The following is a 124919-nucleotide window of genomic DNA, read 5'->3' as shown; positions in this document are numbered from 1 at the left end:
GTATGTTGTCGTTAAAAAAAAATAAAAAAATACTGTGCATAAAAATTAGTTGGTAAAAAATATAGTTTATTTTGGATCATTTTTTTTTTTTTAATTAAAATATTTTCAAAAAAGTTTGTAGATTTTGTGATGATGAGAGTTATATGCTAAATCGATCATCCGGTATAAATATAAATGTATGACGTATGTGTATGTATGTGATAGTCGTAATTGGAGGAAAACGAGCTTGTACCACAGCAATCTGCAAGCTGCAAGCTGCAAGCTCGTGGTTTGACTGTCGGCTGGCAGCCCGCGCAGGTTCTCCAAGACCAATCGATACATTATATATATATATATATATATATTATGCGTACGTGCGTATGGTTATAGTTTAAGTGAATAAAAGTGTGCATATTATATTTATTAGTACCTATTCACTATACACAAAAACCGTTATAATAAATACTCCTGGCCGTATGGGGAGTCGCAATTAACTGTTTTCTTTAAACTGTCATCGTCATGTTTTTTTAATACTTAATAGTAATAGTATATTATCACATTTTTTTTTACATTATTTAATTATATGACACGTACCTTTATCGCTATATTACTGCATTATTACAAATTAAAAACTTATTTTATCCGAACCGTGTGTGTTTGTGATTCGATATTATCACTTAACCCAAATTCATACTCTTGCGTCCGCGTATCGTACGATTAAGTACTTACACTGGTTGGTATATTGTCGGGCGTCTTTTGAAAACCAATATTTGTTTTGTGCGAAACGTGAGAAAACGTAATCAGAGCACTAACCACGCGTGTCGAACGTGTATATATGTATATATATTATAATATATCTCAGGTACATGTGCGAGAGCTCAACCACTCTAACACACTACACCAGACTACCTATATTTAATATAGTGACGTGGCGAATTTCGTTTTCAGACACGTGCTTCAACCAAAATAGGTGGGTGAAACCGGGGTGGCCGAATGAGTAAGATCAGCGACTAGCGAGTTTGAGATAATAAACTAATAATTAATAAAAACTTATCACATTTTATTTAGGTACCGTGCAGTTCTTATATGATATTCTATGAAATTTTAGGTTTAGTGTGAGTACTCAGTGCCACTTTAGAGGCAGCCAAGATAATACTTTTGTAAAATTGGCCACTTGGCATTAGTGGTCCCCTCCTTCACGTAGATAATAATATTATGTTCTCATGTACAAATAAGATTATGTTATTATATTATTATTATTTTATTTTTAAACGTCAATAGGTAACTTTATATTTACATCTTAAGTTTAAGATTACAAGCAAGTTGCAATAGACACATATACTGCATAGTGACACTGAATAAAAGACAGGCGACGGTTCGGTTTAAATTAAATAGTATAGTATACTAGCATTGTTCAGCAAATTTATAACCAACATATTAATTACATACTAAAATCAAAATTAAAAACAATTAAATGACAAAGCATTCTATGTAAGTGGTGGTTATGTCCTTATGATGTATTGAGGGTTGGTACTTGGAAAAAGCTATGTTGTTGTATGTGCTCTACCGCAGATTGTGGTCTATCATTTGATGTATTTCTAAGGGACACCACACAAGTATGTTAATATTTATTTATTTTATTTTTATTTTGTATAATATTTTATATAGTTAAGTCTTAAGTACAATATTTTTTTTTTCAAATAATTTTTATATTTATAATTTTATTATTAATGATAAATGAAACAAAAATAATGAATAATGAAAAACGAGACGACGACGGATGACGTTAATAATATAATTTTTGTTGGGCATCAAAAGCATTTTTACATCATTCACTTATTACGAGTATACCTATTATATTATCTTTAAAATCTCAATACAGTTGTAAAGTGGTAAAACATGATATAGCGCAATCAAACGGTAGAGCGTATTCTATAGTTCAAATGTTGCCGATAGAGCGCATATGACAAGATAGCCTTTAGAAGAGGGATTTATTTCAGGAGAAGAAGAAAGGAATCACTAAAAAGTGGATTATATATAAATAAAAAAAAGAATACTAGTATAGAGAGGTTTTATATTATAGTCTCAATATATAGTGTATTTATATAAATATAATATTTATTATAAGAATTAGGTATATTTTGGAAAAAATGAATAATATTTATTCAAATCTATAAATTATGTATATTATAAAAAAATTTTGAAATTTTAATTTGTTAAAAATATGGTTTTAATTTTATAAATTAAAAATATTTTAAAAATAATAGCATAATATACACATTAATTAAAATTGTCAAAATTAATATTGTTTTTAATAAAATCATAAAGAATATTTTATTATTAATTGGATTTTAATGTTTTATAAAGGCTATTTAATACATTTATTTTCATAGTTATACTAAAATAAAGCTATATCATTATAATTTATAGATAACGTTTTTATAGTATTAGATTCGATGAACTATTTTTTATGTATAAACACGAAACTGCAGATCATCAAAATTGAATTTATAACATTCTACAATCCCTTGATCTTGATATTCAAAACTACCGTAGTCAAGAGTGTAGTGGCGTATCTCTCATAGCGGTAATATATGGTGTATAAAAAATAATTTCACCAACAGAATATCTAATGTACCATATACAGATATTTGTGTGCATAATTTAAATTTAGTGTTGTGTGACGCTGTAAAGAGTACCAACAAAGCTGCCATTTTTTTTTTTTTTGAAAATGTCAAAGCAATTTATAACTTTTAAATCCAATGCAATTATATAACCTAGATGGCCACTTAAGCTCTTTAAAAACACGTATTCTATGCACAGTACTATACTACTATGCAGACAAAATTCATACAAAATTTTTAAAAAATATTTTGTCTAACTCATTGGAAAGCACAGCTTGAATCAAAACAACGGTGAAAAAATATTACGTATATAAACCGTAACATTATTTTAGAAAAATAAAATTATACTTCTACGTATATTTGTTTTTAAATGACTTTATTGTTTATATAGATTACATGCAGGAGCTAAAAAGTGGATACTGCATACATAATATGTTACATACAAAGCCACAGTGGTTTTTCTCTACCCCACGCCACCCAAATCGTATACCTGAAAATAAATTAACCTGACTATTTTAGTTATTTTGATGTAATTGAAACTTTTCACTATTATACGTGTATTATTATAAACCTCTAAATACGTTTCGATCACTAAAGTTCTGTCCATTATTTAGAAGTGTATTAGCAATGAAAGGTTTTAATGTATGATATAGTATAACCACACAATACGCAATGAAATGTTCTAAATATGTTAACTAGTATTAAGCCATTAAACCACGAAATAAATGCTAGCACACATATTTCGTTGCAATGATTTACAATGAATTCAAATTTAATTTAACAACTACTGTCTCCAATAGTATATTTAATGGTCTTAATGTCGAAGTACACTCGAAATCCACATACACCAAAGACGCATATAATGATTTTCCTTTTTTTTTTCCATTAATATTATTATTTATTGATGTATATGCCATATTTATTTTTAATAACCGTTGTTGGGTTAATTTTATTGTACACACTGCAATGTGATAATAATATGTCATTATTTTCTGTATCTCTCTCGATATATTGAGATACGGATTTGTGATCCATAATAATCAGTTTATAATGATAATCAAATTACTTATAGTGTTATTCAACAGAAAATGTGATTTTAGCATTATTGTTTTTATTATTATTATTCCCATCGTTTGGTGGCTGTTGAGAATGAGTGTTTACGCAAGTTTCTTTGGGGAAAGTACACGTGAACGTCATAAAACTTCATGTTATCATCATTTTAAGAATAACAATATGAAAACTCTCGTTTCGGTGGCCCCCGCATTTTTATTGGCGAGACATATAATATCCTTATAAGATCTTTTAACGAAAATGTTGTTTTTATTCAAGAAACTTAAAACATTCCACCATTACTTATATAACATAATTTAATATATTATACATTGGAATATAAAAAATATTTAGATTCATTTTTGGCTATTAAGGTACTTTAAATTTTTGAATATTTTTTGTGCTGATAGAACATATTTATGCTAAGTAGAAAAACTTGAAAATGTATAACAAGATTCTTAATTGTATGTTGTACTTGTACTTATACTTGTTTAAATCTATTAAAAATTATAAGTAATTTAAGTTCTTGTATTGATAAAATTCGTAAAAATGTTGAAAATTTGTGAGGCTCAGAAATTATGCACAAAAAGTTATAAGCGCGATGGTCTGTCAGTCCATATTACTATTAAATATTAGTACATTTTCATTATTATATGTTTTTGATGTTTATATTAAAGTAAATTATTTAAGATTCAATTTTATGATAAATAATATTAAGTTAATTAAATTTTTACAGAAAACATTTATCAAATTATTAATATTATTATTATTATTTTTTTTTTATTAAATAAACTATCTCTGATATCTACGATCATTGGACGTGGCATTACATTTTGCTACACGCACATATATATATGATTTAATTATTTTAATAATATATATGCTAGGGGTGGCCAAACGGTCAATCGCGGACAATTTCAAAGTCGATCATGCAATGTGATACTTCAATAAAATAATATGTTAATTAGACTTAAGTAATTAGATTTTTGAAATTATTATTTGTTATTATATTATTTTTAATAACTATTAATTAGTTTATAATACTTGTTGTATGTTTCTTAATAATTATAGTTATACAATAATAAAAACATTTTCTATGGAAGTCGATCCTTGAAGGTGGAGTATATTTTTAGTAGATCGAGACCAAAAATATTGGCTACCCCTGCATTATACCATTAACTAATAAGTCAAAACCATCTTACTATGAAATAATGTGAATACTGAATAGTATCATGGTATAATAACGTCATTATTCATTGTTTAAACTTAAGATATGTAATTATTTTTAAATTTTGATTCTAAATATCTATAAAAAATAATTGCATTTATATATTTTTAAGTTTTTTGGTTCCAGTATAAGCTATTTAGATATAAAGAACCTTGTTTTTCATATTTTAGATAAAAAAATTAGACTTTTTATGGATTTCTCATTAAAAAATAGTTTAAAGATTTCGTCAAAAATCTAACTTTACATGCAAATAAAAATAATCTTGCCGTGATTTTAAAATTTTTTCATCGATATAATATCATTTTATGTGGGATCTTAAAGTTTTTTACCAATTTTAATTTGTGTTAGGTGTATAAAATGTTCTTTGTTGTTCGAGTCCGTTGACTTTTATTTACTGTATTATGCTTATTAAACACACATATCGTTATCATACGGCATACACGTATATAGTACATGTTATAAATCAATCTTTTTTTTATTGTCCCTTGCGTGTTATATGTTCCTTATTCTATGTTTACTCGTCTGCAGTTGGCCACGTGTTCGGTCACACGAGTGTCGATTCAACATAGTACCAAAGGCGATCTCTATCTCCAACTTCTATTATCACCTTATCCATCACCGGCAGCGGTAAGCGCGGTAATTACGGCCCTCTCAAACGGTGTACATATTTAATTAACTAAAGAAAAAGAAGAACATCTGTTTCTCATTCGTATTCACCTCGATCTTTCACCACTTTTTCGTGTACACTACCAGCAGCCACGCCAAATGCTCGTCTCTCCTTGCATATAGGTACATAACGTAGTTATAATAACGATAAACCGTGTGAATTTTTCAGATAACGATTACGACTTGTAATCCATCGCAGTGCCAGGTCGACGACATATGGTCGTTAATAATTGACGGCCTCTGTCGTAGATATGAAACGAAACCTATCTATGTTATTCGTTTGCGAATGGGTAAACACCGTGGTTTGTGCAAACAATTCTAATGCCGTTGTAACTGTAAACTGACGTAGGTAATTCGAGTGTAAGCGACACAATCGAATAATATACCTAATATTATTTTAATTTTAAACAAGTTTAAACATTCTATTTAATGCTATACGATAACTATATAACATTACCCCCTCACTTATACGCCACTGACCGACGTAGGTATTATATAGTAAGTAGTTGTACCTATGATATAAGTAGGCATATAATAATGACATAATAAAATGTACTGTTTCAATCATATAGGTAGAAAAATTAAAACGGCAGTGGTAATTTACTAATATCGTTCATTATACGTGCGCCTGATAAATTTAATATAGGTACGATCCACGAGAATAATATAAATTACAATATTTTACACCGATATTGCTGTTTGAAATCATTTGTATGATAATTATTAGGAACATCTGCATATAGATATTGCGGACGATATTTAATAGTGTAACAGTTTATAGTATTATCTGATTGTATTGTATTATAATATGCTGTACGTATATTGTAGTACATAATATATTATTGTAAATTTACTCGGATACAGGCCACAAGTATTTAGACTAAATGGTATAAATCGTTTCATTCAATGATTGTATTTCATTATACATTACAGTAGGATTGTTTTTGCCTCAGTTTCACTCCAATAATAATAATAATATATTCGTGTAGAAATATATTAGTAAAACTTTTAGTAGGAGCTGGTTTGACGCTTTACCGCATACAGTGTATATTATAATATTAGGAATTTACCACAGTTAAAATGTATATTATGTACAGTAATATACCCACAATATACATGCGACACGTAGAAACGTGTTGATATTATAATCAAAATATGTTCTGCCACACGTATACTAATATACGGATAATAATAATATATACTTTATTATAGTAATTAGTTAGTCAAGAGTCTCGTAACGTACGTAGTCCCGTATCAACCAAGAAATTTCGGGGGGGAGGGGACATACTCAAATGGATTGTGTAACCATGAACTCTTATTAGACCAACTGTATAATAGATATTTACATACAAGCACTATAAATGCTGCAGAAACGGTATACGAGTACCTAACTATTGTATTCTGCATTAACGCACTTAATATAAGCCAAAACACAAGTACACGACACGTGTAATGCTAGTGAAAAACGTTCTAGGAATACGGAAAGCTGTTATAGAAGTCAGGAATTCTGCTCATCTTGATTAATATAATAACGATATTAATTAAAGAAAAGTTTTTACTGCCTAGTATATTATTGTTTGATAAGCTACAGTGATATTATTTATTGGCACGATTTTTACCGAAAATAACCAATATTTGACTCATTTACATGTTTAAGTATAATATAATGTATTTGATATGAGGTTCAACCTTCTCTCACTCAAAATACACGTACACACCTACACAGTAATCTGTCCAGAAACGATGCTGTAGTAAACGATAATAACGGTAATTAAGCCGATGGCGTTTACTTGGGGTTATCCGGGGCATAGGGTATAAACGATATAATAATTGTAGTGTGCACCACCCCTCGGTCGTTTTTGCAGAATCCAGACGTTTCGTTTCGAAATCACGTATTTCTAAATTATAATTGGTATCGAAACACAACTCAACGATACTTGATTGAATGTATATATGAATTTCGAGTGAAAAAATCATCGATGCGTTTTATCGTCATCCCTGTAAAGGCTTCGTCTCTCGGTGCTTTAAACGAATTTATTATATATTTATAACAACAATAAAAATATACCTGGAAATATAAAATATGAAATAATATTTGAAATTTTGATTTGAAGACTACAGACTAATGAAAAATGATTGTAAAAGTATAATAAAATATTTAAATTGAGTTAAAATTTTCAAAAAAGATAATTTTATATTTTATCATTTGTTAATGTTGTACAGTTTAAATCTCACAATATTGACGCCATTGTTGCAAACACAATTAATAATAATAGCGTTTATAATATAGACGACAGCTAACTTATATAGTTTTCAAAGTTTGATAATATATAAGTATATAATATTGAATATTATTATATAATTGTCATTTATCATTATAGATTTTAAACTTGCCACTCGGCACCTGAATGATCGATGCAGTAAATGAGAAGTGTCAAAAACATATACTGGGTGATTTTTTTTTACCAAACAAAACTCATTATTTCAAAATCTATTAATGTTTTTGAAAAGCTTTTTAATTTCCAATCTAAATAAAGCATTCAAAAAAATAATATATTTTTTAAATCTTTATAATTTTGTATTTTTTAAAGTTTTTAATTTTTTAGTGATAATAATTTCATTGATAACATATTTTTTTCATATTCCAAAGTAGAATGTTTTTTTTTTTATATATAATAATTAAAATTCCAACGAGTAGTTTATAGTTTAATTCGACTGAAAATTTAACAAAACACTCAATATGTTTAAAAAAAAACACTTACGGTTATAATAATATTTATTTTGCACAACTTTAAGTCATGACAAAATAAAAATATTTAATAAAATAATGTGTTTTGTTTTTATTTTTCATCATCATAATTTCTAAAAGTTTTAGTCCTTTAAATGATATTAAATATAATTTTTAATTTCATATCCAACAGCAAAACGTTTAGAATATTTCGATCTTTAAAAAATCAAATTTTGGACAAGTTGTTTATTAGTTATAACTAGGGCTTGGTACTTAAAGCATTTGCTTATTTTTATGGATTGACTTAAATACACATTTTAGGTGCTACATATGGGGTGCTATGAAAGTATATGTCATGTTACAACAGGTTCAATATTCTGAAATTTTAAAGTGCTTTTTTTTTGTTTGTTTTTTTCAAGGATTTTTTAAAAACTTGCTTATTTTTCAGTTTTTCTGATTATTTTTACCTTTTTGACCAGTTTTTCTACTTTTTATAGTTTATTTCAGAAAAACCTTCGGAAAATCTATGAACAATAAGGCAAAACTTCTCGAAAGTGAATTTTGATTTTTTTATAATATAAAGATTTATTGTTTTTTTCTGGTTTTTTAGTCTTTTATTAAGTTCTATATTTACTTTTCCTAATCATTTTGTTTCAAAATTGTTTGTAATATTTAATATTTTAACTATATTATTTTCAGCACAGTTAAAAACTATGTCTAATACCTACTTTATCATACTTTATTTAACAATTTTCGCTCAAATTTAAGTTTTTTAAATGCTTATTTGAGTGTTTATAATGATGTTTTTAAGTGTTTTTTCTAAGCGCTTATTTTAATGATTTTAAGTCCCGAGCCATGGTTATAACTTATAACTTATAAGTATTTAATGTTTAATTGATAGGAGAAGTGGACCAATACATTTCGGAGTCCTCTTTACTATACACAACTCAATTTATCTAAAGTTTAATTAATTATGGTTTATAAGTTATTTGTCCGACATTTTTTAATTTTTATAAATTTAAGTTCTTTTAAAAATAATATATAAGTTAAAAACGATATGTTGTTCTTTAACGACTTACAATATTATGAAGAAATAAGATTTAAAAAATGTTCATAGCTTTTAAAATACTTAGAGCACTATGTACGAGCCATCAACATCTATATAATTCGAGATCAAATAAACCGCATAATTGACACATCCCATGTTGTTTCCGTTCGGGCCTCGCAATATTACGTATACATGATTCATATATAGTAAATTTAACTATAACAATAATATATTTTATTATAGGTACTAATAATAATAGTGTCTCTTCGATGTTGGTCCGTGTCAAAACGGAAAACAATAAATTCTATATAAAATATTAAAATAGACATAGGTATTATATATTTATTAATCCAAAACTATATCGATAATACAGGTGATTGAGAAAAAAAACGGTAGTTTATCATTTTAAACTAAATTTATTTTGCATTACTGTTAATTAAAAATAATTAAATAATATATTTAAAAAAAACATCAAAAGACTAAAAATAAAAGAAATATCTAAATATCTTAATTATTTATAAATTATTAAATATTATTTAGTTTTTATACTTGTATACTTATTTACTATTAACATGTATTTTGTGTTCAACAACTACACAATACTACGAATAGTTGAAATTTTAAATATTATATTATACTGTTAGGTATTTGCTATTTAGGTATATTCTTTTTCAAACATATTGAGAAATATGCATATAAGTTCCTATGAAAAGATCTTATGAAGTATGGTTGATTTTAAATATCTACTTCCTTTACCATCGATTGTCGTAGGTCTTTTCAATTTACATAAGCATTCGCCGAGTTTGATTAAATTTAAAAAACAACATCATCTCGTTATAAAACCCACGCAGCTATACACTCTCTTATAATACTTTATAATTCGATTTTTATCAAACAAGTTTTAACTAAAATTTAAAATATGATAAATTCATTTTTTTATGGATAAACTAATTTTATTAAAGAGTAAAGACCTTTTTTAAAATGTAAATAAATATCGTATTTTTCTAATTAGTTTAAAATTGGAAGAATAATAAACAAAATTAGTATTAAATTTTTTTTTATTTTATGGTGTAGGTAGTCGCATATTTCATAATTTAAAATTGTCGTAAACATTTTAAAACAAGAGTTACAATAATATTTATGAATTAATTTATTTTTAAACTACAATGCTATGTTAAAATCAACGTATTATTTAAATAAAATACTAAACAAAGGTTAAATACAGTTTGAAGAGAAATAAAAACATTCCTAAAACTTGTTTTATTGAATTTAGGCCTTTTTTATCCTAAATCACGTATGCCAAATTTAGAATTAAATAATATAATATTATGTAAAGAAATATGACTTAAAATGTATTGTGACATTAATATCACAACTCACAAGTATTTAACATAGAATATATTTATAAAATATCAACAATTAGTTATTTTGTATATTTTGTAACATTATCATATTCAAACAAAAGCTCTGCACATGTTGTAAGTACGTTACGCTTGTTGAATTTTCGTTTGAAAGTTTTAATGAAATATAAACCGTGCTCTGAATTTTTAGCAACTTAATACCAGACGTCATATTTTGTATTAATTTCTCAGTCCAAAATAAAATAAGCCTAATACCATCTACCTATATAAATTTATTATAATTTTAAAAATGTATTAAATAATCGCTTGGCTTTGATACTAACGCTAAAATTCCTGGATTTAAGAATTATAAGTAAATTAAAAGTACATTATAAGTACATTTTAAATATGTGAGCAGTCTTAATATATTAATGCAAAAATAATTGAATAAAATTAATTCCTCTTAAATTCTAGTTTACGATAAACTTTTAAAAATAAAAATAACTTTAGGTAAGACAAATCGTAATAAATCACAGTCAACTTTAAATAAAAATTATAAAATAAATTGTAATTAAAGCATTAAATTTCTAATCGTACGGCCTTACCTATTATATTATAGCTTATAAAAAAAAAAACAGATCTAAATACCGTTAAAAAAAAGGAAATAAATACAAGAGAGATTATTTTTCATTTTATATAATATTACTATTATAATCTTATTTTAATATGATTGAAGCCTCAACATTTTTTGAGATAATCGCTTTTATAACGGCTTTAAAAGGATGAGCGACGTTGAGTTTAACGTTCTATGTTATTTGTAACTGTCTCGCAAATACATTTCACACATAAAAACACATAAAATTAGTTTTTTTTTTGAAAAAACCGTCTACAGGTTGCTATGCCCCATATGAGAAATATAAATTTGGCTTTTTCAACATTTGTATGCGCGTATGTTGTTATAGCAACACACCAAATTGTGCGTGTGAAGTTTCGACTCTGAAAAGCTACTGCTTCACCTAGATTCCTTCGGTTCAGACAATACATTTTTTTTTCAAAATTTCATCACGAATTTCATAACAATTGTTAATGTTGATACTGTTTATGTTTATTGTGGCTATTTTGTATTTTTTTAGTTAGTAATTAAACATTGAAATTAACCTTTTATTTAATTTTCAAATATTTTTGTTCAGCAATATTAAAAAATATTTAATTATCTATCGTTATTTATTTTAAAGTTCACTGTAAAATCTAAATTGATTTTGTTAAGAATTGGATTTGTTCGAAAATTTGCGTTTTTTTAAATTTTATATTTATTTTATTGAAAAATATTGGGAAGTTTTAATATTTTTAATAAACAAACTTGGTTCAATTTTCTTTTACTAATCATTATCAAAATCGAAATCAATGTCATTTTCAACTATTTATAGACCTGAAAAAAATCATGCATTGCAAAATGATTAGACGCTTATTACTTCGTTTAGAATCCAGAATTATACCAGGGAATTAAAAACGAGTAAATTGTATGACGTTGAAATCTATAAGGTTAGGTTACAGCCTATGAAAATTATTTATATATTTATAAAATGCAATAATTTTACTTAAATATGCAATATAAAGTTTCCAATAATATATTTTTTTATTTTAAATTAATACATAACAATAATATACGTTAGTACCGAGATTATAGTAAGTATTATGTACTGTCTTGTATATTATTCTAATCTGTTTAAAGTCGAAAAACCCATTTTCTGTTGATCGTTTGCTCAAGAATTGTAATGTTGTACTATAACAATTGAGCAAACGTAAGTAAATGTTAGCTATTGTATAACCCGTGAATTACACAACATACGTTTATAATATTATTATTATTATTATAGTCGCTTGGGAATTTTACGTCCGGAATCTCCGGATGTTTAATATCAAGTATTATAACATAAAGTAAACATTTCGAATATGGAGTTGTATATATACTAAGCTGTAGGTATACTTATGTTTAAAAATCGAAATATTAATCCGACCATTGAATAGTGATCCATAAAAGGAATTAAACATAGATGCGATTTATGGTGTGACAACGTGATAACTTCTAGTGATAATTATCTAGTTTCTAGGTTGCCCCAACCCCAAGAGATCTGCGCACATTATAATAATTATGTTACCCGTCCGATTTCGCGTTAAAATATCTACTTGTGTTGTCTCAACGAATAATAATATAATACCTATTTACCAACGCAAACTCGTTAGTGATTTTCCTTAATCATGATTTTAAAAACATATATTTTATAATTAATTGTTTTTCCGTGCAGCGAAAAAATATCAAATATCACTATAGGGCTTAGGTCTTTCAATTATACATAGCATTCTGCAAATGTTTAACAAACACTCCTCCCCTAATACATTTCTTATGGTGCAACACAAATTTATCTAGAATCAGTATAATCAAAACCTCCACCGATCCTCGTTGTGGTACAAATCGTATGATATAGTTATTCACATACAGTTAAACGTTATTTTTTTGGCATTTATATTTTGTCACAAGGCTATAAATTAGGTCAGGACTTTAGGAATAACAAGACGATGGAACTGTGGAACAAAAAAGTTTGAATTGCTCTGCCTTAGAACGTCCCCTATTCGAGAGCTGAACTAAAGCAAGAATAAAATAAACAATACAGTTGTTTGAATCGCAGGTATAAAACAGACGTTATTACCGTGTGCTGATAAAAACGCGATATTTATTCAACTTAACATATTATTTTGTAACGGATATCGGTATATTATATTAAATAAGCATTCTAGTATACATTATTATTTTTTATTCGAGTAAATAGGTAGATGTGCAAAAACATCATAATATTTGGATAGTTGGTTTCAGCCCAGCGAGAATAACGCTGAACGAACGCGCAAACTACCGAAATGTCTAATAGGATAATTAGCTGCGTATACCACGAAAAGTCACGTTACGACTACTGCAGGTCAGACAGCCGTACGAAAAAACAAAGCGGAAAACGCGTCTCTAATCGCATGTAACGCGAACGCGTAACAAGCCTTTGAACAGCTTTTGGCACGATTGCCGCCGACTGCAGCGGGCCGAGTCAATACTCCTCCGTCGTCGCCACCGTGTCCACTGGCACCACATCCACCACCGCCTCCACCGATTTCCACCGTCGACGCAAATACGTAACACGACGGTGTCGCACTCACGGTGGTCACGACGTGTCTGCCCGTCACGTCCATCGCTTCGCCGGACACCAGCCGCACGGTCCCGTTATCGTCTCCGCCACCGATCTGCGATTCTCGCACGGCCACGGCACCTTCGAGCACTGCCAATGTGGTGGTCGTCTGTTCCCGGTCGTCCGCGTCGTTCGTCACGGTCATACCTGTACAAACGGCTGATATAAGGACATCGGCCAAAAAAATTCACCAACCATTCCTCCTTCCTTCGCCACACAAATAAATCCAAAATCACCAAATGGCGAATAGCCCTTTAATCAGAATTTTTTCCCCTCGCACCGTCGTCGACAACTCCCAAAAAACAGGCATTTCAAATGAAACCGTCCTGGGGACCTACTTTAGTCTTTTCATCTGACCGACCCCGCGTGACACTGCATATTTTTGTATAGTTTCCATCACAATTAATCATAATGTACAAACTTGCGTATATATTAATTATATTTTTAATTAAAATGAAAAAAAACTTTCATCCCGATAAAATCAGTGCGATACTCTACAAACACGATCGACATTATTTCGGTGAGAGATTATGGTGGGAAAGGAGGCTTTAACGTAATACATCGGCAAATCAGTGTTCTACTCCCCGATTACGTTTTTAGAATAATAAAATGTGTAATAGTTTATGCACGTGACCATGAAAGTAACGGTTCTAATTAAAATCGCAAAAAAATAACACTGAAAGTCAAAACTTCGAAAATAAAAATGGTGAAATATTTAACAACGATTTAGTGAATATGATAATATTTAAAAATAGATTAGGTTCGCAGAGCTACGTATAAACAGTAAAAGAGTGAGTGTGGAGTAAGAGCCATTGTAAAGTTAACTACGTTAGTTAACCTGTTTTTTATCATGATTGATTAAGCCTATTAAAAAATTAACGGTTTTGAAAAATTGTCAATAAATCATAGCTTTTGTGACATTGGTTAAAATCAATAAATATGTTTGAATTTTTTTTTGTGATACAATTTTTTTAGGAAGAAGTTTTTGAAAAAAAAAATCAAAAACACGAATAATAAATAAGGACCAATTGCAGGTTCAATATGTACCAGGAAAATCGGCGAAAAATAGTAGGTCATCATCCGTGTTGCGTTTTGCGTCTATCATCAAAGGCCGCCATCGGTCTAAGTGTCGGATCAAAGGCATTAGCCAGGGTACAGGTGACCAGGGCGACCAAGGGGCGTGCAATAGGTCCACCTTTGGGTCGACCAAGCGCTGGTGGAATCGACCGTTGAGTGACCCCCAGATGTCCATTTGGATGGACATGTTGTCACGTCTATCGGGCATGTTGGCAGCCACGCACCCTGCGAACTGCTTCAACATATCACCGTGCAACATCCACTTGTTGTTGTTCGTCCAGCTCTGTCGTGATATAAGTGTAAATGAAATGAATACATAATATTATTTATTGTACAGACATTTTTTTTTCGTTTCTCAATTACAAATATTATTATAGATAAAATATAAAAATGGTTTTGAAACTTTGAAAGTATATATTTCCGCTGTCAACTAGTGATTTGTAAGGTACTATACTAAAGTTTTTGATCAACATATTTATGGTAAGACATTTTAAGATGTACACATATAAATGTTACATTTGTCAATTTTAATCCGATGCAGGAAAATGCATTATCTTAAGCATGTTCAACATTCTACTTAGTTAGAGATGAAATTATATAATACGTATGATCCGTAAATTGGTGTTTAGTGAAATTGTTTTGTTAAGATCCTTATGTCAATAAATTAAACTATTTGCGTATTATTTAATAATGTGAGCAGTCATTTTAGTAATTTATTATATGCCTGCTGTGATATTATATATTTATATAATATCACTTATATGCCGTAACTTATACGGTTTTAGATAAAACTTAAATCATTGTGTTTACAATAAAAACCTACAAAATATTTTATTCATACCATCGGCTATTGCGTTTGATTTAAGGAAAGGGTCATACCTCATACGGGTTACGGGTATTCACAGCTATAAATAAAATCGAACGGAATAAAAACAATGACTGATAAACACAACGAAAATAAATTTATATTTATATGGTGCAGATCGTTATCAATTTACTGATCTATACCAATATAGTGTAACATAATAATATTAATTTTCAAGTAACTAGCTCATAATAATAATATTCAACACGCGAAATATGTCTCCGTGTTGATCCATTTTGTGTGAATATTTTTTTTTTTTTTTTTGCTGTCGGTTGGGGGCCCCAAATATTTAACGATTATATGTCATGGAATATGACAAATGCTCAGTTGGACAAGCTATAGCTTGTGTAGCTTACACGTAAATCCGGCACTGCATCTATATGCAGCTCAAAAGAGTCAAAATATCGATGTTATTGAGTACTTAATGTTATACGGTATGGAAAATTGTATTGTATATCTATATTTAGTGACAATTTCAAGCATCTATGCTTATGTGTTTTTTGAATTACAACAAAAAACAAAATAGATTTTGTCACATACTGGTTTTCACATAAATATCCCTGTTTTTCCTGATTATTTTTAAAAAAACCGGGAGTTTTTTTTTTACTTTTAATCACCTAAAGTACAATAGTACAAACTAGATCCAATGTTTTACCAGAAACCATCCTTAACGTTAAAAATTGAAGCATTTGCATTGCCCGAAAAGGCGACGACAGACAGAATGTATATAAATATATCATGGGTATATTATTACTTGTGGATCCAAGAAGAATTGTTCACGACGTACGTGGTCCAATACCTTTATTTCTACCTTTGCCACTTCGACATTGTATACCATCATGTCCCAAGAATATCCATATAATCCATTTCGCCATCCGTTGTAACCCTGTAGTAAAATATGTAATGTTATAATTTTGGTATAATAAACTTAGGAAACGCTGGAAAAATGTTAACGAAACGTAAAAATGTTTTTATTACCTATGTACCATTTAATGAAAATAATCTGTATAATTTTTTTTTTATAATAAAATCACTAATTATAAAAATTTGAAACGCATTGTCTGAAGACATAATAGTTTGCACTTTAAAAAATAATTTAATATTTACGTCAACATGCATGATACATATAGGTATGTGGAAGTTTGTTTTTCACAGAAAATTGTTTCAAACCAAAAACAAAGGAATAATATGTAAAATATGTTGTTGAATAAAACTAACGTTTTTGGTGTTTCGTTTATGTTTGGTATGTCATATGGAAAATATTAACATACCTTCATATTATAAGATTTCGTTCTACGATTGCTTTTATTTTAAAATTATTACAATTACCAGCGTTATTCAAGTTAATGCACAAAATAAATTTCACATTCTCACATGGGTCACATTACTATTATCAAAATAAACAAAATAAAATAAACAAATTTTTGTAGTTTGAAAAATACATTTACTTGATTGATGCAATTAATTTAAATCTTAATCGTTTTTTTTTTGTTTCCGAGATGACTTATTTTTTTAAAGTTAATTTTTGTATTAATAAAAATACAATTTTCGATCAAATTTTAAAGGCTCACAATTCATGATAAAAGTCAAGAGTAAGATTTAAAGTAAAAATGATAGTGAGGGGATCTTAGTCAAAGCAAAGAAGAACCATAATCTAAAGGGTGGGATGATGCGGTAAATCCGTTGGTCACACAGTGCGTACAATATACCTGTGTTAATATATGTGAGTACGGCAAAAATAACTGTAGAGCTGTGTACACACACACTCCTGCGACAATGACATTTTGTTTAGTCGTCGTCGGTGGTTTGTAGTCGACTGATTTTGGTCCAGACTTGTCGTTCCAAACAGATTCCACAGCGGTTCGCAACATCTTAGACATTGTTTTCGGTTCACAAAATACTGGTATCATTGCGGCGCAAACGTATGGAAACATACCTGTATAAGTATAGATGAACATTATTTTATTTTTTTGTTATACAAATAAATGAACTAACCATACAATAAACCATTTTTATTTATTTTAAATTATAATAAAAAGTTTATAAAGTTAAGTAAAATTTATATAGTATTATTATTTTTGTAATAATAACAAAAAGAGCACTTTTTAAAATATCGGGTTAAAACGTGGAAAGATGGAGATGTTTAAGAATGTAAAATGGAACAACAAATGGTGGGTGAAATACGAGGAACACATTGATAAAAATTTAGTTAACTGTATATACGATTAGCTAAAAAATATAAATGTATAAGTGACTCAAAATAGAAAAATGTAATCATAAGGATATTTATTAAATTTAAGTACGTAACTTGAAGTCTTTCAAGTCGAAAAGAAATTGTCGCTACAATATAGAGTTCTATAGACTGGAATCTACAATATCTACTCCAATATTTTCCAGACAAACGCGGCGTGCCAAAACTCTCAAAAGGTGTCGACAACTCATAAATTACTAATTTATACACGTATAAGTAGGTACTAAAACGTATATACGTATTGGTGTGTAATGAATGTGTGTTGTGTAAATGTAAATGTAAACACGGATAGAGCTTACGTTTACAGAGTATAATATATTCTACGATATAGTTATATGCGCGTAACTAAGAAATTACACACATTGTAATAATAATATTTATATCACGGAGTGACTTGTTATCATCTACACGTTCAGATACATAATATATATATATATATAAGAAATACATTTTATATGTCGTCCGCTTATTTAATACTCACCTATGGTAAACATGGTTGCGTTCATGCTATGAAAAGCGAGCAGCACTATAATAGTGAACGGTCGAGTGGACCGGAAACACAGTCCGAATCCCGATAATAAGTCGATGAGAAATCCTCCGACGTGCACTATCCAATGATCTACGAATTCGGCTGAGAAAAAGTACCTGTATTATTGGTGAAATCAAAATCAATTAAATACACCATCATAATTTTACCACGTACTCCACTTATCGAGTCGACCGATATAGTTGAATAATATTATTACTATGTATTAGTTTGTCATTGCATGAATTATGCAAATATAGCTATGCACCTGAATGGAGTGAATGCGTAATGGTGTCCCAACGACATCATCGAGTAGCCCCACAGCCAATCGGGTTCGAATTTCTTTAAGCCAGCCACGAAGTACATGATGAAAAACTGTATTCTAAGCAGCAGATAGTTCCAACGGGGAACAGAAGACGGGGTGTCCGACGGAATTTTTTGCAGCAACCGGTCTATGGACCTTTAGGATAATACGACACGCGTAATTAAATACAATAACATTGATTTAATAATATTATAGTGTACGAGACAAAATATAATACTATTCTGCTTACCAGTTGTGGTGAGCGTCTATCACGGAGAAAATCGCGATCAGCAGACCGAACAGATATGAATGGTTGTTCCACACGCTTTTGTCGGCCAAAAATATGTACCAGTAAGGAATAGCGTACATGGCACAGCTGATGCGATAGTGGAAACCCATTAACATGCCGAGAACGCCTATGAAGTACGAGTAACAGAATTAAGTTTTTAAGACAAGTATTTTATAATATGGAAAAGTGTTTAGGGCCAACATACAGGGCCCACGGCCAGATTTAAAGTCTAAAAAGCCCCCCCAAAAAAAATCTAGTGACTTAAAATTGCAAACTCATCCTATTGACTAATTACAACGAAATATAGAATGGTCAACTATTATGACGAATATAGATGCACAAAATTAGATTCTACAATTAATATAGACAAAAACCGATTAGACGTGTAACAACATAATGGTAACTTAACGTCACCACGAAAATTGATTATGCAGTCGACACCATCATACAATTAAAATTTTTTTTTTTTTTAAATCAACATTTTTATTTTATTACACTAATTTTTTTTCTTTAAATAAATATCTAGAATCTATAAATTACAATTTATCATGTTTTAGAATCAGGGTATACCTTGGAACCATGCCCGGAGTAGGTGCCGTAATTGCTTTCTGTCAAATCTGTTCCTATCATTATTAAATCCATACGCACACACGTCGATGTATACGTACATTTATTATATTATATTATTATGTATTTAGTAAAAACGTTTCTGTTTGTGACTTACCGGAAAACATTGCCGCGTACGCCAGACACATCCATCGGCCGGGCAGTGGTTTGACAAAATCAAACAGTGGAAAATAGCACTTCACGGGTTCCATCCATCGTTTATCGGCCTCGCAAAAACCCCTTTCATCCATCGTGTCGATCATCATCAGTAGACCTACCATTACAGTGTTATAGAACTCCGTGACTATAGGTACACGCTATTCACGGTGAAGTTGCCTTAGATGTCTACAGCTATTAAATCTCAACGATCGTTAATCGTATACCGCAGTGTAGTGTCTCAATAGAAAACCTCGTCGACTCAAAATTATGTTTTTGTGTAGGGCATATACCTCGGGCTTAAATACGTGTTAGATATTGTTTTATATTTATCTACAATTTTGCGTATTTATACATGACAATTAACTAAGCATCATATTCGCCTCCATTTATCGTTTAACAACTCGTTTATTTAAATTCTGAGTTTTGGTATATTTAAATCATGGTTTTCTACTAAGGTTTCCGTCGAAGTGGCGTAACTAGTGAACTAAAGCGCTAGTTGTAGTCGACACGGATTTATCATGTAAAATATCAATGTGTACAATATTGTATTATGTGTTTAATCGACTTAAAAATAAACAAATATTAATACAACTCAAAGACCTTGGAATATGGAGAATTGTGTTTTCTATCGAACTGAACTATTATACATTTCTTTAATTCGATATGTTCTAATAAAGATCATGGTTCGATATTAATATAATATTATTACTTAAATAGATTATTTATTATTATTAAAGTTAATGATTATGATTGGGAATGACTGGAATGTATAGTTTAATGCTGGAAAATCACAAATATATACATATATAATATGTATAACGATATGTGAAGATATTATCTACATAATAATATATACCAGTAAGAAAAATTGTATTAATAGCATTATGTCAACTAATAATATAATACATTAGTTAAATATTTGAGAATAAAATAATTTATGTTTGTACTTAGGTAATAGATTTAATTTTGTTATGAGTCATAATATTATTTAAATAATTGTTATTCAATAAAATTAAAAGTAAAAATTTAATTTGAATAATTGTTGATGATTTTTTTTTTTAAACAGACAATAATTTTTATAGTATAGGCTAAAAAACTAAAATCGGGTATGATATTGTATACCCAAATAGGACCAATTACTACTAAGTAGCGACTGTAATTACACCCCTTTAACGTATAATAACAGGTCAAGTTTCAACCTTTGTGAATAACCGCGATTTAAATATACTAAAAGACTATATTTTAAAATCGTCTGATTTTTTTACTACGTGTTCAGTAGGCCTTCTGTGGGTGATACGATCTGATTATAAAACGAGAACCCCATTTTTACTATAAATGATTTAGTAGATAATTTATTAATTATTTAGTAGGCGCTTAATTCGATATATGAATATATAGTTTTTCATAATATTCAATGTTGCATATATTTATAAAATATAAAATAATATTGATAGAATAAAATTAATTAATTACATTTTCACAGTTCCAAAGCTTATATAATATCTTTCAGATTTCTTATCGTGAACTTATTATCCTTAGTAAACAAAGATAAATTACTGAAAAAATAAACGTTTGAATTTTGATTTGGATATGATGAAATTTTCAACAACATAAAAACGCCCGCTAAGTAATTTCAGTAGAAAAGGAAGATTGTCATTTGAACAACAAAGAATTATATCTTCACAAGAAATTCCTTAGGTAGTATAAAAAATCACAAGAATTTAAAAGAATGGTATTTAAGTATATTTAGTAATTCCACGAATAATATTTTAATAAATGCAATATTGAAGAAAACAGGGGTGAGTATATTTTATGAGTCATCCTATTCAACATTTAAAAAAAATACAGTCTTTCTATTTTTATCCTCCTTTAGAGCATAGGTTGTCTAAAAATGAAGGATTTAAATTTGGCCATACACTACTATTGATCAAACTCAAAGTAAGTTGTGGGTTTTCGAAAAGTGTGAATCCACCAAGAATAATTAATAAACAAAATATTAATACACACGTATGCGTTATAATATAATATTATTTTACATCATATCATTACAATATATAATTATAATTATCGTTGTGTTGAACTCACCGAAAGCTATGCGCAACGCTGCCAGACACTCTCCGTCTTCGGGCTCAAACATATAAGACACAAGCCGTCGCCAGGCGGTCGCGGCCCTTCGAGGAACATCTTTCCGTAACGATTTCTCGGCGACCGTTTCCGTGTCCGTGTCCATCGCTCAGAAGTGCGCGAATGGACCGGCCGGTCACAATACACCGATCGATCGAAATAATAATTATAAATACGTGTTTCGTCTCGGCGAATTGACGTGCCAACAGGACGTTTGACGTTTATGTGGGGCGACGTCATGACACGTCTGTATCTAACATAATAATTATAATAGTTTATAATATATATTGTGTGTTTTAATTGAAGACCATCTCCGAGCGCGCGTCAATTTACGAACCGATACGATATCGTATTAATCGTATTTATGTATACAATAATAATAATAATAATAACAATAATGCAGTTATGATGATGATGTCGATGATAACATATGATGTGTGTGGTATGTTGTTTTCGGTTTAATCCGCCGTGAAACGGAATATTTGTCTTTTAATAAAAAATATAATACGAATAAAAACTATTATAAAAACTATTAATACGTAATTATAGTGTATATTGAATTTTTTATCTAATGAAATATATTATATGTGACTCCTGTGTATTGACTTACAATCTAGTTCAACAGTCTCCAATCTAGAGCTATGACTGTATTATCAAATATAACATTTTAAGATACAGTGAATTTAAACTTTAAAAATATTGAATTGTATATCTATTAAGGATTTAGCTATTTTTCATTAGTAAGTTTACTGGGTGTTAGGATAGGTACCTTAATTATTCTCAGTCATCGTGAGCATTTATAATATTTTATGATTTTTATACTTAATGGAATTCTATAATAGTAATTATTATGGTGTGGCAAATTAGGAGAGATGGAAATTGCGACGGAGATGTTTTAAACGCCACAGCGTTTGTGGTATGAGCCAGCTGAAATTGTCTTGCTACACGAGTCATTATTATACTTACTGTGTTTTTATGTCACACGATCATACCTCGAATATTCTCTTCGGATACTACCACAGAAATCGCATTGTTTACAATTAAAAGTCATTGAATGACGCAGATAATCGTGTTTGACGTTTTAGAAATAATTTTACTTCTAACATGACAAACATGAATCTAGTTTGACAGTAACTATTCATGGTGCTGTTGTAGGAAAGGTCATTTTCCGTCAACTCTCCTAGAATTGAAAATAATTTGACTTTCAGTGTGGGTGTAATCAGGGGTGGATTTAATTACACTTACTTAAAATTAAGGGAGAAATTTAAATTAAAAATCTTGGTGAGTAATATTTTATATTCAAAGTCTACAATGTTCGTTCATAGAATATAATTTTAAAATTATAAATGTTTAAAAATATTTAATAAAAATAAATGTATTTCTTAGTATTTCGTTAGTAATTTTTTTTTTTTATAGGTATCCCTTTTTGTTTTTAAAAATGTTTATAATTATTATAGATAATTATGACTTATGTACTTATTTATATATTCACATGGTAGAATTAAATTATCTTTTTGATAGTAGGTATAATATTTTAATACATCCTTATTATATGTGTATATTACTTTAATAAAACATATAAATATATTAAAGTATATAACGAAAAACAATTCAAAAATAATTCTATATAAGTACTCGTATTCAATTTAATTTGAATTTTTAGGGACAATTTGACACCGGAATTAATTTCACGTGTACTTAAAAGAATTATAAATAAACCATAATATTTTTACTATGTAAAAATAAAACTAATCACCCTCTTTGAACCTTTTTTTTTGAGCGAGAGAGAGAAAATAAAGGTTTTAACAATTATGCCATTAGCCAGCATATTTACATTTATATTTAAATTAATTCTTTTTTTTATTTAAAAAATGTTAATTATTTGCTGAACTATATAAAGTGGTATTACAATATAGGCTATAGGTACATACTGTACATAGGCATATTTTTTTTTAAGACATTCATATGAAGATTCGTCTTATTTTTATATTTGCTTATTAATTATTCATTATAATATTTAAATCTATTATACTACCAAAAAATTAAATATTTATTTATAAATTAATTTTTTATTAGAATTATATAATTCTGATGTGATGTTGTTTAAGTATAATGCAAAATAAAAACAATTACATTATATAGTTTAATTTATTGGCTATCACGAAAGTTAACAGACTCTTTAATCGAGATTCTACTGTATTAGAATTAAAATTTATTTCGAATACAAAAACTATAAATATCTATTGCTGGCTGCTGCTATTGACAACTATATGTATATTGTTAAAATACATAATATTCGTTTCTGTCGCACAGTTTATTATTACTACAGTGTTATTATTAAAAAAAAATACGTCCAAAAACATATTCTATTATAAGAGTATTAAATATACCATATACATTTATAGTTAAGCTATATTAACGTATATTATAGTACATTATAATGGAAAATAATATTACATTCGACGTCGATATCCAATTGCCGCCTGCTGCGGTCGACCAGGCGATGTTGTCGGTTTCGCCGGTTTCGGTCAAATCACCCGCAAGTGATCAGACCGAAAGAGTAAACAAAGATTTTTCTGGTTTCGCAACGAAAAAATATGCATCAATGCCAAATATTGCATTGTCATCTTTGGCATCGATGCAGTCAACGTCGGTGGGTCCGACCGAACCGGACGTGGCAAATGGTGAATTCGTCGGTCCGCCGATGAAACTATACAGTTCTATGCCGAACATATACATTAAATTTGATGAACCTCAAGAACTCGTATGCAGTTGTTGCAGCTATGTCAAATACATTCCTGTACAAGTTTCGACCGAGGTTGACAACGGACCAACGGAACCGGTCTATGCGTACGTTAAGTTAGATCCAGAAATAGCCAGCCGCAGAGCTGTAACAGGGATCAAAAAAACCACAATTCAACGTGGACGCCGTTCGTGGTGGAAACGCACAAAAAAATTCGTTCGTCAATTGTTTTGTTGTGTGTAATATAGCCATAAATCACATGGCTTAAAATAAGTATATGATACGGGGTGAATTTTTATTGACATCAAATCATGTTAATTATAATAAGTATTGTTTGAAGTGCACTGTATATATTATTCTTATAGCTATGAAAATAGTATTGTTTTTCACAAATAAATGTTTTCGTTATATTATTCAATTGGTTTTTGTATGTTTTGGGTGGGTTAATAGTAAATAAGGCGAACAAGCATTTATAAAAATATATGCTTTATATATTATTAAACAGATAATTCTGTTTTTTTTTTTTTTTGTAAGTGCTGTAAAACAATCACGCGATGTTAATTTTGGTGTTGGATATTTTCAAGCTTTTTGAAAAGATACTTCTATTCTAGTATGCCTTTACACACAATCTGACCGCTCACACGGGGGAGTGAGTCACATAATTACTTTTAAATTATATACATATTTTATATCACATGGCTACTTATGATATAGCTATTGATATTTGGTGCAAAACATAGTATTGGAATAAGATGGTAAATGCAATGTGTAGCATAGGTATTTTTCAAAATAATGCAAAAACCGTAGAACTATTAAATATATATATGTGGGTACAGATATAGCAGTTTTAGTATAAAATAATTATTTATATATTTATGTAATAATTACCTACCAGAAAATAATTTTTTTCATTTATTTTATGATTGCACTACATTTGCCTATTTTATATAGATAAAATATTTTTATTTTGTGTAGGTACTCCGCAAATGCTTACAAAATACTTCATAGTATATTTTTAAACTTGCAGGAAATCATGTTTCTTATATATAATACTATTTGAGTGCCTAATATAATATAATAAAAATAATACAATGTATTAGGTACAATCGAATATACAAATACACATAATGTGTAATCTACTTCAGTCGTTCGCAGTTTTTAAGAATGATCAAAAAACACTTTTTCACTTTTTTAAATACAAAATATCTTACATTTACTGAATTATTGAATGCACATAATATATACATAATACTTATGTTTACTTATTATTTTGGCCGTTGTACCGAATTGCAATGATTTTTTTTTACTTTATTTTATCCCGTGGAAAAAACCTTTATCTGCGTTTTGTAAAACCATGTAGCATTATATGTCTGTAATTTATTATTGTATTAGTCCCACGGGTCTGTTCAAAAATCCTATGTGTAATCACATGCTTGCTAATTTTATAAATTATTCAATTTTTTAAAAATTTTAGCAGATAGGTATGATATTATTTGGTAATATATAATAAGTTAATTATTTATTTAGTATTATTAAAATAATATTCATTTTTTTTCGAGTTACTCAAAATGAACTTACTTCGACAAGTACTTTAAATTTATATTTAATATTTATACTTCCGTTATATATATATGATAATAATTTTGTTCTTTTGATGTCCTTTAATTTAAAGCCATGAGCAATGTTGTATTTTTTTTTAAAATTATTGTCAATAAAAATTTGTTTTCTCAGTCAAAAATCTTTATTTAATTCAGTGTCTTTTATAAGCTGTTATTTTTACTACTTATTTTAAAATATTAAAAATGCATATAAGGTAAATTAATTTTTTTATTAGAATTTTAAATTTAAATCTGGACAAAATTATCTTTACATTTAAATAAGGAATGGCTATTTAATTATTTTGTTAAATAAAAAAACATTTTTAAACGATAAAGTAGATAAAAGACATAATTTGTAACTGTGCTTAAAATCATATAATTAATGATTACAAAAAATATTTAAACAAAATGATTAGGTAGGAAAAGTTTCTACTAAAAATTCAAAAAATAAAAAATAAATCTTTATATTATAAAAAAATCAAACTTCAATTTCAAGAAATTTTGCCTTATTATAGATTTTCCAAGGCATTTTCTGAAAAAATTATAACAAGTAGAAAAACTGGTCAAAAAAGAAAAAAATTATAAAAAAAAAAACTAGAAATAAGCATCGTTTTAAAAAATCGTTGAAAAAAGCAAAAAAAAAAACTTTCAAATCTCATAATTGAACGTGTTGTAACATAACCTACACTTCCATAGCACTATGATACATTTTAAGTCAATCTATAAAAATAAGCAAATGCTTTAAGGCCCGAATCCTGATAATGATATTCAAATTTGACACATACAATACAGTAAACCATTCAATACCTATTAAACAGTAGTTCAGTACCTACCTACCCGCTTTTTATTTAATGTTCATTTGAATTATAATTTTTATTTTTCATTAATTTGTTTGTAAGTCATAAAAAAATAGTGAGTTAGTTTTATAATCAATGAGAAGTTTTATAATTTTTTAAATTTCTTTTTTACTGTTTGTCTTAATAAATTTAATTTTAAGACCACTATAATTTATTTATTTAGCATAAATGAAACATTCCTATGTTTATATACAAGTAAAACCTTAAGTAAATGCAGTGAAGATGCTATACTCATAATTGGAGAGAATCTTATTGACACTAAAGGGAGCGGAGGAATAGATTATTTGTATTTTATATAATATTGATTTTGTTAATATTTCAATATTTGTTTTATATTGCGTTTGTACTAAGCAACTAAGCTTTTGAATAATTTTCGATATAATTTTAATTTTCCTCAATTTACAAAGATGTCAAATTTAAACTTGCTAATTAATTTACTTATGATTAACTTGATTAACTTTATGATTAATGACGTGAATAATTTATAATTTGTTTTTAATAGATTTTGCACTGTCAAATTATAAAAATTAAACTATTTCATAAAAATAATATATTATTGATAGAATTCTCAATATCATTGTATTAACGTCTACAATTATTTGAGTTAAAGTTACAGTACCTAATAATGAATGAATTTTTATTATGTATTATTTAATTAAAATCTTAAATATATATAAGTATAAAATATGTATATTACAGGAGTGTTGCTAATGGATGCAGACCCGAATTAAGGCGTAAACGATGTAGGCTGCAGCTAACATAATAGCCACGGATTTAAGGGCATCACATACTGTCTGAATATTATTTTTACCAAAATATCTGTAATATGAAATAGTGAATTAAAGCCGGTATCGGGAGGTATTGTACATACTTTTAGTTAAAATTCTTTTTTATAATTTGGAATCATATTTTTAACTTTAACATAATATGTATCTTATATTTAATAATAACTATGGAAATTAATTTTAAAAATTATTTTTATCACTTAGCGTAATTTTATAACGTTGTATATTTTATGTACTTTGTAAGCATTTTACAATATTTGTATACCTACTTAAATTATTTTTTTATTGTGCATTATTGAATAGGTAATACCTAATCTATCGTGAAAAGCCTACAATTGTCCTATATTGCCCTTATATAAACGTAATAATATATTATATTATATTACAGTAAAAATACTCTGGTTATCATCATCCATACTAGCCATACCATAGTTAAAATTATAAACAACGAACGCGTTGCTTATCAATAATAAGATAAACAGTTGACAAAAGTATATTGCATAATTACTTTACAATATTAAATATTATATTGATATTTTCGTCGTGTACAAATCTTCTTACAACAATGCTGGCATTATTAGGTTTTGACTTTCATACATAATCGCTGCGAAAAAAACATTTGTTTTCAACAGTTGATTCTTCCAGCGAGATGACCGATGCAAACTTAGTGGAATATGAAAAAATATCATGCTACGAGTACTGCGAAAATGATAATGATTATTTTTGACACTAGTTATGTAATTATTATAATAACATTTTTTTCTAGAAATAAAAATTACATAAAGGAAGTTAGGAGTATCTTACAAAATATTTAAGATGTTTATAAATGGATATAAGAATATCAACAAGTAAATAACGCAGTAAAACTAAATAAAATGTTCGGAAATGATTACTAAATCATGAGGGGAGTGTAAAACCGTAGGTGTTATTTATTTAGTATGTATTAATTGTATACATTCTAGTTCTAATATCAGTAATAATTTATAATAAGAATAACATAGTTGTTAAAAAAATGAATTTATTTGAGTAATTATCAGACGTAGTATAACAAGTACATTTGATTAAAAACAAGCCGTGACCACATAATATATTATTAACGTTGTTACTATATCAGACCCGGATTAAGGCATAAGCGGTGTAAGCTGCAACCAACACAACCACGGATTAAAGTGCACCGCATACTGTCCTGATATTCTTTATTAAAATATCCGTAATAGTAAATTAAAGCCGGTATCAAGTGGTATTGCACATACTCGTAGATGAGTGTATTTTTTTTTTAAATTTATTTGCATTATATATATGGATAAAAATGTAAAGTCTGTTCTCTCTATGTACAAGTATATCAAAACCAAATATTAAGTCTGTTTGTTTACAAATTTAAAAATAGTCATGAGTCTGTATCTCAGTACAACAGTTTCAAACTGCTCAGATGAGAGGATTTGAGATGATTTCAGCCACCTATAGGTACAAAAAAAAAAAAATTAAACATAATTTAAGCTTTAAAAAGGAATTTATATTGCTACAGATATATACAAATTCAGATAAATGTAATTATTATGTAAAATACAGATATTTTTGAGTAGTTAAAATGTATTGATATTTTTTATAACCATGAATCTATGAACAAATATTAATATAATAATAATAACATGACCATAGGTGTTCATCTAATTGATGAATGAAAATAAAGAACGCGCAACCACGTAGATTTCTAACAGTTGGTTTCAATTACGGAACATTAAAAATAAAATACAGGTGTTAAATTCACGCTTGCTTGCAAGTTTCCTCTAAAATGGAGAGCAAATACAAGTGCACAGACAAATGTAAAAGATAACCCATTATTTAAGACATACTCGAGAATGCAACAAACTGAATACAGACATTCACAATCAAACATTAAAAGTCAATCAATTGCATTCATTATTATGTTCACTATCACTTAACAATAGATCATTGTAAGAATCGAAAAAAAAAACAATACCAAAATGAGATTCACAGTTCCTTCATTATTAAAGCCAAATAAGTTATTTGCCTATCATTGTCGGTAAAAACGATAATCTATTACGAAATTATATATTTAATATTTTTCAACCTTACACCGATTTAAAGCTTAATTTGACACACATTGATGCTAGCTGTAAATGCATGGTTTCATGCTTATCTAATCATATAAATAGTAAATTATCACATCGCTCCGAGACAACCACTGTCTCACAACCTACTAGCTACCCAAATTATACATGCATCATTGTTATAATATAAGAACCAATCATCTCGCTTTTCTTTTTTGTTTTGGGTCATGATGTAATAATTATTATTATTATTGGTGTGCATTTTCATAAAAAAAATACAAATATTATTAAAAACAAACTTAGAAAATTTTATAGTTACATAATATGATTAAAATATAAAAAATGTAAAACAATAATAATATCCACATTTTAGAATTCTTACTTTTTGTTTGTTTATACCTAATTAATAAGTGTAATACAAATTGTATAAGTTATAGACTATAGTACATATTTTAAGTAAATAACAAATGCTTTTTAAAAGTTTTTATCAAAATGTATCAGTATAATTCAATGATTACTAAGCCAAAGGGGCAAACTGCAAAGCGACATCGTACATAGTGAAAGACGAGCTCCATCTGTTGGTTAAAGTCAAACTATTTAGCAATAATATTAAATAAAGAAATATTACATTTTAAAATATAAAGGTACAGTATGTTAAATGTTTAAATACAACACTTTTTGGTCGGAAGATTATAAACACGAGTTCTAAATGATAATTTTATTGGATAAAAGCCATTAGTATAAAATGTTTTAGAGAACTTTTTTATCTGTGATTTCTGTTAATACTTGTAAAAATGTATTCCCAAATACATTTATTAATATATTTTTTTTTACTCTTTTTGTCAACGGAATACTTATAAATTATACGGTCATTAATGATAGCTTTGCAGATACGCCTGAAAAGTTTTTCATTGCGTCATGTTCTGTCATAACACCAACAGTAGAAGCAGTACCCGGTTTTAAAATGTTTGTACACATTAAAAAAGAAAACTTAAATTGGAATTAATAATAGATTACGTGCGTCTTTTTCACAATATTATTCTTGATGTGACATATTGTATATAATGCAATTATGTGAAATTATTGTTACTGAGAATGACAAATCAATATAAATTTGAATGAAAACACATTAAACGGACGACAAAAGAGGTAAGACATAAAGTTTACTGTGATAATATTGAAACATTTGAAACTAAATGAATAAACGCCTCAATTATCCAAGTTTTCGGAGAAATTAACTTAAGATATTCATGTATTATAATATTATTTTATTATATTCATGCGTCTTTCCAATTAAGACGAATATCTTATAATATACCTTTGTGCGTGATAGTGGTTTGTTGACTGTTGTTTAATGTGCCAAGAATTTTCAAAAGATTTATGAACAAAAAATTTGAAATTTGGCAAATTATAACACAGCATATACATACATCACTGTCTGAATCGTTTAACATGGCTAAAATCTGTAAAAAAAATCTTTGGTCCAATATTAGACAATTTTAAGCAAATACTTGCTGTACTAGGTTAGTCTTTACATAAAAAAGATGAATTAAATTTTAATTTTAAAACATAGTATTTTTATCTAACCATTGTTTAATAAACACTTTTTTTTTTAGTTATTATTGATTAAACTCACAACACTGCATAAAAAATGTGGATTTGTGAAAATGTTTTTTTCACTAGATATTTATTACATTTTATTTTCCATAATTTTCAAATCCTATAATTATATATAATATCCAGTAATTCATTATTTGAATATTCAGGTGTATAAATAAACACTGCTTCTGCAAATATTACACATGCATTTCCTTTCGTTTATAATGTATCCATGGTATTAAATATAGAAAAATTCTTGATAATTATAATTTTAATATTATGTCATCACAATCCACTATCAAAATGAAGATAATACCCGCGGTATATGAGTAAATAAACACAAAATAATTACATAAATAAATTGAAGTACATATAACGTACGATATTGGTTTTTATTACAATATCTACAATCTACACTGTCAAAAGATTATATTAATGGCTAAGTGCAAACATTTTTTTAAAAAAAGGAAGAAATTTAGACACATATTCAATAGACGTCGAATGAAGTAATGGAATGAGGTGGATATTAAATTATATTTGATGATATAAATTTTTTTTTACGATTACGGTACACGTTATTTCCGGGTAACACAAATTATTAAAGCTAAGAACTATCGGTACCGATAGTTTAAAAAAAAAAATACAGGCGAGTGTTTTATTTTTCAAATGCTTCATCTATTGTTGAAGTATTATGATTAAGAGTGCTTCTTACAGTCATTAATATTAATAGAGTTAAATTATTTCACTAAAATCTAAACACTTATGACTTTTTTTTTTTTCATTAATCCAACCTTCGAAATTCTATTGTTTATTTTATAATCCATACAATTATGTTATACCAATTTATTATACATAATTATTTTAGAAGGTATAGATAAATGATAATTAGTTTTAGTAGTAACCATAAGTTAAATTATTATGTATATGCGCAATGAGCATGACACTGGTTTTGATTTTTAAATATTGTTTATGAGGTTATTATCACTTGTTGGACGGAATGATTTTTTTCTTATTCCAATGGATCGCTGCATCGATGATATTGGTACTTTGTAGAAAATCTACAGCGACGATGTTAAAATGTCCTCCCCACTCTGGCATTGAAAACCACTTGAACAGAGATTCATTAATTATCGAACTCATGTGTCGTAAACCATAACCTCTATTGAAAATAACGTCCAATGGAGTAGGAGTTAACTCAGCCATCAACAATGTTACACCGCTTTCGTTTTGTGTTCTGCACAAATAATATCAATATTAATATAATATGTCGTTTCAATGTAAAATTCTTAATAAAAGAAGAATTAACAAATACATGAAATCGAATATTTTAGGATTTTAAAATAGCAGTACGCTATCATACTATTTATTTTTTAAATTTAAATAATTCTAAATTATACTACATATATATATATATTAAGTCCAACTATTTACAAGGTATTGTTTACTAAAAATTATAATTATTTAGTCAGTTTAAGTTTATCTTGAAACTTTGTTATTATAGTAAAGTTGAGATGACTATGAAATTACAACCTCTAAAAATATGCATACAAATATTACAACAAACATCAAAGTAGGCATGAAATTCAAATTAGTAATATATTATATTATAAAAGTACGTTGAAAATTCTATTGATAATTATTATTTATTCAAATTATTGAAGTATACATTTTATGTAGATTATTATATTCATTATTAACTACTATAACACATTTCATACTAGCATTTATAACACATTTTGAAACGAGAACTCTTAACTAAAATCTGAAATTTTAGAAAAATACTCAACAATGTATAAAATGTATCTTAAGTATAAAACAAAAATTGTTGCATAGCTAAAAATTAATGAAAATATAAAACAAAATATCCCATGTTCCTATGTCAACCACTCAGATTTATAATTTAGTCTGTAATGTGGACGACTATAAAAGCAGAAATGTTTAAAAGTTATAAAGTCTAATAATAACAATAATAATAATAATAATAATAATAATAACTTTCTTATAGTAGTATGTACAATTCTGTGGTATGTATAGCTTAGTATATTGTTATTTAATTTGATAATCTATGATATTTTAGAATAAAAAAAAATAAGTTGCTTTATTAGCCTTACTTATTTATATAGAAACGTACGTAGTCTTCAAATGTTGTTAATTTTTGAGCATTTGGCCAATATCGAGGAATAGGTGTCCAAAGGTTTTTATCATTAGCATATAGTGTTATTGGCAAATAGTTGTAAGTTACGATTACTCTATGTCCTTCAGCTTGTAAATCTTTGAGTGATTTATTCCAATCCATTTTAGCCATATGCTTACCCAAGTAAAGTGTTACAAATTGATATAACTTAAGATGCTCTGACAGATTTTTTGAAAAGCCCGTTTGAAATTTATGAAATTCGACAATTACAATTTCATTTGTTGCTTCTACAAATGTTTTTATATCCTCAAGAATGTATGACAAAGGTCTTACTGGATAAATTTCGTGATGTAGCCACCATAAATGATCAGACTGACAATCAAAACCTACTCTTAAATCCAAGTAACGGGCTCCGTGGCACAATTGACTCAAAATATCAACGTCCTAAACATTTTTAAAATAAATATAAGATATAAGCAAGACAAAAAACCCAAGCTCAAACTTACTTGAGTGTAGACATACTTTTCAAAGTATATAGGACAATTTTGGGTAATATCATATGCTCCTGAGTCATGCGTACCTGGCAAAAACAGGGAATTTAATCTTAAAGATTTGATGTCATCTGTCAAATTGTCCATCCAATTAGGTTGAGTCTTAAGACAGTTTGTTGCTAATACTATAAATAATTAAAAATATCAAAATGAATATTTATTTATTAATGTTAAATAAAAATGGCATAAATTATTATATAATATACTGTTAACGCTTTTTTTGTGTTAATTTTTAATATGCAGTCGTTTTTTTCTGATAGATCAACTTTAAATATTCGTATATTTTAAGTTTTTAATAAAAGATAAAATGTTGAAAATATGACGAATAAAAATTCTAAAAATGAATTTAAGATCAGCTAATAATCCATTCTATAATTTATATTATGTATACAGTGAATCTCTCTATAATTAAATCGATTGAGACAACATATTTTTCCTTTATAGAGAAATTTTACTATATAATATTTATTGATCTGTAATGGCCAAAGTAAGTAAATAACGTATATCAATAATACAATAAAATTTGAATTACCATACATCAATATAAATCATCAGTAGCATGTTTTATGTTAATTTTTTTCGATAATATTTATTTTGATAGCATAAAATATAAAATATAGCATAACCCGACTTCAATAAAAAAAAAAAAAATATATAATACGATACTATACAAGGTGACTCAGCTAGCATGACCTTACATGTTTTCCTTTAATAATAAATTGATTCAAATTATAATATTTTTAAATTTTGTAAGATCATATTTAAAATATTTGAAATTTTTAGTACTACTTAAGGAGTGACCTGAGATGATATAACTTTAATTTTTCATCTTTTTATTGTAAATTATTTATTGGATAACTTTTTTGAAAATATTGACGTAACTAATTCTCAAAAGCTACTCTGTCGAATTTCTATTTAGATATACGTTAACATTTTCAAAAAATTACCCATTAAATAAATGAAGTATAAAGAGGGGTCCAATTTTAAAAACTATGCCCGTGAGACTTCTTTATTAGTACGAAAACACGAATAATTTGAAAATAAAGCCTTTACATATATTTAAAAACCAGATTTCAAATAACTTAGCGTTATCGAAGAAAAACAAGCGTGTGAACATATTTGGTAAATCGTCCTGTAATAGGGATTTCTGGGTTTCAGCGTACTTCAATTTCACGGTAAAATCGGCGTATCAATAAGTATAATTTGACTATAAGAACATTTTGTAAATACTCACGTGTGTCGGTCTCGCCACTGATGTATGCCACCCAATACTCGAAACACTGGCTTTTAAACTGACCGTCATGGCAAAGCAACTGTATGGTCTTCGTGCCCACTGTCAGATCGGTCTCCAACCAGCCAGATGTGGCGTTCACCGGATACTTACGGAGCGCCATCTCGGTGGCAGACCTAAAACGGCCATGCGCTGGGTCCGCGCCAAATACTCCGACCCAGTCGTTAGGGTTAGCTGACAGCACTTGCCACGACACTACCACGCGCTTACCCCCTTGTTGCTCTATGTCCGGCAATACCGTCAAACCCACATAGTGATGTCCAAATTCGAAATCTGGTGACTCTGAAAAATCCATTAACTACCGCGGTCATAAGTTTATAACTTATAAACCTTACTATAGTAAAATCGTGTGGATCAAAGTAATATTATGAAATACAAGACAAATTAATGCACGACGGCTATGTACCTAAATTGCCTACTCAAAACGCCGTGTGACCATAATATTATTATTGTAATGGATAACATCAATAAACACCGGAACAAAAAATGAGGAGAAGTCATGTCATACGCGTGCAATGGCGTATTTAAGAAAGGGCATTGATCTGTATTTATACATAATAAATCAAGTGTTTTATACTAATGAAAATATATTATTGTATACAGTGCTCTTATAACGACGAATAAGTTACAAGTAACTTAATTTATTTATTATGTGAGGATAAAAGAAAAAATAAAGATAATAGATTTTTGATCGGTAATTTTATTTTAAATTTAAATTTATATTCTTTGAATGTGCCAGTTTATAATATGATTTAGTGCTTAGTATTATAAGTACAAATAATTTACAAGTAGAGTTATATAGGTAACTTATTTAATACAAATTAAATTATGCTAATGGAGTAACTCTGTTTAAATTCTTTAAACTGTAAAATGTAAACTACATATTTTTTACACGGTAATTTAGTTTTTAGAAAATATAAAACAATGATATAAAATTATAATAAATAACTACTTTATTTATGCAACTAATGATAACCATGTACAAACAAAAATGTATTATTTTCTGCGATCAAACAAACCCTGTATGCGCATCACCTAACCTAACCTACACATTTTTAATTGTTATTTATTATTTGCGTATCTCAACATTTGGTAGTTTATATTGTATTGTTTTCATCGCTCTTTTAATATCTTTAACTTACTAAGCTGTAGAAAACGTGTATTAGCTGATTGTATGTAACATAATCATGAAATCAAAGGTTTTATAACTTACATCCATGAAATATATATATATATAGTTTGAAAATTGATAACACAATATACGAAGCAACGAGAGAATACATATTAAGAACATACACATTTTATAATTTATAATTTTTACGAAAAAAATTAAATATGAAAAAACACGTCATTAGAGGTTGTGCAGGTGGTCCCAAATTTTTTATCAAACAGCTTTTATGACTAGTAAAAAATGCAACAAAATCGCCGAATCATGTCTATTTTACGTGTACATTAAATTTGAGTACTTAAGACAATATTTATTATTTTGTATTTGCTAATAAAAAATGAATATGATAAATATACTCATATGATATGTTATTGAAAACAAATAAAAAATAATGATTAAAAGATCATCGTCACATGGCACGGTGACAAAATTCTGTTGTCGTTTGTACAATGTCACGAAATTAAAATGTCAAATAAGATAAGTAAAAATTTATTAGATGTTTCACCAAACTATCGTGGTCTGGTTATGATTTTAAAATTGTCGGTAGTTTTCATTTTGGCACCAACTATAAAAAAACTGAAATGATGCGGCCGTCTGTAAACACAATACAAACTATAAATCGCCAGTGAATAACGATTGAAATTAGGTCGCATAGTATAATATAACAATATAACATAATATATTATATTATGCTAATATCCGATCGCTTATAACATTATGAGACATACCAAAAGTTTGCTCGCTGACCTTCGGAATAGGTCGGTCACAAAGCTGACATACTTATATCAAATAATAAACACAGCAGTTCGTCATTCAGTTCAATATTATACGACGCTCTAAAATAACGACGACGGCAATAATATTATTTTGTAACTCGTACCCGTCATCATCAACAACTGCAGTGTAGCTGAACACAGACACGCGATGGTCGCGCTCGGGGCAGCTTTCGAAATATAGTGGATGAACCACTCTACATGGCGCCGAACACGGCCTGGTGAGCTGCACCAGAGCGCGCGTACTTAATGTTGTGTCGTATCAATAATAAAACGTTATAATGAAATTGTGACCGGAATAAAATATACTATTTTGTAATCGTATCGAACGAAAAACGAAAACCGTTTAGCCGCGGTCTCTCGTTTTCCGACGTTTATGGAAATTAACCACAGTGATCGTCGATATAATAGTATGTCAGAATTATATTAATATTAATATGTTTTTTTTTTAAATTTTTAAGGCGTTATTATTAACTCACCTTAGGCTATGCGCCACGCTCTCTCGTCTATTATTTTACTTCCAAATCGAAGGTCGCAATGATAATATTAATAACAGAGACGTATGGAATAATATTACGGACACGTGTCTTAATGATGTATTATTAGTTAGTACTTATCTACCTTCTGTCTATACCAAACTATAACCCGACTCATTAGCATTTATTTAAAAATAAACTAAAATTACTCGTATTTAACCTATTTTATATGGAAAGTTGTCATCTTAATAAATTCTTATCATAAAAATGATATGCTAGATATAACTTAGTTATTACCAAAATCAATCATAATATTGTACTCCATATATATTCATGTCAAAGTAATAAAAAAAAAAAACAATATGCCATACTTAAAATACTAGTAAAATTCGATCGTCGTAATTTTAAAACAAGACCTATAAGGCTATAAAAATGTATAATAATAATGGTAAAAATTAAGTATACATATCAGATCGTCTAAATGATATTATATCACTTAAAAATGATAGTATTGTATAGAATTGTCATTATTGTGATGCATTTTAACTGGCTGCCATACTGAGCAATACTGTATTCAACTAAACCTTAATCTTAAATTAAAATTAAAAACTAATAATTACTAAATGTAATATTTGAAATCAAATATTTAAATTTACATTTTAAATTTATAAGTCTTTTCTCGTACAAATTTATGGATTCTAAAACCAGTATATACAGTGTACTCTCGATTATCCGCGGAATAGGGTGGCGGGGCATCCACGGATAATCCGTAAAATTAAAATTAGGAATTAAACGTATCAACAATTACCAAAAAGTATTAATATGTATTAAACAAACTTTTTGTATTTTACGTCGTTATCGAGTAATTGGCTATCACAGCCCAATTAAACCAACAATTATGTATAATGTAAAGATATATATATTTTTTGTATACAATATATAGGTATGTAGATGATTCCACGGAAAACAATGAACAACCCGCAACACGGATAGTCCGTTCGCGGATAATCGGAAATACACTATATAACAAAAGCATAAAAATGTGGCTTATTTTAAATCATAATTACTATAAAATAATAACAAATATACCTAATTTAATGATTAATGAGTCATAAATAAATATATATATTATGTATTTTTAATATAATATTAATGTCAATATTTAAGTTGACTATATAACGTTGGAAATTAAATTTAAATATTACAAAATTAATTCCATTTAAAAATTAAAATGCATTACGTCATGTTTGAATGTCTCTATAGTAAACGATGATCGATATTTACTATATAATATTATAATATTTAGGCTAAAATATAAGATAAGAAAAAAATAATTCTTTGAGTTTTCAGGCCGTAACTATTTTGAAAATCTAATATGTCGTTTACTAAATTCAGCATATTGTCAACTATTAATGCTATAAGTTAAAAAATAATATTAATTTATTATAATATTTAACTTAATAATTTAGTTATCAATATAAATTACTACTGTTGTAGCTTCGTTAGCTTTCGTTAGCTTCGCTATATATTTATATACTTTTTACATTGAACATCTGACTGCATATTAACAAGTAAATAAATAAATTAGTGCAGTAGTGTATTATTATAATATAATATGAGATATATGTACTATTTAAAGCTGTATTAATTGAATTAAGTAGATTAAGTACTTTCAAATTATAATTCATTTGAGAATATTAATATATACACTATAACTACATATAACATAATATTGCTCAATGTATCAAAAAATTGTATTTTTTGTAATTATACTTTCAAATATAAAACATATCATTATTTATTTAAATACAAAAATAAAATTAATTGTTGTCAGGTAGTACTCATTAATCGTCAAAATAATTACATTAAACTTCAGTATTTTTTAAAATTATTATAATAATAATTTCATTTTGTAAATATACCATACAAATATAAAAGTATATTTTTTTTTCATTATTGAAGGTAGTACAGTTTATATTACAGTTTTAACTAAATTTTCTACTCTTAACTTGTTTGATAAACTATTTTAAACGTGTTTGACGTTTATAATATGTTTGGTTTGTAGATTTAAAATAGTGAGTGGTTTTTTTTATATCAATCATTTTTAAGTCAGCCATAAGAGCGCGTTTTCAGATGCGAAATTATATTCATCGTTTTTTAACTAATACAAAACATTTTATATTTCCTTTTTTTGTACATTTAAAAAGTATTAAAACCTTTTTTGGGTTGTGGTTGAGAGTGTTTGTGACAGAAACTATCATATAAATATATAAAATAATAATTATTAACTTTAAAATTATTTTAATACTTTTCTATATATTGTATAACATAGAGTAAATATTTAGTTTTATGGGCTAGTCGACAAATGTATCGGCCGAAAAATAAAGGATGATTATTTTGGTTTAAAACGGTTATGTCCATTGCACTAATGTTTTTCAAGGATGTCACCCACATATTGTACGAGTAGACAATTGATATGGTATAATCGATATTTAAGGTAGGTAGGTATCTTTATGATTGGTTTTAAATAGTGAATCTTTTTCTTTTAAACACATTGTTATAAATTCCATTTTAAACAAAATATTTTGAACACAATATCGTTACTCGTTGTAACGTAAGCACTTTACAATATGTTTTTTACCTCAAAATATGTACACGCCTCGACGATCAATTGATTAATAGGTTGAAAATCATAATCACTCAGACAAATTCGAACCGATGTGTTTTCGACCACAGAGTCGACGGCGATCGATTGTCGGATAATGCCGACCACGGGGATGAGATCGAAATGGTGGAGAGTGGTATAGTCATGGCGGAGGAGGGTGGTCAAGAACACAAAACGTTAAATAGATGACGTACATTTATATATATATTTTTTTATCTTCTCATTCTTTTCCTTTTGCTCCTCGTCCGCGTTTAATCCACCGCCGCCGCCCGACATGATCCGGCGAATTATAACTTCTTATTTATTTGTATATATATTATATTTAATAATCAGCTCATTTTATTCCACGCCATGTCCCACCGTCATCGTACCCGACTAGAAAAAATATTTTGTTCGCCTGTGCGTGAAACCGATGGATAATAATAATACAAATATTCACACAAGCCGCCTCATTGTCGTCCGACTTTATTCTCCTGGGCGTGCCGAGAACATTGTAAAACTAATATTTCAATATTTTATTATATACTTATATGGTGCATTCGAAGTCGGTGTTGTCGTTACCGAATGTGCTGTATGTATATTACGTGTGTACATTTATAAATATTTCTAGGAATATTAAAATGGCAAAATTAACACGTTTAATATAGTTTCAATATACCTTATGTGTATAAATTTAAGAATAAAGGTCCTATTTATCCTTCCAATAAATTAATATTGTATAATTTATACATATATGTATATGTTATTGTATAACACGCATTAAACATCGTTTTGAAAAGTATATATATGTGTATATAATAATGTTATCGAATTTTAACTATCGAGTGCTGTATAATATGAAACTAATATTTTTCACTTACCTTTTCCGCCAATTTTCGTCACCTGCAGTACTGGCCAGATTAAAATCCACCAAAGATGTCTGCTCATTATGTCCTATAGCTACTATATATTAAGTATATATATGTAATATACTCGAACGAAATGTTATAATATTTTTTATTTTTTTTTTTTTGTATAATGTAATTAGTGACTTTTTAATATATTAAGACATATCGACTCGTGTATTATGTGGCCGACGCGGTGAAAAAAGTGCAACTATAACTTTTGTGTATAACTAATATCATATACCTACTTGACGTAGATAACGCACACGTTGTTATATTCATATAATGTAAATGCGTCATGAGGAATAATAACATGAAATGAGTATGGAAGGGAAAAGAAAACAGTTTTTTTAACATATGGTGTTCTAATACAATGTAGTTTTCTTTTAAAGCAATTTTACCATAATATTTTTTTTTGTGTTCTATACATAAATTATTGGATAAAAATTAACAACTACAATTATTTTATCTTATTATTGCTACAAGGAACCAAAATTATGTACATATATATAATATATATATATATATATAATTTTTTAACCCATTGAAACGCATAATATTTTTGGTAATATCGTTATAAGCATATCTAATTTTATCGAATAAATAGTTAAAACATTAAGTAAATGGACGGTCATTATTTTTGGTTAAACAAAAAATAAATAATAAATAAATAAAACATAAAAAAAAAATATACACACGATTAAGTATTACTTATACAAAATGAAAGTAATACATATGGAACATAACAAACATCACAACCTTTAGCCTTAATGAAAATCAATCACATAAATATATATACAAATATATATGTCACACCCATTTCGTAAAATCGTTCTTTTATTGAATTGAATATATTTTTTGTACCTATACAAACTGTGAATAATACATTTTTCTACATGGCATGAATGATCTGCAATTATGTATATACGATTATTGTTACAAAACAAAATTTATTTATACAGACTAGTCTATGGAAAAGTTTTCATGAAATTATTTGTTTATTTTTTAAACATCATAAAAAATGTTCACGATCTGAACGTCTAATTATGAAAACCTATCATACATTACTATTTTAGAGTATATAATATACCTACTGGAAGTAAGATCTGTAAAGTAAATTAAATTATTCATATGTATTTCAACCGTTTAAACTATTGTAACATATATGCATTGACAATCGTAGATTGTTTTTTTAAATTTAAATTACAATTTTAGAGTGTAAAAAAAAACTGATATCCGTTTCATGAAGTTAACAAAAATAATCATTCATGAAGTGTAAAATAATGTTTTATTCACGCTGTGGATACATTTCACTAAATGAATATGACATTTATATATAATATGTAAACAAAACAAATAAAATAACTTACAATTTAAAAAGTTAACAAGTCTAAATAGCCCTTATATGTTATTTATTAAGTTAAAAATGTATTTATTCTATTGTATAATTTCATAAATTAGCTATAACTTTAAGGACTAATATGCAGCTATTATATAATATGGTATATTAGTTTTATATTATATAGCGATGAAAACCTGCAGGGGTAGCAATAAATTTGGGTTGCACATTATTATATTATATATATATTTATGTATAATAATATACATAGGTATCTATCTAATATAAAGCTTCGTTTTGTATAAAACATTTTATTATGTATGAATGTATAAAAAAAATTGTTGAGAAAAAAATTTTTTAAAGAATTATATATTGTATTCATCTATCCGTGTTTGTTGTAGAATGTGCTCGGGTTAGTGCCGCTGTCCAATGTTCAGTTACATCTGTCAGTTAAATGAAGAACAAAAACAAAAAAAAAAAAAATAAATAAATAAATAAAATAAATAAACGTCGGAATCCGAGTGCAAAAAAAACTTGTACATTACGTACACACAAAAGACAATAAATCTTTTGTTTCTCTTTTTTATTTTCCTTCTTTTTTTTTCGTAAGACGAAATTTTGCAGTTTGAAATAGAATTGCATTTATAATGAAGTTTCGGTGTTTGGGTTTCTCGGAATCCCAGACGACAACAATATTTTTTTTAAGAAATGTTTTTCGTGCTAACAATAATTATGCGTTTTTCGTATTTTAATCAACAAAACTAGCAGTACATATATAGATATTTATATAATATACCTACTGGACTCTCTTATAACTAATCAAAATATTATTGAAATCTCAACCGGAGAATGTTTTCGTATGTTCAATCACATTTTTCTTATTTACAAGGACAATTTATTATATTATATAGATACTGACGTAATGAAGCTAAATTATTCAAAACACGGTGCAGTCTGATGAAGGTTTTCATGTAGAAATCATGTTTTCATAGGACTTGAAAAATATTGTATCACTCTAATAGATTGCGAAATAAATTATACATATAATCGATTGAAACATAGGTCAAATTTAAGGGCTCAGTAATAATAATAATCAGTTTTAAAATCTAAAAATAGATTTGTATCAATATTAACGTATATATTTATACATTTAGTTATGATATAACAGGTTAGGTTAAATATACAGGTGTCCACGAAACATTTTAATCACATAAGGATTTTTTTTTAAATATCATTGATGTATTTTGTTTAATGAAATTAATTTAGTAATTGTTACATATGAACCGCTTGACACTTGGTAGTAGTTTTCAAGAAAACGGCGGAAAACTGCAAAAAGAAAATTCTGAAGATTAATTATTAATCATGGAAGTAATCATTACAGTTTATCAAGATTTCTGCTCGTAATAATTGCTTTATAATTTTGAGGAAACAATAATTTGAAAACAGAATAATGACTTCATTGAATATTTATGTTTTAAATTAATTAATATTTTTGCAATATTCTTGCGTTACACAGTTTTAGTAAAATGATTATACTACGTATATTACAACGAATCGTCTGACCGACTTTTTTATGTTTGTAACTGATTAAGAATATTGTTGTTTACTTATGGAGTATAATTAAATGATTCTAACTATATTTTTAATACTGCAGCTGTTATATTTTAATGAATATTAACGATTGTAGATTTTCGTGGTTAAGATCGTGTTACCACGATTTACTTACCGATGTAATAGTATTGTTTCGACGCGTCTCTATCCGAAATTATTTGTATCGTTTCTAATGGTGTTTTGTTTCTTTTTTTGTTTTGAATCTGCAAACAAAAATCCACACCCCCACCGTGTACTGTATACGATCAAACTGCAAAAAACATTAAACAATAATGATCGGTATAATGTCTATTTATAACAAATAAACAATACATCGATAATATAATGTACCAAGAACATAATACGCTGTTAATTGTGTATTACGTTGTTCTTCTTTAGTTTATGTAGTAATTTGTGTACAATTTCGACGAGCAAATAGCAGTAATAAAACTATTGAAATCAATGGTGTATGATTTATAACGAATAAGAAATCGCCCAGAGACCGGACAAACTATTTAATAAGATACGCAATATTTAAATTAATTATACTATGCAAAGAAAAAAAAAATTAAAAGAAATACGTTTTTATTTAAAATTTAACGATTCTGAACTAAACCGCGAGGAATTCAATAACGATTACGATATAAAATAATATTAACCTAACCTTTTTCAATACCTAAACGTTTAGAAATTGTATAAAATATATCTATAAAATTATGAGGATAGTGTAGTGTACGGCAAAAATTAATTCAAACTTAAAATAATTAAAAAACTTATTGCAGTAAAAATTATATGATTTGTATATTCATAAATTGCGCTTTATAGTTATTTTACGTTAAACAATTTACATGGTTTTTCTATATTATACATTTGAACAGCATCACGTAATAATTAAAATCTCATTCAAAGTGTTTTTATTAAACTTATAAAAAATGTAACAATCAAAATTATCCACTTACAATAATGAGAAATTAATATTTGAAAAATATTTATAGCCTCGGGTTCAGTTCAGAATAATTTTGTGAAATAAGACTTTTATTGTATTCGTATGATATACACTGTTACTATGTGTCCAGTTTATATCGTGACAATTAAATTGCCAACAAATTGTTACGCATTAACTGAAGTGTGAAAGTATCTTATATAATTTATAACGCTTATCGATATTGTCAACAAAGTTTAAAGTTAAGTTTTTGTGAGTTGGTGTTATTATAAAATCCCGTGTTAGTAGAAGCGACTAATAACGTGAACCCTAAATTGCGTTAGTAAAATATATAATTATGTTATTCAAAGCAAAATAAGAATAATATTGTTAATAATCGGTATTTGTTTGTTTTTTATTTATTTGTTGTTTTTGTTTTTTTTTTTGTTTTTTTTTTTTTTTAATAATAACTTTACCTTTCTTGTGTTTGGGAGCGATTCAAATGACTCGTCCAGTTCATGTGTAAAATGTACGTAACAATTGTTGGGATAAATAGTTATTTTACACATCATTCACCCGCCACTTCCGAAAAAGGGGTAAAAAGCGAAAATAAAACATAATGCAGCGGTTGATCGTTGGCTAAAAAAATTATATAAATTTGTTCCGTTCCTTGGTAACTGTATCGCAGTATAACTTGGCAAAGAATATAGGAAGCTTATACCACACAAATGTACCAAAAAAAGAATTCGTATAAAATAATAATAATAATATTAATAATAATAATAATAATAATAATAATAAAAAAATAATAATAATCAAGCGAAATAAAAAGACTGTTCACCGTTTTTTTTATCAGAATACTGTACAAGTCATTTTATTTACACAATAAAGTATTATCAAAAATAAATAATTAATAAAGTATAAATAAATAAATTAAAAAATAATAATTATAATCCGCAAAATTATTCGTGAATTTGTTTCAATTTTACACGTAAGTAAAATTCATATAGGAGTTGTGACTAGATGTAAGTGATCCAAAATAATAATTATAATAATAATAATAATAATAATAATCATAATAATAATAATAATAATAATAATAATAAATAATTTTTGATAAAAAAAAAAAAATGATATATAATATACAAATGGTATATTATGTACATAAAAAAATTACTTTGATTATAACACTTTTGGCCCAGAAAAAAAATTTACTAAATTTAAAAAAAATCTTTGGTAAAAATTTTGAATAAATTTCGATAATTTAAAAAAAATAATAATATATATATATTTATATATATAATATGTATATATTAAATTAAATTTGCATATATAATATAAACCTAACAATAATAGGATCCAGACAAGCCTAGTTTACAGAAATAAGTCAAAGACGGGGCATACATACTGCTTTTGTTAACAATGTCTTTGTTCTCACACCGTTGACCTTTGAAGCCTTCAGCGCACCTGAAATTTGAAAAGTGCTGTTTTTAATACGATTTAAAAGTTGATTTTTGAAAGTCAGGCGAAATAAAATAACCTAAATCATTATTACAATAATCACATAATATCATAATTGGTATTACAACGATACGCCATAGACATGTTTACATACTTTACAATATTGTAAATCTGCTTAATAAACTATGTATATTTTACTCACTGGCAAACGAGCTCTCCGATGGTTTCGTAGAACGTACAAGTGCCCCCGTTCAGACAATATACGAGATCTGCTGGACAGGGACCGCCGACCAACGGCCACAGGGCTGTCGCTGTAAAATGAATTAATGGTTTATCAATAACGCAATTATAAAATAAGAAACGAGAAAAACAATTGGATTGCATTTTTATATATGCAGCAAGACAATTTTATTCTGTAAACATCTGCTGTTGCGTCGTACATATGCTTTTGAAAATAACGTTTTGGCAAAACGCACTTTTACCGTGACATACTTTTCAATGTTATTAAATTTGTCAACGAGTTAATACAGATTTTTATTGCATCTGCAAAAGCATCCTGATTATAGAACTTAATATAGAAAATACAGGAATTTAATTTGATGTATAAACGTTCTTTTATTTTATATCTAATATAATATGGTTAAATTTAATAAAAAACACCGAAACTCAATATTTAATCGATAATATTATACAGTAGTAAGAATAAGTATAAGTATTATGTTATTTCGTATACTAACTCAAATCTTTTGTTTAGAAACTCCTTTTATTCATACAGATGTCTGTCAATTAAATAAATCAAAAGCGTATTATTTTTAGTTTCGTAAGTCATGTTTTACGATTTCTATGTGTTAACTAAATCTTCAAAGATACGCTGAAATTTGAAGGAATCAAAAAGTTCAAATAATCATGATTCTAAACGGTGGTTCTACAAAGTAAGTACTATATATGTTATTAGACTCGATATTTCAAATATGTTAGTTACATTTACTTACAAGGTTTTGGAACACTGCAGGTTCCTTTTACCGGAAAAAATGTTTTTATTTAAAAAAATATTATATTTAAAACATCAATAAAAGTAAAAGATTTCATTATAGAACACTAGAACATTACACATTCGACACTTCAATATTTTGCACTGGGTATTTATTATTATGTCGTTAGAAAAATCTATAAAATGTGTACCAAGAAAAAAGGGGTAAATTTATATTTTTATTATGTTTACTAATAACAAATTGTAAAGTTATTTAGACTCAAAAAATACATAACTGTGTCGATCAAAATATAAATAAAGTTTTTTTATAGACTATAAAAATAATTAATATGTTTAGTACCTATAGACTAAAGATACATTACTAAATAAGTGAATTGGCAATATCACATGTTTCTTACAAGGCAAATAATATATTTATACTCGTGTATATGTACTATATAGGAAGTAGTAGAAGTGTGTCCGAACTAAAGGGCTATTCTGATTCATGAAACAGTAGTTGTAGACACGAAAAAAAAATAAAACGAAGTAAAAAAAAGAAACTCGCAATAGCAAATAATGTATTATTAAGTGTTATTATTATAACGCGTGTAATAATCGTATACAATATGAGGTCAATAGCCAGTGGCCCGTAAGGATTATTTTCGCTTGTCGCGCAAAAAAAAAAAAAATAAATAATATATCTACTTTTAAAAACAAAATATCACCCGATAAATAAAATAAAAAAAAATATTAATACCAGCTATGTGGCTACTAAAATAACTATCGTAGTTATACCATTATATAGGTAGAGTATATAACGTATAAACTGTATTACCTACTTATTGGTTATAATCACATTCACATTTTTATTCTATACCTACCTACTTTTATATTTCTAACAATAACAGTAAGGACGACAACAATTTATGATGATTGTATAAAGTTCATAAAATGATAGGTGCTTTACACCCATGGAAAATAAAATAATAATTGCACCAAAATCATGCCATAACATATTAATTAATACTTAATTAAGTTAATATACGAAAGTGTCATCAGTGGGTGGCTTCTTCATTCAAGATTTCATTCCTATGTATATAGCTCATACTCTTATTGTGCCTTATTGTGTGCAGATTGTGTATTTATTAATAAAAATAAAAAATTAAGTTAATACACACAAATTAAAAACGATTATTCGTTTCGATTTTTTTATCTCTAAAACCTTAATACATTTAACTAAAACAAAATATTATAATATGTATGCATGTTCGTATTGAATACAGGTGACTAAGCAACTAATTATTGAAATCCAAAGTATTATAATTACACGTATAGCCGTATGGGTAAGTATTATGAGCTCTGAAGCTCCTGATGAATTAATAATATAATTTCTACATATTAGTTTTAAATCATTGAAAATATTTAGAACTGTAAGAGCTACTTATTAATAACTAGTAACAGCACATATTTTGTGCATAAATTGTATGTTCATTATTCACAAGGCTGACTCAAAACTAAATTAGATTATATTTATTAGTTTAATGAAATAATAATATGTTATTTAACACTTAAACAGTGGTCGATGAAATTTATTACGTCTTAAACATCAATAAAAGCTTTCTCATTCATAAATTAATTATTGTTATGAGTGCTAATTCCATCTGCGTATACTAAAATATGCCAAACGTAATTAATATGAATATCGACGCAATTATAACAAAATATACTTTTGATGAGATCTAAAATATGATCAGTTGTTTAGATAAACGGCATATTATATCGATGATAATTGATATTTTGTACTACGAATAAAATTAACAATGATGTCTCCTAAAGACATTTTCAACATTTTTAGCGAATTTTAATTTAATTTATATATATATGCACGCGTATTTTAATCATTATACGTAAATATTTAGAATGACATAGATCGATATGCAATTACGAATATAAGAAAAACGATTTAAAATCATAACACGTTTCGTAAAACACAACCGTTACACTTGTATAGTAATAGATACTATTGAATGGCACACCGAAGCGGGTTGACCCGGGTACCGGACCCCCCACCTTGTAGAATCGTAATTTGTTAATAAAAAACAATTTAAATTAACATTATTTTTGTTTATTTTACGAACCTGAGCAATAAATAATTAATATAATGTTTCATATCTGTAATATCTAAATTTAAATGTATATTAATAATCAAAAAAAAATATAATGGAAATGAATATTAATTGATTGGACACACCAAGAGAAACATAAAACATCCTAGTTGCACGACTGATGATTTATCACTATTATTAAAGTCCTAACAGCTATTGATTAACGCGCACAGAGAAAAACTAAACCGAATTGTTTTTGTCAGTGTAAGCGTTTAAACAAATAAGAACGTTTCCGCGCATAATCGAATCGCGTTCTCTAAAATTATTCCGCACACGCGCACACCCACTATATTGTTTCTTCGCGGCGTGGATTTCGACTGACAGATGCCCTCGCAGACTGGTTCGCTCAGCACGATATGATGAGATTTTTAAATTACCGAGATCCACGAAGATATCGAAAAGTTTATTTTATCGTAAAAACGGAATCCGAGAAAATGATTAAGTTGTTTGGGCACTATGATGATAATAATAATAATAATAACAACAATAATAATACAACGATATTACTCAGAGTTCGATCAACACTTATCCCCTTCACCCCCCGTAACACACGGTGAGCGGGTGGTCGTCGTCGTGTGCGTGCACTGAAAACCCATTGGTTTTGGGCGTTATTCGTGCGCGCCGGTCTGTAATTATAACGTCCGCGCGTTGCCCACATCGTCATTTCGCGGCGATTTTACTCGTTTCGAAAGTATCGCATTATCGCGACAACGACGTCTCCGGACGATATCGGGAACCGAAACAGCTAATAAGGTCTGTTATTATCAGAGCCGACTGCCAAACGGACGAAATGTCGTCGTAATTGGTCGTCTGTAGCTGTACGAGATATTATAATGTATAGGTATGTTATTTATTGCCATCGTGATAATATTTGCCGACGAAACAATCATATTATTATCATATAATATTATCCTAAACCGAAAAAATGTCTAGTAATAATTTAAATGGGAGTAGATACGAAATGTTTCATTTCCATCAGAAAACCGGTTTTGAGGCTATAAGCACGTCATACAATATAATATGATTGATTATGGTCAGGTGATTTTATCTACAAATACGAGGATGACTACTGAGGTCTTATTTATTTCCTATAATTTATTTACGACTCGTGCGTATATTTACGTTTTCGATATGATAATAATATTATGTAAACATCAATAAAATCATTTTTTTTTGTCGACGCACAACACAACACTCTGCCGGTGCCTAATAACATAATCTAGTGACTAATAGTGAATATACTATTCTCAAAGGTGGGCATCGATTAGTTTAAAATTAATATTTTTTTTAAATTTATAATAATAACTAGTCAAATAATTTTGTAGTTTTTCATGAGTATAATTTGTTTAGGTTAATTTTCCATTGAAAAAATTAAATATATATTATACAATGCAAAATGTAAAAAAATAAATGGCAAACGTAAGATTTGCCTAGACAATTATTAAAGAATGTAATACAATTGAATTTAAAAAACCCAAAAATTGCACTATCACTACAAAATGACTTAGTGTGATAATGATAAAATAATTAATTACCTGGTTTTTAACTTGGAAAAATCAATGTTTTTATCCATATTAACCTTAGATTTTTAGAGTTAAGTATATTATTTGGAAACCTCTAATTTTAAAAGCTTAATGTTTCGAACATACAATTTTATCATTTCAAATTGATTGTTTTTTATTGACTTTTCCACATTTGAATATTCTATCGTGACGAATATCTATTACTACAGAGACGGATTTAAACTTATAATATATATCATATACCATTTGAAACGACGTGCAGTTCAAATAGATATAAAAAAAAAAAAACGTTCATAACTTTGCACTTCCGTGTATACATACGACCGCAAAGTTTAAGCTGTCCAAAACGCACCTAATAATATTATTATCACGAACGAATAAAATCACAAAAATGTAACAATATTGTTATTATAAATGCGAGAGCACGCACACACGGCGAACGCGACGCATGGACGTCGTATAGTACACCGCACACCCGGGCCGGGTGCGGTGGGGTGTGCGCCCGCGCGTTCTAAACGGTTCTAAAAACCGGGCGCCCGCCACAGCCGAAGCCGCCGACTCTGCCCAGCACGCAAACAGCCCGAGGATAACCCAATTACCGTCGCGCGCCGACCGCCGCCGCCTTTCTGATGGATTGTTTACATTATTGAATCTCGCCTGTATGTCTGCCGCCGCGCTGGGCCAACCGCCGCCGCCGCCGCCGCCGCCGTCGCCGCGCTCACGCACACCCACACACACACGCGCGCGCGCGCATACAAACGCACGCAGACACGCACCCGCACGCACGCAGTCCGTCTACAGTCCACGACGACGCACCCCCCCCCACCCCCCACAGCGGGAGACTTTTTCTGCGATATGATTTTTTCTATTGTCGTCGACGCGTTCGTTCACATTTTCAATTTTTAACGCCGTTTTTCGGATATTTGTTGCCCGGACACGTTTCGTATTTTCATCATTTCCTTGCTGCGCGTTTGTATTAAAATTTGAAATAATATTATACACGAGCGAAGCAGCATAATTTTTTAGCGATTCTTGCCGAGCGCGGTCATTCCACTCTTTTTTTTTTTTTTTTTTCAATCTAATAATACATCTGTTCAAAATCAGATTTTTAAAATATTTAAATATCACGTAAGGATCATAATATATTATCGAATCTTTGAGCTTTCTTTGTACTAGTAATTTTCGCTTTTCAAATCAGAAATTCTGCAGTACCCAACTAATTCACTGTGCGTTGTTCAACTGTGTACAACTGCAGTGAAGCAAAGATGATGATAGGTCCGCGATCGATAGTGATTTTAAAATTTTAGTAATTATTATCCTTGATATATATATATATATATACGATAGTTGAAAATTTACTGTTTCGAATTTTGAATTAGGACATCGGGTACAAAGTATTTTCAAACATTTACCCCTCCAAACAATTTACATAGTTAAAAATAGTTAAAAGAATTATGTGTCGTCGTTGAATTCTCTTTAGGTGGTACAAAAAAACCTCAATAGTTTAAAAATATGGTCTTATATAGGTAGTCAGATAGACTATTTATCTGTTTTTAAAAATAGTTGAAATATTCCAAAAATCAGAATTGGAATAAATTCATGAAAACATGAAGATGCGCATTCTTGGCGGAATCACCCTGTATATATTATTAACGTTATTATATTAATTATTGCACTTTTCAGTAGGTACATCAATATCATAAAATTATTATTTCGACAAACGATGCTTTCATTTTTTTTTTTCGATCTATATTCGTAGTGATCGAAAGGCAACTCATTGAACGAAAATTTGGCTCTGTTTATAAGGAGCTTATTTGACTTATTTGAGTGTTTCCTGGTACAGGTTTACGTCTTGAATTAAGGTTTTTTTTGGTTTTTGTATTTTCAACAGAAAAAAACGAATCGGTAATTTACTAGTATGCAGTATATAATTAACATCAAATATAATATTGTATCTGGAGAATGAAATTATACGAAATAATCAGGTATAATTTCATAAATTATAAATGTTATTATTATAATTTTATAATGCTGTGTTTGATAATTGGGTTAACCGAATTAAAATCGTTTACGATTAACATAATAATATTAAGAAGTTTAGCCAATGATGTAGACGTTGTGCATACCTGTGTTGGCTATTATACCGGTTGGACGGATTGTTCGATTGTAATTTTATCAAAATTCACGGCGTAAACATAAATATAATATAATATAGTCTGATATTATAATAACACCGGATCTATGAGAAAGCAGCGCGAGTAACGACGACGTTACGACGTCGACGACATTAACACAATATTATTACGATGGAACAAATGGTTCAGACTCGGATCCGAGGTCGGCAAAGTAAAAACAAAAAATATATATTTATATATTTAAACGACGTCGCCGCCGTATGATCACACAAATAATTCCCACACATAAATTTAATCATAAAGTTAATTAGTGGTTTGCAACCCTTTTCGAATGAGACGTTACAAATACTACGTCTATAATATTAACGGGTGAAACGACCGTCGGTCGCTTTATTATATATATATATACCATATGTCTATACATACATAGACCAGGTAGGATTCCGCTCGAGGGGATATAATAAGAACCCAATCGCATACTATTTATAACGACGGGGCTTAACGAGTCTCGGTGTTCGGAGTTTAAACAAGAAAACATTACTCGTGGCTGCTGAAAAATCTCGAGATACTCGTATTGCCAGCTAGCTAACATATTATAATTATTATAACACAAGTGTCAAGCGATAATATTATCGTCTATATTTCGGTATTGAATCAATTTTCATTACGAAGATATTTACGTAAATATGATTTGAAATCCTATTGAAGTTACCTAAACCAGTATTTTTCAACCAATGTATAGCCGAATAAGTCCAAATGTGTTACGAAATACAATAAATGACAAAAAAATATACAAACATTTTTGACAAGGTTTACAAAAACTATAATACCCAATAGGTGTTTGATAAAATGTCTATAATGAATAAAAATAAGTTATCTGTCATCGACATATTCTATATAACCAATTAATATTAAATAATAAATATTGTCCACTATTTTTATTTTTTTATTGTTTTTCGGAAACTATGAAATATTTTAATAATGTGTCGCCATTCACACATAATTTTTTATATTTATTAATTCAGTCATTTTTCAGTTTATTCAGCGGTAAGTTTGTCGAGTAAACTATAAATTATTATTATTATTATTTTAACCCTTTAGTTATAAATATATAATGATTGATATTTAAGGTGAAATTCGTGATTTATAATTTAAATAACAATGTTTCAAAACAATAAAATATTTAAATGTTAGTAAATTGCAGCATGGACATTTTAAACTTCAAAGTAATTTCCGAATTTGTTGGTATAATTCGCACACACTCGTTATAATTTTTGGATTGACAGTAAAAGGTGTTCATTACTACACTAGTGTCATATAATATACACACGGTGTAGATAATGTAAGTTTTTATTGCCTCCAATTGAATCAACGTGTCTCCTAAAATAAGCGATATTCGTCGAAAAACATAATGTACTCGTCGTATTATAAAATGGTAGTCAGCTGGTATAATCAAAACCGTGTTTAAATATTGTATTGTTGTTTTATCGGAAGCACAATTAATATTGACCGAAAAGACGATTGGCTATTATTAAACAACATCATCTCTACAATATACCGCAGATTGTCTGCATACGCACGATATAACCGCAGTAGGTATATGCGTAATATATATATATATATATATAACTATTATAACTATACAGGAGGTACACACGTTATTACTTATTAGTATATCGGGAGTGGACTTGAGCACGTACGAGTTCACATTGATTGAAACACATCGAGCAGATGGTGTGTGTGTGTGTGTGTGTGTGCGCGCTCGCGCGCGCGAGAGAGAACGGCCACCGCGATCGGCGACCACACGTGATACGAGTCTGACCAGTGTACGTGTGTTTGTGTGTGTGTGCGCCTCCCGTTGCCGCCTCTCGACCTGCGCGGGGGGCCCCGCGGCACCATCGGACACACACACACACACACACACACTCACACGCAGTCACAATACGGAGGTAGTGTGTTTATTTAGCGTTTACACTATCATTTGGGACTTGAGGAAATTGGGTCGTTAGCGGTAGGAATTCGTTGTTGTTGATGTTTTTTATTTATTTATTTTTTTTTTTTTGACAATAACATTTTAATTTATCTTAAAAATCATTTTATAGTAAAACGAGTAGCCCCGTTTTCATCCACGTTATGTCGTAATGTGAGTGTATACACGCGCGTATACGCATTATAATATCATATTATTATAGGTAAAGTACACCGACCGAAACAATTACAACGGCAACAACGAGACTTTGCCGTACTGATGATATTATTTCCGACGAAAATCAATCGTAATCGCATAATTTCTATGCGTTCAGTAATAAGTGTTATTTGTCTAAAGTATAGCTACAATAATCATTGGTTTATTGTTTTATATCTTGTGTACATATTAATCACAATATCTGAATGGGAATCGGCCGAACACGAATTACAATATTATCTATCTGATATTTTATAGCAACAGAAAACGATTGTACGACTGGTCTTATACTGAAAACGATAACTTTTTCTAGTCGCTGTAGATAGAAAAGATCATCACGAAGAGGCATATGAGTGCTTCATTACTTCTACAAAAGTTTTAGACGTCGTAGTTACGCCATAATAGAATTTATTATAAAACCATATTATTTAGTTTATTTTAACTTTTGATTTTGAACATGGAAATTCAATATATAAACGATAAATTATATTGTATTTATTTAGAAAATTTTTAATTGAATCGATTATCATCCGTTCGTATACATCTATAAAATAAAAACTATTTTTCAAAAACGACCAATCATATTATAATACTTGTATATTCCTATTTTACGTATTATATTGTGTGGACTATGTATAGTAACTTACGACTGGCTACTACATACTTAATTCTCGAACATAATGTTATTACTACCCACATTTTTTTTATCCACTTAGCTGTTCCTCGTCAATACTAAGGAAGGGAAAATGAATCGTTTGTGTATGAAAGGTGATAAGTCACGATTCATCAGAAAATACATTTTTTTTTTGCTTATACAATAAAATAATATATTCTGTAACTTCGGATCATTGCTTTTTATGATATTTCGTTGTGTATGAGAATCGATAATTATCCAAAAATTCAGTTTATATATTTGTATATGTATATGAATCTAGTTCCAAGTTCTTTTATTCAAGTATTAGTTTTTAAAATTAACCATTTTCATAACAAACTTGATCACATAAAATTGAGAATTAATAAAAAAAAATAGTTGAACTTGTATAATTAATGTTATACAATCTATGCTCCATTTTACAGGTTTCTTTATTGTGGGCTTTTAATAAACCATGTTAATTTTTCTAGGTTTTTAGACAAAAAATATTATGCTGTCAAGTGTCAATATTTTTTTTATAGTTAGATTATTAAAATGATATGTATACATAAATACTTAATTAAATGTATTGTAAACATTATTGTCATTGTAATAACATATTTAGTGTGGCCGTTTAGCCGAAGCAAATTTATTAAATACAAATTAAACCACACATTTTAATTTGAGGGATAAACTAGTTTTAGTACGAAAAGTAAATTTTAAAGAAAATATATAAATTTTTCTCGGTTTTATGGAGGTAAGTTACAACGTTTAATTGTACAAAACACGAGTATTACAGTTGGGAACTATGATATTTAAAATAAATTATAAATATTTATAAGCTCAAATGCTCGATCGATGTATATACTCATTATACTCACTATTGTCCGGTTTGGAATTAACTATGACTTGGGCCGACGTAATAGCCACATGGCCAGTTTGGACTCCGGTACCTCTGCACTCATACTTGCCTCCGTCTTCTGGCCTCACCTTTGGTATCACAAGCATGGATCTTTTCCTGGAATAACACAATGTGATTATTATATTGCAGGACGAACACCGGCACTTTTGCTAGGCGATATATTTACTTTTTGTATTGAATCCTTCGCCTGCCCACCAAAATCGGCACGCCGTCTTTGAACCACTGTAGAGCGGGCATCGGGTTGCCTTTGGCTCTGCACATCAATTTCAAAGCGCTTTTGACTTTTAACGTTGTGTTATGAAGTCCCCACACGCCGATTGGCTGAACTATAAACAGAACAGAATAAAATTAATTTGCTAATTTATTTTATCTTTGTTTTTTGTTTATAAAACTCGAGAGACCAAACATCAAGCATTACACCATGATGAAATTGTCGTTATTTTTAGTTTCAAACATCTTTAAATTAAATTCCAATAACATTTGCATAATATAAGTTTTATCCCGACTGAAATGTATTTTTGTTCGCTACTATATAATATATTATTACTTTACGCACTAGCTGAGTACGCGCGTATGGTGTACATAATATCTGCGTGGGCTTAATATATAATTCATATACATAATATGTAATATATTATATAAACAAACAAAATAACTTTACATAAAAATGAAATTAAAAATATGATATGCAATAATAAATAAAAATAAATCACGTGAAATATTAAAGTAGTGATGACTTTTATACTGCGTGGTGTAGGATAAAATATGATAATATTATATATTATTAAGTATATTATTATATATATATATATATATGGAATACGTTGTCCCAGCTTCAGAGATCACGCCAGGCCGCCTCTGCCATGCGCAAATACAAGAATCTTCAGAAATTCCTACGCGGACGTACGACTCTTGTCCGATCACGTATATATAAAATAATATATACACATAAATGACGTAGGTATATCGTAGGTATATATATATAATATAATATAATATACTCGTGCAAAATTCCTTCGATACCTTTTAAGGTGCAGGTATTTGATATACATGTATATAAATCGTATAACTTATTTGTACTTATTAAGTCCACAAATACCACGCAGAGTCACTTGCGATCGGTACAAAGGGTCAATGATGATCGTTTTACGATTTAATTTGATAGAAATACGACAACACTCGTTCTTGCGGTTATTAAATAAATAACTTCGAGCGAATATTTAAAACCTAAATTTGTAAAAAAAAGATTTTAAACCGTAGAAGCCAAATATCGAAAACCCTTACTAGCTAATCTTACATTATTTTTCTAATCTGACTTAATTTTTTTTTTCTTTCGAATCGTTGTACTTAAGATCCGTTTACAAACCGGTGTTTCAGGGCCTTATAGGTTTACCGATAGCATACTATATAACCAACGTGGTAGTTCCTCCCTTGTATTCCAAACGTGGATAATAATATAATAGTTTTTTTTTTTAAGAACGAGTGTACCCATTTTATATTTTGTTCACGTCAAGTCTTAAAATATAAATTTTCTATAAGACAATAATGAATAAAACGAAAACAGCAACCTCAATCGTGAAGTTTCTAACATTGCAGGCCTTTGCAAGTGTATTCACGGGCTATCTACATGGCTACATCCCTGGTTGATATATATATAGAAGAACTTATACACATTATTATTATATGGTTCCCCCGGTCGACGACTCGTGCAGGTGGGTGTGTATGCGCGGCGTGTTGATTGGGTAGCCGGGGCCGGTGGGTTTCGCGCAAAATAGTCTTCTGCACGGCGCGCTGGATACTAAAACGTATACGTGCGCGGTTTATCAAAGATGCAGACGACGGACACGGAAACCGTTCTCTCCGTCCGTCTGTCCTACATATCGGGATGCGTGCGACCGCAAAAACCGCCGTATGCCCATCTTTGACGACCCCACATGTGCGCACCGCGGATCCTTGACCCCGGACAGTCTGCAGTGGCACGGCGTATCTTTTTTTATTATTATTTTATTTTTCCACTCGCGCAGATGTATATTACTACTACTACTACTACTACTATCTACTACTACTACTACTACTACTACTACTACTACTACAACTACTACTATCTACTACTACTACTATTCTTATTATTATTACTATCATCACCGTCGCCATCGTCGTCGTCGACGTTCTTTGCGAATTTTTTATATTTCCTCCTCCGATCCTTCCATCTCAAATAAGATAATAATAATAATATCCAACGGCGACCAAACGCATCACATTATAATATTATGCGCTTATCATACACCTACGACCTACCTCTATACTATATATACTATGTGACACCGTGTGCTGGTCCGCTATACCGGATCGCGGTCGCTCGGAAACAGTGCCGAGGCGATGGAGCTTTTTGCCGGAGGGGACAGGGGACACTATAGGTGTTTTTCGTTCTCACGTCACGCCGCACAGATGAAACAATAATAATAATGATGATGATGATGATGAAAAAAAATCGCAAATGCCCTCGCGCCGGCAGTGTATCTACGTATATAGCGTGCATTATTATACATATATTATATATATGTAGTGGGCGTGCCTCCGTGTATCCGCTGACATATCTTTATATATACATATATAGTTTATATATAACTATATATACTCACAACGTATAGGTACAGATTACACACACACACACATATATACGCGAATATATATATGCGTACACGTTTTGTAATGCACCACATCGCCTAGGGCCGGGTGGCTCGACCGGCGACGGCGACGGCGGCAGCAGCAGCGCAGAGAGAGGCCGAGATGATGGGAATATTTTGTCGTTTGCCTATGTATGGGGGCTACGCGTACGGCTACTGCGGCAGTCCGGTTGTGCTCTCGAACGCCGACTATGGCAAGTGGCTCTCTTCACTTTACCACGCGGCCTATAGAGTAGGTTTTTGTATTGTGTATATTATGACATGTATATATGTATATACATTGTGGGTAACCTCGGTGGCCTCCGACGACGACGACGACGACTATGACAACGACGACTTGTCGGCGCGCTGTGACTAGACCTGTCGACGATCGGTAACGTCGTCAACCGGCCGACATTAATCGCGCAGGTGTGCGGCAGCGGCGGCGGCTGCGGACGCGATAGACGGTAGCCGCGTACATAATATCTGAGGTGGCCTGAGGCAGCCGTGTAGTAAATATACACACACACACACGAGTATAATACTTAACTATATACCTATGCACGTGTACGTGTGTGCTCATCGACTTATATAATTTGAGTTATAACGCTGTCAACTCGTATAACATCACATCACCTAATACTTGCGTGCCATACGTAGGTATATAATAATATAATGCCCGTAACGCGGTTTACGTTCACGCGAATACCTCGGAAGTGCAGAGCTTTACAACAACTGCAGTCTGTGTGATAGTATTGTGATAATACGTGTACCGCCGGTCTGGTACACGAACGAGTTTTGAAAAATAGTTTCGTCAAACGAAATTCCTCCTGTTAACCGGCGATATCAGAGTTACACATATTTAACGAGACAGAAAAAGACTATTCGGATATTAGACGAAAGTACAAATATAGACGACTTTCGATACTTATATTATGTCAGCGATACGATAGAATAATGTCAACGCCGTAACGCTTAAGCTAATAAAATTGAAAAGGTTAGAGCTGCAAATACTTGTTAGAAGCTACGGATAATAAGCTTTGAGAAAGTTGAAATATTTGTTAAGTACACGTATAGAAGCTATAATATATTATTATTTACATATATGGTTGTGAAGATACGTACAATTTTCACGGTGTAAAAGTCACGGAAAGAATCATGATCAAATGAAAATTTGAAGAGAAATTATTTATAATATGCGATCTCTCGGCTCGCAAAAAAAACAGTTTATTAGGGGAAGGGGGGGCGAATAGGGGTCAGAGACCCTTAGTGAACATATTATGTAGTAAATATGCAATTAAGTACAATAATTATATTATATATTTTATATACATCCGACGATATGGGCCGCGAGCGGCGCGGGCACAGACGAATAACCGCCGCCACAAAGTGTATAATATATAAAATATTATTATGTGTGCATATTCAAGTTGTACGTACCAGTAAAAAATATAATAAATGGTGCTAACAACAACAACAACAACAACATCATAATAAACGACTGAAAACACGACCGATGTACAGCCTATATAGGTAGTTATAATAATAATAATAATATAATCGAGTAACAAAATGTATTATTTATGGTCGGATCGATCTTGTAGTTCTAAATTATACACCTATATATTAACATTCGCTCAACCGCGTTTTTCCGAGATCTGCAGACATATTATTATAACACGCGGATATAACCTAATGATCTCATTAAATTATTACTTAAGTACCCTATATATGTACATTGTAGGAAGCTTGGACATTTTTAAATGTGTAATGTCGACTAAAAAATGTATACTGAAGTTTATTTATTTTTTAGTTTTATATCAATTTGTGTCAACAATTTTTTTTTATTAATTTTTAAAATTAAATTTTTGATAATGACACTTTCATACTTATTATACATTTTATGTATCGCGTTTTTCAACATCTAACTGGACTGTAGAAGGTTGCTTGCTATAAAATATTAATAATACAAAATAAAGACATACATTATATATATATATACATAAAAAATTAGCTCTAAAAATGTAAAACATTAAAATAAAATACAAGGAATGTCCTATCTATACTCGTACTTCAGAAAAGTTAAACATAGTTCAAATTACTAAATACGAATAGCTGTAAACTGGTTGGAAAGTTATAAGCATAAACGTTGTTTCATACTATGTGTTAATCGCTTTATCTTAACAAAATCAATACTGGTTTTAAATAAATAAATTTCTAAGTCGTGTAATAATTATAATACGTATTGTAATAAGAATATTTAACTCGACTTATAATAAATAATGGCAGTAATAAATATTTTATCGAATGTGTAGCATTGTTTAGCCAAGAAATTAAAATCTGTTACCATAATTATTATCTGTCTGTATTATAGGTACTTATATCGTATTTCTTTGTATAAATAATTAATCTTTTACATCATTTATAAATGCTGTTATGAAATTAATTTTAAAGGGTATTATAATTTATTATTAAAAGTTTAGGCAGAACTTAGATTTACACGACTCTATTTTCAAAAGTTGTAATGAATTTCTAAATAATCACAAAGTTTTGAAGATTTTAAAACATATTTTACTGATGTTATTTAAAGTCAACCCAAACATCGGGATTCTATGTAGTGATCTTGAGTAAAGTTTTTCACTTTAAAAAGAAAAAATATTAAAATCTAACTAGTTTCACTTTTTACGACACATTATCGTTATTCCTGTAATATTGTTTTTTATCGTTAAAATAATTTTATATAATTTTTTTTAGTACGTTATTTTGTACGACGACCATACAACGTAACTAGAAACATTTTGAATTATTGCCCCTTAATAAATAGCAGGTTCCAACACCCTTCAAATGAAAAATGTATGTTGACAAATAACTAAAAGCCACAGAATTATCAGAACATATTCCTGATGGAACGTTCGTTCTCAATCAATAATTATAGATTTTTTTTAGCAACAACTACACAGATCGTGTGCACGTGATATCTTAAATTTGAATTCAGTGTTGACACATGCTTTTAAGATTGGTCAAGAGTTTAGTCTAGTTCATAGTCTGTTATGATAACATAATACATTTTAATTTAATTCATATCGTGCATCATTCGGTTAAACGCGTGAACAAATATCATATGTACGCATTTTTCAACAACACTTTCTGTTTAAAATCAATTATTAGTTTATAGTTGCGCGTGGTGTTTGTCCAAACATTTCAAAAAGTTTGTTATAATAAACTTATAAATACCTAATAATAGTAATAACAATAACAGTAATATTATAATTATATAATACATGGAAATGCGATTGTGTTATTATCAATCCCGCAGGCTGCAGTGAAATGTTTTCTCTTAGCGAAAACATAATATGCATGACATTATAACGACGATGACATTCCATGACGGTTTTACCTACTCTGCTGTGACTTCTATACATTCGTGACTCCGAAGTTACGGATTACTCGTTTAACCGCGCGTTTAGCGTGTCATCTCTTCGCGCCACACGGCGCCGCTCGTGTATTCGGCTCGTTCGAAAATATTACATATACCCATAAACTACGCAGTCGGGCGGTGGGTAGGTAATACGCTGTCGGCCTTAAACGAGAACAAATCGTGTTTAAAACCCACGGGACGATGATTGCACGGCAATGTTTGACATATCGAACGCGTACATCATTGTGTGTATACCATATTATAACGATGCTCCGACGTAAACCTAACCGTTTATTTTTGTATTCGGCGTGCTTATAACACGGCGTAGGCACGTCAAATATAATACATGTATTATTTAAATCTCTATAGTTGTGAAATCAGAGACGGTATTGTTATCGGCTTTGTTTACTCCATCGACGCGGCGAAAACGGATATTTACAAGGATAATGCGCAATCAGTGTTTAATGACGGCGGGGCGTTTGTGTACGATCATCGTTAATGCACTTATTATTGTGTGATGTATAATTCGCGATTTGTATACAAATTTATTACGAATACGCCCAGACGCGGTATGTATACAAAATATAAACTGCACGCCATATTGAAGCCGGTAACTATATTGTAATATAATAATATATAGGTAAGTACGCGCAGATTAAGGTCATATTTGAAATGACAACCAATGCCGTAAATAGTAGTGTAAACAATAACTCACGGGTGACATTTGTTGCAAAACAAAAAAAAAAAAAAAAATCAACGGGTGATAACGTATGGAGAACGAACGTAACTTAAGACATTGATAATCAATTCACGATGGTCGACAGGATCTTGATGTGTTACCCATATTATTATAATTCATATTTATGTACCATTTCACGTGTAACTATATTATTTTATTGGGTGCATTACTATTTTTGAGGATTATAGCGCACGTAAATGACTATCTAAATTCGTATGCATAGACCACGGTTATCTACGTCGCTGGAACATCTAATTGATAAACGCGGTCAGTATCTAAGTCTCGAAAGACCAGCGTGCAACGTCTAATATTTGAGGAGTTTAAAAAAAATAAAATTACTATTTATGAATAATTTGATGCATTAATATTAAATTTGTTTTTCGTTATTTCATTAAAGTGAAGATGTATTATATATGACGAAATATACTCGTACGGTGAACATTTGTCAAAAAAAAATCGAGATTGTCTACATCATAAATAATATCTCGCGGTAAAGTGACCAGTGTATAATATTATATATTTTGCGCGTACCTACTATCGTCTTTGAATCTCACTCCTTTTGTGATCTAAATCGGTTCTGCATCAAGGTCGTGTTACAAAAAGAAAAAAAAAAACAATACAAAGAAAAACAACTAACAAACGTCTTGCTGACTCGTGGAGGTTACTGCACGGACGTTTGGATAGAGTTCAAAACAGTCGCCAGGTGCATATAGAGCTTTCGTGGAAGTATATAGGTACAGCGTGTGGTAATAATAATATTGTACGGTATAACATGTGACTAGCGTGTTTTTCTTCATTTGGCGCGAGTAAACACTCCGCGAACACTAGATAAACCGACGAATATGTACCCCACAAAAATAAGAGTCCGCTGCGTGGGTGGTTGGACGGGTGAGAGAGAGTGCGTCAGCAGCACCTGTTTTCCCGTCAACGCGTCTATTATGGGCAGATCGTTCGGATGAGACAAAACGCTGTCGCGGCAATAATACTGCGACAGCCGCTTCGCGTTTACCCCGTCGCACTCGAGTTATGGGGATGCGTGAAGCGTAGCGGTACAGCGCACCCTCCGCACGGCGAAATCGTTTAAAATTAGATCACGGGCCGTCGTAGTCGTATAATATTATTCTATCGCGTTGTTTCAAGCCGATCGTCCTGGCAATTATTTTAACATAAGTATTTAGATTCTCGGTGTGCACGTGGAAAAGCAAACAAAAATAAGAAAATTCCGTAATCTATAATGTTATTACATACGCAAAACGCGAGTCTGTACAAACATTACAGTAAGTACATTACCTATATCGAAATATTTATTATTATTATTATAGCGTGCTGCGTATTAATGTATAATATTATGTGTTTATCGGCAATAATATTGTCGCTATACGCGCGGATCGTCCCCGCGGAGAGATAAAATTACACGCGAGCACGCCGTCCGCGCATAGATGAGGTACCGCTGCGGAATCACGCGGGAAACCCCGTCGGACCGTTTTTGGATCCGTTTCAATAGCGCTGCGCGGCCGGCTGCAATGAGAGAAATACAATTATATACGTTCTCTGTGCGTTGATAAAATAAATAGAAAACCGTATACACACGCGGACGTCGTCCTTGCTATATATAATATACGTAGATATATTTATCAATTTTTTTTTTTTTTTTTTGGCACCACACTCAGACGGTATACCTACCCGACTGCTGTGCATAATATAATATAACTCCGTGACTCATTCGCACAGTGCACGGCACACTGTATTATATTCCCTCCCACAGTCTCGGCGCGCGCCAAACGATCCGTGTTTTACTGCTGCCGCCGTCGGCCGTTTCCGAATTCGCGAGCGGCGTGGCAGTAGTGGACGCGCGACTTCCTGCAGCGGCGCGTTCTTCGCCGTCCGAATCACTACCCCACACCACCCACACACCACGTTCCTTATGCACGACTCGTGGACGACTGATCTCCCCAAATGTATACATGTAATAAGTACAAAAATTGTTCAGTATATTTGTTTAAAATTTTCAATGATTAAAATGTTAATAAATACATTAAGAAAAATAAAGAAAAATTGGGCAATGCGTGCTAGTTTATGTAATAATACTGGATAAAATATTACGTGCAATATGTATGAATATCGATGTAAATTTATATTTATTATAAGTAATTTTCAAATTTGCTAATTTTGGTATAAAAAGGTAATGGTATATGAGTGATATGATCACACAAATTTATTGGGGTAAAATATGATGGCTACAGACCTCCTCCCCTAAAAATATTGTCCAAGTTTTACTTATGCCACGTGATCCAGAATCAAGGTGTCGGTAGTGTTACTAGAGTTAACGTCGTAGAGTCGTTTCGTTTCTGCACAAACACGACGTGGACGCACGCAAGTGGAACGTCACCGTAAATGTCAAAATATCATAATATAAAAGGTCATCAATATAATATTATATTGAAATATTCGAGTATAATATATATTATAATGTATAATGAATATTAATAATAAATCGGTTTTACCACGCGTCTTTCGATGATCGCTGTTCATTTACGTTTTTTATATTTTTTAATGCACAGATTAAATTTTTGGTATTTTCCCAAGGAACACGTCTCCGAAGTGGCCGTGCACAAATGGATTTTTTTATGATCTAGAAACGCGCAGTTGTCGACAGCCGGCTGAATTTCTCGCGTGTATAAAACAAACCACGCGCTCGTATAATACTTCATTTAAACGCGACCGAATTTTCGTGCGATAATTTGAATGGCTTTTCTATTGCTACTCGGTCGTCAATACACGATGTTGGTATGCAGTCAATATTATCATATGATATTAGACAGTACATATAACATAGAATTATAGACCCTTATTTATCCTATTATTAATAAGTAGAATAACATAATTGAGACAAACATTACAGAATGGTGATCAAAAATCAAAATCATATTTTTAAATAATCACTTTAATAAAAGTATTAAATATACAACTATATTAATTTATTATACTTTTCGTAATATTTATATTTCGTTATAATGAGATAAAATTTCGTTATAATGTTGAATTAATTAAATGTGCATGCATTGGCCTACCTGGTGTACAATTTAATTTCGTAATAGCAAGGTAACTTGCTAATTTTGAAAAACAATGTGCTATTATTTGCTACTTTTTGGCATACATTTGAAATCTTTTGATTAAACTGAGTAGGCCAAGTTCATTAACGTGTAAATAATTAAGTCTTTATTATTATCCCTCATTATTCTTTATCTTTAAATGGGTTGTGATTTGAGTGAATAAATTTATTTTATTGAAAATCATCAATAATTTTACTAATTCTACTAACTCAATAAAGATAGAAAAAAGCCATCTTTATAATTTTGTTGTAAAGGGTTTTTAAATGATACTAAGTTTTATAAGTATTGAAAAATACAAGCATAACAATTATTTTACTGAAAATAGACCCACGAAAAATATATCTATTTTTATTATAATATTAAGGACAAGTATTTTTAAAACTAATCTATTTTTTGTCCTTTTTTCAAGATTTTCGTAGTACATGTGCACGTGAAAAATCTACCAAATTACGAGCGAACTATGTGTATTATGTGTAAGCTTAAAGTCGTTTTATATAAATAGCTTCATATTGTTCGTATACAAACTATAGAGACGTCTATGTGTATACTTCGTGTATATAGGCTCTTACCTGTGAAAAACATTAACAAAATCACTAGTGTTTAAAATGTAGGTATAGTAGTATACTTATTTTATACATTAATGTATAATAATATTATTGTTTAACAAATAATAATAAACGGTATACAACGGTTCCCGACAAATACAGTTCCTACTCAACGCGTCCTATTCGAAAATATATGATGCTAGAGAATAATATTATAATATCGTCACACTGCACCTGCATTCTCTAAGTAAAACTGACTAAACCGTGCTATCCTAGATTATTTCAGTACGTTTTACTATATTATTTTTAAGTGGACCTTTAGATGAAGCATAAAATAAACTACGTTCTCAGATTTTAATTCAATGTATTATTTTGTACGTTAAAAAAGATAAGAAAGTATATTTATATTATAAAATGGATAGTGAGTGTCATTGATGGGTAGCTTTTCTCCTCATAGTTTGTTTATCCACTTATTTATGTGATATATTTTTTTAAATATTTAATAGAGCTTACCAGTGTTACTTATAAATAACTATTGAGTCCTTATATTGTTTATATTAAAAAAAAAAAATTGTACCGACACAATATTATATCATCGGAATAAAATGTAAATGTGATTAAATTCTCAACTAGATAGAGATTAACTATGTTATATGTTTCGTGTAATCGTTCTATGTTACAGTTTATATCAAACTAGTATAATATAATATAAGGGCAAATTATTTGGCAAACTGTTTTCATAATATTTTAATAATTTAACTAGAAATTTCTACCTACACCATGCAAAGCAAATATTATAATGTTTTTACTGTAGCCAAACAGGCGGTATACTTCAATATAAACATATAATAACCGGTTTCTAAGTGTTCTATATATTTTACTATGTAACGAGTAACGACACTAGTAAGTTTTGTCATATTAACCAATAATATTTTTTCGGTAACCTTTGATATTTTAGAACGAGTATATAATTTATAATACACGTACTAATTTTACAACAGAGCAGTAGATATTGTAATTTGTAACTGTATAGACAGTAAAGTAAATAATATACTTATCTTATTAACGTCATTAATTATACCACGAGTTCACTATAAAATTTAAATATAAGATATATTATATTATAATTCAATAACCATTGAGATATTATTGAAATCTATAAAGATGTTTTTACAGAATAAAACTTGATTTATTTGTTTTGTTTTGCAAAGAGTATTATATAAAATAGATAATATACACATATATATATATTAGCTATTCGTAAGATTTTTGTGTAATTTACAAAATATATTAAAACAAGAATATTCAAATAAAAAATTTGTGTAAAAGATTAGTCATGTAAAAATAAAACTTTTAAATTTAATACTAATATACCTACTAAACACAAAATTAGGTTAATCGATTTAAATTCGTTTTTAAGTAAATATAGTAGTATGTAATATAATATAATATGTATATATATAATTTTGGAATTCCGGTTTATTAGGCTATAACAATAAAATATAAAATATATACTCCAATTTTTTTTTATATCAAAGTATAGATTTGTGTATAATAAAATAAGTATATAAAATTACTGGTTGGGTTGGGTTTGGTTAAGTTACGCTATAGGCTAGACTAGATATATTACTGGTTTTCTTAACCATACAATGAAATACCATACAAATATAACTAATTATTCAATTAATTAGAGAATAATAATAATTTAAATTATGCGAGTGACCATATTATAATCATTACATTACTTGGTATAATATAACTTACTACATATATTTAATGTAATCGGTTGTATAGTAAATTAATAATAGTACTATATTAATTGCTATACACCTATACTCATATAATTTGATGATTTTTGATGAGTATAATATTAATGTGCGTTTGTGAACGTAAGAACGGATATTTTTTCTGTATCAAAAATATCGATAATAGTGGAAATCGGAGCATTTTTAGTGATACGTAGTCAACACTCAAGAACTGTCACTAGTACCCACGATGCATAAACACTCTTTCACACATACATACGCGAATTATATACAATGTAATATAATATATACAGAAAAGTGTATTAATGTATACGGCGAGAGCGAGACGACGACGATAATAATTAGAAGAAACGTATAATATAATGAGATAAAAAAAATAATGTATACGACGAGCGTGGCTACTTAACGTGTACGGATGTTTGGGATTCCAGAGACATCGCACTGTGAGCACGTGCCAGACCAAGAACCGAGTAGAAGTAATAGAAGTAGAAGACCGACTGCTACTATACGACACAACGTCTGTCCAGTCCGTCGCGAATCTCTGTCGGCGCCCAGCTTTGTCACGTCCAGACCCACTTTATTATAATATTATCGTCTGTATTTTACGCACTTAACACGGAGCTAAAAGTTAGGTTTTCAAAAAATATTAATTCACAGCAGTAGTTTTAGGTTTTCTGGATTATTATACTTTTAGGACATTTTAATGTTCTTTCTCTTTTTCGAAATTTTATAAAAAAAAAAAAAAAAGCAGTTGAACGAATTAATTGTGAAAAAATATAAAGCTCGGTGAATTACCATTTTTAACTTATATTTAACAAAACCCTTCTCCGTCAAGTTATACGTTGGACTTTGTAAAACACTCGAGGCTCGTTCAAGCTCAACTCTACAGAGTTTTACTAGAACCGGATGAAAGGGTCGTAGCATTTTTAATACAAAATCTCAGGTATCTCTAAAAAAGCTTCGAGCATGTTTATTACAAAATCATTATCGTTTTCGGACGAGTGTAAATATTATATTTGCTTCCCACCGCTCGCACAATTGTAGATAGATTTTTTTAAAAACGCATCGGGTCGAGACCTGAAGCGGCTCTAATATAATAACAATATTACGTATCATAATCGTATACAGGCATATACGGGATATACGGGCTCACTAGATTTAACCTATAATGTCGATCGACGAGAAAATAAAATGCGACATCGATACACACAATCGAGTGCGTTGCGCCGTTCACGCGCGCGGCCGGTACTCGCGTCTAACAAAATATTGTGCGTACGCATCGGCCCGCACACAATCTGCACTATACGTACGCTCGCGACCCCGTAATTTATTCCGCACCAAAAAATTATACCGATTGTGTTCATTTGTTGTAGTATATTTTTTTTCTTTCTCTCCGTTTCGCTGTACCGGCCTCGTTTTATAATTTTATATACGAGATTCCTCAGTGTCGTGTAGTCGTCGTCGTGGTTTTTTCCCTTCTGCTCATACATATTATTATACTTACGTATATACGTATACATAAATATATGTGTAGTATTTGTGCGCCCGACATATGATTATCATCCTTCGTCGTCGTCTGTCAATCGTCTGCTGGTGCTGGTGCTGCCGGCCTCGTATACTGCCCCGCTGCAGCGGTATTGTATATACGTATACATTATACGCATTATATCATATATATATATATATATTATTCTAACGTGTATACGAACCGGCATCGACGGCATCGAGTATAAACGCCACCGCCGCCTTTTTCCACGCTTTTATACGCCTCTATTAACATTTTTCGTCGGTATATACGACCCGTACGCGCGCTCAGACACGAAAAATACCTTTGACGGCGGCACGTTATTGTATTATACATTATATTATATATATAATAAAATATATTATATATAATATAATATATTGTATAATATTATATCGTCGTCCCACTGCAGGCGATGGCTGCGGCGGCGGAGAGAGGAGATTATTATTATTATGTGATTTAGATTTATGCGGTCGCGTCTGCGCGCACACCGCTCGCACGCACACACAACCCTGACCGCGCCGTCACCGAGATCATTTTAATGACGGCGTGCCCGGGCTAGACGACAGATGCCAATCAAATGTGTATACGTTCTTAAATCATTTGCCCGAGACCGAGGGAATGCCGGACATTTTTGGTCTGAACGGCGGCCTTGGAAATGTATATATAATATATATATATATATATACACACGCCGTCGTTGATATGTCGCGTATATGTACACACTGCACATCGACGACGAACGATATTAAGTGTCCCACGCGTGTGTATATATATATATATGTGAATATCTGCTATAAAATCGAGCGAAAAAAAATTACCGATGCCCGCTTGTGATGATACCCCGACAAAACGATGAACATTAGGATATATGGGTACATTATACTCTGTGCGGTACTACCCATCACTGCCCCGAAATTATCCGAAGAACGATTTTCAGTTTACCCCCTCGAAGCCGTTAGGCACGGCCTCGCCGGATTGACGATATGATAAACGAAAAAATGATTTAAGATTTTATAGTCCGAGTGAGATGAACTTGAGCTGAATTGTTCGCCCTAGCCGCATCCGTCACACTGCGATCGAACGGATGTTTTAATTTTACACAGACTTCCCGTAGGGCTGTGGATAAAATCCAAATGTTTGACGCATATAAAACTTTGATGATCGTCTACGACCGAGTTCGCGTTGTCTTACCTACGTCGACAATCGCCAACGAGCTGTAATTTATAATGCATACTATATTATCGTGTATAGGTATAACGTACATTATTTTACATGGCAGACTACTTTTGCGTATCGAACGAATCGTTACGACATTATATCGTTGTGCGTTTATACGCGATATCAATAAGTGGCGAACGCTTCGCGGGGGGAGGGTTTCCGAGACACCACTATAATACTGCCCACGGTTTGGGTGGGGGGGAGACGTGTACACTTGCGAGTGAGTATTTATATATTATAATATATAATATGCGAGTGCGCGCGTTATTATATACATCGATATCAAAATATAATACTGTGTATACAATCGTTTAATTGCGTCTGCCGCCGGTGCCCGACCACCGCGTATATCTATATGCACGTAGGTCGTATATATATATATATATAAACTCGTATATAGGCAATCGTAAATAACCGTTTGTACAAATGGGTTTCATATTAAAATACGTATATTATACGCAACGCAGGCTTATAGCATGTATATGGTGTGTGTGTGTGTGTGTGTGTGTGTGTGTGTGTGTTCAGTATATGTTTATGTTGGCGGCGGCGTTGGACGGGCTATTATACATTATTATATTACATACGCGGCTGCAGCAGAAGCAGCAACGCGGGTTCACTACTGACGACGAGGATCGCACTACACACACATCATACGCCCAACGTATATTTGTGTATAATTTAATATTATAAGTCGGGTGTGCGGTTTTTCTCACGTCACATAATGTTGTGAAAGCTAAAGTCCGACAGTATAGAACACTAGAAATAGTGTGCATAAATATATATATATAAAAGAAACGGGATAATTATATTATTGTTGTGCTCGCGTCGACCAGATCAAAGTATAAAATTATTACCTATTATTATTATTATTATTGTTATTAAGGACCTTACACGTCGAGGAAGTAGATAGAATATATTAATATTGAATTTTAACAAATTTGATTTGTTTACTATAATCGGTATGTCAACATATTATAGGGCGTAATTTAAAAAGACGTATGTTGAACACGTAAAATATATTATTAATATACTTACATTATACATGATAACGATTTGTAGGTGATTTGTCAGAAAAGTGAATGATAAATAATAATCCAATTAATGTATTATACTTTTTAACTCTATAGATTGCCATATTGGTCGTAATTAATTAGTCAATAAGTAAAATAAAATGTATAAATAATTTGTTAACTGATGTCATTTTTCACAAGGAATGGTTAATGCTTATTATTGAAGTTCTAAAAAGATAAAGCTAACATATAAGAACGTGATTTTTGGTCGGGTTTTTTTTTAAATAGAAAATAATGTTATAGAAAATTAAAATTGTTGAACTTTATTTTTCCGTTTTTTATCGTTACAATAGTATAATATAATATTATCAGATATTTATCACTTAATTAGATCCTCTCTTCCGTAAATGCGCAACCTGATTGTTTTCAGAGCTAATCTACATATTACGATTAATACACACTTACTATAATAATATTATTCATACATGGGTAATATATAAGATGTTATATTTTTACAATTAAAATATATTTACAGTTCAAACGTACAGAATTTAGCGTGTCTATTATATGTGTGTGTGTGTGTGTGTGTGTTAATCGGTCGGTGATTATAAATATAACGCAATTTCCATGTATGTGTGTTTTACGATCGGTCCACTTAAGTAAATAGATTATATTATATATAATACGTTTATGTACGCGCGGCGACGATAATTAGCGAGAGAGTTCCAATAAAACAAATCGAAAAAGTAGCTACCGGTCCGAATATAGTTAGGGTTGGCCACTATGCAATATGTATGTATACACATAATGTTCGATAGTATACATATATATATATATATATATATACGTATTACACACTCTAATATAATACTATAATATATGATATATATAAGACGAATACGACGACGATGGATGAGATGGAAACAGGTCTGCCACCGGGGGACCACACACGCGCCGCGGCCCGCGGGATAGGCGCTCCGACTTCGACTTGGACGACTTGTGGATGACGGCGGTAACGACTACGACCGAATTGACGATCATGTGTGTGTGTGTGTGTATGTGTGTACGTCCACCGCCGCCTCACCGTTATACACTGTGTATATGTGTGTGTGTGTGTGTGTATACATTTACGTAAGGATAGATCGACGGCGGTGTTCGTGTGCGTTTTTTCGAAATACGGTTTCCCGCCAAAACCGGTTCGGGAACACCCAAAAAGCCACACGTACGTACGACGGCGGGTGGACATTTTTTCCCCGCCAAAAACTTTTTTCCGACGTTTTTTTTTCTACCTAGAAAATCATTCAATCGCCATTCGGTGGCCCTAATAATAACACACGCGAATATTACTCTACCGGGGTTTTTGTTTTTTTTTTTTTTTTTATGTTTTAGATTCTGAAGGTTTTTTTCTTTATTCCCGAACGAGAATCACCTGTCTAATGAATTAGTGGACCGTCTGCTCTCTCGGAACTGAACGGGAAAAAAAAAATATCCGAATCGCATTACCGTATATTTATTAGACACGTGCTGCCGTTTGTCTGCGCATACCGCATATTATAGGTATTACATGCACACATATATTATATAGGTATGATTTCTATATCGTATATATTATACTTAAAGGAAGTTTCCGAATATTATTTATACGCTTATTATTATATTATTATACACGTAAATAATAATTGTGCGACCGAAATTGCACCGTGAACATTTGTTATTAATTTTTTTCTAACGACCCAAAATTATCGAGATAATCCGTCGTGATGGGTGTGCGTGCAATGCGTTGTTTTCTTTTTCATCTATTTTGTTTCGTTGTTTATTTTCTTGCCACGGTATATTACGTACTGCGAATGCACGAGATTCTAGTACACGTATTTATTTTTACATGGCCGATGCACACGACGTCTTCATTGAGCGTGGACGTCCATACGTCGCGATAACAATAATATTGTTATTCAACTATAAATTACGGTTAATATTTATTTTGTGTATAATACGTATGGGGTTCATCTGCGCACTTTGTCGAGATAATTATACGTTCCGTCAGTAACGCACATACAAATTTCAAGGGGGTATTTTTTAAACACCTAACGTCCCGTATGAATATACGTCACTGCATTTTCCGAAACATGCATCTTAATATTTCATCACTTATACCCCTCAGGGTGTTTTTATTTTTAATTATAAGTACATAACATAAGAATACTCGTATGAATTACGATATGCCTGCTCGAAATCATCAGTAACTACACCGACTAGGTCCGTAGTGTTTAGTGCTTATGTTTATATTATGATAACATGTAGTTAAACGATGGAGTATTTAAATACACGAACAACAATATGATATATATATATATATTCGTACAGTCGAGTCGCAATAACTCGAACCTCAATAACTCGAAAAACTTGACAATTCATTTTTTTTTTTTATTCCCCTAGAAATATAAATTAATATAAATTTGAGTTAGATAATTCGAATAATACATATCTCGAAGCGAATTTTCATCTCCCTTCAACTTCGAGTTATTACGACTCGACTGTTTTACGAAATATTATTATTTATACTGTTACTAAAATGTTCGATTTATGTGTACGGTATATGGTTGTAAAATAACTTATATATAATGTTCCGGCTGTTTAATCCTAAGTTTAATATGTATTATTAGAATAAGATACATGTATATAGTGATGAGTTATATGCACATATAGCCATATAATATAGGTTATGTGATATAAGCTATACTATACATATTATTAGAATATAATAGAAAATAAGTAGGTACTGTGTAAAAGCATATACGCACTTGCGTTTTTATTTGGACAAGATAATAATTGTTTAGTCAAACAAAATGGATTATTTCGATATTTTAATAAGTATTATTAGGTAAGATATCAAATCAAAAAATAATGTAAAACATAACCTCTTTACCAGCTGCGAATCACCTGAGGGGCCACACGTCGTATTCCCAATTTGCCTAGACTTACAAACTGTTTACGTAACGGTTCGTGTGATGTTACACGACATTCCTGGGTATAGTATTTACTAAACCAATATATTTTTTTATTCACTGGCATGATGGACTCGAAGGGAAAAATACTGACGTGTTGAATTGCGTGTTTGAATTTCATTCGCTTTTAACGGGCTTACAAATCATTTTCTATCTATTTGCACGCGATATACGATCGGATCTCGAAAATATTGTCAAATTTACACAAAATACACCTGTTCTCGCTTGGATAATATGTATTATATGTATAATAAATGTATCAACAAGTTGTACTTTTGTCGTACCCATATAACTCTCAATAAATTATTAGCTGTTCTCGCTATGTTTCTATGTAATGCAATCGATAATTGATTATTCATAACCGATGTATTGATATTGACGATAAATCATAAATATTACACATACCCAATGATGGCGTAAAAGTCAAAAACAGTTATAGAATTGATAAAGATAGCTCTCACCCCTGTGTTATATACTCGTCGATGTCATTAAATATTGATGGAAAACGTAATATACTATATCTCTATCAGTTATATACTAAATCACACGGATCCGTCGAAATAATGTTGTACGTAATACGTTGACCTCGACCTTGGTATATGCATACGATATAGTACGGTGGCGGCTGGTCCGAAACGGTTTTGGCCTATTAGTATAATGTGTGGTCGCACATTATTTTACACCCATAAAACACCTACCATATCTACCAACGCATAAACGGCCCAGTTTCTATATTATATTAAAGTTTTTCGTTGTCGTCGCAAAGGTGCAACCATGCCATATCGACGAGGGTATATTATTTTTGGCCACCACTTTTTGACACACTGCCAGTACAACCTACGGTGGCCGTTCATCTTGACCGACCGTCCCCGTCTGTGTAAATTGACTGCAACGAGAGTTGAGCAATTGGTAGTATTAAAAAAAAAAAAAAATCACAACTGTGGTTATACATTTTTCAATTCGACAGTATACGCTGCTATTTTAAAACACATCGGTGACGTTTGGATGTACATTTTGATCATGACGTATAGTATTATATTATAGGTACACGTCATATTATATCGTATCTATAGGTACTGGACAATACGAGTAAAATAAGTACCTAATTGCAATTATATATATATACTCAGCGCTCGTGTTGAAGGGAAGGATATTCATAATTTATCTCGAATAGTATTAAATTACAGACAATTTCCAGACGTTTCTAATATTCAATAATTTAATATGAAACCTAAAAAATTTTCTTTTGGTATCATTATATTTAAAAAATAAAATAATTCGTTGAAGTACATCATTTTGATAAGGAATTATATGTTTTTATTACATAAAACGTTTTTAAAATATTATTCAGTGGTGTATAATTAAGTATAATAAGTATTTTAAGATAAAACACATCCTAAGATTTTAAAAAATCTGTAAAGGTTGATGATTGGAGCGAACATTTATTATAGTTAAATAAGTATTATTTAGTTAAACTATATCATATATATTATTTATTCATTTAATTTAATTTTCTCACTAAAATAATACTAGGCTTCAATTTAAAAACACGAAAGAATATCCAAATTATATTAATATGCATAATATATTTCATATTATTGTAGGTTAGACGTATCCTTTATACCGATGAAAAGTTCTGTATAACCTACGCGTAGCGCCACCGCCGTGAAAAACAACATGCGTGTATTATACTGTAGGTAGGTATAATATTAAACGTATAGAGGTACTGTGCATTCAGATTACCAGTTGTATCATATACGAAATATAATAAAAAATTATTTTACGATGTCAAAGGATCGTATTTTATACGCGTGTGAAGACCATTGAAGCACGCGTGGCGCATCGCCGTATACACATGGTATTCCAACATTGTTATTAATATTATTATTTATTTTTTTTTTTAATTACCTTCTATTTGCGCGCGCGACCGTCAAATTCTTTTTGATGTGAAACCCTTTGACGAAAAAAAAAACATTCTACTGCGGTTAACGACTATACCGAGAGAGGTACAGTATAACAGTAATAATAATAATTATTATTACATCGTGCGTGCTCGGATTTGTTCCACTGTTAATGTATAATATTATTATTATTATTAAACTTATTTATATATATTATGTATAATAATATGCTTATGCGACGGTTTATAAGTTAGTCATCTATTTTTTTTTTTTTTTTTTAATACATTGCGCTGAAAACAGATAATACCGTAATATGTATGAATTATTAATTATATATTACATATCATTTTATTGTAATATGTATACATATTATGCACATGCGGTATATTGTTATAACTTAAATAGGTATTAATATATCATAAAATGTATTTAGTTGCATTAATATACTAAAATGTTTTGTGGTTTAATGAATACATCCAAAATTATGAGGTGCCTTTTTATAATAGTGTGAAGTATTTTTAAATTTTGTGCGGCTTTTACAAAACAAAAGTTCTTACTTTTTATCTACGTTATCATAAGATTTTTATTAAAATATACATTGAAACTACAAGTTAGTTCGACTTCCTTAAACTCAATGGTTCCATTTTTACTATCAGATGATATTATTATTATCGTTATTATTGCAGGTGGTATTATCGCCTATGCGTTTAAATGTATACACTTACTCGTAATTTCGTTAAAAATGATTTTCTCTGTTATACATTTCAACAATTGAATTGAATAAATATTAATTCAAATAAATATAGTATGTTATTCAAAAGGGTTTAGTACGATCATTGTCACATGTTACGTAAAACAAACTTTAAACACGTAGCTATACGAGCACTAATAGAAGGTCAATATTATCGTACAAACGTATGTGTCGTACAAGCCTATCACACGGGTGGGGTGAAACTAAAGTGCGACTATAATACGCCTGTATTGGTTGTATTTGGTTACTACATACATATTTATATATATATCAATGCCAATAATGTTGTAAATCGAGACAGTGAGTTAAAATACGCTAGACCATACGATAGAGGCTTATTATTTATGTACTGCTGACTTAAAATATGTGGAGGAAACTCAATAATAGTTTTTTTTTTTAATTAAAATCTTCCTGAAGGTTTATACCTATATAAGTATACTGTAATGTATATAGAATTATAAACATACTGTGCGTTTGCATTAGAAAAAAAAAATGTGAGATTTTACATTAATTTGATTTAAAAAAATGTTCTACGTTTACAAGAATAATCGACATTATTTCACATATTAATATTTCATAATAAAGTATCAATATAATAGTGGCGTTTTCTAGAAAAATAAAACAAAGTGATATTTTTGCGTAATAATATCGCATCGGTGATCGATAGGTATACTAACGAAAGTTATTGCGCATAGTGATGTTATATGTATTGAGTAGAAAGCGTGTTTGAAAAAAATTATTATTTGTTCACTTCAATGTCGTCACGGTCCTTAATAGGGATAGATACACTGACTATATGCATGCAGCTGGTTAGGTAAAACAGAAAACTCGGCTGGTTTGGTTTTTACATTATTCATATTTTCAAGACGACCGTGTATACGTGGAAAAGCTACTTATCATTGTCACACGTTACATATTATTTTCAACTTGACGACTAAAATAGAGCGGTGTTATTCAAACAGTCTCTATACAATATTATTATTAAACAAATCACGCGGCGGCCGCGGCACGGCAATGCCGACGTCTGAGAATTTTTGGATGAACAAATTCTTCATAATACATATTGTAATATATGTGAGAAAGAAAGCGAGCAAAATGTGAATTGCATAATATAATAATGTATACCTACATGCTGTAGATATTAATTATGTAGCCTTCACCGTGGTTAATGTACGGATCCTGTAGATAGCAGTCTGAATCATAGTCACAGCAGTAGTCTTAGCGAATAAATTTAGCACATGGACGCGATAAATTGTGGTGGATAACAGTTTTCCTTGGCACTTATAATAACTAAAATAATATACAACAATGATGTCCAGTGTAACTTGCGTTGCGCACGCGAGCGAGAAAAATTCATGGTTGTCACCTCTAATGGTTCACCGAAACTTTCGTTTTTGAACATATAACACACAGCATGAGCACAGAGCGCGAATTCACTAATACACGAAGATTGTTAATCAATACGCGAGATGTTATATCATTTTATGTGTACGGTAATAATTTCATCGGGAGCGCATGGGCGGTATATATATAACTGAAAACCATAAATAATCAGCAAAGGGCAGTGAACTGTCGCGGAGAATCGTCCAAAAATAAGAAAGGGGAAAACGTCGGACTGCTCAACAACCACACGTAGTGTTATAATGTTTTGTGCACTCGCACGGTAATAGAAAAACGGCAAATTATCGAAAATGTCTTATATAGATAATATTAAATATAATATGTGCATATATGTTATAAAAATATAATCGCGTTGATGGACGGTCATCGTGTCTGCGTTACGAATCTATACACATCGATGTCGGGCATTATACCTATGCGGTAAACGTTATAATCGTCTTGTGGATTTTTTGACTGCGATGCGTACAATAGCCAATAATCATAATAATACACTGTAATATAATAAGAATACAATAATATATAATATTACTGAAAGAGCGTGTTGTCGTTGTCGTATTATATGATGTATTTGTACAGGCAACTGGCACGACGGTTCAGGTGTCATGTACAGGGTGATTCACCAAACATGTTCACCCCTAGTTCTCTTCATTTAATAATGCATATTCTGAAATTCTCGATTCTTGTAATTTTTAAATAAATTTAATAACAAGATCTTCGTTTTCTTGAGATTTTTTTGTAAAACTTAATGAGTGTTCTGTAGTTAGACAAACTTCTGTTTTTCAAATGAGAACATTGAGAATCCTCATTGTTTATTCTTACTATTAAGTACATATATTTTTTTTTAATTTTGATCAAGCTAGTTCGAAATTTTAAGTGATGACTTAAAAAACTTCTTGCTTAAATATACTTGGGCCATTCTTAAAAACTATAAATATCAATAAATTAATATTATTTACTAAAATGTTCAAATCGACATAGCTCCAACCTATCAAACTTACTTTAATCTTGTCAAATTGTTTGAAACGATTATCCACCATATAATTTATAGTAAAAATAGAAGTTCTTATTTGAAAAACAGAAGTTTTATCTCCTCAGTACATTCTTTAAATAGTATAAAAATCCCGAGATATCGAAACAATTTATTAGTATATTTAAAAATTCCAATAATCAGATTTTAAATAACTGCATTATTAAAGGTAAAACGACATGTATACCCTGTATACATATATATTTTATGCGTTACAAGAAGATCTGCAGGAGAAATATATGTACACATACACACACACGCGCGCGCGCTACATAAGTACAAACACGTATACCTAATATAGCTGATATACGCGCGCGGAGAGAAATAATGCGAAATATGTTTCCGAGGCGCTAATATATCTCGGGTTTCATAAATCAAAAAAAATAAAAATATAATAATAATAATAATAAATAGTATTAAAAAAAAAAAAAGAAAAAAACTCCAACGAGATATATATATATATATATATATAAACATATAACTGAGTGATAAAAACAAACATCGGACACGGCAGAGGAATGCATATATGTGTGTGTGTGTGTGTGAGAGTGTGCACGCGCGCTAGAAACAGAGATAGCCTGAGAGCAGGTATACGTACGTCGTTGCGGATATACAATAATATATACTACAACGGTTACTACTATACTACTACTACTACTACTACTACTACTACTATTACTACTACTACTACTACTACTACTACTACTGCTTATAATACTATTACTATTACTACAACTGCTGCTGCTGCTGCTGCTGCTGTTGCTGCTGCTACTACTATACTTACTATTATACTACTGATATACACTACCGTCTACCCGTTATTATATATCGGCGGGCCGATCGTCATGGAACGCACTCGCGGTTTTTAGATCATTTGAAAAGTGAAAGCCACCAGAGATGGCAATCGTAAAACGCTCGGAATTCCACTGCCGGTTTTTATACTATAGTCTGGGTATAAAACGCGCAGATGCGTGTGCGTGTGTATATTTCGCTCTTTCCGGAACGTCGATCGTCGTCTTCGTCGCCACCGAATCGGATCGTCGCCGAACAGTCTTTTCGTTTTATTTACCCCCCCCCCCCCCATTCGTTGTTTTACCTTTTTTTAATCTGCGCGGCGTCCACAAAATGACGACAAGGCTCAGTTAAATCACATGTAACCTACCACCCCAGTGTATACCTGCTATTATAGAAAACACATTATAGAACAATATCAAATTGCTCGGAAATTAGCTGCTATAGGCTCAACTCCAAATCGTGGCCGGGGAGACCGGGGACAGTATACTGACTGTAGTCATGTCAGTGTTGATTGGCACAGTGTTAGTAACTGTGAAACAAGATGGTATTTATATTTGTGTTATATATATGGACTAAATAGATTATCACAATGAGAAATAATCATTTTTATCTCAATTTTGGGCTGATTGGATCAGATATGACAAATTTCAAGACTAAAAAAGTGAATTTTTAGTCAACGAGTAATTTTTTTTTTATAAATAGACTTAATATTTCACAATTATATAATATTATAGCTTTAATTATCGACTTGATAAATAATTAATGTGTTATCGTATATATAATATATTATTTTGATATGTAATTTTAATTTTCATACTGATATAAGTGTTAACTCATAAAGTAAATTCGTTATAAAATAATAGATCGTAGTTTGTCACGTTAGCATGTTATAAAAATGGAATTTTGAATAATGTGACAAAAAAAAATAGCACTTAAAAAACGACTTTTAAAGAGGATGAAACAGTTAAAACTGTGAAATCTAGCCTCGGACTCCTATAAAACGTTCAAATAATTTATGAAAAAAACTACCTTGTCGATGACTGCTTGAGCTCAAAAAAATAATTATAATAATATTATCATATATTATTAAAAATCCATCTGTGACGTGGTAAAAATCGGCAAATGGTAGTGACCGCCGCATATCCGCGACTTGCTCTTTCCGTCTGACAACATCGATCGGTTGACTAAAAATGTCAACGAATTAGATTTCATCCGTGAAAAATAATCAACGCACACATCGTCGTGGCCTATCCCTTTCAATAAGTCTCGAACAAGCCGCTCCTCTCGAATGTCACCTCAGCCACACCAATGTATGATTGTTGATAGTTTGATACACACGATAATCCAGCTGTGGCTGAGCTATACGAGTATACGTATTATATATACAGACATCGGACTGTACGCAGACGGACGCATATACACACTAAGAGCATAACATATAACTAAACCATATATCATCGTGATTCGCCGACACTTGTACGGCGATGATGTTCAAGTGGCGCATCTGTCCCGAAACCCACTCAAACGAACTTGACACGTATATATAGGTGCATATTATACGTATATTATAACTACGTGTATAATAATTTAATTTAATAGGTTTTGTCTGCGCGCGGGGGTCGTGCGCACGAGTCGTTTTTAAGACGCTTTATTAAGAGCTATCCTAACTAGTTGTTTGATGAGTAGAGCTGTCAATACACATGCATATATACTGCACATAATAGAATAATAACGACAATATTAATTATCGATGTATCGAATACGACATAATAATAATGTGCGTACGTTTCAATATTATTATTATTATTACCATAATACGTATAGGTATATCGGTGCAGACTCGGTCGCCCGACGAAACGCAAACATTGCTGTGGTTAATAATTTATCGTACGTTTGCTTATTATAACGAAATATAATATATACATAATATTATACTATAATGTAAGTATTATAATATGCAGTTTTTCATAACATCGTACTCGATGTTACCTATATTTAACTAAATGCGGTTAAACTGGACGTCTGGACATGGAATACTTCATTATATTGTGTTTTGTATAGTATGTGAGATACACACGTCACACATGCTTAGAATACAATAATAATGGGTAACCGGACGAAAAATGAAGTTTCGGGGAGAGGGCACGAGTAAGAATAATCAACAAACTTAATAATAATATAACGACATCTGGCACACGGTGTTATTTTTTCATTAAAATATTTATTATTACTATTATTATTACTCGTATAATAATAATATTGTATGCGATGCCGCCGTGCCAAAAGTTTTACACGATTGGACGATGTGCTTGCAAGTCGATTATATATAAATATGTATCCTACATATATATACCATAATGCAAATTCACACTTGCGTAACGGCGTTCGATTCGAAATGTGTTAAAAGAGTGTTCGCCGTGTCTAAACTATATAAAACTGTTATTATTATCGTGCCGGTCGCCCTTGTCGTGTATAATATTTATATATGACATATGTGTTTAAACTTTAAACATCACGTACACAGTGGCATTTCTATGGTGTAATACTGTTATTATTTTATATTATATTGGTTATAATTTTACTTGTAATAAACAAAGATCGTGTACGAAAATATATGACTGCAAAAACTCCCAAAATATTTATTTCAGTATCGCTCGTACTTCATTGGATTTTTTCTGAGTGCTATTGCATGTGTAGTGTACAATAGTAAAAAATACAACAACTAGAGTATTATTTTTTATTGTATTATGCAACGAGCGTACTTGTATACTATGATTAATTACGGACGAATTTCAATCGCTGCAGTTTGGGCGAAAACGTTCGTCGATTTTCAGCTTAAACTTTAATATATGTGATAGGCAGATAGAATATTATAGTGAAATTTTATAGTATAATATTACTATAGAATGTTTAAATATACAAAAATGGGATTTTATGAATATTCACGGTTTTATCGGAAGAACATTAATTTTCGTTCAAATGTGATAAAATTGTAAAATTTGAGTTTATCTGTATTATAATTTGACTATTTTTTTAAATTTTATTATTACTCTTAATCAACCTTATTATTATTAGCATCAGTGTTATCATCGTATGTTTTTAATTCAGGAACTACAGTAAAATATGTAGAACGGTGTACAAGTTGCAATACATTTTATTTTCGTTGGATCGTTTTTATTTTGAAACTCCCTTCACTATAATAATATAGTCTTCAATGTTGCACCGGAAGATTATATTTTTACAATAAAATTGAATAAACGTAATACAATTCTGCCATGTACTCGGCGTCAACGTTCTCCGGCCACCTTAGTAAATCGACATCGATGATTCAAAAATTATATATATATATATATTGTATTATAATAGTAGTATAATATTATCTTTTTATACACTTTCAAAACGATTGTGCGAATTCAGCGTGTATAGGTAGGTAGGTACCCATTAGCCGACGTCTGTCAAAATGTTTTACCTCGGTGTGACCGTTTTTATTTTCTCGTTCTATTTTCCTATATCATATTATATAAGTAATATATAAGTTTTCCGATCGCCTCAGTCCGTCTCCCACCACAACCCATCTTGGTTTTCCGTTGGCGGCAAAGCATTCGCTACACAGAGGAGGTTGCTGCTGCCGCCACTTCTAGGAATAACAGGAAGTGTGTCCAAACGACCGAGAACAGAGTATATATAATAATTTACCTCGCCGCCACTGCCACTGTCGCCACCGCCACCGCCTCCAACGCGCGTGGTCGTCGCCGGGAGTCACGCACTCGCGGTTTTTCTCTTGTGTTTCGCTCGCTGCGCCAATCCACGCAAATGGACCACCAAAAAGAATCGAGAGAATATAATACTCGTGGTAAAAAATAAATATTAAAAAAAAAGTAATAAAAAATAAAACCTTCAGACAGCGGAACTGACGAATACGTGAGCGACCGATTAGACATGCTATTGAAGCGATTTAACTCCATACAAAAAAAAATAATAATAATAATAATAAAATGGAAAAACGTATATAGTATAATAAATATAAAAAAAGGGTTATTAAGACAAAGCAAAGAGTCCCATCCGGCAACGTACCTGGCCTGACCCAATTACCGATTTGTCACGGCCCTTGTCTTCGATTTCCGGTCTTGTACGTTGGCGGTGTCCCGGGTTCCTTGACGTCCGGCGACCGAGGTGCATCGGATGTTTTCCGGTCAGAGCTGACTACATCATACTATATGTATGTGTATGTCACGTGTATACAAAATACGTATTACTGCCCAAAACGACGGAAGGGCTTTCTTTAAATACGATATGCGTCCATAAAAATTGGGTCAGATTCACGAAAACAACGCTTTTTTGTAATTCTAGTGAATGGGATAACCATGATAATACTATAATAACGTGAACTTATTTCGCTGTGCACTCCACTTGAACAACGATAATCTGTCGAATACGACTTGATTAGGTGATTATGACCGGTTTAACTAATTCGTGTGCCGGACATAAAGTGTTTAAATTTATAATAATATTGTCTGTTGCAGCTAGTTCAATAACGTATCGTATATATTAATAATAAAGTTTTAAGGTTTGTATTAAACAGACTGAATAAGAAATTTTGATTTTCAGTGAAACATTAAAACGTAGTTGTCCAAAAATTTATCGGGATGTACCTATCATATCATATACATTCGTGCGTGTTTCCATCGAGTATGGACATTTTCACTATATTTGTTTTTGACGATTCGTGTTCGCGAACACGATCGGTTGTTATCGTAAATATAGAAAAGCATATTTTACCGTTTATTCCATTTTTTTCTTTAGAAAAGACAATAAAACCATACGTGCACGGTGTACCGCGTAAGTATATATTATATATGTTTTATTATTATTCAATATTTAGTACACAGCATAAGATAATATTACTGTACGCATTGTACTATACCGAACACGTAAAACAGTTGGCATTTAAGGTATGTGATAGTGCGTATACAACTATATATATATATATATAGATTATAATGTAGTGTCTGGTATATCGTATGCGTACTGTAAACATCGTTCAAATCTAATAGATTGTACATAATATCATAGAGGAAAATTGTATTTATGTTATAACTGTGTCGGATTTCAAAAAATATAATATGTGATATCACACAAAACGATATCGACAAAGTGCGATTATGTGTTTACAGCAATCGCCAATCGGTCAGTGTACATAAACGTATACCTACATGCATATAGTAACAATATCGTTTATCGCGCACGCATAATAGGTAATAATATTTTGACATTTTGATTTTTGATACATATAATGCATGACGTACATTTATTGACGTCAATGTGTGTAAATAATTTACGAGTATTAAATGTTTACAATTTATTTCCAGTTAATGAATAATATTATTGTTGACGAGTTAACAATTAATTCGCGAATTGTATAAAAAAAATTTCGGTCGAATCGAAATGATTTTAATAATAATATAATACATATCATGTGGAGCGATCGTGTTCAACTCCGGTCGCGGTTAGGTGTGTAGACCTACGACGGTGACAACGACTTTATATTGCTTTACGCACACGGGTGAGTCGCTATTGGTGTACAATAGTACAGTAGTAGATATACTTGTATACGTTTTATATGTATTTATATGATATAGATGTATTATATTATTCTACAGTATCTGTACGGGTATTATTTCCGTTTGACTACAGACAATAGACTCGTTTGGTGGCCGTTTTAGACACGGTGAGCATTATTTTATACTCGATGGTAGCAGCGGCGGCGGCGTACTGTACGTCGTGATGTATAATATTCGGTGTTGTATGACTGAAAATTTAATTTCCTCCCGAGTCGGCTTTAATCAGACGGCCAGGCGGGACGGACGAGACTGCCGCCGTGTAATCTAGACGAGTGTGTTGTATTAGCACACACAAACGCCGTAGGTACCTAATCGATGAAAACGCCTAATAGGAATAAGTCGGACAAAAAATTACAGGTTACAGCGCCGTAATTGCACGATTTCGTCTACCCACTTGTGGGGTAGTGGCGGCGGCTGTGGCTGTGCTGCCGTATTGTTGCTGCTATATAGCTGGCTGCCGGTTAGCCCGTTATAACAACCTGTCCCTTCGCGCGCGGTATCGGGTTTCGAAAACACAATCGACTAATATTATTTTTTTTTTTTTTTTTTTTTTTACTTCTGGTGGCATACCCTCCGAAAAAAAATATAAACACTGTTATTGCCCGTACTGCAGTCGCGCCGCCGCCGCCACACGGCTAACCGACCTTTAAACGTGTGTGGTCATATACACAACAACAGCACCGGCAGGAGCAGTTCGTGCCGAATTTAATTTCTCGTCGTACGATTTTTTTCCCTTCTCGAGACACAACTATATTATATATACAAATATTATGTATATACATATACCTTCATGAAGGTATACGTAGGTACTTATAGATCGCACGCATGTCTCTGTGTGTGTGAGCGTGTGTATGTGTGCGCGCGTTTGTCTTTGTGTCTACTCCCGTGGCCCGACAAGGCCAAAAGGATTGAATATCTAGGTACCATATGGTCCCCCGCGCGAGGCCGGCAGGGTTAGGTTGGGTTCCGGTTCAACAGAGAGCAGAAGATTTGACCACGGCGGAACGTACGTGTTTAATGTCCAAGTCGCATATTTGTCATTACCGCTCGGCGATACGTGAGTGTAATATTATTATTATATTATATTGTAGGCAGTGTATAGATACACATGAGTACGGCCGGTGCGCCAGTATACGTTACCTTCGATTAAAAATCGATATGGCGTCGTATAAAACAACACGGAACTCGGCACATTCATACGAGTAATATATGTATATATACGACAACCCCTGTACACGATTTAATATATATATATATATATATATATTATACAATAATGTAATGTATAGCCAAATACACCGAAACCTACAACACGTCTTATCGTCGATTTATCACAACGAAATGTGAATTTATGAGAAAAATATTTTTTCGTTTTCATTTTTTTTTTTTTTCTGTACTATACCTGCTTTTTCGTTATCGGCCCGTACGTTTTATTAATCGATTTCCACGCGAACCGTGTTATATCTTTAATAGGGCTCGTACTCATCCCTCCCCCGCCACTAATTGTTGTAACAGTTTACCGTCAGAATATCATTATACCGTTATGGAATATTCGAAACTCGGTAAGTCTGTTCGTCGTTGCCGCCGCCGTGGTAACATAATCATTCGGACTTTGCCGGTTAAGTCTTTGCTGCGGCCGAGTCGATCTTGCATAACGTGAATGTGTTACGACGACGAGTAACGTCGCGGCCGACGGTAATAATGTTACCTATATAGCTGTTAAGCCGTGTATACGCGCGCATGTATAGAGTGTACGCGTGTATATACGTATATATGTATATATATATGGCGTGTTACCGTGGGAAAAATGTGTGCAACGGTTTACTGTTTCAGTTCTATTTCGATTCGACCTAAACCGCCGTCGTGTCTTCGCAGCCGCCGCGATACCTGCGCGGCGTAGCCTGCACGCGTCTCTTTGGTGGGGATACAGAAACAAAACGTCGTATTTCGTTTCCAGGCCGCGCTGGTTTTTTATTATTTTTTTTCCTTCCTTTTATCTGTCCGTTGTCGTTGTTTTCAGAACGATAATTAATAACCCGTACCTCCGTTGTCGTTTCGACGAATAAATCGATTCACACGGGGAAATCGACAATATTATATTATTATATTACTATTATTTATACGCGTCACAATGGTGGGTATGATACTTTGTTTTTTTTATTTTTCTCGTTTCCGTTTCGAACCCGTGGCTAGTAACCACCGTGTATTCTTATACTAATAACCATCATACAATATGATAACACTTTCCCGGGGCCGCCGAGCCATAATATTTTATACGACTTGCAGTGTATTCGAAAAAAAAAATAATCACCGCACCGTGTGGCGCGTATTTCGACTTTTATTTTATTTGTCTTATCATCACTCGTCTTCGCTTTTTCTGTCACCGAAAGCGATTCAATTACTTTGATTTGTTTCCGGAGTATAATGATATTGTGTTGTGCATGTCTATTTCTATTCGTGCGCTAGGAACGCATTAGGTAAACTAAGTAAACCTGTAAGCTTATCCCTTATGATATATCAATTTATAAACATATCGTCGGGAATACGCTCGTTATATTGTATTAAGTATATAATATGAAAAAGAAACACCATTGTGCACTCGTGCAGACATATCATGCAAATAATGTTGTAACATGTATTTTAGTTTACAGTGACCAAGTGGAATACCTACGAGTATATGTATTCGTAACGTATAAAATAAGTTTTGATACATTTTATGTGATTAATGTACCTACATGCAATATGATTTACAAATATGGCATTGACAAATTATTTGTATCATCATTCGCGTTAATATCTTATTTATTTTTTTTTTTTAATTCGTAAAATCTTGAGAATTTTCAATTTGTTTTGGTTTGAAATTCATAGAAAAATGTCTATTTGTAATTAAGATTTGAAAATTTAATATAAGATTCTACAAACATTTGTCTATAAATAATAAAAAAGAATACCGGAAGTCACATTCATTTTTATGAGTGTTTTAAATGAAATTTTTACGACATTGGATATTCACTCTTAAATTACTATTTTTTTCTCAAACGGTTTATGATATTTTGTTGTAATTCAAAAACAAATAACCGTACTTAGTAGATACTTGATATTTTTTAAATAATGAGATAAACGTTTTAATAATTACGAGAAAACACAACTAATTGATATTTAAATTACTCAATGTAAACAATGTAAGTAATGTAACTAGTTAAGTTAGAAGCTATTGATAAAAGTAACTTCAATGTTAACTTTTAACTTTCTAACTCGTTGTGCCCATTATTAACTTTTAGTAATATGCTATTGTTATTTTTCAGAATGTTGCAAAGATGTACATTTTAAGAGCTAAACAGCATTTAATAATATAAGACACTGTATGTATAATTGATTTTTAGATTCTAAGCATTTAGTATATTATTTCTTATCTTATATTCATATATTTCAAAATATAAATAAAAATAAATAAATATATGTACTGATATTAATGTACAATGTACATAAACGATACACTTATAGTATATGCATGATAACAATATTTGTTTTTTATACATATAAACATACATTTTATGTATATATAATATGTAAATATGGTATCTTCAAACCGGAAATAATCTGAAAAAAATACCATGAAAAATGCTCATAAAAAATGTTATCACGTTAATTTTAAGGAGACTTTTGAAATTTTTCTAGTAAAAGTATTTTATATTTAATATGCTTTGGTAAAAAAGTTAAAAAAAAATTTTACATTTAATTATTTAAAAAATCGAAGATAACCATTTTGTATAGTTAATTTTTATTTTTATTTATTTTAACGGTTCAACATTTTATTTTCATTAGTCTCGTGATTTTTAAATATTTTTTCTAGTTTCGTGAAGAATTGTGAATTATTTAATACCATATAGGAGCCAATCAGCCAGTGTTATCAAACATGTGAACCAAGGGATTGTGCCCGAAAAATATTCTTAAAACTAAAAAAAATATTAAAAATTACTATGCTAATAAAAATAAAATATTGAAACGTCAAAATGTTCGAAAAAATATACCTTACAAAAATGGCTATCTTCGATTTTTTTGAAAATAATTAAATAAAAAATTATTTTTTTAATTTTTACCAAAACATTAAATTTAATTAAAATATAAAATACTTGGAGTACTTGTGAGTTTTAAGAAAAACATGATTATAGTATTTCTATTATTCAGGAGATATTGGAATGGGTTAATCCCCACGGGACACTCTGTATATAATAACATATTAAATGCACATTTTTATAAACATTGATAAAAAAAAATTACAACATTTACAACTTGTCAAAAGTTAAGCGTATAAATCTATAATAATTGTTTATAAGCGTTTGAAGTAAAAATTACTTATATTAGTAAATTATTGTGTAGTTAAAAACTAAAAACATTTTCAGTTTGTACAGCCGCTAACAGGCTCGAGCATTTAATAAAATGTTTCTCATAAAGCCATAAGTAGTCCTTTTCAAAATCCAAAATTCTAAGTTATAGAAAATAGGTAGGAAAATATATATATATAATTCTAAATAATATGTTGCAATTTTTCATTAAAAACAAATTATGTCATCATAAACGTAATTATAAAAACCATTGATATGATATACGAGTAAAATACAATTTTACTCATCTCGTGGTTGATTTGAACCCTAAAACATTATTACATTAAATTTATTTTATTATTAGTCTTGATAAGTGAATAGGAGAGGTACCTATATAGGTTTGTAATAAATCTTATTGTGTTACCTATATTATCGTTATAAAAAATATGACGAACAAAACGCCCGTCAAGGTTAGGTTAGGTTATAGATTGTAAAAAGTAAACGCGATATTATTACATTAACGGTAATGCACTAATAGCAAATAAATCAATTCCCGCGAACGTGTTTTAGAGCAGCTTTCTGTAACGCGGCCGTGACGACATTGTTACTCTGGTCAGTCGACTCGACCGAGGAGATCGTGGTCATCTCCCGGCAGATCCATCGTAACCTAAAATGTCTGGAATGCCAGAATCAGTCATTTCTTGTTTCCGTCGCGTCGGGCAAGCGGTTTGTCTGTCGTGCATGCTGTCGGACAACTCTCCGAGGTAGTGTGTCGGACGCCGATGGACGTGAGCGCGTCGTCCGCGGCACACCGATGGGCAGATACGTACCGTCCGGTGAAGCCGACGTGCTCCGACTTGTTCGTTTATGCCGCGGGTGCATCTAGCAGGTGCCCGCGCGGCTTATCGACGAATACGAGTGCCGCCGCCGTCGTACTTTCCGGACATACCGTGCCAGGTGGCCGTGTGCCAGTGGTTCGGCGTGTATTACGGACAGCTGTACGAACACGTGTGCAGCGTGCATCTCGACGTTGCCGCCGCCGCCCAGACTTCGGTAGGGAACGACAAATGATAATATTATCATATCGACACGACGGTAGGTACCCCGTTTGACTATTATATACATAGTAGGTATAGCACACACCCATCAGAATGCAATAATCAGGCCAATACGCCTCCCCTCATACACATCCCTCATCACAAGGATAAGGACCTTTCGGTTTTTCGTTTTCAGTATCAAAATATTTTTTCCCTTCGATTTTTAATGCAACTCAACAAATATTATAATACTGTTTATTCGCGTACAATTAATAAAAAATAAATAAATAATAATAATAATAATAATAACATAAATATGATAACTATAAAATGTCATATTACCGTGCTTTTTCAGACAAACCGACTATAAACGTGACCGACGTTAATGAAATCACAACGAACAGGGGTAGAACGTACATGGCAGCCTTTCCTCAGAGACGTGCTCCCGGGAGCGCCGATGTCTTTTGAAACGCCTATCACATAATTACTTTTAAAGGTTAAGCACCCACTCATTCAACTACCGACAAAAATATGTTTAATCATTAATTTGCATACTGACATTTCAATGATCAAAACCAACTCTCAGTGCCTCTGCGTGCACCAGTTTGTACTTTTTGTTCTACCTTGGGCCCGGGACTGGTCGTAAATACTATTTTAAATGATACACAATGTAATATACCGGATGGTTTCAGTACTTTAACCGGTTTATGTTTAGCAAATATTTTTAAAGCAATACTAACACACTATAATCAGTATAATCACACGAAAATAATTGCTTGTAAGTTAAAAATACCTAAAATACCAGCAATCAATATAGGAAAATTAATTACTTTAATAACAATTTCAAAAAAAAATATTATACTATCATGAATTATAATTATTAGTGATATTATATTATATTTTATTCGAATTTAACACACCTAATACACACTCAATACAGTGACCCACTCGACACGTCTGCTGTACGGAAGAGTGTGGTATACCCGCTTGCCAACCTTTTTTTATTTTTACTTTTATGTTTATATCATGTCCTAAAAAACCGCGTGAGATATACAACTCCGGATGTGTGTACGGGACGTATTATAATATTTTATATCCAAATATAGTAATATAAATATATACATACACATATACTCGTGTATAGACATGTGACACCAAAAACAATCGTCATCGTCGTCTACTCTACATTATTATATTTTTTTGTTTAATTACATTTATAGTCCTGAACATATTACATGATGTACAGTATTATTTTAAGCGAAATACCACGCTGTAATCAAATATTTAGAGCATGATGGTAAATGCGATGTCGACCGATAATCATTTTTGTAAAACGCGAACACTGTACCTAAACAAAAATGTCATGTTATTATTTATTGACATCGGTCCGCTTTTAATCGTTTACTACGTAGGTACAATTACTTATTATTAACTACCTGTATAATGAACTAGCTAATGACAATGATAATTATATATAAATGATCTATGATATGAGTAGTGTTTAGAAAAAAAACTAAAAGTCACAAGTACGCGTGCGTGTAATAAAGTATAAGTTCAAAGTTTGTAGATATATTGAGTATATAGGCTCCAAGAGTTCAATTAATAATCAGTTGAGTATTTTTATAATAAAATATAATAAATAATAATGTATTATTTTACCACAGCAGTTAACGTATAATACACGGACACTTGGTTTAAGCGTTGTCTTAATAATTGAGTTAACTGGGTTACTTTTTTTACGATCACATTAAAATATCGAGATCACAATATTAAATACCTATTTACATTTTAAAATACCCATCATAATAATTATTATTACTTTGGTCTGCGAGGCTTTTTCATGTATTATTTTTTATAGATTATACACTCTAAACTAAAAGTTATTTTTTATTATTAATGTTATATCGTCCATTCCAACTAGAGCGTAGTATTAATGTTATAGATAGGTGTATCTATATGTTTTTGATTTTAACCTTGGGTGCAATAATCTACGATATTCAATATTACATATTATAAGCGCGTCGGAAACAGATAAAGTAATATATATAAAATTAATTCGGTTTGCATAATATAATGTCATATTATAAAGATATCAGATACTGCAGCTGGGGAAACACACATGGTATATAGGTGGTACGATAGTGGTGTTTTCTTTCTATATATATATATATATATATATATACGTGCTATATTATTATGTTATACTATTGTATAGTATGGATGATAACTTGTGACGTAAGAAGAGCTATAAATTATAATATAAGTAATGTATAATGCGACTCGAGTACACTGTAGTCACGACACCACGACATTAAGTTTTCGGACATACTTCTTATTATTTTGTTGCATTATGTACAATATTGTTTTCGTTTATACTTTATGTACCTACTTACAACTAAAATAATATCAAAAAAAATTACAGTCTGTAGACGAAACAACGTTTTATATTGATCGTGAAAATTCCAAGATATTTTATTCGAGACACGTTGATAACCATTGCAAAATTGCAATGTTCAACAATAATGATAATCAACAGATCGAACTTGATCTCTAAGTAAAATATAAAATACATGTATTAGGTATTATATCATGACATTATATCATAGTAAAAAGTAAGATTATTTTATATAAAATTGTATTTTTACTAGCATTCCACAAATCAATTGTTAAGATGTATCGAATAAATATTACTCAAGCTTAAAATAAGTATGTATATCTAAGTTATATAATATTATATTTTAACCAATATATTATTATTGAATAGTACATTAAATTTTGATTAACAGACATTTAAAAGCTCGTGATATAGAATGTCTATGGTTCAATAGTATTCGATGAGTTAATTTATTATTTCTTACAAAAACACGTTGTTCTTTAAATATAGATGGTAATTATTCACATGAGATGTAGCTTTAACGAGCATTTGATTTAAACTACCTTTATGGACAACTATATGCTACGGATAAAACAAGACATTTGCCAATTATCTACATAAACGTGGAAAAAATCACTACGTTTATTATTATTATTATTATTATTATAATATATTAAAAATAATAATGTATAAGACGATCCCGCGGAAGCGTATCGTATGCATGATATACAGTATACACACGATTTTGTTGCCGAACGCGTTTAACTCATTTGCGTGTTACACTAATCACCGAACCTCGCCCGATAACATCAAAACTATCCACGTGGCGTATATTACAGCGTATAATGTATAATGTATATAACGTTAATATGCATACGTTTATATAAATATATTATGCACACACATATTATTATAATATGATATACATTGGGATTGGCATCGACAACGAATATTCGGTTTGGTTCGTCAACCGACCCGTTCGTTTTGTATTCTTATTAGTACCGAATAAACAACGATATACTATGTAATGTGTACAATGCGCATATTATAATTATAAAATGTGTATAAATATAATAGTACGTTGTAGTATAAAGTAGCGGTAATAAAGTAATCACACCATTATTATTACCGGCGACGTTATAACGCCGTGAAGTGATGCAAAGAAACGGAAGCAATGGAATTCGCTTACTACAACGTGCGACGCCCGTATTGACCTTTTATAGATTTAAAAGTATAGACGTACTGTGTCGTATTAGTACAGTATAATTTATAATTTTCGTGCTTATGGTAATTTACCGTTTTATTTGTTTCAAACTCATTGCACGATTTTGATTTTTTAATTTTTATGTTGGCCTAGTTGTACATTTTAGAATTATTTTACACACTACAGTCCGTACTTAAAATACTACGATCGATCGATGACAGCGTACAGATAAATTACATTTTTCATGAGATTATAGAAAAATACATACCGGACATCGCCATGATATCGCCGTATGTGTAGAATATTTATACCGCGAAATGATTGTATTCTTGTATGTATACAAGAATATAATATAGTTATGAAAAACATGTATACTTATATTTATATATATATATATATATATATACCAATCTTTGTAGTATATCTACGTGGCTGATATCACTATATCAGTGGCACATCTAGACGAATAGCTGGTGTGAGGTGTTGGTGCTTTTTCTATTTACCAACTCAACATCTATTCAGTTTTATACTGTGCAGATTTATAATACTTTGACAATGGTATAAAATCACTTTACCTACTCGGTATAGTTTTAATGATGAGTTTTTCCGACATAATAAAAACATTTAAAAAAGAGGAAATGTAGACAACCAATACAGTAAGGTTTTACAGTAAGTCTCCGTAATGTATATTATTTCAAATTTGAATTTAAAATAAAAACATTGAATAGAACAAACAGTTTTGAGCGAAGTGGTCTGTTATCCTATTATATTTCATAATATTGTTTTTTGATATTTCTATTGTAAATTAAATAATTTTATGGTAGATTCGTTTTAATTGTTGTCGAAAAAGTTGCATTTTTTATATTATTTGTATTATTAATATTAGTAAATATTTATATAATTTATAATTGTTAATAACTTTTAAGTCAATAATATTGGACAGTGAGAAGAGGTTCGTAGTATAAATAGATAAATAGACAACAATTATAAATCTAAATATTTAAAAAAAATATGTCATTGTGTGTATTAAGTTTAATAATAAATGTAAAAGTTTGATAAAAGTGATGTTGGATATTATTTATGTACATTTTATGAATATAAAATATATATATACATTTTTAAATATTTCAAATGTCTATAAAAAGCTTAAAAAAATTTAACATTTTTAGTATTATCTTTTTTACAGTATATAAATATTGTAATTGATAATCATTTCAAATTGGTATGTACGATTATTTGATTTTAAAATACAAAAAAAAAAAAACGAAATTAATTTTGTTAACTACTGATTTGGTGTAAATATTTTAGTCTACTTAATTTTTCTCAGTTATTTTGTAAATTGTTTACTTTTGACTCTCTGTTCCTTCAAAATTGAAAATTGAAGCATTTTTAATAAATCAAAAGGTGATGCAGACAGAAAATCTCAAAAAACACATCATTGTAAAATCTATACAGTTATCGTTTCACTCAAAATCTAAAATATATTAACATAAGTATTATAGTAACAATAATCCATAAATAATGTGCTCTTATTGATCAATATAAGAAATTTTAATAACATTATGTGTAAATAAAATAAATAAGCAATTATGTAGTCGTTGGCCGGAAGAGGATAGTGTTTAAGTAATAGTTTTTATTATATTATTTTGACGCGATGTCAAACAATAGGTGCAACCTACCTTTAATATATTAAATATTTAATTTTTTTTTAAGTTTTAATATTAATACAATGGCTGGTACTACATATACGTGATTAAGTCATTAACCATTTAAAAGAGGAAGAAAAAAACAGAAAACAATTTTCTGTGCGTTTTTACACGTGTTCTTTGTTATACACTACGTATTTTTTATCTTTAAATTCAATCTATAATTGGCGTTCTTATACCTATTTCTGGCGATTCGTAATGATTTCAATTACGCAATTCTAATATTTTAAAGCTCATGCTATACTGATGAACTTTATGTAATATTAGACGATGCTGGGCATGGTAATAATAAATCTTAATTCAGTTCATTTACGTTAGTAAGATAATATATTTTAAAAGTTTAAAGTTAATAGTTATTAAAATAACTTCATTGGTTAGTTTTCATTTATACAGTAATATTTTTATTATACAAAGTGGGCCACTGTATTCCCAGTTTTCCGTGATAGCTGTATGGGAATTTGGCTTCCTGTATTATTAATTTTTGGCTATGTCATAGAATTTAATAGGATTTCCGTCATCGTCGTATATCGTAAAAGAATCACTCAAAAACCCGCCGAAGCCGTTACCCCTGTTCCGCTCCGGTGAAGAATAAAATCAGAGAAAACATAAAACGATTAAAGTTATATTACAACGATGAAATGTGTATAAAAACATGATTTTAATAGTTTTTATAGCTTAATACGACGTATATATTTAGCGGATTATTGACTAAAACCTATACAATAATAAATATAACCGGCTACGGTAAAAGCCGATATCGATTGTACAATATTTTTATAATATCTTGATCATAGGAGATTACCAAGGTACCTTAATGGCTTACTACCAATAATTTAAATCTCAAACAGACTACCGCCGGTACTATCCGGTGGACCCACCCGCGTAAAAATTCGTATTTTAAACGAATAATATTAATTAAAATATTACACGGAAATATAATATGGAGGTCGGACGTCGTTTTTCCGACAAATATGTGCGACGCGCAAGTGCGCTGCAACTACTATGATTTCGACGCGTGCAGAATACGCGCGGAACACGTCATAACGCATAGGAATAAATAATAGCTGATGAATGATAATATTCAATTATATACACTATGTGTCAATGTATCGTTGTGCGGTACAATAGTATGTGTAGGCGATCGATTACGTATACAAACACTGCAGCTATTATTTACTGTCGTACAGAAAACGAAATTGGTGAAATTCGTTATTATTATAATTGAATGATCCCGCGGTGTCGATCGTACGACGTACACAGATGTGCCGCATTAGAAATGACCGTTTTACTTGGACATTTTACGCGTCTAAGGTTTCGACAAAACAAATACGGCGTACAAGCGAGTCGCCTGTACAAACTTTATCAGTAGTTATATAATTATTATATATTATGATCTACTTATACGCTTCTGTGTACATAATCTATTTTACACCATGTCCCAAGTCATATGCTGTACGCTTATATATGAACACTATATATTTATAATATACTGTCTCGGCGAATGCGACAGTAGTCAGTTCTGTTCATTATTTTGATTACAAAAATTCAATACTTTGCACAGTATAATATTATGTCTTATGAAAGCACTTTACGTATACGAGTACCATAATATTATAGTGTATTATGGACAACACAAATGGTCTTATATACACGAATTTTAGAGAAGTATATAGACACCTGGCGTGTAGGCGTAATACATTTTCGACGGCTCTCTTCGTGTAGTATAGTTTTTAAAAACAGAGTATTTCGATAACACCGCATCATGTATAGGTGCTAGAAATTCGATTAAATAGAAAATATCGATATCTGCATAACGATAACAGTGTTCGGTCGACACGACTGCTTATATATCATACCATTTAATGTACCGCTGTGACGAGGAAACATACGCGTACTACTATCCATACGCAATATGATGTGCATATGTACAGTGCATAATGTGGTACTCACTCTTCTTTCGACGGCCGACTTAACTCCACCACCGCTGCCACCGTCGTCGCCGTGTGTTCGAATTATGAGACGAAAATGCGGCTTAAAACGAATACATTTAATTTAAAGCCAGTGCCCGCGTAGATGATAAACAGTTGTGCTGCTATTATTTATGTTTTGTACATTAAATATAACGCTCTCAACTGCGCCGCGAAGACGTACACGGATTAAGGCGCGCGTCTGCCTATATACGTTTGCGGGGGAGAGGGTGGTGTTAATTTTTTTTCTCTGACGTCGTCGATTTGTCGGTGACGGTGGGAATCGTCGCGGTATGTATATAATATAATATAACAACGATAATGTAACAGTGTATTTATGTATACATCACCTACCGCGCGCTCGGTGGTACCTGTACACTATGTTATGTGTATTATATACGCGGGGCTGGAGACTCAAACTACGACGTTCGTCGTCATAATAATGTGTATAAAGAGGCGGAAACGTTCGAGTGCGTTTAATAATGATAAAGAAATAATAATAAAAAATAAAAAAAAACAAGGGAAGAAGGCGGCAAAGAAAAAGAACACATAACAACACGAACGTAATAATACTGAATGCCGCGTCTAAACAGTAATATTAGTAGTAGTAGTAGTAGTAGTAGTAGTTGTAGTAGTAGTTGTAGTAGTAGCAGTAGCAGTAGTAGTAATAGTAATAGTAGTAGTAATAACTTATAGTAAGTATATGTGTGTTTGTGTGTGTGACCAGTATACTCCTGGTTACCCTGGGCCGTGTAATTATCTCTAACGTTTCCCATTGTTCTGAACGGCAGCGTTTCTTCCTATATCCTCCCCAACACACAAGCGCGCGCACAGTGTGTCGGTTTCATTGCAAAGGAGCTCCTTATAACCTTATCAAGGTCATTCATCGCGACTATACGAAATTATATTGTTAAACAAACAAAAAAAAAAAAAACAACACAACTGTTTATCGAGTGTAAATTTGGTTTCAGTTTTAGTTTTATAGTCGAGTTAGCTGCGTTTACATCGTAATTCTCAACCACTCGATTTTGAGACTCGAGGTCCATCGGCCATCACGCATAGATCCATCACCGAACGATAATTAATATGATTGCCATATTACATTGTGTACTAGTAAATTATACAATATCTTTGTACATATATTTAAATTAGTAAGGCAGGTGCAGGATAAATAATATATCGAGTAAAACACTTATAAAATAAACGTGTTTTCACAAAATATGGTCTGTTTGGGCGAACAGATATGTACCATTTTGGCGATGATTTATACAACTGAAAATACCGTTTGGGCTAATAAGTACGAAAAGGTTTATAATATACACTCAACAATTAATTAAACATAATCATATTATAAAATATACATGATTAATAATGAGTCCTAATTTAAATAAAATATTCGTATATTAGTAATATCATTATATTGGTAGGTAGTAATCTATCTAAGACTTAATCATTTGAAATAATTGTGTTCACAATTTTAATGTATTTTAATAAAATAATTATTAAGATACATCGTCGTCTTTCGTAATAATTGATTCATAACATAATATTCACGCACAATAAATATATGTCTCCGGAAAACATATTTATAAAATAATGTGCAATCAAGTCCGTTCCGTATAATATATAAAATAATTTTACTTTTCATAACATTTTTTTAATGGTATGAACAACAATAATTATTAATAATTCCCACGAGCTTGCGACATTTCTGTAGCAGAGAATACATCAAAACAAATGGTTTTGATTTGACGCGTACCTATAATAGAGGGAAACAATCTTCACGTCGAATATTTGCAAAACATAAATATTAAATACATATAGGTACATATAATGTTATTATTGTCGTTTTAACACGCATAACCAGCGAAACACGTTCAAACATACCTACACTGTTACGGGCACAACATCACATTCTAATATTTAATTATATGACTTATAATATACACACAGGTGGTAAGAAAATAGGTAGTCCAAAACAATAATGTTATCTTTGTGATTTTCAGAATAGAAAAAATGTATTCGTTAAACAAGAAATATCGTGTCAATTGAGTTATTGAATAATAAAACACTACAGAGTATATATTTATTATATGTTACACTATTATTTATCACGGTATATTTATAGTAACGAACGACCGCTTAGGCACCTGCCATCTTTTAAATTGTTTAAATAAAAAAAAAATTAATTTTAAATTATTTAATTATTTAAAAAAAAAACTGATGTTAGAGGAAATATATTATAGAAAATTGATGACGATGGGTGGTACTAACATATATTATTATAGGCAACGAATTCAATTCACCTTAATTTAACACGGTAATAAATTATATTGTCTACCGTTTATCGCGTGTATTGATTGATTTTTTTCACAGTAAAAATTAATTATCTCGAAAAATATTAAAATTAAGAATATTTACAATATTTAATAATTTGATTACTATAAAACTATGTTTTTATGATTTTTTTATCGTTATAATTTTTTTAATTTTTCTTCTTTGATGAACGACAACAAACAATTACAATTGTTAATTCCATTTTAATAGTTCTATAATACTTTCTGAGAATTGCAATGTATACAAATTAAATTTCAAACGAGTGGATGAGTGGAGAGAATATGGACCAAATTTGTATGGTGCATGCATGTGAACCACTCGGTAAATACATATAACTAATTAACCGTTCGATTAAAATACAAGTTTTGCACAATGAAATTCTCAAAAATATATTCTAATTGCATTAAAAATGTATGCAATCTTTAAATAGTAAAAACTTAAGATTATTAAACAATTTCAAATCATGGAAAAAAAAATTGTTTCCGAAAATATTTACACTTTTCTGGATAATGGAGTTTTGCTATTAAAAGAACATCCCAACAGAATATGTAGCTATAAATTTTATTTCGCGGTAAGTACATAAATTTATTCAAAAAATATATATTTTCGCCTCAACAGACGGTGGCCACGACCTTCGTATTATTATTACTGTAGTACGTTAAGTTGCTTTTATTATTTTCACGATAACTCTGAAGCGCAACGACAATTATAACACTGCATGTACATATATAAACATACCTACTACATCTACCTACTGCGTGTATGTATGATATTATTATAATATTGTGTTACTCCTCCGCACAGACGAGCGTGTGTCTATACTGTCTAGACGGTTTTCACAGTGCACTCGTCCACTATCCAAATCGCGCGTGTGTATGTGTATAATATATTTTAATAATAATATACTGGTGATATTATAATATTTCGTTGCGCTATGTCACGCGGACGGGCGTGCTAGTGCCAAATATCAAGGGAGACGACTGAGACGAGGTTTTTTCGCGAACGATATATGAAATGACAGCATAATAAATAGGTATGCGCAAAGCTGGTCCAAAACCATAGGAAACCCATTAAATGTAAAAAAAAAAAAATATAAAATAGTTTACTCTGTCCCCATGCAAACGTTTGTGTAATAATGTTATAATAATAGTCTGCGTCACGTTCAAAATATAAAATAGAACGATTTTTGCGTGGCCCCGCGTACGGATTTCGTAACACACACAGTATTTAGGTACTACACGGATTTTGATGTATCTAACGTCTATATGTTTATGTCTCATACTCTAACGCATACGAAACAGCGTAGGCCAAAGATCACCAAATGGCGTTACGTCGACGAATTGCACGTAACCCGTAGTCAAGAAATTGATTTTTAAATCATTTATATTTTTTTTATCGTTAATCAAACGAGGCTTTTGATTTTTGATTTTTCCATTATTTTAAGCGAGTGCATGACATTTTTATGACCCCCGAAAACTTTCCGGATTCCATCCAATGACCGTCCCGAAATACCAATTGGTGACCCCTAGTGTATACAATATTTCACGCGCGATGAAGACGACAACGGTTTCTGATGTGTATACTTTTCTCCGGTCGACGAACGTACGCGTGAGGGTACTCCGTATACTCGTCTGTTTTGTCTCTAAATTACGGACACACGAGTGTTTACATTACGACCGTCGTCTATATACAATACAATATATCGTATTATTATTACTATTATTATTATAGGATTTTACGTTTTACAAGTGCTTTACCGAGTGCATACATCACATATGCACGTATTGTAACATTGTTAGTTATACGCATAATATTATATATGTATATACGCTGAGATTCCACACGGCCCGCGATGCCGTCGGATCTCGGATTAATCGATTGGTATTATACGAAACACATAAGTATATTATAACATGATGTGTACTTTTGTCTCGTTGACAATATTTATCGTGAGAAATATGATTATCGCACAATCATTACGTGCACACGTGCGCGCGAGGACGAAAACCAATTTATATCATATAACATTGTACGGTATACATATATGTATTATATTATAAACATTGCAGAATACACGTACCTATATACGAGTTATTCGTTTAAACCAATACAAAGCATATCATATACGCATGTATATGTATATTTACGGCCTTGCGGGGAAAGTCGTAATAAAACGGCACGCGCGTACCTATAGATAAATAGAATACCACCTGCTATAATATAATCAGCGAAATATCGCAATAAGATTATTATTCACTTTTTCGACGATCTTTTTTTAAAAAGTTGACTCATACCGAGATGTTGCTCAATCCTATGTACGTACTATAAGCTATATGGTATGATAATAATATATAAATCACCACAGTTGACGATATTATTATCGTTTCACATAATATCTCAATGTTTTATAAATACAATACACCGCGCCGAACACCGGAACGAGGTAATGATAGATATTTGCAAGCAACGGGATGGGTCTTAAAAAATTTAAAAACGTAATTTTTACGAACGCGCCAGCAAGTAGTCGTATTGTAATCCTACTCTACACGTAAAATATTACATAGATCCGATATCGAACCATTTCTCGTAGGTAAAAAAAAAATTACCATATTTTTGTGAACATTCACTATTTAATATAAACTTAAAACATACGATTAATATTCTATATTGTATCGTATAACATGTAGTATAATTATCATAATATGTGTAAGTGATCATGACGAGAACTAAATCCGTAGAAAACCGTTGATAAACCCGCTTAGCCCTGTGAGGGGTGATACGTCAGAATGATGGAACCTATGAGCTACTATTTTATATTGTAATCTGTAGATATCATGAGACATAGAAATATGATGATTCAACCGGTCCGCGAAACGGATACAATTATCATAACATAGAGAACAGTGGCGAACTGAACGGATAAAATGTTATACCTAATGATAATAATATATAGCTATAGGCACCGCCGCGTGATTATCGACACGAAAATAGTGGCACACCCATCTGGATCATTGTATTATTATATTTTTATCAATCGGTAACTAGAATTATTTTCCCTCCACCTTTCGGCACTTGATTTTACCTGTGCGCACCCGAAATTAATGGACGACCGCACACGTCGTCAGAAATACGATTGTATCGAACACGTTATGTCTCTCAGTCGGATGTAAGACTCGCTGTGGGCGCGATAAAAAACTACCCTTATAAATAAATTATGATATATGTTTATATACGTATAATATATTACGAGTTACGTCGAACGTGTGCGTGATTTTAAATCGCTCGCCGATTAGAGACTGTAATCGATACAATACGGCTGTGACAATGACGTTTTATTAGAAGAGTCCGCGAAAACGAAAACAGGCGATGCGCTCCGTCGTCATTATTCGTATAAGGACTGCTTCACGGACAGAACTAAGAATTTATTATAATGACATATATTACGATGCAGTGGTTATTTAATAGGTATATTGGGTTAGAAAAAATCTAAATAAAACTTTAATGAAAATATACTCGCGTGATCGGTATTTCCTGAGTCCTTAAATGACGTATATATTTTTCTAAACATGGACTTTCGATGTTAATTTTAATATAGTTAGGTACTTAAAAATTTCAAAAATCACAATTTGAAAAAATTAATATTTTAAACACAAACATGAGCTACTCTATATAGGTATAATTTTAATGAGATTTTAACATTTATATTATAATATAATAATTAATAATCATAGATAAGCCATGGACGTATTTAAGTGCAGAAGGGCGGGGTGAAAATTGCCCCGGAAAAGAATTTTTTACTAGGGTATTTGTGTTTATATATTGTGTATCAAGTATTTGACATTTTTATTTGATTGCTTTTCATAAATAGTAAAATTTAAAACCATTTTTTTGGTACCAATGTGGCAATGTTATCCCATTGTATTTTAGTTAATAAACAAAACAATAAGATAAATAATATATAAAAAAACAGTTATATTCTTGTAGGATTCTGTTTATGTATCGAGTATACAACTATTTTTATAGTTAAAAATTTACATTTATGAAGACAGGCTGGGGAGGTTATACCAAAACAAATTATCACCAGTGCTTATTATTCTATGTATGTCTCGGTTTAGATTTAGCAGACAACACTATATACATACACACACATGCGTGTATATAATGTATATATATTTTAGTGTTCAACAGCAATAATGTGTGTACAAATTACCGACAGACCAGTTGACTTTCACGTCGGTTGTGCACGCCAAAATGGTATAATGTTTACAATAAATTACATCATCCAGAAGCGGCGCTTAACCTAACCGACTGTCCGAAATAAAGTACAAATTGTATAATCCGTTTAAAAAATGCACAATTATTTTATATTGGAGGTACCTATATAGATACTCAATAAAAAGTTAATTTTTCCAGTATATAATGCAATTATGTAGTTCCATATAATTAAATAATGTAGGTCGCGTAATAAATGAAAAAATAATCGGAAACATCAAAGGCAATGTTAATTAAAAAAAATTAAAACCATATTGCACAGAGAGATCGCGTTTCGACGGTATCACACGATTGAAAATATACGATGTTTTTGGTCATTGGCTGCCCCGCGTAACATAATATCGTGTCGCGGCCGTTGCCGCCGCCGCGGAAACGTCCAAAAATAGTCGTTAACCATTCCTAGCTCCTCCGGCGCACCGCGGCGTATACGAGACGACGCGAAAACTCGAGCCGCAGAGTCACGGCCGTCGAAATCTATAGGTTATATTATTATTATTATTATTATAACGCGTCGTGTCGATTTATTTCGATGTACAAATCGTGCGATCGAGAACGTTCAAAGCTCCTCACGCGGTTTTAAAACGCGGATCCCAACGATCCTGCCAGACGACAACGACGGCAGCGGCTGCGTGGTCTGATCGGGCTCGGAAATATCGTCAAATACTATATTTGAATAGAAAAAAAGCACGTACGCAACGTGTCTCATGCCTACAGAGTGAACAAAAAAAAAAAAACCATACGATTACAGCAGGATTATAACATTATATATATATAGTATATTATAATACTCAGATCTTTCTGGCCGCGTCTACACTTGCGTATATCACGCGTGCGTAAAGTGGGCACTCGTGAGCGATTTCGTAGTCGGAAAACCTACTGACTCATATTATCGCAGAGACAGACGGAGGAAAGAGAGAAAGAGAGAGAGATATGAAAAAAGAGAGAGAGAGAGAGTGTGTGTGTGTGAGGGAGAGAGAGAGAGAGAGAGAAAGAGAGAGTTAGAGAGAGAGAGAGTGATGGCGTGATAGGGAGAGCGATAGAGATAAAGTGAACGAGACGCGGCGGCCGAAGTCATCGTAGTCGCCGCCGCCGCCGTACAGCCGTCCGAAAATAGACAATTTGGCCGCGTTCCACGCAGGAACGTATATACGAAAGGCGTTCCGCGCGGCGGTAAAAACGGCGGATTATAATATTATATTCGTTTACGTGTAGAATATTACGCTTAATCGGCGTATCGGTAAACTATTTTTTTTTTAATTCACAAACATATAATTTTTGAAGTTTGCGTATTTATGATATTATTATGAGATGCGAGGTAGACGATATGCAGAAGGTAAATTAAAAGACACACGCAGCGAGTCTTCCACAAATAGTAAAGCACGTACCGACGTATTACCGTTTTACTATTTACCGAATGATTTTTGATGGGTGAGTAGAGTGTTGAGTAAGTAAACATTTTTCGAAAAAATTGTTGATAAAATTACGCACGATCAAAAATCGAACACAGAGAAGTTGGATTAGGGTGAAGAAACCGAGAAAATTACAAAGCGATAGCAAAAATAAGCGTATTATGCTATGTAGTAGTCACTATAACAATATAGTTGTAGGTGTGTACCTCCTAAAAAACAAAATATGTGTTTTAACTAAAATAAATGTCAAACTAAACTTCGATAACGGTCATTATATAATATTAATTGAGATTGCAGTTCTTGTGCAATTTATAGCTGCGAGGCCGTCAAATACTCGGAGAACTCAAAAATCATAGCACGATAACATAGCAGCCGTGCATTTAGCAGAACTGATATTGTGATGTTAGCATTTGTATTGAGAGCGAATTCTCCTATACATAAACTTTAATTTAAGTTCACATTATAACGTGGATTTGTACGTGAACATATTTAAATTATATTCTTTGACTTAACTGAAATATCGTAAGTCGATATAATGGGTAAAAGGTAAGCCAATTAATTACTATAAAGCTATCAGTATTTTGGTTCCGTCGAATGAACAGTGTGCTAACATCCTATAAATTCTCTACAAGTATTTTTAGCTTAAGAGTAGGTACACCGTCTTCGTAAATATACGAACAAGTTTTATAATATTTTGGATACTAACAAAAACCGCGGGGCTGTGTGCTTTTTCTGCACACCGATCACGCCGGTACTTTTAGCAACTTAAATGCGTGACCCTAGTTCTAACCTTTTGGACGTAAATACACCCTAAACTGGCGTCACTTCGGGTTTGTCGTGCACGTTCGTTCAACATTTTTTCAACATTTCGGCACGTCAGTCGCATACAATTTCAAAACGCCTAACACGAATACGTAAACAGCGCGAAATGGTACTCACCGCAGTCCCTGCACAGCACCTTTTGCACGGCGTCTACGTTCTTGGGCGTCCGGAGAACGGGTTCGCCGAGCACGGATAGGTTGTGCGGCCCGACGCCGGCCACGAACACCAGGTACTTGGCTCCGCGTTTGATGTTGGCCTCTACGGTCTGACCGCCGGCGGCCGGCGCGAACCGCTGCACGCACTGCGCGTCCGCCCGGCGCTGGAGCGGCGGCCTCCGCTGCGGCGGGTCGCGGTCGCCGCGCTTCTCGCGAAAGTTGAGCCGCACGGGGCTGCCGACCCGCAGTCCCTCGTACGTGACCGCCTGCATGGCGTCTTTGTGCACGCGCTGCACCACGAACGTGACGCCGTACGTACCGTCGCCGGGTCGTATGGGGCCCTTAGACCGGACCTTGCCCTCGAACACCACGTCGGACGCGTAAGCCCGGGCCGACACGTCGTTGGTCTCGTCGCCCAGGTGTGCGCACGGCGCCATCCGGCCAGCCACCGCCGCCGCAGCTGCTGCCGCCGCGCCGCCGGCCGTCGAGATGGCCGTGGCCGCGTGCAGCGCTTCCGCCCCGCCGCCCGCTCCTACGATCGCGGCCAACACGAACGCCGTCGTCCACACGGCCAGCACGGACGGCGAGGGTAACGAAAACGACGACGACGACGACGACGACGACGACTCGGTCCGACAACGGCGACGGCGACACGCGCAAACTGCACCTGCTGCGCCGTCACCACCATTCGACATGTCGCGCGTATCACCACCACCGGCCCACTTCTTGGTACAGATTGCGTCGGTCGTCATACGGGTCCGTCATCGCGGCAGTGCAGATTTTAGGGGTAGGCGTGGTATTCGCGCTTTGCGGTGGATGGATATTGTTCGGGGTGGCGTATTATGGTCGTCGGCACTGTGTACGGCGTAACAAGCGACGGTTTTAAAAAACAAAAAACAAAAAAAATTTTCAACACAGAAACTGCGGGCGGAACACACGGCGCACTCAGCAATATATTCGGGGTAAGATTATTAATGTTGTTGCGGACGAAACGTTCTGTTAGGTAGTGTCCATGGTGGTCGCACGCGTCCCAGATTGATGATGTATTATTTTATATAGACGGCTATTGTTTTCCACGGCAAAATATGTCTGTATACGACGAAAAATTATTTAACGATTATAACGACGATCAGTGAATTTTCATTGAAAACGGACGACGGATAAAATAAAAATCTAAGTGTACGGTCGTTCAATATTATGTTATTATTCGAGAGAAAAAAATAAAATACTTTTCGCAATAAACAAAATAATATACAGACGTAACGAAATTTCTAAACACCAATCGGTTTCACACTCGACTCGCGCGCGTTAACGGTAATGTGACGACTGGCGGCGGGGCACATCGCATGATATACGCGCGCACGTGGGGTAAGTCGTCCGAGCACCGGTGCACTCTTACGCCCCGATTACGAATAGCACACTGCGAGAGGTCGCGCGCCGCCGCCGTCGTCGTTGCTGCTGCCGCCGCCGCCGTTGCTCATTGGTCAGTGCCATCTGACGGACGACCGCCGGGACGTTTACGTTATTAATTTATTACACGCGCGCGCGCGCTCGCGCGCTCACACACACACACACACACACACACACGGATACGTAATAATATAATATTTTATATGCATAAACATCAAACATAATATTATGTATACATATATTCAATTATTTTTAAGCACATATAATACAATATGTGTGCGTGTGTGTGTGTGTGTGCGTGCGCATCGCCTACATATATTCATTGACAAAATAATATTGTTATATCGAGATATATATATGTATAGCGTTATGTTTATGACGCGTCGCGATCGATTAACGATGAACATCATCGTTATGACGTATATAAATATATATATATGTGTGTGTGTGCGTGCGTGCGTGTGTGTACTTACGCAGTGATGTCTTTAGTAGTTACAATAGTTATGGTTATAGCGTTATAACAGTACTGAATTGCGGTATAAGTGACGTTGTGATCGTATACAGTAGGTTTAGCTGTAGCAGCGAGTCGCACAGCGACATACGGACACATCGAAAATATCATTACATTGAATATCCAAAACACCTATACAAGCCGCGTGTCCCGCGATAAAACGTATGATATATCGGTCATAGTTGTTTATAATAACAGTCGACGGAAACCGTAGTATATCAGATCGGTTATATCTGCGTACAGTATACGCAGCTACCGTCGTGACATTCCGTGGCTATATTATTCGAACAATAAGACGTACTCTATACGCGGGAACGCGGGATTTTTCATCCCCTATGTTGACAAGAAAAAAAAAAAATTCTGCTGACTTCCCGCAGAGCAACGGCAAAGATTTCCCGTTTTGCGGCAGAATTCGATAATAACAGTTATACCGCAGTCGTTGATAATAACGACGTGTTAACAAGTAAAATTATAATAAATATTTTTGTATTTGATTAAAACCTAACTCGGTGTATTAGCACAATAATTATTGTAATATCAAAAAATAAATAATAATACCATATCAGATGATGGGTTTTCGAAAATCATCGGATTGCCAGTCAAATAATTGTATGAAAACCCATACAACTGAACATTTCATTGTACATAGAAAATATAAACATAGGAGAATAGTTTCAAATTTCTATAGCTATTATTATTTTATTTTACAACAAAATAACAAAAACTATTTGAAAAAGAAATCAAGATATTACGTTTATATAATAATATACTATTTCATTGATATAATAGATTCAAAAAATATACAAAATTAAAATGTAACATTGTTTTTTGATATTTTTTTAAGCGAGCTACCTTGTTTTACATTTCCATGGTTTTTAATCGAAAAACAAAAATTTAATCAACATTAATCGAGTTGAACAGTTTAAATCAAGTTAAAAATGATCTATGTAAATTAAACGCATACTTAAATATTTAATAAAAACTACAAATTCTTGGTCCTTTTCATAGTTATAACAAATAACTATATAGATTTTTTCAAAAACTGGTGTTACGTAAATATTCAACAACTAGATAAACTTTATACCAGACACAACCCTCAATGCTGTAAATAAAAGCGATTTTCCTGCTCCAAAAGGGGTTGAGACACAAAATAAAAAAAACAATACTAAACATAATACAGGTAAATTGTGAAACTAATACATTCATCACTATTCACTCCGTTCAGAATCTAAAATGAACAGGTATTATTTTGAAAGGAAAAAAGTGATTTCAATGGGTGCACCCACGAACTCACATGAATAATACCCACTAAACACAAGCACAGAAAAAACACATATTATTCGTTCTTACAGCTTTGAATGCGTACGTAATGCATTGCATGTGCGATGTAAGTACACGTAACCATATTAATTTATTTTAAGCTTTAAACGTAATATGTTATCCTACTTATACCTACCTAGTTAAAAAATAATTCTTTTAATCCTCGTGTTATAATATAATACAATGATTTCCCGCACGTATAATAATAATTTACAATAGACACTTCATTGTTAATTGTTACATTCAGAAAGAAAAAAAACCGCCTAAGAGTCAAAGAGAGCACCTATATAGTGGGTTTTGTTCATAATTCGTCCCAGTGCAAACACTATTGTCAAGTGGAGCACTAGCTACAGTTGCGGCTGTAGTGTGTTTATAATAGTGCTATTTATTGTATCAAATAATTCGAACGTATTTGTTAGTAAAACGAATGTTAATGATTCGCGTGGTTTATTGTTTGTCTATTGATAGGTACTTAAAACAAGGTACTTGTAATGGATTTTTTTTTTCATTCTATAGTTGACAATTTAATATATGATACGAATAATACAAAATATCAAACATGTATTATACATAGACCGTGGTGTTCTATGAAAACGACAGTCACTATTTTACCATTTCGTAATGAAAGTTGCAATAATAATCGAAGTACAAATATACGTCTGGTTGAAAAAAATTATTACGAAAAAAAATGATAATTATCGTGTGGTGATAACAATCATTTTTTCATTGAAATGATAATTACCTATTAATATTGTTATATATATATATACATAATGATCACAAATCTCCCGATAATATAAATTATAATGATACTACTACTGCTAATAATAATAACAACATTTAATATGAATGTAATTTACTGTGTATTAAAACGGTCTATTTCTCAACAATTGTTATACACCGAGACATTGCACAGGAAACATTATTCAAGAGCATTACTATTTTGTCGGATCGTTTAGTCTTGGGAAATAATATATTGTTATAGTTATGATTCGAATCCGGATGTTTATGACCTAGAATATACAATAAGAATTAAAAAAAAAAAAAAAAAGAAAATATAAAATAACTGCGCAAGGATGTGTGCAAATGTAATTTCGACGCCGTGCTGGTATAATACGTATATTATACTTATAAATAAATCAATAGAAACAAGCGCACAAACGGTTGAAAAAAAAAACCGCGATAATAATATTAAAATATATTTTCGTGTAGGTTGTAACCTAATGATTTCGTATTATTATGGGACGTATTTCAGTGTTTGTAACACGCGATAACAGTATGGAAAAACAAAAACAACGCTAATACCTCGCTGACACTTGTTACCTGCATATATTGTATTATATTAAGTACATATATTATTTAAGTAGTGTTCTATATAGTTGTGCGTAAAAAATGACAGTTTTTGACGTTGAGATGAGCCGAAAAATGAAAATCAAACGATAAACATCATTCACTATTCGCTAATTATCATAATACAGCACTGCAATAATACATATTTCAACGTACAATAACGCGTTGTCCGTTCCTATGGGACAGATAACGTTCGTCTGCTGCGGTAGACGCTGTACACACGTTCATAAACGATATTATAATATTAATAATAATCCGAATAATACGCGAATATGATAATTATGATAATTTATAATGTGGATAATATATTATCGTGAACAGATAACGGTTGATGTAACAATAATCGCGTACCGATTATTGATATACCGCGGCAAGCGCTTGCTCATAATACAATCGGTAATGACATTAATACGAACAATCAGATATAATACTCGTTTGTGTTCAATACGTATATCGAAAATGACGTACGGCATGATGTAACGACGTTTAGTCCAAGTTCATGAAGAATAATATCTTAACTCTTAAGTTCTTGTGCACATGATAGTGCACCTACGTGTTTTCTGCATAATATTATACAATGCATTACGGTATTAGCAGGTATGATAGATACTAGGCAGGTATAGTGTAGATGATGGAATATGCTTGTAGCATGTACATAATTTGTATTATAAACTATACTATACAGAATGATTCACTAAATACGCTCACTCAAATTTTTCCCTAATAAATGCAGTTAGATATTAAGAATCTCATTTTGCAATTCTAAAATCATTCAAGACAATTTTGAAAACATTACTTAAATGTAATATTTAAACATCATATATTTAAGTTATTGAGATTTTTTGTACTACAGAAGTATACTGTGAAGATACAAACTTTTGTTTATCAAATAAAAATCTCCTTTTCTACTCTAAATTATTTAATGGATAAATTTCCTTAAATTTTTGTATCGAAATCAAAGATTTCTGTAAAATGCATTAGTATCTATAATATAATAATTTCAATAACTATCAAAATGCTCGTTAATATTTTGAATTAAGTACCTACATTAACATTTTCAAAAAAATTAAACATTACAATAGTTTACAGTATAAAAACAAAGTTTCCATTTCAAAAAAAAACAAACATTTTTATCACCACATAACACTCTTTAAGTAATACAAAAAAATCTTAAAAAAATAGTTTTTAAGTAAATTTGAAAATTTCATAAATCAGAATTTAAATTAATTAATTATTAATGTAAAACATGGGAATTATCATGCTTACAAGTGAATCACTCTGTATTGTATACCTTACCTATGTTATGTATAATATATTGTAGTATTGAACATAGAAAATAATTGTAAAATGAGACTCATTGATTTCCGGCGCTACTTCAAATACCATTTAAATTCATCACCATTCGAAAATGGATGTACGAATATAGTAATACACTAATAACCTACTAATAGCGTTCGTGACGCGTAATACAAAATTAAAACTATGACTTATAAGTCTCAAAACACACATTATTATAACATAACTAACATGATTTTCTGTCACAATTTCACACTCAGCTTTTGTTTACTTATACACGTACTTTCGTCGAATAGCTTTTATTTAGTAGGCGATGAATCATCGAGTTCTAACCCATTGCCAGTGGGTCACATGTAACCCACCATTACACATTTCTTAAATATTCCTAAAAATGTAAAATTATTACAAAATACAATTTTATAATTCATTTATAAATTTTTTAAGTATACTTTAAAAAAAAAAAATACCAATTAATAATACCAAAAAGTATAGTATAAATATTTTCTACAGATTTATTTTTAATATGGAGTTTTTCAGATTATTTCGTTTAGATACAAAAAATAAAAAACATAGTTGAAATTTCTTCTTTTTTTTTTTTTAAATTTATCGGAGTAAAATTGATTTGTTTTTTACTTAATTAAATCAAATTGAAAAGAAATGTTGACACTATTTTCATTAATATGAAAAAAAAATCGATACAACGATTTTTCAAACATCTATTTAGGTACATTATTAGGTGTTTTATAAACACATTAGGACGAAATCATTGTGATCACAAAACTAATACTAAATATTAGGTGATTCACTTGAAGATAATTATTTGCAAAGTGAACTATTAAATAAAAAAGGTTGGGCATTAGTGCGATAAATGTTAAAAGATGTTAATAGGTTTTCTGCAGTATATTTTTGTTTTCGAGTTCAATTTCACTAATCTACCAAATTATTTTATATGTACTATATACATCCAACCAAATAGTTATATTATTTTCATTCATAAGCAATCCTAAAATTAATATATTTAAAATATTGAATATACTAAAAAAGTTACAAAAAAAAAATATATTTAAAGTCATTGAGAATTATACCGCAGAGGTGGATTTTTAATAATAATATATATATAATATTATTATTAAAATTAAACTAGAGCTATCGCAGCTAATCGTTGAGTTTAAAAATTATTCTAACATTATGGTCTGATATTTGACTTTTTCATTGTACTCAGCAGTCTGCAAAAAGGGTAAAAGGTTGAAATGACACAACAACAAAAAAATCCTTTAATCATGCAGTCGGAAGAAATGTATATAGACAAAATAATATATAAGATGAACATTTTCAGATAAAATCGTTGTCTACTAAATCATTATAACAATTATTTACTATAAACTATTATTATTATAATTAATTAAAATATAATTTTTGAACATACATACAATTATAATAAAAATGTATGAAGAATAGTAACAAGTAAACGGATTAAAAAAAATATAATTTTTACATGAAATGCAAAAAAGTTCCGGGAAAGTAAATTTGCAAAATTAAAAATATTTAATGGAACGAGATGGTAAAATAAAACTTGTAATTTAATGGATCCACGAAGTTAATTTATTAAAAGAAATATATGTATTAGCATTTTCACTTTCATTAATATATTTTCTTTAGATTATATGCATAAACATATATAATCTAATAATACGATTTCATGGATTCTTGGGACGAGAACGGCGTTATTTAGGAAACATTATCCGAAAACCCTACGAAGTCTTATAAATTTAAATAACATCTAGTGTGTATTATTAACTTTCGTTTTTAACCGTAAACAATATACGCGCGAATTGTGTACAAATCTGCAAGAATATAGATATATTTTGCAATACACGTAATAAATTATTATTATGTTTCAGATAAAAAAAAAAAAAAATGAACAAAATATTTTATAGCCTATAGGTAACTCAGGTACTATCGAAACGGCGATAAATTATTGTAGCGAAGAAAAAAAAACTGTATCTCGTGACATTTTAATGTGTGCTAGGTAAACGGGTTCGCACAGACTATATACGACTCTCCGTTCGAGTATGATTCAATAATATGATATAAATTATATTAGTACATAATAAATAAAACAAATATATAAAATAACTAATATAATAATATGTTTTGTAATTATTATTATTGTTTATTTTACACTTTATAACTATATAGTGATAACATACAGGTAATATTACAAAATTTAACCTTATTTTGTTATTTTTGGTTATACCTCTTTTCTCAAATCAACCAAAATCGTCATCGATTTACATAATGATTCATCATGCATGTTTAATTACCCCTTATTTTTTCAATAATGCAGTTTTCTAAATCTTTTGATTTCTCTGTACTATTTTAGTAGTGTTCTACTGTCTTATAGAAATGAAGTTCTTCTGTTTTTGAATGAGAACACGCCTTTGCTGTTAATTTTTGTAAATATTGTCGTATCGAAATCCAAACTTTTAGTAAGATTGTATTTAAGCACTATTATGCTTAGTATAAATATTTTATAACAGAGAAAATGCTTATTTGAATTTTAAATTCAATACATTAATGTTCAACTAATAAATAATATGGCATTCAAATACCAAAAAATCAAAATATTAAAGGAAGTTCATGGGTGAGTATGTTTGGTGAATCAGCCTGTAAACAAAAACAGAACTTGTGTCAGGAATCAGTGCACGAGGTGAGTTCTGCAGAGGCAATCGCCTTTTATTTGATTAAACATGGAATATTTTCAGTTTGCTGGAACAAACATTTTGTGCGACTTACAGTACAATATTATTCCTAGCAGTAAACGCCTGCTGAAAATCATAATATTATTTTTTCGTGATACACTAGTCGTCCACGACTGCGACGAGTGTTACAATATAAGCATATATGTTTTAGAGATGGCGGGTACGGACTTACAAGTCTGAATCCGCAGAGATCAACAAAAAAAATAAGCAAATACGACATTTTTCCAATAGCGCAATTCTAATATAACTTGAATTATGAGTAATAATACAAAACGCGATTTTTTTCCATACGCATAAAACGAGACGAATTCGACAAGCGTGTGGGCGTATCGCCGACCGTATATATAATAAAATATTATGCACGCACACGCACACAGCCACACACACATACACACATATATTTATATAAATATCATTATAACAATAAAGGTCTGTTTGTATATTATTGTGTTTGAATTGAACGCATTGAAAAAAAAATCGTTTCTCCCACGTCGCTGTCGTCGTCGCCTTTAATTACGGTAATATTATCGAAGCGTATATAATTGCCGTATATATAATAATAATATATTATGTCCGCGAGTAGTATTATACACGTACGCTTATATTTATATATGATATGCGAATTACGGCCACCGACGTATTTAAGGTAAAAATTCTTGAAATATCGCGTTTTCATTTTTCTCACATCACCTCGAACCCAATGAACAGTCCTGTCAACATTGTGGTACGTACGTTATAATCGGTATATACTTACCTATCATCTTTACAAGTAATCAATACGCGTAGGCTAAAATAGTGTTTGAGATTTGGGTAAGTGAGTTGAAGCTCACGCCTATATGAGGCTTCTTGGTATAACAAAACGTCTGAAAAAAAAATGCTTTAAAATGTGTAAGATTTTATTTGTATGGGGTAGGAGGGAGTATAGCCTAGCTACTAACAATTAGGAATTGCTTAGCCCTATCTCAGACCCTCTACTGTCTACGCCCATGTTAATAAATGATAATAAATAATATATTATTATTATTACACTGACAATATATTATGTAGTCACACTTAATTTAGTATAAACTACATATGTACTATTATAGAGTAGGAATAATAAACCTACAGGGTGTTAATTAATTGGAATTTGTGTAATCGCTTTATTAAGTTAGGTAATCCTAATTTAGAATATAGAGCGAGTGAATATATTTGTGTAAATACGTAATACATATTATGGCTAATACGCGCGAGTAGTATCTCTTTTGCTACGATATGTATACCGTGTGTTTTATCTTGCATGTATCACTAAACATTAACTTAGTTCGGAGATCTTAGACAAAAATACGATTTGCTGTAGGGCAATGAAGTACACAATTTTCGGGAGATTTTATATATTAACTCTTTCTGAGCATGCATTATACTTTTTCGATAATTTTAATCTATTGATTATGTTGCTAAACTTAACATTTATCAAGTGACAGATTTTTGAAGTTCGAAAATAATTCAATGATTTGATTATGGTAAAAATATTTATACAACCATAATGAGTGACTTGTTTATTTATTATGCATGTATTATTGTATTCGTTATAAATTTAAATACATTTTCCCAAAATTTATATTCTTGTACTCCTATAACTATATGGTAACAATAAACCATTTTTTAATTTAACGAGCTGAAATAATACTCATATTAAAGTTTAATATTAATAATATTATATTATTATTGTTAATGTTATAATAAAAATGTATTATATAAAACTTCAATTAAATATTCACATCGTCAACTAGGATTACTGACTACACAATTATCAGAACATACAATGCAGTATAAATGAAACCATTTTTCTTGTTTCAGAATGATTGAAATCCACGCGTTCGTTCTCGCAGCTGTTTGCCTGAACTATTTGTACACTTCGAGTACACCTATAATAATATACACCTATATACACCTATGAATAACGTCAAACAAATAAACCGTGTCACAATAACCGTCCCAAATTGATATAATTCTACTTCAAGCCCCAGAAACGATTACAGCGCCAGCGCCCCGCCTGGACCGTCTCCAGTCTCGGCAGCAGTATGTCACCCGCGACGGTCCACACCGTAATAATAATATATGGGTTATAGTGGCGCCGGTCTATATATAAACTCGCATTACTCGTATATCGCGTGGTCAGAATAAACACATCCTGGAGAGTACCTACGAACAAAATGTAAAAAAATACTCTTAAAATATTGTTTATAAAAAAAATAATTGCGTAAATATAAAATTGATTAGTGAATTTTAAATAATTGTATTGAAATATGCTCTTGGTACTATCCATTAATATTCAATAATAAAAAAATCCTTCTAAATAAAAAATATCTTGTAAATAATTTATTATTTCTAATATAAAATAAATAATTAAATCTATTAGGTATATAGAAAAACATAGTTATGAATCGTAAACAATTTTTTAATACGTACATATGTCATATGAATTACATTTTACTTTTGAGATTTGATTTTTCTTTTGGTTATGTGTTTTAAAACCACTAAAGTCGTTCTGTTATACAGAAGGCGTAAACTATCAAACATATCTCATCATTGGATAGGTCACTGTAATGATTGTGTTAAATGTGAACTCAATTATAAATTATATTATGTAAAAAAGGAAGAACCATTCTGAGCAGAAACGATCTATCAGTCTAAATTTCTACAGATATATACTTTTTGTTTATAATTTATAAAATATACATCTACGGAGATAACAACCATTAGAAATTACAGAAAATGTACAAATATAGGCTAAAATTAAAACAGTAGATACATTATTATGTTACATTTCTTTTTATATATTGGCTATTTTGATGAATTTTAGTGGTTTGATTGTAATAGTGAATTCGGGTTTAGGCTTAGGTAAATACAGGAGAGGGTTTCTTCATATTCTTATTGAATATTTTGACATTCATTAAGGATTTATCTTAACGTTAGCTGTATACCACACTTGTTGCGTATGATTGGATTCTCCCTTGACGTTAGGTATACTATAGTTTTATTATTATATTTTTATCGTACTATTAGCAATTTATTGTTCAATATTGTTAATACAGTAGCAGGTTAAACTAATATTTTCCAAGAAAAAATCGTATATACTATATATTAGGTATTATCATTATTAATATTTGTTGTACTAACTGTGTAGATTCACGATCTAAACGTTACAAATTTTAAATACATAAATTGATTTTGAAAATCAAAAAGCCCTAAAAAAAGAATGAAAATGAAAATTCCGTTTGGATTATTTGAAATACTTGAAAAGCAATGTATCAGTAAAGCAGTCGTAAAAAAATGCTATATTTATATTAAAATCTACGCTCTAGTAAAATGACGAAGCCGTGCGTTAAATATACATAATGTAGTGGAATATACTACTAAACACGTGCATCCGAATAACCGTTGTAGTCAAACATATTATTGTTATTGTTATTGTTATTAAAACTCTGTCGCCAATTCCAAAGTAAGTACCGAACACGCGTTTTAGCACTATAGGAATAAGTCATCCCAAGCCCAACCAAACCGTGCACATGAAACTTGGCAAATACCGTTGGCTAATATCCCGGAGAAATCGACCAACTATATATACTATATATTATTACAAATTATTACACCAGAATCGAGTGCCCGAAAGTAATTAGTTGGTGCTGGAAATCGTTTTAATCTCGTCGCTCTCCGAGAATAGGATTAACAACACTCGGCGCGTATAATATTAACCGCCGTAAATATACTTTTGAACGTGTTAGTGCGTATACGAACGACTTGTCGTCGTCGTATGTGTGTGTGTTTGTGTATAAGTACTGCGAGGGACATCAATAAGTAGAGATATGTAATTAAGTGTCTTTGGTGGTCTGTTAAAAAGCCCGTCTACGGATATATGGTATTTTTTTAAAGCGTATCACTCATCAGATCATATATTGACGTACCCTAAGAGTAGTAGTTTGTAAACAGGTCTGACACTTTCCCACAGTATAACATTGTATTCTCGGCCCATAAACTTAACATCATATATATAATACGTGCGCATGTCAGGTTTAAATATATACCGACAGAAATTGTAAAACAATTTTCTTGACAAATGACCGATTATATTTTTAGGTACACCTACTAACCATTGTTATACATTTGATTATTTTTATCTTCTTTTCGATTTTTTTTTTAATTTCACTGATTACGATAATACCCAAATCAATCCGTTTAGTAAATAATCTGATTAACTTAGTTAATTGCATTATACTACAATATAACCTAATAATTATCTACCTACCTACTTATTAATTATTATGTTTAAAGTATTTTATTTATATTTTTTTTTCTTGATATAAAATGGCATAAGTTTAGCCATGTTCAAGACAGAGTCACGTGCATCGGTCGCTAAATTTTAATGTTGTTCGTTGCGACGTTGCTATAACATTCATATTAATATTATAATTGTTTAAACTTAAAACAAAAGTTGAACGGTAGTATAGTATGTATAAGTTTCTTTGTGTTTTGTATATAGTGTTCAAAGGGACTAGAAGTCGCTGTAGGTCCATATAAAGAGCATCGCCTTCGTTTTTGAACTTCTACAGTAATAACTGTATTAGGTCTTAATTTTATGATACATAACTGTGGACATTGTACAACCCACAGGTTTAATAACTAAAATGTTATGGAAAAAAAAAAAACTAATATAGTTTAGAAGATAGTTTGAATGGTATGAGTAATATTTCTGTTTGAACAAACTAATAGTTTAAGGCATACTAAAATAACATCGGAAAAGTATACGCATATACCGATATATTATTAAATTGCTCGATAGTTTACTTTGCCGTGACGTTTACCCCTTAAACAATAATTATTCATAAACTTGAAATCGATGTAATTACTCGAACAATAACATAATAATAATAAGTAGGTTTAATTTAGCAGGAGCCAAGTAACTATCAATTCTGATAGACAGACGTCAAATAGCAATGACCTAGAACATAATATTTCTAACAAATGAATGAAATATTTCCTTACTGAGAAACTGAAGGAAGTTTATTGTTTTAATCACAGTTAACAACAAGAGCGGTTATTATACGGCGTATTCCACTTAATTTTGCCAATCGTTTTTTATATATTATATGTATATTTACTTATTTTTTGTCATATTTATCGAATCCAATAAAATAGCCTATTAGAGTTTGGTCAAAATATAGTGATTCGTTGCGCAATGAAAACCGCTATTAATGACGGTATATTACTTCGATCCAACTAACGAAACGTTATTACAGGTATACCTATTCATAGTGTTCGCGCGAATGTACACGTATATACCTAGCTACTACTCCAGGTCGCATTCAAACACGCATATCGACTTCAGGATAAATTCGATGTACCTAAGTATATTACCGGGTCGTTACGGGACGGCATTTCGTTTTATATATAGCGTGATATTACACGGATCGATGAATAGTCTATATACCTACTGACGATTGATCGTATAATCAATATAACCCGACTACAAAAGAACACCCGACAAAGGAGCGTTTTGCTCACAAATTTGGCAACGTTCGCATGCACACAGTTTATTACGACTCATTGGCCATTAATATTAAATACGTTCTCGTCGTCCACCGTCGATTTCCTAATCGACATTGTCAGATCAACAATAATTTATTGTTGGCTCAAGTATATACTCTTTGTGCGATATACTATCTTACTTTACATCAGTCGCGCTATTGAAATATTATTATTATGTTATTAGGTTTCTATACATAAGCTTAGAACACCTTGTACCTCTGTTGTGTCCATCCGTCCGTTAGGTTACCGCAGTGCATAGTTACAATATTGTCATTATTAAAATTATAGTTTGTAAATATAAATATTATATAACTGTCTTGAAATATTATATTGTCTGTAGTTACCGTACTTATAGTTAAGTAAACGGAATTTAGGTTTATTGCGTTGTATTAAAATTCGACTAAAAACTAAGAATTTAGCACACTCGTAGAGTGCATACGCTTTTTTAATTTGTTATAATTTATAATTTACAGTTTACACGGTTTTGCACAATAATTATGTTTATTCGAATTCACTTTCCTCTTAAACAATAAAATTATTCGAAAAAATATAATTATACAATTATGAATTACAACGTAATAATAATTCAACACACATTATGAATAAATATTAAAGGTTATAGATTAGGTTATAATGAAAACCCAGAGTAATAAATCTAAATGTATATTTAATGACATGACAGTATATTTTTTAAATTTAGAACGAGTACTGACATAAAGATTGTTTTTAAAATTAAATTAATAAAATGCATAGGTACTTAATAACTATGTAATTTAAAAGCCACTTAGTTTTAATGATTTTCTCATGATAAATAAAATCTTCAACACAAATACTTAAACTAAGTAAGAAATATTATATTATAACATGTAGTGTTATTATTTGAGAACTCATATCTTTTAAGTTTTTTTTGTAATTTTCCGGGAATATGTGTCATAAGAATAAAAGTGAACTATTTAATGACCTATGAGTGATTGCATTTTTAACGAGAATAAACAAGACTATAGAAATAGTTAAATCTACCAAACAGTGTACATTTATTTGTAATTGATCTTCGTTT

The 124919-nt window shown here is 30.8% G+C and overlaps 3 protein-coding genes across 6 annotated transcripts; all 3 read right to left on the bottom strand.

Annotated features, from left to right (window-relative positions):
- Positions 1–13338: 13338 nt before the first annotated feature.
- On the bottom strand, positions 13339–22200 carry LOC113548907 (vitamin K-dependent gamma-carboxylase). The gene is made up of 9 exons (XM_026950009.1): positions 22056–22200; positions 19930–20085; positions 19167–19332; positions 18881–19072; positions 18568–18731; positions 17545–17771; positions 16590–16721; positions 14941–15253; positions 13339–14040 (listed from the first exon to the last, which is right to left on the bottom strand). Exons 1-9 carry the CDS (start codon positions 22198–22200, stop codon positions 13637–13639), a joined length of 1899 nt encoding a protein of 632 aa, XP_026805810.1. The 3' UTR covers positions 13339–13636.
- Positions 22201–32623: 10423 nt separating this feature from the next.
- Positions 32624–41909, bottom strand: LOC113548686 (PI-PLC X-box domain-containing protein DDB_G0293730-like). 2 transcript variants are annotated; one of them, XM_026949697.1, is made up of 5 exons: positions 41667–41909; positions 35668–36006; positions 34389–34558; positions 33860–34326; positions 32624–32982 (listed from the first exon to the last, which is right to left on the bottom strand). In XM_026949697.1, exons 1-5 carry the CDS (start codon positions 41731–41733, stop codon positions 32730–32732), a joined length of 1296 nt encoding a protein of 431 aa, XP_026805498.1. In that variant the 5' UTR covers positions 41734–41909; the 3' UTR covers positions 32624–32729. The 2 variants fall into 2 exon arrangements, with proteins under 2 accessions (XP_026805498.1, XP_026805499.1); XM_026949698.1 differs by having other exon boundaries at positions 32799–32982; positions 33880–34326.
- Positions 41910–43000: 1091 nt separating this feature from the next.
- LOC113560490 (protein vein) lies at positions 43001–110397 on the bottom strand. 3 transcript variants are annotated; one of them, XM_026966384.1, is made up of 8 exons: positions 109608–110397; positions 57700–57859; positions 57493–57629; positions 47205–47313; positions 46950–47008; positions 46018–46180; positions 44756–44890; positions 43001–43472 (listed from the first exon to the last, which is right to left on the bottom strand). In XM_026966384.1, exons 1-6 carry the CDS (start codon positions 110395–110397, stop codon positions 46110–46112), a joined length of 1326 nt encoding a protein of 441 aa, XP_026822185.1. In that variant the 3' UTR covers positions 43001–43472; positions 44756–44890; positions 46018–46109. The 3 variants fall into 3 exon arrangements, with proteins under 3 accessions (XP_026822185.1, XP_026822186.1, XP_026822187.1); XM_026966385.1 differs by lacking the exon at positions 43001–43472 and adding an exon at positions 44147–44355; XM_026966386.1 differs by lacking the exon at positions 43001–43472 and having other exon boundaries at positions 44756–44843.
- Positions 110398–124919: the final 14522 nt, after the last annotated feature.

This window comes from Rhopalosiphum maidis, chromosome 1, assembly GCF_003676215.2.
Source record: "Rhopalosiphum maidis isolate BTI-1 chromosome 1, ASM367621v3, whole genome shotgun sequence".
Classification (NCBI taxonomy): Eukaryota; Metazoa; Arthropoda; class Insecta; order Hemiptera; family Aphididae; genus Rhopalosiphum; species Rhopalosiphum maidis.
This window is presented reverse-complemented; position numbering and strand designations above follow the sequence as displayed.

Bases quoted from the DNA above. Each gene is read 5' to 3' on its own strand.
- LOC113548686 (XM_026949697.1), bottom strand. From the start codon at position 41,733: ATGAGCAGACATCTTTGGTGGATTTTAATCTGGCCAGTACTGCAGGTG. The intron at 36,007-41,666 runs GTAAGTGAAAAA...TGGATTTTTCAG, and splicing joins GACGAAAATTGGCGGAAAAG to AGTCACCAGATTTCGAATTT. The intron at 34,327-34,388 runs GTAAGTTTGAGC...AAAAATGTTTAG, and splicing joins AAAAGTATGTCTACACTCAA to GACGTTGATATTTTGAGTCA.
- LOC113548907 (XM_026950009.1), bottom strand. From the start codon at position 22,200: ATGGACACGGACACGGAAACGGTCGCCGAGAAATCGTTACGGAAAGAT. The intron at 19,333-19,929 runs GTAAGTCACAAA...CGTACTTCATAG, and splicing joins GTACGCGGCAATGTTTTCCG to GCGTTCTCGGCATGTTAATG. The intron at 15,254-16,589 runs GTAATAATATAC...ATATCACGACAG, and splicing joins AATTCTTCTTGGATCCACAA to AGCTGGACGAACAACAACAA.
- LOC113560490 (XM_026966384.1), bottom strand. From the start codon at position 110,397: ATGACGACCGACGCAATCTGTACCAAGAAGTGGGCCGGTGGTGGTGAT. The intron at 57,860-109,607 runs GTGAGTACCATT...TTCTGTTTATAG, and splicing joins GGTGCTGTGCAGGGACTGCG to TTCAGCCAATCGGCGTGTGG. The intron at 46,181-46,949 runs GTATGTATGCCC...TAATTTTTTTAG, and splicing joins AGACATTGTTAACAAAAGCA to CCAACGATCAACCGCTGCAT.